At 51.3% G+C, this 128933-nt stretch overlaps 39 protein-coding genes across 39 annotated transcripts in view; 24 read left to right on the forward strand and 15 right to left on the reverse strand.

Moving 5' to 3' along the window:
• The window catches only part of BDW47DRAFT_98194 (putative gamma-tubulin complex component GCP5), a 2959-nt gene extending 475 nt beyond the window's left edge, over positions 1-2484 (reverse strand). Inside the window, exons 1-2 of the mRNA XM_024820589.1 lie at positions 2281-2484; positions 1-2203 (exon numbers count right to left, since the gene is read on the reverse strand). The exon at positions 1-2203 is cut by the window's left edge and continues 475 nt beyond it. Of these exons, the coding sequence (XP_024676291.1) occupies positions 1-2203; positions 2281-2352 (2275 nt within the window). The 5' untranslated portion in view covers positions 2353-2484. The remainder of the gene's footprint in view (positions 2204-2280) is intronic.
• Positions 2485-2647: 163 nt separating this feature from the next.
• On the forward strand, positions 2648-4513 carry BDW47DRAFT_98195 (glycosyltransferase family 15 protein). The gene is made up of 4 exons (XM_024820590.1): positions 2648-2844; positions 2937-3200; positions 3258-3876; positions 3931-4513. Exons 1-4 carry the CDS (start codon positions 2703-2705, stop codon positions 4085-4087), a joined length of 1182 nt encoding a protein of 393 aa, XP_024676292.1. The 5' UTR covers positions 2648-2702; the 3' UTR covers positions 4088-4513.
• A 325-nt stretch (positions 4514-4838) lies between these two features.
• On the reverse strand, positions 4839-5691 carry BDW47DRAFT_122050 (cytochrome c oxidase subunit VI; the record flags this gene model as incomplete). The annotated part of the gene is made up of 4 exons (XM_024815761.1): positions 4839-4957; positions 5032-5149; positions 5283-5328; positions 5498-5691. 4 exons carry the CDS (start codon positions 5689-5691, stop codon positions 4839-4841), a joined length of 477 nt encoding a protein of 158 aa, XP_024676293.1.
• Positions 5692-7050: 1359 nt separating this feature from the next.
• BDW47DRAFT_98202 (elongation of very long chain fatty acids protein) lies at positions 7051-9094 on the forward strand. The gene is made up of 3 exons (XM_024820591.1): positions 7051-7946; positions 8010-8292; positions 8345-9094. Exons 1-3 carry the CDS (start codon positions 7536-7538, stop codon positions 8698-8700), a joined length of 1050 nt encoding a protein of 349 aa, XP_024676294.1. The 5' UTR covers positions 7051-7535; the 3' UTR covers positions 8701-9094.
• A 5756-nt stretch (positions 9095-14850) lies between these two features.
• Positions 14851-17057, forward strand: BDW47DRAFT_98204 (uncharacterized protein). Its single transcript, XM_024820592.1, has one exon. It carries the CDS (start codon positions 15300-15302, stop codon positions 16713-16715), a length of 1416 nt encoding a protein of 471 aa, XP_024676295.1. The 5' UTR covers positions 14851-15299; the 3' UTR covers positions 16716-17057.
• A 3685-nt stretch (positions 17058-20742) lies between these two features.
• BDW47DRAFT_122053 (uncharacterized protein) lies at positions 20743-21460 on the forward strand (the record flags this gene model as incomplete). Its single annotated transcript, XM_024815762.1, has 3 exons — positions 20743-20771; positions 21180-21375; positions 21431-21460. The coding sequence occupies 3 exons, from the start codon at positions 20743-20745 to the stop codon at positions 21458-21460; spliced, it is 255 nt and encodes an 84-aa protein (XP_024676296.1).
• Positions 21461-25154: 3694 nt separating this feature from the next.
• On the reverse strand, positions 25155-29925 carry BDW47DRAFT_98207 (putative nicotinamide nucleotide transhydrogenase). The gene is given in 19 exon segments (XM_024820593.1): positions 25155-25297; positions 25362-25436; positions 25502-25690; positions 25747-25915; positions 25963-26112; positions 26159-26292; positions 26338-26592; positions 26658-26828; positions 26877-27038; positions 27089-27229; positions 27274-27426; positions 27479-27934; positions 27984-28101; positions 28157-28417; positions 28469-28533; positions 28616-28617; positions 28633-28722; positions 28772-29324; positions 29383-29925. 19 exon segments carry the CDS (start codon positions 29474-29476, stop codon positions 25266-25268), a joined length of 3270 nt encoding a protein of 1089 aa, XP_024676297.1. The 5' UTR covers positions 29477-29925; the 3' UTR covers positions 25155-25265.
• Positions 29926-30742: 817 nt separating this feature from the next.
• On the forward strand, positions 30743-33533 carry BDW47DRAFT_26588 (putative amino acid permease). The gene is made up of 10 exons (XM_024818607.1): positions 30743-31322; positions 31383-31403; positions 31469-31517; positions 31570-31645; positions 31694-31919; positions 31969-32089; positions 32139-32482; positions 32530-32652; positions 32714-33116; positions 33168-33533. The coding sequence occupies exons 1-10, from the start codon at positions 31191-31193 to the stop codon at positions 33380-33382; spliced, it is 1710 nt and encodes a 569-aa protein (XP_024676298.1). The 5' UTR covers positions 30743-31190; the 3' UTR covers positions 33383-33533.
• A 2321-nt stretch (positions 33534-35854) lies between these two features.
• On the forward strand, positions 35855-38596 carry BDW47DRAFT_98211 (Zn(II)2Cys6 transcription factor). The gene is made up of 3 exons (XM_024820594.1): positions 35855-37305; positions 37366-38166; positions 38225-38596. Exons 1-3 carry the CDS (start codon positions 36493-36495, stop codon positions 38336-38338), a joined length of 1728 nt encoding a protein of 575 aa, XP_024676299.1. The 5' UTR covers positions 35855-36492; the 3' UTR covers positions 38339-38596.
• Positions 38597-39117: 521 nt separating this feature from the next.
• On the reverse strand, positions 39118-41937 carry BDW47DRAFT_98213 (putative MFS sugar transporter). Its single transcript, XM_024820595.1, has 8 exons — positions 41209-41937; positions 40872-41146; positions 40276-40822; positions 40140-40227; positions 39889-40087; positions 39739-39839; positions 39588-39686; positions 39118-39533 (listed from the first exon to the last, which is right to left on the reverse strand). The coding sequence occupies exons 1-8, from the start codon at positions 41278-41280 to the stop codon at positions 39304-39306; spliced, it is 1611 nt and encodes a 536-aa protein (XP_024676300.1). The 5' UTR covers positions 41281-41937; the 3' UTR covers positions 39118-39303.
• Positions 41938-42423: 486 nt separating this feature from the next.
• Positions 42424-44474, forward strand: BDW47DRAFT_98215 (uncharacterized protein). The gene is made up of 5 exons (XM_024820596.1): positions 42424-43411; positions 43471-43626; positions 43690-44012; positions 44078-44144; positions 44219-44474. Exons 1-5 carry the CDS (start codon positions 43120-43122, stop codon positions 44350-44352), a joined length of 972 nt encoding a protein of 323 aa, XP_024676301.1. The 5' UTR covers positions 42424-43119; the 3' UTR covers positions 44353-44474.
• Positions 44475-46500: 2026 nt separating this feature from the next.
• Positions 46501-47908, forward strand: BDW47DRAFT_122059 (putative integral membrane protein; the record flags this gene model as incomplete). Its single annotated transcript, XM_024815763.1, has 6 exons — positions 46501-46666; positions 46725-46744; positions 46792-46828; positions 46879-46946; positions 46997-47514; positions 47566-47908. 6 exons carry the CDS (start codon positions 46501-46503, stop codon positions 47906-47908), a joined length of 1152 nt encoding a protein of 383 aa, XP_024676302.1.
• Positions 47909-50175: 2267 nt separating this feature from the next.
• Positions 50176-51828, forward strand: BDW47DRAFT_114948 (PLP-dependent transferase; the record flags this gene model as incomplete). Its single annotated transcript, XM_024814739.1, has 3 exons — positions 50176-50672; positions 50703-50777; positions 50838-51828. The coding sequence occupies 3 exons, from the start codon at positions 50176-50178 to the stop codon at positions 51826-51828; spliced, it is 1563 nt and encodes a 520-aa protein (XP_024676303.1).
• Positions 51829-52006: 178 nt separating this feature from the next.
• Positions 52007-54751, reverse strand: BDW47DRAFT_26666 (putative C6 transcription factor). Its single transcript, XM_024818608.1, has 7 exons — positions 54588-54751; positions 54492-54515; positions 54290-54411; positions 53757-54229; positions 53406-53704; positions 52931-53362; positions 52007-52886 (listed from the first exon to the last, which is right to left on the reverse strand). Exons 1-7 carry the CDS (start codon positions 54654-54656, stop codon positions 52185-52187), a joined length of 2121 nt encoding a protein of 706 aa, XP_024676304.1. The 5' UTR covers positions 54657-54751; the 3' UTR covers positions 52007-52184.
• A 508-nt stretch (positions 54752-55259) lies between these two features.
• BDW47DRAFT_131486 (uncharacterized protein) lies at positions 55260-59193 on the reverse strand (the record flags this gene model as incomplete). Its single annotated transcript, XM_024817322.1, has 9 exons — positions 55260-56284; positions 56341-56496; positions 56560-56607; positions 56666-56725; positions 56788-57021; positions 57075-57771; positions 57814-58122; positions 58297-58763; positions 58830-59193. The coding sequence occupies 9 exons, from the start codon at positions 59191-59193 to the stop codon at positions 55260-55262; spliced, it is 3360 nt and encodes a 1119-aa protein (XP_024676305.1).
• Positions 59194-59993: 800 nt separating this feature from the next.
• BDW47DRAFT_131489 (uncharacterized protein) lies at positions 59994-62250 on the forward strand. Its single transcript, XM_024817323.1, has 4 exons — positions 59994-60594; positions 60662-60857; positions 60935-61072; positions 61320-62250. Exons 1-4 carry the CDS (start codon positions 60028-60030, stop codon positions 62207-62209), a joined length of 1791 nt encoding a protein of 596 aa, XP_024676306.1. The 5' UTR covers positions 59994-60027; the 3' UTR covers positions 62210-62250.
• A 442-nt stretch (positions 62251-62692) lies between these two features.
• BDW47DRAFT_98222 (uncharacterized protein) lies at positions 62693-64827 on the reverse strand. The gene has a single exon (XM_024820597.1). The coding sequence runs from the start codon at positions 64736-64738 to the stop codon at positions 62855-62857; it is 1884 nt and encodes a 627-aa protein (XP_024676307.1). The 5' UTR covers positions 64739-64827; the 3' UTR covers positions 62693-62854.
• A 1244-nt stretch (positions 64828-66071) lies between these two features.
• On the forward strand, positions 66072-67025 carry BDW47DRAFT_122065 (uncharacterized protein; the record flags this gene model as incomplete). The annotated part of the gene is made up of 1 exon (XM_024815764.1): positions 66072-67025. One exon carries the CDS (start codon positions 66072-66074, stop codon positions 67023-67025), a length of 954 nt encoding a protein of 317 aa, XP_024676308.1.
• Positions 67026-67360: 335 nt separating this feature from the next.
• BDW47DRAFT_122066 (SNARE domain protein) lies at positions 67361-68268 on the forward strand (the record flags this gene model as incomplete). The annotated part of the gene is made up of 3 exons (XM_024815765.1): positions 67361-67395; positions 67503-68134; positions 68192-68268. The coding sequence occupies 3 exons, from the start codon at positions 67361-67363 to the stop codon at positions 68266-68268; spliced, it is 744 nt and encodes a 247-aa protein (XP_024676309.1).
• BDW47DRAFT_98227 (histone chaperone napB) lies at positions 68080-69735 on the reverse strand. Its single transcript, XM_024820598.1, has 3 exons — positions 69470-69735; positions 68192-69351; positions 68080-68134 (listed from the first exon to the last, which is right to left on the reverse strand). The coding sequence occupies exons 1-2, from the start codon at positions 69585-69587 to the stop codon at positions 68444-68446; spliced, it is 1026 nt and encodes a 341-aa protein (XP_024676310.1). The 5' UTR covers positions 69588-69735; the 3' UTR covers positions 68080-68134; positions 68192-68443.
• Positions 69736-70557: 822 nt separating this feature from the next.
• Positions 70558-71092, reverse strand: BDW47DRAFT_26722 (uncharacterized protein). Its single transcript, XM_024818609.1, has one exon. It carries the CDS (start codon positions 70898-70900, stop codon positions 70616-70618), a length of 285 nt encoding a protein of 94 aa, XP_024676311.1. The 5' UTR covers positions 70901-71092; the 3' UTR covers positions 70558-70615.
• BDW47DRAFT_26724 (NmrA family NAD(P)-binding protein) lies at positions 70880-72552 on the reverse strand. The gene is made up of 2 exons (XM_024818610.1): positions 71461-72552; positions 70880-71401 (listed from the first exon to the last, which is right to left on the reverse strand). The coding sequence occupies exons 1-2, from the start codon at positions 72102-72104 to the stop codon at positions 70987-70989; spliced, it is 1059 nt and encodes a 352-aa protein (XP_024676312.1). The 5' UTR covers positions 72105-72552; the 3' UTR covers positions 70880-70986.
• Positions 72553-74217: 1665 nt separating this feature from the next.
• On the forward strand, positions 74218-75505 carry BDW47DRAFT_98232 (uncharacterized protein). The gene has a single exon (XM_024820599.1). It carries the CDS (start codon positions 74752-74754, stop codon positions 74995-74997), a length of 246 nt encoding a protein of 81 aa, XP_024676313.1. The 5' UTR covers positions 74218-74751; the 3' UTR covers positions 74998-75505.
• Positions 75506-79289: 3784 nt separating this feature from the next.
• On the forward strand, positions 79290-80965 carry BDW47DRAFT_122069 (DUF1996 domain-containing protein; the record flags this gene model as incomplete). Its single annotated transcript, XM_024815766.1, has 3 exons — positions 79290-79467; positions 79522-79678; positions 79732-80965. 3 exons carry the CDS (start codon positions 79290-79292, stop codon positions 80963-80965), a joined length of 1569 nt encoding a protein of 522 aa, XP_024676314.1.
• A 2524-nt stretch (positions 80966-83489) lies between these two features.
• Positions 83490-85619, reverse strand: BDW47DRAFT_122070 (LCCL domain-containing protein; the record flags this gene model as incomplete). The annotated part of the gene is made up of 2 exons (XM_024815767.1): positions 83490-85101; positions 85159-85619. 2 exons carry the CDS (start codon positions 85617-85619, stop codon positions 83490-83492), a joined length of 2073 nt encoding a protein of 690 aa, XP_024676315.1.
• A 1015-nt stretch (positions 85620-86634) lies between these two features.
• BDW47DRAFT_98241 (putative aromatic amino acid aminotransferase) lies at positions 86635-88514 on the forward strand. Its single transcript, XM_024820600.1, has 3 exons — positions 86635-86787; positions 86854-87430; positions 87552-88514. Exons 1-3 carry the CDS (start codon positions 86661-86663, stop codon positions 88474-88476), a joined length of 1629 nt encoding a protein of 542 aa, XP_024676316.1. The 5' UTR covers positions 86635-86660; the 3' UTR covers positions 88477-88514.
• Positions 88515-88707: 193 nt separating this feature from the next.
• Positions 88708-90188, reverse strand: BDW47DRAFT_122072 (uncharacterized protein; the record flags this gene model as incomplete). Its single annotated transcript, XM_024815768.1, has 3 exons — positions 88708-89209; positions 89915-90069; positions 90123-90188. The coding sequence occupies 3 exons, from the start codon at positions 90186-90188 to the stop codon at positions 88708-88710; spliced, it is 723 nt and encodes a 240-aa protein (XP_024676317.1).
• Positions 90189-91194: 1006 nt separating this feature from the next.
• On the forward strand, positions 91195-92121 carry BDW47DRAFT_122073 (IMPACT family protein; the record flags this gene model as incomplete). Its single annotated transcript, XM_024815769.1, has 1 exon — positions 91195-92121. One exon carries the CDS (start codon positions 91195-91197, stop codon positions 92119-92121), a length of 927 nt encoding a protein of 308 aa, XP_024676318.1.
• Positions 92122-95730: 3609 nt separating this feature from the next.
• BDW47DRAFT_98248 (uncharacterized protein) lies at positions 95731-96216 on the reverse strand. Its single transcript, XM_024820601.1, has one exon. The coding sequence runs from the start codon at positions 96146-96148 to the stop codon at positions 95927-95929; it is 222 nt and encodes a 73-aa protein (XP_024676319.1). The 5' UTR covers positions 96149-96216; the 3' UTR covers positions 95731-95926.
• A 1003-nt stretch (positions 96217-97219) lies between these two features.
• On the forward strand, positions 97220-99133 carry BDW47DRAFT_26809 (lytic polysaccharide monooxygenase AA11 family protein). The gene is made up of 2 exons (XM_024818611.1): positions 97220-97369; positions 97520-99133. The coding sequence occupies exon 2, from the start codon at positions 97679-97681 to the stop codon at positions 98882-98884; it is 1206 nt and encodes a 401-aa protein (XP_024676320.1). The 5' UTR covers positions 97220-97369; positions 97520-97678; the 3' UTR covers positions 98885-99133.
• Positions 99134-99525: 392 nt separating this feature from the next.
• On the forward strand, positions 99526-100974 carry BDW47DRAFT_98251 (60S ribosomal protein uL4). Its single transcript, XM_024820602.1, has 4 exons — positions 99526-99673; positions 99749-99843; positions 99903-100053; positions 100114-100974. The coding sequence occupies exons 1-4, from the start codon at positions 99564-99566 to the stop codon at positions 100871-100873; spliced, it is 1116 nt and encodes a 371-aa protein (XP_024676321.1). The 5' UTR covers positions 99526-99563; the 3' UTR covers positions 100874-100974.
• A 10312-nt stretch (positions 100975-111286) lies between these two features.
• Positions 111287-114349, forward strand: BDW47DRAFT_131495 (Zn(II)2Cys6 transcription factor; the record flags this gene model as incomplete). Its single annotated transcript, XM_024817324.1, has 3 exons — positions 111287-112254; positions 112334-113252; positions 113312-114349. The coding sequence occupies 3 exons, from the start codon at positions 111287-111289 to the stop codon at positions 114347-114349; spliced, it is 2925 nt and encodes a 974-aa protein (XP_024676322.1).
• A 375-nt stretch (positions 114350-114724) lies between these two features.
• BDW47DRAFT_26875 (J domain-containing protein) lies at positions 114725-117734 on the forward strand. The gene is made up of 4 exons (XM_024818612.1): positions 114725-115612; positions 115710-115985; positions 116036-117370; positions 117427-117734. Exons 1-4 carry the CDS (start codon positions 115112-115114, stop codon positions 117568-117570), a joined length of 2256 nt encoding a protein of 751 aa, XP_024676323.1. The 5' UTR covers positions 114725-115111; the 3' UTR covers positions 117571-117734.
• Positions 117735-117980: 246 nt separating this feature from the next.
• Positions 117981-120054, forward strand: BDW47DRAFT_131498 (SKIP/SNW domain-containing protein). The gene is made up of 3 exons (XM_024817325.1): positions 117981-118157; positions 118226-119671; positions 119745-120054. The coding sequence occupies exons 1-3, from the start codon at positions 118011-118013 to the stop codon at positions 119916-119918; spliced, it is 1767 nt and encodes a 588-aa protein (XP_024676324.1). The 5' UTR covers positions 117981-118010; the 3' UTR covers positions 119919-120054.
• Positions 120055-120316: 262 nt separating this feature from the next.
• On the forward strand, positions 120317-120994 carry BDW47DRAFT_98265 (uncharacterized protein). Its single transcript, XM_024820603.1, has 2 exons — positions 120317-120627; positions 120718-120994. The coding sequence occupies exons 1-2, from the start codon at positions 120440-120442 to the stop codon at positions 120788-120790; spliced, it is 261 nt and encodes an 86-aa protein (XP_024676325.1). The 5' UTR covers positions 120317-120439; the 3' UTR covers positions 120791-120994.
• An 84-nt stretch (positions 120995-121078) lies between these two features.
• BDW47DRAFT_26888 (ACT domain-containing protein) lies at positions 121079-123121 on the forward strand. The gene is made up of 3 exons (XM_024818613.1): positions 121079-121457; positions 121510-121871; positions 121932-123121. Exons 1-3 carry the CDS (start codon positions 121416-121418, stop codon positions 122809-122811), a joined length of 1284 nt encoding a protein of 427 aa, XP_024676326.1. The 5' UTR covers positions 121079-121415; the 3' UTR covers positions 122812-123121.
• Positions 123122-124731: 1610 nt separating this feature from the next.
• BDW47DRAFT_122081 (WD40 repeat domain-containing protein) lies at positions 124732-126257 on the reverse strand (the record flags this gene model as incomplete). Its single annotated transcript, XM_024815770.1, has 4 exons — positions 124732-124780; positions 125168-125693; positions 125802-126137; positions 126203-126257. 4 exons carry the CDS (start codon positions 126255-126257, stop codon positions 124732-124734), a joined length of 966 nt encoding a protein of 321 aa, XP_024676327.1.
• A 316-nt stretch (positions 126258-126573) lies between these two features.
• On the reverse strand, positions 126574-128697 carry aspC (septin CDC12). The gene is made up of 8 exons (XM_024820604.1): positions 128616-128697; positions 128340-128460; positions 128260-128273; positions 128150-128192; positions 127930-128092; positions 127558-127868; positions 126989-127497; positions 126574-126933 (listed from the first exon to the last, which is right to left on the reverse strand). Exons 2-8 carry the CDS (start codon positions 128382-128384, stop codon positions 126864-126866), a joined length of 1155 nt encoding a protein of 384 aa, XP_024676328.1. The 5' UTR covers positions 128385-128460; positions 128616-128697; the 3' UTR covers positions 126574-126863.
• Positions 128698-128909: 212 nt separating this feature from the next.
• The window catches only part of BDW47DRAFT_26920 (snoRNA-binding rRNA-processing protein PWP2), a 3228-nt gene continuing 3204 nt past the window's right edge, over positions 128910-128933 (forward strand). The window contains exon 1 of the mRNA XM_024818614.1: positions 128910-128933. This exon is cut by the window's right edge and continues 54 nt beyond it. The gene's annotated coding sequence lies outside the window, so the exon portion shown is untranslated.

A 128933-nucleotide genomic window follows, 5' to 3' on the forward strand; every position in this document is an offset into this window, starting at 1 on the left:
GGGCGAGGTTCGTGGAGAGGAGAAGCTGGGCTTCGAGGGAGGAGAGGTAGGCGTTGTGGGCGTCGATCATGGCGGTGACGTCTTCGGCGGCGGAGAGGGATTTCTGGAGGGCAAGAGTGGAGGTGGAGATGACGAAGTCGGTGAAGTGGCTGTAGAGGGTGTTGAGGAACCAGAGCATGTTGTGGTGGAGTGCGTAGCTCAGGGAGTGGGCGTTGTCCTGGACGGTCCTGTCGGCTGCGTGCTGGGAGTATTGTTGGACGATGGTGTGTTTTGCACGACGGATCTGCATTAGGAAGATGGCGATCCGCTGGTAGCGCAGGATGGCTGGTTTTGTGATGATGTTTGCGATGGGCCAGGGGAGGACGTAGTCGAAAGCTATCATGTCGAGCATACTGACGGATCGGCTGCTGCTGGCTTGGTTTCCGCGGGGAGAGTGGACTTCGTTGGTGCGGACGATGAGTCGTGAAGGTTCGATGAATGGCAATGCGCTGAGGGCGCTCTGAGCCACATCTGTGAGGAGATATCGGTCCCTCCAGGCGCCTTTGCCGCGGTCGATCAGGTCGAAGATTTTGTTATCGATCGGACTGAATACGCTCATGTCGCGGCCGAAGTAGATACATTCCAGCGCCCGAAGAGACACCCACAATCCGCATCGTTGGTCGAGCTCCTGGCGCAGTAACGCCGACGTCAGGGAGTGGTTCTGGTCAACTATCTTCCCAAATGCAGACTCAAACAGCATGTAGAATGGGAGGTAGCGAGCTGATTGACTATCAGAAAAGACGTCTTCGAGAGCGAGCGATGTCTTTCTCGGGGTTCCCTGGTCGCCGTCGTATACGTTGAGGTGACGCAGGAAGACCACGCTTTTCCCTGTGATGAATATCTTGTGAACGAGCGGGTGGATGAATTTCGGTGCATTTACTAGTCCTGATGCATCGTCCAGCGTGTACCAGTCTTGCCACAGCGTGCGTAGGTCGCGATCGGAATGACTTCTGTGTATAAAAAACGACTTGTCCGCTGAGTCTTCTAAGAGGCCCGCCTCCATCCATAAACGGACGGGGCGTGCATAAGTTTCAAAGCATGCAAAGAAAAGCTCTGCTAGAGACAAGAATTCGACATCATCACCAGCGGCCTGCAGCCCACAGACCTTGTCATACAGTAGATCGAGACATTTTATGGGCTCGTTAGATCCGCTTCGGCATTGAGAAACAACCTCTGCCAGCAGGAGAAGAAGCTTGGATTCCTGACGGACGTCTTGGCACAGTTGCAACAAACTAACGGTGACTTCGAGGTTTCGCGACAAGTACCGTGATTCGATGCGCGAGAGGTAAGCATCGAACTCACGCAAAATAGTGTCAATACGCCGATGAAACGTCTGCATGTACGCGATGCTCTGCGGCGTTTGAGAAAACCGCCTGAGGATGTCGATCTTGGCACCAATCGAGCACAGCTCCCGCAACAACGCCACCAGGACACCGTTGGACAGATGAGCCAATGTGTACCTGCGATCCACCTCAATGCTATCGTCCAAGCGCCAAAACAGGGACGTAGGTAGCCCTTGCAGCATTGAAATGGTCTCTCGTACCATTTGAAGCTCTGTGATCACACGCGACGAGATTCCATCCTGCTGGAGACCGTCGGTGTGCTTCTCTTCTCTCCAAAATTGCGCACTCTTGATAGAAGCAACAAGATCTTCGTCCTCCCCGGACGAGAAAACATCCTCAGAGATCACATAGTCCTCGTCAGGAGCCACCGAACTTTGGGGTCGAGTGCGCGGTTCGTCGCTGTCGCTAGATAAGGACGTTAGATCATCCTCGGACGAGCCCGCGCCGTAATCTACGCTTTCCCATATATCGTCGTCGCAGTATGCAGTGCCGGCGGGATCTATATCAGACCAGGAGAGACCCTTAGCTTCCGGTTTCGGCGCGACTTTCTCCAGGCGATCGACACTCGAGTACTGCGCAGGACGATCCGCAAGCTGCAAGAGTAAAGAGAGGATTTCCGGAAACCACGAGCTGCGGTGCTCCTCCAGCTCTACCAGGCGCAATCGTAGAGCATCCGCCAAGTCATCCTTGTCGAGAACCTGAAACTTTTCCTGCAGACCCTCGAGTTGTTTTGCGACAGCGAATTGGTCGGTGCGGGGATAGGCGTTGGACCTAAGGGTAGCCTCTGCCCGACGTTTGAGGGACTTGAAACGAGGGTCATTCTTCCACCTATTAGCCAGGATCGTTTCAAGAAATAGGTCGATACCAATTGTCTGAGAGGGAAAGTCAAAATACATACAATTCGATCAGGTTTCGCGACAGTGGTGATTAGCTCCTCCGTTAGCGTGCCCACACTGGCAACTACGGCCATTCTGGGGGCAACTGTAAGAAGTCTGAGCCAACGAAAACGAAGAAGAGGCGATCCGTGTAACGAGGCCCCATATCAAGGACTTCTTCCCTTTTCCTCTTCTTTTTTTTCCCCTTTTTCTGTTTCTTTTCCGACGGGATGACGCGGCCGTGACGGAGCAAGGAGGAGAGACAAGACAAGCGTGGGAATCATAAGGGAGAGATCCGTCACTAGTCCGGATTTGGGCGGTCTGGACTGCCTGATAACAATCGGCCTCATTGATTATTATTATTATTGCCTTCTGTCTCTTTCCCTTCTTCCCCACTCACAACCTCCCCTTTATTTCGCCGTTCTCTTTGCTCTGGCAAGCCATCATGGCCGTCGCTAGACCCATTCGCATGCTGGGTGCAGCATGCATCGTTCTCGTTCTGTTTATGATCTTCCAACTCAACAAGGAACCGGAGTTGTCCAAGGGGGACAATGTCGGAGGCTTGAAGTCCGATCCACTGTTAGCCCGTGAGTATCGACTGGATTCCTACTGCTTGCGATGACTTCACTGCTGTCGAGGTCTTTCGTTGGAGTCTTTTACTGATACACTTTTTATTTAGGGACCGGAGAACCTGAAGGTGAACTGTGGCGAGCCGAAGACCACGACTATGCCCCCGACAGCCCCAACTCCGCGCGCACCAACGCAGCGCTGATCATGCTCGTCCGAAACGAGGAGATTGATGAGCTGATCCCGACGATGGAAGATCTCGAGCGGACGTGGAATTCCAAGTTCAACTACCCCTGGATCTTTTTCAACGACAAGCCGTTTACGGAGGACTTCAAGAAGCGCACGCAGGCTGTCACCAAGGCCAAGTGCCAATACGGTACGTCGTCATTCGAATCATGATATGGGTTTTTGGATTCGATCTGACACAATGCAGAGGAGGTTCCCAAGGAGCACTGGGACGTCCCCAGTTGGATCAACATGGATCTCTTTCACGAATCAGCCGAGATGCTGAAGGAGAAGAACATCCAGTACAGCGGCAAGGTTTCGTATCACCAGATGTGCCGGTGGAACAGCGGCATGTTCTACAAGCACCCCGCTCTCGAGAAATACCGTTACTACTGGCGCGTTGAGCCCAACGTCAAGTTCTTCTGCGACGTCGATTACGATGTGTTCCGCTTCGTGGAGGATCGCAACATCACCTACGGATTCACCATCAACCTGTTCGACGCTCCCCAGAGTATGCCGTCGCTGTGGCCCGAAACCAAGAAATTCATCGCCGCGAACCCCTCCTACGTCTCCGATAACAACATGATGGCGTGGTTGACGGACGACCAGCTCCGTCCCGACCACACCAAAGATGCCAATGGGTATTCCACCTGCCACTTCTGGTCCAACTTCGAAATCGGAGACATGGACTTCTTCCGCGGCGATCAGTACACCGCCTACTTCGATCATCTCGACCGTTCCGGTGGCTTCTTCTACGAGCGGTGGGGCGACGCTCCCGTGCATTCGATCGGTATAGGGCTGTTTGCCGATGCGGCCAAGGTCCACTGGTAGGTAGATCGTTCCTCGAGATGTAGTTCCCTTGCTCACTGGTTTTTGCACAGGTTCCGGGACATTGGTTATAACCACATTCCCTACTACAACTGCCCCAACTCGCCCAAGTGCTCTGGCTGCACCGCGGGCCAGTTCTACGCCGGCGAGCCCTTCCTGGCCAAGGAGGACTGCCGTCCTAGCTACTTCAAGCATGTCGGGACGCACTAGACCTGTTGATCAAGAAGTCGCCAAATTTCACTTCCTTGCAAAAGCATCGTTATCCTCGTCCCTATCATTGCATACCGAAAGCCTAGTGATAAATCACCCTCAAAAAGCGACAGGAAATGCCTTGCCTTCTTCTTTTCCTTTCCATTTTTTCCATTCTGGTTTACGGCAAAATTCTACCTATCTGTTCATACAATATCCAACCTTGTTCGGCGGCGTTATGGGATGTGGCTTTCTTCTTTTCCCTTCACCCCATCCATTCTATTCTCTTTCTTTGTTTTATTATCTTCAGCTAGGTATGTGTCGGCCGTTTGATGCTCCTTGAAGGAATCCCAGCCGGCCGTTTCTTACTGTATCTATATTTTATATTTTTTGGGTTCTGTTCTTTTGTCTTTGATATGTCTAATTTACTCTTCGGTTTTGTTATTGGGGTACTACAACTACTGAACAGAAACAATTGTAATAAAGAATAGGTAGGCAAAGCAACAAAGCTAACAACACACCTGCATTCTAACAAATCGATATAATAATGATAAAAAAAAATAATAAAAAAAATAGAGAGTATGTATACAGCTATTCTTCTTTCCTATCTCTTTTTTTTTTCTCAAAATCGACGGGAAAAACAGACAACGGACCGATACAAAAAACACAACCACCTAGGGATCAAGTAACAGAGCGTTGTACATGCTTGTTATTCTTGTTCCCCCTCCAAAAAAAATCACAGGCTACTATGATGGCAGTGGAATGAGCGCATTTACTGCTCATCGGGGTAGAGCTCCTCGCGGAGAGCAACGCCCAGCTCCTGGCGGAGACCTTCCAGGCTCTCGAGGTATTGCTTGTACTGTTCGGGGGTCTCGACCTTGGCTTTGATACCTATTATTTGGTGGTCAACGGTTAGTGAAACAGCTTCGATCAAGCAGAGATCAAAGAGACTGGGGAATGCGCACCCTCGAAGACGCGGACGGCGGTAGGGTAGTCGTTGACCCGGCGGGCGGCCTTGAGGGCAGCGGTGAGGACCTCCACGGAGGGGACGAGATCGTAAGCGAAGCAGTTGTTCAGGTTACGCTGTTAGAAGAGGAGACGTATTAGCGGGATGACATATTCCGAGGTGGGGATATATATATATATCAAATTGTCTCGTCGCGTTTGCCGATTGCGGTGCTAGGCACGATCGGAGAACCAATTGTGCGCAACTTACCTGGAGCTCGAAGACATCCTGGACGGTGTCGAATTCCTTCTCGAACCTAGTGACCATTGGGATCAGCGGATTAATCCCCCGGGCGAATTTATCGGGGAGAAAGGATACGGCAATCTAATCCGATCCCGACCCCTAGGTCATATAGCCTCGGAAGAGGAGGGTGTTCGGCGATGATCGATCGAACCCAATGGCAAGCGAAAATGGGGGAGACCTACCGGGAAGAGAACTCCTCGAAGGTCTCGTCCTCGTGGTGGCCGGAGCGGAGCTTGCTGGAGGTGCTGAAGCAGGGCCGGCTGATGGGCAGAGCGATGGGAGCCTGCAACCGGGACCGGGGCACTTGGGGAGCTTTGAAAAAGCCGGCAGGGCGGACGGCGCGGGAAGCGACACGGAAGATGGAAAGAGACGACATGGTTGTCGAGAATTGAGAGTGTGGAGGGGGAGGGAGGGAGAGAGGGGGGGGGAGAAAAGAGGGACTCAGGACTTGGAGATGTGGATGAGGTTTGAAGTCAGAGAAGGGCAAGTTGACCAAGCCGGGCTTTGGCACTAAGACAGAGTAGGATTTTGCGGGTGGTGTGAGGTCGGTGGTTTGATGCCTCAGGCGGGTACCCGGTCAGCCCGTCATCGAGATTCGATGCCTCAGTGCCTGTTTTCGCTGGCCGCTCCCGTGCTTGCCCGAGGCCGCTAGTTATGTATGCCTGAGGCATGAGTGGTGATTGCTATCTGCCGCTGCTGATTGGTCCATGCGGTGTCAGACTGACCCGGCTGCTGATTGGCTGGGGAGTCTCTCGGGCCGTCTATCATGCCGGTCATGGAATTATGCCTCAGGCCGCTGCATCCTGAATCCTCATGGGGGGGATCTACACCAGTACGGAGTACAGAGTACATACTCATCACCAGGTACGGAGTATCAGGACCCCTCGATCCTCGGTATTCGGGATAATACCCTTGTTTTGCAGCTGTGACACAGGAACCCTGCACCTGATTTGAGACGTGGTGTGAGTGAACTTAATAACTTCCATGATTTCCCAGTACAGCCAATAATCGCCATCGGTATGATTGGAGTTCTTAGGATGTGGTGGCGTTGGGAATATCCAGTCAATGTTAAGTTTAGCTTGTCTGCTTGGGACAGTGTTCGAATTTACGTCTGTATCTTGTACGATGAACGTTGTACTCAATTGGTGGTTTATCGTCCTACGTGTGGCCCGTAGAGACCTTCGATATATATTTGTAACCACCCAAAATGCTTAAACAGCGGGAGTATGAAACACCAAACTGAAAGCCGTGTTTGGGCTCCATCGTCCGAGGATCGAGGTTTTAAAGTACCACCTTGGAAACACCGGAGTGTGTCATCAGGTACGTCATTCAAGTCACCTATTGCGAAGATACTGGATTCTCTCTCTGTACTCTATCCATATCGGTAGTCTAGATGGATCTGGAGTCAGTCGCCATTGTCTTCCCCGCTTCTTCGATCCGGGGTAGTCCGTGCATGTGAAGATAATCCAGTCGAAAGGAACTCATCCTGGCAGATCTTCGAGGTTGGTGTTGATGTCCCGAGCATCAATCCACCCATGTCCTTGATTGTACCTGCAGGTCGAGGAGGGATGCATGTGACGAGGGATATACTTCTGTTTCATGGGTAAAAGTGTAGGGTCGACCCCTCACGTCGGAAGTAGGAATTGAACAACTTGCATATAAAGTCTCTGAGACTGGAGATGATGGATCAAAAGATCCTGACCAGAGTTGACATCTACAGTTTGTACAGGTAGTATCTTGAGGTACCTTCCCACTCCCAGGCTACCCAGGCTACTTAGTGTTGCGGATCGACTGCTTACTAAGGGATTTTCAGATTTTCCCCCTTTTTCTGCAGGCCGAGGCGTTACTTTTCTCTCCTGAACTTGACGGAACGGAACCGGTGGAACGCTGAACTCCATTTTAAACTGTTTTCTTCTCTTCTTTCTCCCTTCTGTCCTTTTCTCACGTCTCTCACTCTCTCCACTGTTCGCAGTTTCCTTTCCCTTTTCTCTCCCTTTCCTTTCTCCTTCTCTTTCTTTTCCTTTCATTCTCTTTCGCCCTTTCTACTTTTTTCTTTGGGGTCTCTTCTCTTTGGAATTGGCTTCTTCTCCACGTCACTCCTTCTCTTGCGACCCGCGATCCAAAAAAAAGTCCCCCCCCTCACCGGTCAACCGCACCAACATCGCTCGTTCGTTGAGCGTTGTATATTGGATCTGAGTGATTTTGGGTTGGCGATTCGTCATGGATTTGGAATTCCTCAAGAATGTGCCGCGGCCGACAATTGATCGGCCGTTTGGCATTCACCTATGGCCTATCTTCGACAAGGCGTTCGAGATGGTCGTCGGTTATCCCGCCAGCGAGTTCGATTTCAAGGCCGGTGTGACTCCCATGTCAACCATCAAGGAGACGGTGATCGGGCTGGTGGCCTACTATGTCATCATCTTCGGTGGTCGCGCGCTCATGAAGAACCGCGAGCCCTTCAAGCTGAACCTGCTGTTCATGATCCACAACTTCTACCTGACCGCCATCAGCGCAACGCTTCTGGCTCTGTTCATCGAGCAGTTGGTCCCCACCATCTGGAACCATGGCATTTTCTTCGCCATCTGTGACCACAACGGTGGTTGGACTCAGCCCCTGATCGTTCTCTACTATGTAAGTCCGCCGCTCTGAAACCGACGGGCAAACCGACCGGGAAACGAGACTAACGCAGAACAGCTGAACTACCTGACCAAATACCTCGAATTGCTCGATACCGTCTTCCTGTTCCTCAAGAAGAAGCCCTTGACCTTCCTCCACACCTACCACCACGGTGCCACCGCTCTTCTGTGCTATACCCAGCTGATCGGCTTGACCGCGGTGCAGTGGGTGGTGATCGACATCAACCTGCTGGTTCACGTCGTCATGTACTGGTACTACTTCCAGAGTGCCCGCGGCATCCGTATCACCTGGAAGGAATGGATCACCCGTCTCCAGATCATCCAGTTCGTCATCGATCTTGGTAGGTAAACCCCTGGCGCGCCACCACCACCGTCACATGCTGATTCGTGCAGGCTTCGTGTACTTTGCGTCCTACACCTACTTCACCTCGTCCTACTTCCCCGAGCTGCCCAACATGGGTGTTTGCGCCGGAGAGGAGTTCGCCGCCTTCGCCGGCATGGGCATCCTTAGCTCCTACCTGTTCCTGTTCATCTCGTTCTACATCGCCACCTACAACAAGACCAAGTCCAAGGCTGGCCGTCCCCGTCGCAACACTGGCCGCCAGGCTGTCATCGACATGGCCAAGTTCGAGGTCGCCACGGCTCCGGGCGCGCAGGCTGCTTCCGCCAACGGCACTGTCCCGTCCAACGGATCCGCCGTGTCGACCGGACGGTCCAACGGGCCCGTCACTCGCTCGCGCAAGGCTTAAATGCTGTGCGCGTGGCCTACCCACGGATGGATCTCGCGAGAGGGCCATCCGACCGATCTGCAACAGCAGTTCAACCACCTTCCCTATTCCACACATTCCGTTCGACCACCGGCGTTTGGCTTTGTCCCGGGTGTGATGAACCATTAGACAATTTTTTTGCATCTGGCCATTTTGGGTTCAAGTATTATATTATCATTTAATGAATGACCATTATGATACTGGTCGCGTTTGTGGCCAGCCGATGCATGCCGTCCGCATACGAGGGCTCTACGGGAGATTTGCTTCTGAGGCGTCCTCGCCTCCAATGTATTCTAGATTTGGTTTTCCCCGAGTATGCGGTGGCGGCTGCGGGCTTTTCCTTCTTGTTTCCTTTTTCTATTCATTTTTTTTTTTTTTTTTTCTTTATTCTTATACTTTATTGATCTTTATGGCGGAGTTTATCGCTATGGCAGGTAAATGTTAAATAATTACGGGGGGTGTATCGGTATCACCTGTTGATGTATATAGAAGTGATTACATGGATTTTGCAGTTGTTTTGGTTGCTTGATAGATGTAGTAGAACATAGTGTATTGTATGGCTTACTACCTCCTATATACCTCGTCTATTTTATCTTGCAGAAGTGCACTCGACCAGGTACAGGTAGGTATATCCTGGGGATTCGCATCACTTACAAGCCAACTCCCTCTGCATTATCCTGACAATGAGTCTACATGTTTCTAATAGTCATGATAACCAACCTAGTAGAGTGATCAAAGCGGAAAGAGAAGGAAGAGAGAATTAGGTCCATATGTTCATGATCAATTATGGATCTCCTAGGACTCACTCACTGTCTCCGACTATGGTAAAAGAGATAGCACGCAGCAAGAGAGTACATTTTAGCTTGGTGGTTTAGTTTTAATGTTAGACACTGTCTATATATGTCATTCTTCAATCTAGAGGAACCATGAACAAACGGAAAAAAAAACAAAGAAGGAAAAAGAAAGAGAACCCTGAAAGAGACCAGCCATTCCATTCAAATCCATCCAAACCACCACCCCGCACCACATTCATCCTTCCCTCGCTCTAGCTGAACTATTCACGTTTCATACTGTACTTTCTAAATTCCTGCGGAGCTGTGGAGGAAATAGAACTCATCATAGCAAAAGAAAAGAAAAGAAAAAAAAAAAAAAAAAAAGAAGTGGACCGCAAAGCCCAGACAACCATGTGGCACCTACAGTATTCCCACAACCCATCCACCCACCCACCACGATGGAAGCTAACACTGACGATGATACATTGCACACAGACCCAGGTACCTAACTAATTAATGACTACTGGTAAAAAAGAGAAACAGAGTAGCTCAATTAGGCCGATAATCCAAATCCACCCCCCAATCGAGCAAGCCGTGACCGGATAGGTAGGCGACTAATAGCGATCGACGGGTGGACGAAACACCCGGTGCTGCGGGGGATTGTTTCGGCCGGGGGTTGGGGAGGGACTTTCGGAGATTTTGTTCTTAGTTTCCTCTCGTTTCTTCGAGTTTTGTGTGGTAGCTTCTTTTGTAGGATGCTTGGGTGTTTGATGTGGTGGGGTTGAGGAGGGGATTGTCTTGATTACGGGGCCGATTGATTAGTGGCTAGGACTTACTTGGCTGAGGTTATCGTTGTTGATTGTTTGGTTCTTTGAGAACTGTAGTGATTACTCCGTACTTACCTACTTAGTACCTACCAGGAGCTGGAAGATAGTGGGGAGGGGGATTGAAGTGTTGTTTCATGAGGATAGTGTATATACTTGACATGTGAGTTCTTGATGTCAATGAATGCTTTAGTCCTTGTCATTAGACTGGGATTGTCATGGTGATAGCCTTGATAGCCATGATAGTCATGATGATTGTCATAATGGGTGTTTTGAGTGATATAGTGCAGACTCTTATTGTCTGTATAACATGTGAATCTTGATATCAGTGTATACACTATCTTTCTACTCTCATTGAATTATCTGCTATCTACCAGATAGGTGTCCATAGATTATATCAAGTCTAACATTCATAGCAAATCAAACTACACAACCAATCAGATGTATAATATCCACACCTAACTACAGTAGCATCCAAGCAACACTACCCAACTACCAGGACAATACCCAAGACACACCCAGACCAGGGAGTCCCTAAGCGAGCCATTCTGCATCTCTTCATGCCACGTACCAAGACAACAGTTCCAGACCCAACTAGCAAAGCACTAACACGGTACCTTGTTCGGCATGTGCACAGGAACCCATTCCCTGCTCTGGGAGGATTCAACCGTGTTAGCTTGGTCGACTTGGAAACTGCCGGCGCCGGACGCTTAGAACTAGCTGGTGTTAAATCGAGATTCTGGACTCAGGTAAGCTGGTTTGTTTTTCCTATTGTCGTCATCTGGTGAAAGTGTTTATACTTTGGCAGGGGTAGGGCTTTGATCAGGATTGTGTCGCTCAGAGTTGAAACGGGCCGTTCTTTGTGCTAGGCTAGTGTTGGAGTGTGTTCTAGCTTCGCTTTCCAAGTTGGATAAAGTCAGCTGAGGATAACCCTGTACGTGCGTATGACTTGGAAGAAACTTCGTCACTATCGACGTTTATCCAGTCGACTATCTCTGACCGGCACGTTCTCCCTAGCTGGAACCACTTTGCTCAATCAAGCAGTATATCCGATATATTACTATGCACTAGGGAATAGTCAATAAGGGAAAGGGCCCGTACCACTATCAAGGTACGGAGAGATAATTACTGGCTCATATATCGCCACCCCCTTATCTCAGACCACCTAGAGAGACAGACTACGTAGACTATCGTACGGTGTAGATATCCGCACCAAAGCGATCAGCAATATCAGCAGCAGTTACAGAAAGAAAATACCGGGATGGTGATAACCGGAAAACCAAACCTAGTGTTACTATGAGACTCGACTATCCTCGAGCATGGATTGCTGGAAATTACCTACCAGTCCTTCAGCATTTCTGACCCCTCTCGGATCCCTACCAGGTACCACTATAATAGCACTATATAAACCGGGTATGTAGGGCTAGCAAGGTACCGATATATCAACCCACCTTCATAACTTGGTGGAGTGTGTGTGTGCCTTGGAGCCTAAGATAGGGCTAAGTATTAAGGGCGCGCATAGTCCATCACTCCCCCCTCCCCTCCCCTCCCCTCCACCATCCCTCTTTCGCCCTCCTCACCGAATGAGAATGAGCAAACCCATTCTTCACCCTGCTCACAGGCACTACCACTAAACCTGTCATGACCTGTCACACTGTCACGTCCCGTCCAAAACTGGGGGAGGAGAGAAAGAAGGTGGGACGACGGTTTTGCGGTGACCTGCATATCCAGGCGCGGAAGGCGCTGAATCCAGGACCGGGGTGCATAGCGCACTAGGTATAATTCCCCCCCTCTCTCTCCTCCGTCGTTATTCCGATTGGTGTGGTGGGTGGTAGTGAGTGGGTGTGGTGGTGAGGACAGGATTCGAATTGGGTCCGCTAACCAACTAGTTGATCATAACGGAGCGACCTGATGAATGTCCGGACGTTTTGTCAGGGGCGTTAGGCCCGGTTTCTCCGCATGTCGATCAATTATTGGGGGGTTCTATTGGTTGGAATTCTATCTGTTTCTGCTACCTCAGGTACCTAGTTTAAGATGCGAAATCGATTTTGTCGGCATTGAGGATTATGATGTTTCCCGATTCTCGTGTGTGAGATGATCTTCCTCCCTCCTTCTTCAATTATGTTGGGGTAAACCCCCGCTTCGCGAGAAGGGGCGGGGGGAGAGGTCGAATGGATATGGTTCCTGTACGTACTGGAGAAAGAGGGGGGATGTCGGGGCGCTTGGCTGGGAAAGTATAGGCTGCAGCTTGCATCTGCTCCCACCACCGCAAAGTCAGTTTTCTTCCTTTTTCCTGTAGAATACCCACCTAAAACTCAGTTCCCAAACTCAATTGTGCTTGAGGTTTGAGAGCGAATCCCGTTTCATGTCTAATCCTGCGGGCTGTCTGGGGAATCAACGCGAGAGGCTGGGCCAGTCGTGGACGCCACGATGCCGGCCCGCAGATGATACATACTCCCGAGAGCGCACTATAATTACCATTGACTGAGTTTATTGACTCTGGGATGCGTTTGAGGATGGATCTGGCAGGCTGGAATCAGTCTAGTAAGGGAGAAAGAGGTGTAGGTCACATCCTAAAAATATCTTCTAGCCACATTGTATACTCGGGGATTACTGCGTGTCTCCTTTCAATAAACTACGATTATTGATATGGTTAGAGGTGATTGTGGAGGAGTACACCGTATACGCGTCGTTGTACTCGTTGTACTCCGTACATTGGAGACGTTACGAAGATGACTCAGTTATGAACATAAAACCAAACACCAATGTTTCACATCGCAACCGCTGTTTGTTCCTGCAGCCTTTGCGTGCGAACCCACCGGTTTTCTCCCGGTCTCATGCTTGATCTTCGATCAGATTGACGGTTGGGTTCTGCACTCGTCAGGTCATCTCTATCCGCAATCTATTCGTGAAGCACACCCGACCATCCAAACGATTCAGTTTCCAAGTGAATCAATCGACGTCGTCATCGGATGACCATCCGAGTGCGGGAAGGAGAGCTGTGGAGATACAAAACTGCAAGGGTTCACTGGTTCTGCCGCAGGGGAGTGTGGCCTAGATACTTGGTCCCCCGAAGAAGTTACGGTCCTCGAAGGCTTTAAATTCTCCGATTCGTCCGGTGTTGACCGTGCATTTCAAGCGTGGATACCAATTCAATCCCGTCCACCAAGGGGATGAAAAGACCCAGTTGTATTGTACGGAGACATACACTGTACAGTACACAAACCGGACACGGTTCAAATTAACTTTCAGGGGAAGCCCTTCTCGCAGTGGCCAGGGTTTGAAGGACAGAAATCCATGATCAGAAAATGCTACCGGCGTGTTTGAGTTAGACGGGAACTCCACTGGTTGTGTAAGTTGACAATCAATTTCAGGGGGAGGAATTGACCTATCAGAGGTGGATCTTCGTAGAGTTATGCTTGTCTCTTTTTGTCAATTCCCTCCGTTAATATAGGATTCCACTGTGAATGCCGCCATAATAAACCAGGTCAATATCAAACCTAAGAAAAAACAGTGGATCCGGATCCAAGAAAACGGACCGAATGGAAGGGAAAAGTCCTCCACACCGCCTGATTCTTCCGGGTGGGTCTCACCGCCCGGTGCCTCGTATTTTTTCATTTTGATTTTGTTCCATGTTGTTTTCTATAATGTTTTCTATAATGTGTTCTATCCACATTCTACGGTTCTATTATCAAGGAAGCTCTATAATCTATATTGGTATTATATCGTATCTGTTCATATATATGATTATCTCACCATGTCCCTAATGCTGACCCTGTTAATACTCCGGTTAATGCTCCTATCCTAGCGTCAAACAAACCAGTCATGATCCATCTAATAGATCACCATCTTAAGTTCATGGATCCATGACTATTTCCTCATTTGGTTGAACGGCTCTTGGCGTTGCTGGATTGACCTGGATTATTCTCCATCTTCCTCACCTGATCCTCCACCAAATGATCAACTCGGCAGTTTAGTACCAGCTTAGTGTCTGCCACTGATTCATCTGATTGCCTAATCCAGGTGCCAGCGTGCACTGGCAATCTAGATGCTGCCACCAACATCTCTCCACGTCTCTTCTCGATCCCACCGTGCACTGGCCTCTTCAAGCTACTGTATGGACAGCTCACGTTGATCTGTCAATTCACCATACGTTCATTCTTTCCATTCTTTCCCCTCTCTTGAATTCTCTCTTCCTTTTTACACACCCTCCAGTGGATAGTCAGGAACCCATGCAAGGGAGGTAACGGTTCTCCCTCCGGTCCTGCAGGAGAATACCGTATGATACTGTATACTGAAAGGCTGCACGTGTGTCTTTTGTTTCTCCTTTAGTAATAATATATTATGATTATTCTATTTTGATGATTTTTTAATTATTTTTATTTTTTTTGATTGTTTTTTGATTTTATTATTGTTGTTTTTTGATTATTATATTATTCCATCTCTTATAATTGTTTTACAGTTCCTGCGACAGTGGATCCCTCCCAGTTCTTGACCCAGTCACATCGGATCGTCCAGAGACATCCAATCCATTCGAATCCACTGCCAATTGATTACTCTCGTCGTACTTCAAGTCACCGCCAGGGTCCAAGCATACCAGCCCGTGTGGGACAAAAGAGGATTCCATTCCACTCCTGTTCCTGTTCTAGCCTATTACGTGGGATCCGTTCCTCGATCTCCTCTCTTACCTCTCGCTGACTTTATATTGCATGTTTTATATTTTACATTCCCACTATCTCATAACTCTCTTCTCTTCTCTCTGGCGGTTTCTCTCATATACCATTCGTCCCTCCTGTCTGGCGCCCTTCTCTTTCTTTCCTTTTTCTCTTCTTTTCTGGACGGATCATCCCTGCCAGACAGGTTCTCCCAACAACGCCCTCTTCATTAAATCTATACTCTTAATTGATTGATCTCTTTCACCCCGTCTTTTTGTCTGATTTGCTGCACGGGCGCCTGACCCTGCGTGCGTTTATTGTCGCCGACCATGTACCCGAATGACTGCTTGGACCTGGACTATATGAAACCACAACAATTGCCCCATAGGTACGACTCGGAGGAGGAGGATGTCTCCGAGTCAGAACACAGTGCCCACGATCACGCCTATTCGCCCGTCGAGTCTTACCAACCGCCCGAGCCCTTCGACTCTGACCTGAGCGCCGACGAGCTGTCCAATGTCGATGCGACGGAGCCGTCCACCTATCCCGGTCTTCTGTCCCCATTCCCCTCCGTGGGCAAGGCGTCTCGCCCCGTATCCATGGACACTCTCAAGCGTAGTAGCGGCGCCACCTTCGTGGCGGACTCGTATATTTTCGACCATGATGACGACGTGATCATTGAGCTTCCCTCCCCCAACTCCACCTCGCCCCTCCACTCGCCCATGTTTCTCCAGCCGACCGTCTACGTGCCTCCCGAGTCTCTGCCGTCGAGGAGTCCATCGTCTGGCTCCTCCGCGTCGAGTTCATCCGTCGACGACATGGACGTGCTAGTGGCCGAGCAAGTGACCTATGTCGAGCCGATCACCAAACCGCATTTGATCCAAATCAGCTCGGGCAAGTCCTCGATGGACGAGGACGACGGCCCGGCGCACGACCTGAACCCGCTCGGTATGTCCAGATCGGCCCTGAAGTCCGCAACCTTCTTGGACCACGAATACTCGCCAAAAACACGACCCCGCCCCGACAGTCTGCTGCTGAGCGCTCGCCGCAGCCGACAGCTCTCCGGGCGGATTATGACGCAGCTCGAGCGGACGCCCTCCCACGGGGCGGATGCAGAGATCAAGTCGGGCGCCGCCACCAAATCGGCGGCCGACGTGCCTCCGATCCCACGCCCTCTATCGCTGCACTCGCGCTCCATGACCTTCTGTCGTTCCAAAGCGGGCGCCCCGGAGAAGGGCCCGCTGTCGTTCGCAAAGAACCACCTTCGCCGCCCGCCCTCGCTCCAGAGCCTGCGAAGCCCCCACTTCTCTCTCTTCCCCTCCCGACAAACCCCCAGCTCCCGGGAGGACCACCGATCGGGGTCGTACTCCTCCACCAGCTCAGAGTACTCCCCCAACACTCTCTGCCCCGCCCCCTACTCCGCCTTCCCGAATCTCAGCCGCGACCGCTCCGACTCGAGCTTCAGTGGATTCAACGGCCCCGCCACGCGCCGGCCATCCATGCCCATGCTCGGCGCGCTGAAAAGCCCCGGCGGACTCAGCACCAGCTCGACCAGCAGTCTGCGCTCGGAGGTGGACAGCGTCTACGACGTGGAGCGGCACGAGGCGGACTCGCAGCGGTGTCACAAGCGAGTCAAGAGCCTAAAACGCAGCAAGCACCCCAAGGATGAGTCAGATCCGTCTGCTAAGAAATTCATGGGCTTTATGTTTAAGAGCAAACGCCGGTCGAAGATGCTGAACGCTTGATAATGCCTACGCCCACGCTGCCACGGCTGTTTTGCTTGGAATGATCATATACACGATCTGTTGGCCATTATACTGTTAATACTGTCTTTTCCCTTTCATCTCGCCTTTTCTTTCCAATAGCCTGTCTCTTTCTCATACTCTTGTTTTACAAACGGTGGCGTTCGGTATCGGCGTGGTCGGCTATTTGCTTACTTCGGTGCTTTCTTTCTTCCTTGCTTGTTTTTTTTCATCCTTCTTACGTTACTAGTCATCCACTACTCAATTGCATTGAGTCAGTCAGTACGTCTGTTCTTGTATTATAGTATATTCTGCTTCAATCTATTGATAGTGACCGGACCCTGGGTGGTCATATCTATTCGTCATTTGAACTCTTCCTATTCAATATTCTATAATCTCTTTTTTCCTTTATCTTCCTAAAGTAAGCAAAATCTATCTATCAACTCTACCGTGGAACATATTCCCGGCCCCAACAAGACCCACCCTACCCTGAGCAACCCATTCTTTGTTGGTCGCACACACACACACACATGCCGTACAACCATACTAGAGATCGCATGTACCACCGACCCTAGTACTTAGACCGTCCCGAAACACAACGCGAAGCACGCCACCTTGACTAGTTGATTGACGGATGCGTACAGTAGGTACCTACTTACTTACTTACCTATGACCCGGGACGGGAGTGACTGAATGAGTAAGTGAGACTGTAATACAGTAAGAAAGTAGAGGGCGTACGACAAGGGTAGGTACATTTCTGGAACGAGTCAAGGAAAGTTTAAATCGGGGATTAATATCTGGTGATTCGACTTCTCATTAGAAGGGGGATGGGTCGGGGTCTTGAGTCGTGTGGATTTTATTTTTTTTATTGATGGTGTATGTATGTATGTATGTATGTATCTGGATCTTGTGGGATTGGTTAGTAGGATGGACGGGGTGGACTGCGCCGGGATTACTGTATGTTAAATAACTTATTAGGAGATTCTACGAGTAGATTGGGAAATCATATAATATAATATAGATACAATTAGTAGAATAAAATCAAAAATAAGTCAATATCTACTATCATCTCATATCTAGCCACAGGAGTCTAGTACCTGGTAACGAGTTAGTATGCTACGTGGACATCCACCATCCTCCCATCCCTCAACAAGGCGCAGTCCAGGCACAGGCACAGTCAGCCCTAACCATACTATTACCGTATAGTATATCCTACTAACCCATTCAGTCACGAGCCGCAGACATTTCATACATTCGATCATTTGATGAACTGTCTTCTTCGTCTTTTCTTTTTCTCTGCTCTAGACGGGGTTTTTTTTTAATGTAGATCGAATGTGTCTGACTGTATGTTGGTGGCGCTTTAATCAGGTCCAAATCCGTATATTACGACTACGGTGGAATTTTACCCCGGTGTGAGGATGAGGAGGGGTGGAGTTGTAGGCGAGTCAGGTTATCATATCTGACTCGCTACTTGCTAATCTACCGACGGGCTATTTCAGTTACCTATCTGCTGACCCGCCTATCCAGGTTACTGCCGGTTTGTCTGAGTAAGTACTTATAGTGGTAGGTTCGTCTTACATGAATCAGGCTGTAGGATTGATACGGGGGTAGTTGGAGTGGGGTGAAGTGATAGTAACATGGGGCCCGATCCTTTGGGAATGCCGGATTACTGGTGGAGTGGTTGGTAGATACGAGTCATGCTGATTTTCAGCTTTGATCTGTTTATTACCCATGCAGAAGGGACGGGGTATTTGCTATTTCTCAATGATATTATAAATTCTTTGACCCATGCGGGGAAGGAAATGTGGGGTACAGATAATGACTGGCATGTTCGTCACTGCCGCTGTCCTACATGCTCTTCAATTAATCAATGATACATGTTGTCAACGGCTATATACAGTGAAGAGAATGGTGAAGAAGGAGATGATGAATGGGATACTCACGGTGTACTGCATAGTGCAGAGCAATCAATTTGCAAACAGCAGTGTGTCATGAAAACTTTTCATCATCACAGTTGTCTGTCTTTGAGAGAGGGAAATGTAGTCTATTTAAAGCCTCCTTCTGTTCCTTCTCTTGTATCTTCCTGACGATGAGGCATATATATATTGCCTTTTTACTTTCGTTATATACTATGTTTATACCACTTATCCCTGAGCTCAGTACGACACTGCTATAGAACTGTGGAACAGACAAATATGTCTGGAATAACAAGGGGAGCTAGCTCTTCATGGAGTCAGTCTCCCGCAGGGATTCAAATACTCCCTCGCTATATCTGACCAGTTGGTCCAATTTCTCGCAGATGGACATCTACTGTATCTCCATCTATACATCAGATACGTGATATATCGCGCACAACTACCTGGAGCAGGCCAACGACGCGCTCCAGACTTTTCTCTATATTCCAACAACATATACATACGTATACGACCGGTGAGTACCTCCATGCTTGCCACCACCAGTATGACACGAGAAACTGACAGCCTCGTCAATATCTGCAGGTAGTAAGTGCGATACGTTATCCGGGTGGGGTCCGAATGGATTAGACCTGTCATTTCAACGGCTCCCCAACGAGTTCGTATTTGAAAATAGACCTTGCTGATGGCACCTCTAGGCCTGGATGGCTAAACTCTACCTGGGGACGCTCGGGGCTGTCGTTCCTTGCAGATCGTCTGTCGTGATTGCATGGAGTGGAGGAGGCGCGAATGGCCTGGTCTGAGGATATTGCTTAGATACGGAGCCGACAGACTTGTCCGCATGGCACAGCGCTCGTATCCTGTTGATGAAGTTGAGCTGGTAAAGATCGTTGATTCTCTAATGAAAGAAGCGATGAAGATCTCGCTTATATCTAATCTACGTCACCTGAACCAAGCAAACGAACGAATGAGGTCCTTTCAACACCTGTTTCTGAGGCTAAACGAGCCCCGAACTCGCAGGTTGCAATCGTGTTGGGTGGTGGTGGCTTTTTTACATACAGCTTCACGGAACGCTGACAACAGATCTCGGGGCTTCCCATGAATGTCTGTCCCATTGGATAGACTTCAAAACCAGTGTGTACATTTTATCTGTGCTTGTATGCTTACAATTAGCAAGCTAACCTATTCAAGCGCTAGGGCCAAGACAACGATGGGGTTATCCTGCTGGACAGTACCTCGAAGGCGATCAGACGCCTTGAACAGACACGCACATAAATTGGCACCTATGATATAGCTACTCATTATACGAGAGATGTCTAACACTGCAAGAACCCACATTGTGGACGATACTAAGTCCTGTATATATGCTCGAGATGATACCGGGCATCCGATGCAGGGTGCTGGTGTGGTGCGATAGGTGCGATAGGTTAGATGGAACCAGCGCGCTTCTTGATTATTCGAATGATGGGCTGACAAAACATGCTTTATTCTTAGATATTCGTCTGAGACTTTCCCGCGCTTGACTTGTTGAACAGTGCAGAACTCTTCTGTCCTAAGAAACGAATCAAATCGATCATGTGTCAAACAAGTCAGATAGAAACCCCGCTACTGCTCGAGTTGTGCGCGGGGATGATATGAACCTGGTCTTCTTCCTCGACGACTGCACCATCTATGGTCAGGGTAACAACGACTATATTTATGTGACGCATCCCTTCCGACATGATATATCCTGGAGAGATCCCTCTTCCCCCCCAACTGCTGCCGCCCGCCGACGAACCTAAGGTGCGTCCGAGTGCCCGTGGTTTGTGCCAGACAAATCAGGGCTGTATAAATTGCGTCTAATGTCTGCAAAGACGTTACTCCTACGCTTGAGTATGATACACTTCCGCTTGTGTGCTTGTGTGGAGTGAGCTAGCTAATGAATGGAAGTACATGTTCGCCTGCACTCTCAAAACTCGCCGACCAAATTGATGAAGTTGAGCTTGGTCAAGATCGTTGATTCTCTAAAGGATGAAGCGATGAGCTCTCGCTTATGGCCATCTACATCACATGACTAATACAGGAATGAAATCCTTCAACAAAATCTTTGTCGCCTTGGTCCCTGTGGACTGGCGCTCATGGCGCAAAGCTACGCTGGAGTGGCCGCGTAGGTGGTCGATACGGCCTACCGTCTCCCGGGGGGCACCGCAGATAACAGCGCAGTATGGACGAGCGATGTATTCACGGTATAAACGGGGTCAATCGGCCTACTCTCATATACCGCTCTACCTTTATGGTGGAATTTGGTTTGATGGTCATGACACCATGATGATTATCGGCGACTGAATTGACCTGGGTAGAGCCTGGGGCACTACTGCCTTTTGTGGAGATCGTCAAATGCAAGCCTACACTGTGGATCTACGATTCAGGTTACAACTATGGAAGCTCCATACTAGGGTGTATCTTGTTTCATTCCAAGTTCCGCATTCCCTATAGGTCATATATATTATGTCTGTCGCCTCCAATAAAAGAGCTCGGCTATTCTTGACAAAGAGGTAAATTAGCCTTCTCGCAGCCCGGCGGCGGCCGCCGCCGAAGCCGCCGCCGTCGCCCCCGTGGCTCGCCGCCTGGTCGTCCCCGAGGACGACCCGCCCCCCTGCCTGCGCTGCGTGCGGGCTGCCGCACGTGGCGAGGCGGGGGTGGCTTGCGCTACCAATGCGAGGCGCCTGGTTTGCGCCAGGTGCCAGCGCGGCCGCCACCCTTGCCTCAGGGTGCGTGATATCTCTTCTTTTTGGTGAAATCCATGGCTGATAAACTGCGGTATAGGTTGAAGAGGGGCACCTGACACTCAACTGATGACGGCTTGTATATAGATGTGTCACCAGACCTAGTCCTCGATCCTGACCATCATCCGGAGACTCCCACGATGACCGACTGGACGTCCCTCCAGTGCTACTCCCCAGAATATGACTTTCGACATTAAAATTGCGGCCAGGATGTCAACATGGACACACTATTGGCCCAGGTGATGGACGACACAGCTCTGAGCTATTCCGGTCTAACAATGAGCTTCATGATACCCTAACGACCCTAATGTCTGCTGGTTGTTCTCAATCACAAAGTCTCACGAGTCCGATCCCAAGGTCGCAGGTCTCATGGATTTTTCGGTCATGAGTACCTGCTCAAACAAGATGTATCGCTCGGCACAGTCGGGCGATAAAGTTGATGAGGGATTCTGCATCACGGAGGACAAGTAAATTAGTGTGAACCCCCATAATATGCTACAACAAGACGCGTTTAGCTATATTGACACGAAGACCCGATTCTACAACCTTGTGATATATATGCAGATCACCATGATTGATGACCACACTCTGACCCTGGCATGATACTTGTATCGTCAGTGGCACGACCATATAACCCAAGATCGCCATTATTCGGGATTTACTGCCAACCGCGCGATAAGTCTGCACTATGCCAGCAATTTATTGAACCGAAACATCACCAAAGATGGTACGGCGCTTGATGTGGTCATGAACGCACATGCCGCGTCCAAGAAGGCCCAGAGAGATATCGACTCCATGCACTGCTTGTCTTGTAAAAACACCCTTTCTTCCGCAATTGGAACTCAGCGACATTAAAACTATTGTGTGCTTGCGAACAAGGTTTCTTATTTCTCCATGAAGCCTGAGCGAGCAACGACCCACTTCAACCTGGAACTATGCACGAGAACTATTCTACTTCTGAGGGGTTTGGCGAACTGTGGACTTGATGCTGTTGCCCTTTCATTCTCCGCCAAATGTATACTCGATGAGCCAGCGTCACCTGAGAGACGTGATTCACGAGCTCACTACAATATATTCAAGCTCAGAAAAGACGCCACATACAAGAGATTGAGGAAGCTATGTCGCGCGATGTACTTTTAATCCCATTGAATACGGCCAGGTGGAAGACAATCGACGTTAAAGATCGACTTTCAAGACAACAACGGATACGTCACCAATTTCAAAGCGTGCTGGGCCATTGCAACTTTAAGAAGATCTCCTGAAGAACCACGTACTCTCATGTTGCTGCAGAATCTTTGAAGACAATTAATCGCTTTCATCACTGAGGCCTTGCTTACCAACAAGTCAACGTCTGCACGGCATACCCCCACGCAGGCTACGCGGAAAAAGAATAGTAGCCATCGCATAAGAAAAAACGAATTTGCTTCTTGACCAGGCTTGATATGACTGATATCCCAACAAAAGGTTTCTATGGTCCTTATCAAAGGATTCGAAGAACACCTCACTATTCAACCCTCGCTTATTGTACCCATTACCCGTCGTCTTTTTGAAACCCACTCAACACGATATCTTCACACCTCACTTCAATCTTTGTATTGTATTGGAAGATACCGGTCTTCGACTTCGATGACAAGAAAACCGTGAAGAAGCGGTGCTTCAAGAACAGCCTATTTTATACACAAGTCGCTGTCTCGCTCATACGAATAAGCCGCTAGATCGTGAGGACAATTCGAGCTGGTGCTAAGATTTATGAACGGTCTCTCTCAGACCTGGCTTTCTAACATCTTCAAGGCCATCTCAAGCGTGAAGTAAGTTGCTATTACACCCTTGCTACTGTAAATACTGACAGCGTGTTTGGCACTCCGTTCAGCGATTAGCAAAGACAGTGTGCAGTTCAATAATAAATACTGCAGTGTCAGCTAAGATAAACTACAGCTGGGAATCTCATACACTGCTTCAGGTAGGGACTGGTGTTTTCATTTACTCACCCCCCTCTCTTCCCTCCTGCCACTCCCAGTGGCTTCCCTACCCATATCCCTTCCACTATCAAAGCAAATTTCGATCCTTCGATGAATGGTGAGTCGCTCTACACTCCTGCAGAGCGACAGCAAGCACGATAGCATCCCGGTTGTGCTCTCTCCAGGTTGTCTTCTGAGCAACAACGACAACACCTCAAAGAGGGCGACGACAGCAACTATCCCGGTACTTGCCTAATGCAAGATACAAATACAGAGGCCATAAATACAAGAAAACGGCTCTAGCACAACAAAAAAGGGACCATGAAACTGCCACTGGTTCTAACAACACGTCCATCTCACCCGCTCCGCGCCTGGATCTACTCAACATCCGCGATGTGCACGTCAGAAAGAGACTTACACCCCAGGATCTGGCTACCAAGGTCCAATTCTACATTATATCAAATGGCCACCGGTTGAACGTGACGCTGACATATCGTGGGAGGACAACGTCGACGACGGGCTCACCCAACCCTTGGATAGAGTCAAATTCACGCGCTTCCTTAAAAGATGGGTATGTCAATTCCACAGATTTTGTGAGATAAGCCGATTGTATGGTCATTTACACCCTAAGAGACTCCACGCCTTCAATATCACCTAACCACTGACGTAAACAGGGACCTCAGAAAACCCTATCAAACCCAGGCGCTGATCTTGGTCAAACCTACGGACCGCGTGTGCCCCAGTCTATTACATTGAAATTGTCACGTTCATTCTTACCACGGTAATCGACAAATCACTCCTTCTAGACTGCGTTATCTCTTCCCTGAAGCCGCCGTCAGCTTCTTCCTCTCAAGTCTCCTCTCGTGTCAATCTGCTCACACTTTGTTGATTCTCGCTCGCAAATCCTGGACCCTTGATTGAACTCAACGCCGGTTCCCAGGACTGACATCGCCGCAGAGCCAGTGTCTCCACCTTGTTCTCCATCAAAGAGAAGAAAGAACAGGCCATTCTTAGGTCTCCTATAGAGAAATTCTGGTTGATCCCATATTGAATACCTGTTTAAGGGTATGACACCATTTGTCGTGTTCCTGAACACTCTGAACCGTTTTGTTCTGTCCATGACACCCAGGATATCATACAATCTTCTAGTCGATGGAGGGAGGCCCCGCAGAAGATATCACAGCAAGTATAGCATATCCAGCATGGCAAGTCCTCATAAGGAATGCAACCTTGGCGCACTCCACAACTCCACTGCAGTCGGCATTAAAGCCAGTCATGCATGACTCATCTGTTGAAGATCTCAGTGTTGCGCTTGAACCGATCACAAAAAGAAAACTAACAACACATGGAAATACCCTTGTTGATTATTTACCTACCGCCTTGAGACCTTTCCAGGAATTCTCAACAATGGGGTATATGGGGGGCCTGACTTGCCTGGCTGATACTAACGTGCCTCACTTTGCGCGGATATCTGTGGCAGCTTATGGGATGGTTGGGATTTACATGTGTGGATGGATGACAGCTTCGCCTCTTGTGTATGGTGTGGGGGGGGGGGGAGGTTTGGGGTACTTGTGGAGGTGCTGGGGTTTTGATGTATTGTAGTCTTTCACAATATTGCAATATTATTTATGACTCTGCCTCGCACTTGACGTATCTATAGAAAGGAAGAGCATTGCCTCTATGCTCGCTCATCCAGCTAATTAGGGCTACGTACCACTCTCACCTCTACAGTTCTTTTTACCCCCAAAATAACCATTCAATAACATATGTGATTGAACTATTTTGTCAACTAACGACACGTAATAGCTACTCGCTAATGTATATAAAACTCATAAGACATACGAGTTCGCATTCGCCTTCGCATTGAGCTCCCTTTGCAGATAACTAAACTGAACCTTTGAAAAACGTAGCCAGTTCTCACTTTCGTGCTTCCAGGCTGGTTTTGATTGCTGTTGATACTGTTAGCTAATTTTGCCTAACCTGTGTACTATAAGAGAGGAAGACTTGATTTACCATCACAAGAAGTCTTAGCATCTCCGAAGAGCATCTTCGTTCCGTCCATGAAGAACATTGGGTTGGGGACGTCGGCTACCGTCTTCATTAGTACCTTTACTTTATTCTTTATGAAGGATAGAGAGGGACGAGGGTAATACCGTATCCGCTTGACATTCCCCGCTTCATCACGATGACTTCCTTGCTCTTCCACGCTTGCAGAACTGGCATTCCGGAGATAGGAGAGTCCGGCTCTAGCGCGATGGGATTGACGGTGTCATTGGCGCCAATTACGAGGGTGACGTCCGTGTCGGTGAAGTCGTCGTTGATTTCGTCCATTTCGAGCACGACTGGTTTTGTTAGTTTTATCCTTTCTTTGTTAGATGGGGTGGGGGGTTTAGCATACTGTCATAAGGTACCGATGCCTCCGCGAGCAGCACGTTGCACTGCCCCGGCATGCGGCCCGCGACAGGGTGGATCGCAAAGCGAACTTTGACGCCGCGGGCGCGTAGCATGTGCACGATCTCTGCTAGAGCGTACTGCGCTTTGGCTACTGCCATGCCGTATCCGACAACCTATGTGGGTTAGCTGAGCTTTCGGGGGAGGATGGGTTGGGACATACGATGACGACGTTCTCGGCGTTGGTCAGCGCTTCGGACACGTCGTCCACGGTGGCCGTGGTGATCTTGCCCTCGATTTGCTTCTGCGCTTGTTGTGGTGCGGAAATCCCGCCGAATAGAACGTTGGTGAGAGATCGGTTCATCGCGACGCACTAGATTATTAGCATGGGTCGCCTCCTATCGGGTTGGGGAGCATACCATGATGTAGGACAGGATAGAACCGCTGACGCCGATCAAGGATCCGACGCTCGTAAGAAGTGGATTGTCAAGCATGAGACCTTCGGCCACCAGGGCAAAACCGGAGTATGCATTGAGCACCGTGATCACGACAGCTGCCGATAATTAGCGACAATCTACAACCGTCCAAGGAAACGTACGCATATCCGCCCCGCCTATAGCGGCAGTAGTCGTATATCCCTTGATAAAACTGAGGAGGGTACTGGCACCGAGACAGGTCGCTGCAATGGCTGGATTGGCCGGCGCCATGGTGAGGAAAGCTCCCATGGTGGCTACATTGCCTCCCAGCAAAGTCGAGTTGATCACATGCCGGCCAGGGAGGATAGTCGGTCGCGACGCCATGCGCCCGGCGAGCTTCATGAATGCCACGATTGAACCCGTGAACGTAATACCGCCTGTCTGGTCAGCCTCCACCGTAATATTGCGTCAATGTTCCTGAACGATGGGACAAGTATCATACCAATAATGACACCCAAGTAAGCTGTCACCATGTGAAGGGTCGAGATATCACTAATATCGGTGAGCACACTTCCAATACTGGTCATCACGGCAGCAAGGCCGACGACGGAGTGCAGTGCCGCAACAGTCTGGGGAAGTCCGGTGGGCGTGATCCGGCGACCAATAACAGTACCTAGTGGTGTGAGCAAACATCAACCAAGGGCCGATTGTGGCCACATACCGACAACGGTGCCGACACCTGCAATGGCGCCGAACTGAGTCAAAGTCTCGGCATCAAACCCGGCCGCGTACAGGGATGCAAGGATACCCGAGGCCACACCCAAGATACCGAAGATGTTGCCCCGTCGGGCCGTCTGCTGGGAGGACAGACCGGAGATCGAAGCTTCTCACGTCAGCGCCATGTCTCATAATAACTCCCAAGAGACCACTTACCCATACACAGCAGACTGCTAACTAGATAGCCCGCCTGCACGATACCAGCCATGCCCGTGCTGGCGGCCGCAATGAACCCGCCCCCAAACAGTGTGGCGGGAATGGCGTACAGCCATGGGTATTCGGGTGGGTCGGTGGGGCCTTGAAAGTCAGCGACAAGCACCCCACAGGACTAAGCTACTCACGCTTAAACATATCCAGCATGCGCTTGGTGATCACAAACCCGCCTGACACGTTCATGCACGCCAAGAGAACCGAGGCTGCTCCGAGGTACTCGGGAACAGTCGTAGGGAAGTATCCACCGCCCATGATGAAAAATCCGCCAATACCCACCATACCTGGAGACCGTTAGCGGCGACTAGACAGTAGATAGTAAGGGATCGACCGTACCGGAAATCGCGTTGGTGACGCTCATCAAAGGGGAGTGCAGGGCCGGAGCCACGCCCCAGACCGCCCGATATCCGACCAGACCAGCCAGACCAAAGGTCATCATGTTGCCCATAAAGATCGGACCCGTAGCCTTGCCCAACGCCAGAGCGGAGCCCATTCCGGCAGTGACGGTCGTGACATCGCGAGTGGCCTTCTGCCAGGGGGTCAGGGCCAGCTCCGCTTGCGCCTTGGTCGGCGCAGCCGGTTCTGTCTTGGGGGCGGGCGGAGGGGCGGGACGCGGGGCAGGTGGCACAATTTCTCCATCCAAGGTGACAATTGAGCCACGAACGACTTCATCGGATAGGTCGACACCATACGACTTCTCCTGAGGCGCCATGGACAACAGGTATTTGGTGACATTGTTCGAGTACAGGGTCGAGGATTGAGTCGGTAGCCGGGACGGGAAATCGGTGTAACCTGAATCTAGTCAGCATGTCTCGTAAACCGCCGTAGCTTGTATACCCACCAATTATCGTAACATCTTTGTGGTTGACGAGTTGTCCCGGAACGGTTGCTTCGCAGTTACCCCCAGCTTCTGCCGCGAGGTCCACGACCACCGAGCCAGGTTTCATGGCAGCAATCATCTTGGGGTGGAATTAGCTGTGTCAGACCATATCAAGGGGCCTCAGGCCAACACACCTCTTTGGTGATCAGCTTTGGAGCCGGCTTTCCAGGAATGAGAGCAGTCGTGATGATGATGTCCACATCGCGCGCTTGTTCCATGAAGAGCTTCATTTCGGCCTCGATGAATTCCTTGGACATTTCCTTGGCGTAACCACCCTGGCCGGCACCGTCCTCTTGGAAGTCAACTTCGACGAACTCGGCGCCCAGCGATTGGACCTGTTCCCGGACCGCAGGGCGGGTGTCAAACCCGCGAACGATGGCGCCCATGCGACGAGCCTTCTCCGCGTCAGCGTGGAATTATATCCAGATCCCTGCACATCGACTTACAGTTGCAATGGCACTCAAGCCAGCCACGCCGGCTCCAATGACCAAAACTTTACTCGGGGGGATCTAGACTGTTAGCAAGAAATATGCGATGCGCATTGGGGAATATACCTTGCTGGAAGGGGTCAGTTAGCTTTTGAGTCATTCCAATGGGGAGAGAGACATACCCTGCTGCAGTAACTTGACCAGTGAGAAATCGACCGAAATGATTAGAAGCTTCCAAAACCGCTTTGTATCCAGCAATGTTGGCCATTGAACTGCAATATGTTAGTATGAAGCATCCTAGCAGATCGGAAGATGACCCACCTAAGAGCATCAAAAACCTGCGCGCGAGAGATTCTCGGGATCATATCCATAGCAAAGGTGGTCACACCGCGTTGAGCCAGTTGCTCGACCAGAGGCTTATTCTGCGCGGGATACACAAACGAAATAACCGTGGTTCCTTTCCGGAGGGCCTCCACTTCATTGAAGGGCCCCTCTTGCTGCGGGCTGCGGACTTTCAAGAGGATATTGCTCTGGGAGTAGACCGTGGCCCGATCGACCAAGGTGGCTCCCGCCTGTTCGTAGATCTGATCCAGCATCTGGGCTTCCTCCCCGGCGCCACGTTCGACCAGCACACGGGAGAAGCCTTTCTTGAGCAGCATAGCCACATTCTGCGGGGTGAGAGCGACGCGACGCTCACCCGGGAAGGACTCTCGGGGCACGCCCACGGTCAAGGCGGAATAGGGAACGACGGGGACTGGGGAGGCATCCGACGCGCTGGTGGCGTATCTGCGAGTGGTTTGGGATTGTGGAGCGGGCAAGAGCTCGTGGTCGCGGCGGTAGGTGGCATAATTGGAAACCTGTTTGAACGGGAGGGCTACTGGTGGGGACACATCGTCAGTTACTGTGCACAACGATGATGAGCGATTGCTTACCAGAATGCTTCCCGATCAAGAACGACTTCCCTGGATGACCCTTGAGTAGCGCTCGACACGGCGCCCAGGCCGACCGCAGAGGCAATGAACTCATTGTTGATGCAGCCACAGACCGAGGGAAGAAGGGGACTGGATCTGAGAAGTATACGAAAACCTCATGCCAGGATGGAGACCCACATGGAGTTGGCTTAGCCGAGGCAGACGAGGACGACAATATACTAGACCGGCGATGGAACAGAAACTAGACGAAAATGAAGCAAAAGAAAAGGAAGAAAAGGTGAAAGAGATCCAGGAAGAGAAGGGGGAGTCATAGTGGGTTGGCCGACATAAGTCCGGCCACTTCAATCAAATCCTTTCTTGTGCCTGAGGCGGGGATCGCGATCGGTCAAAGCGGACCGATCGTCCACAGCCATTCATCCATTCCCGTCCAGCAAGGGGGGGGGGTTGTTAGAGGGGGGGTTAGAGCGGGTGGAGAGAATGGTGCCTCTTCCACAAATCCGTGGCTTTGAATAATTGCTTGGTGAATGGAGAGAAGGATGAAACGGTGTCGCCCAGACGTCCATACGATGTGACCAAGACGCGGATGATGAGGGGAAATGCGTGTGGGGAAAACATCCCCGACCGTCAGCTGCCAGTTGACTCCACCACTCGAAGCGGAGAGAAGTGCCGATACTCGGATGGATGGGTTGGATAGATATTGGTTGTTTAGATGGTTCTTGAAGCTGTCCATCCACACGGAAAGCGTTTTAGACGTTGTGCATTGACTGTATTCTCATCCTAGTCAAATTATAACTAATACGCTTGTGTTTCCCAGGATTATACTGGTTCGACGGGTTATACTTCTCGAAGCGAACACGGAGGATGGAGATGCACCTCTGCCTGACGTCTACACCGACTACATTGGCATTGGAGTACAATAAATTAACATAAATAATCAAAATAAATAATAAATTAACATAAACAATCAAAATAAACAATAAACTAAATAGAATAATTTGTTGATATTGAACGGCCCGAAATAAACCCGATCACGGGGTCGAACTGCATATTGTTGCCTGAGGCTGCCACCATCCTTGCCGTTTCTTTCTTTCTCTTTTCTCAGTTCACTTCTGATACTCTCTATACCGGGTGTGCAAACCATTCCAGTTTCACCACAAGTGGGATGACGATCTACCAACACATATACGTGCATGATCGCTTCTGCACCACGAGGGAACTCCCCACCGTGGGGTAGGGGAAATGACGTGATCACTATAAAACTTCCAGTATGGAATTGACTCTACAATCTACACACAATACCCTGGCGGAAAACATCTGATGGAAGACCATCATCGAGTAGCGCTCGACCCAACTAGTACACGCTACATCAAACGTAACCAGGAAATGAGGAACCACAGAATAAACTCGGGCGGAGTGGCATGGCCTGCCTTAGTTCGGGACCCACGTTCGCCGTTTTTGGTTGGCACGATCGTCCTCATTTGCAGGTTCCTCTTCATCATTTCAACTTGCGGACCAGTCATCTCCGATCCAGCAACGATCGTACTTATCTGATTATCGCTCATTTTCCTCGGCGATACCATTGGTAGGCGAAAAGCCATGGGATCGGATTAGACCTTTCCTATCCTGTTCCCCATCAAAGCTTCGGTGTAAGCTTTAGGAGCCGGAAAACTTTTTTTTCCATTTCGTTTTTCCGCTTTCTGACGGGACCTGACCTGTTCCTGACATCAACGACAAACTCAAAGTCATCCACAGGAACGGTGTCTTCGGTGCGGTGGTGTCTCTGTCCTTTCATCCTCCCATCTTGAAGCATGTACCCAGACGTCGCGGCCATGGCCCCGCCGACCGTCCAACAGCAGGATTCTCTCGTCGATCAGGATCCCCTCAACGATGGAGAAGAGGACAGAAGCCAGCGCGAATCCCAAGATGATGCAGCATTGTTGGTATGTGCCATCCTAATCTTGCCGCCGTTCGATTGTATGTACAATGCTAACATCTCGCAGAAAACGATGGGCTACAAGCCGGTGAGTCACGGGAAGCCGGGCAAGCAGAACCAAGAGAACTGTTTCGTGGCTGAGAAAATGTTCAGGTCTTGCATCGGACGTATAGTTTCTTCGAGAATTTTGCAACCACCTTTGGTAGGACAACCAAATTTCGGGATCGCCGGAGATTTCCTGCTAACATGTCTAGCCGCGCTTTACTTCATCGGTGGGGTTCGTGTCACCTTCAGTACCGGAATCATGGCTGGTGGGAATTTAGCCTACTGGTGAGTATTGGTCCAGCGGCGGGATTGCACCGATCTGACGATATGAAGGACGAGCTACCTTGTCACCATGGTTTTCACTTTCATCACGGCTGCCGTAATAGCGGAAGTCTGTTCCGCGTCGCCATCCGCAGGTTCCATCTATTTATGGGCAGCGGAAGCCGGTGGTCCCCGGTTTGGACGGCTCCTTGGCTTCATCGTCGCATGGTGGAGCACGACGGCATGGACCACCTTTTGTGCCAGCAACACTCAATCGGCGGTCAACTACATGTTGGCTGTGAGCTCTCTCCTCTCTGATGGACAATTCGATCGCTAACAGGTTGTAGGAATTGACCGTGTTCAACGTCGATTTCCCCAAAGACACCAGCGATGTCAAATTCCGTGCAATCCAATGGATCTGCACTGAGGTGCTGCTGGCATTGGCTGCGCTCCTCAATTTTATGCCTCGTAAGCTGTCTCGCTGTCTGTCCCTCACCAATACTCACGATTGTACAAGCCCGCTATTTCCGGTTCGTCTTTTATTTCTCCTCGATGATCGTCATGCTGGACTTCGTTCTCAACCTAGTCTGGCTTCCGATCGGCACTCACAACACCTGGGGGTTCCGGACAGCGGAGGAGGCGTTCATGTCGACCTATAATGGCACGGGCGCCCCTCCCGGATGGAATTGGTGTCTGTCGTATCTCGCCACGGCTGGTATCCTGATCGGGTTCGACGCTTCGGGGCACGTCGCCGAAGAGACTAAGCACGCCTCGGTGACGGCCGCACGAGGTATCTTCTGGAGCACAATAGCAAGCGGATTCGGTGGACTCGCCACCATCATCTTGTTTCTCTTTTGCGCGGTTTGTCTCCCGGTTTTTTTTTTTCCCTTCAATACTGACAGTAGTAGCCCGGCCCGGCGAAACTCTTCGAATTCGGCTCCTCACAGCCGTTCGTACCGCTCTACGCCGCAGTGCTAGGTAAAGGCGGCCACGTCTTCATGATCGTGATATGTGTTGTCGCCCTGTGGCTCGTACGTCCCCATATTAAGTTGTGCCCTTCGTTGTCAGCCACCCCCAACTAACAACAACAAGAACACCGCGATAGCCATCGTGGCCGCCTCTCGATTAGTCTTCGCCGTCGCGCGAGACGGCGTCCTCCCCTTCTCATCGTGGGTATCCCGTGTCAACAATGGCCAACCACGCAACGCCGTAGTCGTCGTCTGGGCCGTAGGCGCCATCATCACCTGCACGCTGCTGCCCTCCGACGTAGCCTTCACATCACTAGTCTCAGCGGCCGGCGTACCCAGCGCCGCCGCATACGGCCTAATCTGCCTAGCGCGGCTGCTCTGCACACCACACCGGTTCCCGAAGCCGCAGTGGAGCTTGGGACGCTGGAGCAAGCCGTTCCAGTTCATCGCAGTGTTCTGGAACGGGTGGGTAGTGGCCGTGCTCTTCTCACCTTATCAATTTCCTGTGTCTGGGGCGAATCTCAACTGTACTTCTCCCATCTTACTTGCTGGCTTACACTATGTGCTAACTGTTTTAGACGCACCTATCATCATGGCCTCTGTGACTGTCTTCGCTCTGATCTCGTACGTGGTCATGCCAGAGGAGGCTTGGCTGCCGCGGAACCGCATCTCGCATTTCATCGATAGCAAGGGCGCGAGTACGACGGTTGAAGAGGTGGGCGTACCTCGGGGAGAGGAGCAGGCGCGCGAGCCTAGCGATGAACGGCCCCGGGCTGAGGCGCTCGCGCAATGAATGTGATCTAGTATTTGGTAATGATAATGGTGATTGTGATAGCAATTATAGATTGATTGATCACGGATATAGTCCATGGGTAATTGCTAAATAGCCCAGTCAGCCAGGGGCAGCATTGCCCCAAACCAGTTAGTTAGGTAGCTAGCAACGCCAGTCCACAAGCTCAACAAGTCCGAATATCACATTGCGTGGACAGGGGTTACTTACTACCAGTAGTACCCCATATACTATCTACCACCTATGTTCTCCATAAGTCTATACACACCTTCACATTAAAGCCTGGTTACATGTGGAGTTCAACGTGAGTTAGTACTTAGTAGTAATAAAACCATAGCGATCACCGTTACCCCCCTCTCCTTAGCTAGGTAGATAGATAACACATCATCTACCATCTACGTGTCTACTCCATACCCCATACCCAACTACCTAATTACTAGCAAACACTATTGACCTAACCAGTGCGCTTTTTTTAGACCTCACAAGCAGTATAAACTATGAACTAACTATGAAGTAACGTCATGCTATAAATAGGTACTGTAGCTTAAGGGGCTAGCGCTATCTAGTAAGCTAGTGTAGGTGAAAGGATAACTAGTATGAGGGTATGAGGCGCTATGGGCACATGTTGAGGAGACTTGGGACTTGACTGGGTCTAGGGTTGGTGGAACGAAATGAAATGAAATTGTCATCGGCGGATTTGTTGATGTGCCCTTCCTTTCCCAATGGTGATTGCCAATGGTGATTGGCTTTTCATCTACCTGATTGATTGTTTGAGTGGATGCCTCTGCGTGGGGTTTTACGGAGTATGCTTTGTTTTTTGTTCTTTTTTTTTTTGTTTTTTTTTTTTTTTTTTGTGGAAAAGAAATCCGAAGCAGTGGATGGATGGTTCGCGGATGAGATTGGGTATAATTATTTCGCTCTTCTTTCCTTTCTGTAGGTGATATTGTGGAAATTTTGTATGTGTTGCAATTGATGGATATACGTATGTATGTATGTATGTGTGCGCACACTATACTACGAATCAGTACCGTGAAGGACGGAATAGCCTCAGGTCGGCGGACCACTCAACCACTCAGACCCTGAATGTTGATAGATACTCTGTATGACTACCACAACGCCGAGATAAGCAACCGGGCCGCTGGATCTACACGACAGCCATCATTACCTTCGCTTTCCCATGGAGAAGTTCTCCGTAGGACTTTGTTGTCTCTGCCCCTTCAATGATTGAATAGCCAAGACTTCCCCTATCCCCACTCCAAGGACGGAAAGTCCATTCCATCACCGCTGGGATGATCCGTGCCGTCACTCCTCAGTCCTGGGACGTGATATCTCGCCCGAGTCCGACACATGCGAGTAGAAGGAAGAACTGTGCCGGCCGTTCAAAAACCCTTGAAGATGCCGAGCTTGACCAGCCCAACCAGTGGATCATCCCCGCTGTGATGACATACTACGGTGTGTAAAATGCCGCGAATCATCGCCCTGTAGAGCCCGGGTTGATCACCATGCGGCACACGCCGCCGACCCTGAAGTTAGGATCGAGTACGTAGTCAAAGATCGACCGCGGTTTGACCCCCTGGAAGGACCCAAACTCCCGAAGCTTTCAAAGTCAGATGCCGCCGCTAGTCTGGCTGGATTGTAAGATTTTCCTTTTTTTTTCTCTTTTTCCTTTTCTTTTTCTCTCTCTCTTTTTTTTTTTTTTTGTAGAATTTATCAAGTTTTGTTTTCTTTCGCGCGAGCTCCTGGTCGAGCGACAGCAGACCAAAGAAGCGCAAACCAAGGATAGTCCCTCACCGAGCCCCTCTGGGAAAATGCGGTTGGCTATTTGTAGGTCCCCACAGTAGTGTACGGGGCGGGGACCACCCGCCCACTTTCGCGACTAGGTGGTCTTTGAGAGACAGACATGCGAGATTATGGATGGATGGATCGAGAAAGCAACGTGCATGCTGGGACGCTGGAAGGACCTACCCAAGTAATCTCCCCCGCCTCCTCAGACGTTTGGAAAAAAGCAAAAGCACCGTCCATTGTTCCATCTGCATCGGTAGTGGCGCACGGAGTAAAGGAAACAGATAGACCCCATCAAATCAAGATCCCCACGGAAACAATTGCAAGTGTTTGACGGGCGCATTAGTGACCAAGCGGCGCGAATCCTCCCAGCATGGTTTGAACGGCCATGCCCAGAAAGTTCTAGGATTAGTTTCGTAGGATCGTCAAATGATAGCACGCGATGACAGGAGAGGGGAGGGGAGAGTGCGAACTTGCGAAGACCATCCATCGGTGGAAATCGCATTAGTGGATCATGAAGTGGAGATACGTGACAAAGGTGGTCGACTGGGTTTATGGGGAGGTGAGGTCAGAATTGCGATTGGGCAGACACCAATGCGGTATTTTTGGTTCTTTTTCTTTTTCTCCTTCTCACTTTTTTTGACTTTTTCCTTTTTTTCCGCTGGCTTCTTGGCTTTCTTTGTCTCTCCTTTCATTCTGTCTTCCCTGTTGGAGCCCGTGTGTCCGGGGCCTGTGGTTGTCCGGCCGGTAAAAAGGTTATCCTATTGCCAAGCATTCTCAAACAGGCAAGGATCGGAGCCACGAGGAAAACGAGTTAGGCTTGGGAGGAGCATGCGAAGATCAACCACTAAGGTCGATCAGCGGCCATCGCGCTGTTGGAGTGGGAACGGACGGTGATTTCATTTGGGGGTCAGAAGAAGGTTAAGTAGGAGAATGATGGATCCCAAACCGTTCCAACTGAAGTTGTTTTTTCCTGCTCGATTTTGCCTGGAGTTCCCGCCCCACCCAGGATGCCTCAGGTTTGTCCGGAGTAGAAGAAGTTCATTTTAACTTCAACTTCCAACTTCTTTCTTGCTTCGTCATCCCATCTGCATGGACATGACTCTGTCTGTCAGCTTCTGCCCTCACCCTCGTCTCTGATTGTCTGCTGTGCGCCTGCATCTCATCTGTCTGTCCTTTCCGCACCGCTACTTCTGTCCGTTTTGCCCCCTTCGCGGCTCCTTCTGTGACACCTCCGCCGGTCGAACCCACACAGGACTCTCGACCGCAACTCTGCTCCTCCTTCATGTCTCTACCCCACAGGTTTCTTCATTCCATCTCCTCGCCGCCTCATGGAGATCCACAGCGTCGTCTGCCCACCCTCCTCCGCTCCGCAACCTCAACTATCCGCCACCACCCACCCTCCGGAGAAACGAAAACGAGTGCGCCGCTGGCATCACCGGGGTTTCACAGGCTGTTCGACATGTCGTCGCCGTCATGTGCGCTGTGACGAGGCCTCCCCCTCGTGTAAGAATTGCACGCGGTTAGGGTTGGAATGCGATGGCACCCAGGGTCGAATGACGTTTAAGGTCTACGGGCCCCCGCCACCGCCATCGGAATCGTCGTCGGCCCCGAAGAAGCGGGATAGGAGATCGATCTCGGGCACGCTGGATGTGTCTAGCGCAGATGGAAAATCAATCAAGCGGGAACAAGATACGGACGAGGAATCATTGGATGGAGTGATTGTGTCGCCAACGACGGTGTCCGAGTCGAGGCCGGTCGAGTACCGCTTCCAAGAGCCTATGGGTCTCGCGGGGTTCGAGGCTTCGTCATTGCAATGCATCGATGGTCGATATTACACGCATTTCATTGACCAGGTTGCGACGTTGCTCTTGATCTACGATAATTCCAGCAATATCAACCCTTTCCGCCGGAATTTCCCCGACATGGCTCACGCCTCACACTCTGTGGCCAGCGCCATGCAGGCGCTGGGGGCTCTCCACCTGGCCAATACCTCCAGCGGACAACAACGAAATACGCACTTTCAGCATGCGATGGGCAAGTACGGGGAGGTAGTCAAATCGTTCCGGCAGAAGTATATCCAACCGGAGCAGAACGTGCAGTTGAGCGATTTCGCCACCTGCTTGTTACTGTCCCTCTTTGAGGTGCGCGCAATCGTTCCTGATCCCCTCACCTTTTCTCGTTTCGCGCGCTAATCTGAGCAGATGATGGATTCGCAAAATCACAATTGGGCGATCCATTTGAAAGGCGCCCGCGAAATCTACCGCATCCTCTTCCTCCCGAACGGCGATCCCGCCAAAGAAGCCGAACGCCTCGCCGAAACCAACCATCCCCTCCGAAATTTCCTCGTTTCCCTCCTTTCCTACCTAGATGTGGCGGGCGCATGCGCGACAAGTGACGGGACCGTGGTAGAGGGCAGCTATTGGCGGACGCACGGCGGTGGCTGGGAATATAACCTGGGGACGCCCAGCTTGTCATCCGACTCGGCGGACAGTCCTCTGTTGATCGAACTGCGACAAGGCTGGTCAGTCATGATGGAGATCCAGGCGTCCATCAGCGCATTCGGCAAGACGAAACAGCAAGGAATCGTATCGCACGCGCAGCAAGACATGATTTTCAACGAGATCCTAGGCCGCCTAGTCGAGTGGCGCAAAGCCGCCCCCGATCCATTCCAGAAACTCGGCAGTCTAGACGCTGAAAGCCTGCGGCTATTCCCGTACCCGGAAATACTGGAGTACACCGGCTGCATCGAGGCGTACGAACAGGCCACCAACATTTTCCTGTACAAGGTGGCCGCCGCTGATCGTCCAGACTATCAGACGCCGCGCGCGCTCATGGACGTGCTCGCGTCCCGGATCCTCGCTCTGATAGGCACGCTGGCCAAAGACGTCGGCCAGCTGGCCGTCTTGTGGCCGCTCTTCACGGCGGGTAGGGAAACGCGAGACGAGGGAGAGCAGAAATACGTACGACAAACGATGATCGAGCTGCAGCGGTTTGGGTTCAAGGTATGTTTCTCACTCCTTCCCGAGTCAGCATCCCAGACCATACTAACAGCAGCATTAGAATGTCGAAAAGGGCCTAGAAGAACTAGAGCACGCGTGGTTCAAGCAGCGCAGCTTCCCAGAAGGATGGGTCGACCGAATGGACGACGTGCGATCCTCGATTCTCCTACCTTGATCGTCTCTTTTCTTTCCCTTTTTCTCGTTTATAGCAGTGGTGCTGGGTTCTCACCACCTACTACTTCTCCTCTCCATATACCTATACCCTTTCCCCTCCTCTCTCTTTACCACCCTCCTGTGAATACATCCAGCGGACCGGCCGCATATACCGAGTCCTAATTCCATGCCACGACGACATACATGGCCCCCGGCCATTGGGCAGTCCCAGTTATAATCAATAGGACAGGCTCCTATACACCGAAAGACTGGTGTTTTCCTCTTTCTTTTTTTTTTTTTTTTTTTTTTTTCCACTTTGTACATGCTAACGGGAACGAAACGGATGGGTCTGTTTCCGTGACTATGAACTGGATCAGCATAGATAGATATTATATTCCCATGTTTTATATTATGTATGTGTTTCTTGGGTCTGGATATAGGACTGTGTTGGTGTGAATGTACATATTTACGTGGTGGTGCAAAATATTACTGCGGTCGTGTGTTAGCATGTCTAGTTTGATCTTGGCCATTCGACCAACCCACCAATTCGCGAGTGGTGGGTTCTTGATATCAAACATGTTGGCTCGTTGGGTCTAGTGAATTAAATATCTTGACCTAATACTCCTAATAGGTATATTTCGTGAATACCCCCCACCTATCTTCTTGGTGTGTTGCAAGTCCTAGGTATGATTGATTGGGACCGGGTAATGATAAAATGAAAGTCAATTGTAGATGTTTATTATGGATGTGTACATGTTACGCATATGGCTCTTGCATTAAAATTCGGTTATATTGAACAAAATAGAAAGGGGGGCTGTTTTTATGCCCGCAGAATTAACCTTAATGTATTGAATCGGATTGGTCTGACCATCCATTGCTCGTGCTCTGCGTGCTCTGCGCAGAGCCGACTTTTTTTTAATTTCCCACCGGACTATGAAGTTTCAACGTTTCGTCGGTGAGGCTTCGAGTCCCGCCTGGACTCTTTTTCTACCTTGATTCTCTCCGGTCCGAATCGGGCGTGGTGCTGGTAGCTTCCATCTCCTTGCGGGTGTCGTCGCCTGCCACCAAGCTGTCCGAGCGCGCGACAATGTCCCGCTCGAGTTGGGCCTTCTCTTCGTCTGTTGCCTCGGTGAGGTTTACGGCGACTTCTTCGCCGAAGTTCTTGGCGATCTCCTCCAGCGTGAGGCGGGCAGTTTCGGGGAAGAAGAAATAGATAACTGGGATGGGTCAGCGGGGAGGCTATAACTAAAGCAAGGGGAAACGCGTCTTACTGGGAATGAAGACAGCCGACCAGCAGATGATAACCAAATAGTACTTCCAGCCAGCGTCGGCGAAACCCATCGGGGCAGTTTGGAGCAGGATGAGGGTCGCTAGATTGTCAGTAGGGGTCCACAACCTGTCCTGTCAGACTACAGAACATACCGGCAAACTGTCCGAAAAGCGAAAATCCCATGCCAATAGGTCGGATCTCGGTTGGGAAGATTTCCGACACGTAGAGGTACATCGTGGTGTCGCAGCAGGTTCTACATCCGATGAGCATCAATTTAGCATGGATGTTAGAAGATCACTCACCCCTGGAAAGCCAGATATAGAAACATGAAGAAAATCCCAAAGCCGTTTCCGACCTTGTTTGTGGTGCCGGCATACTCGGCCGTCATCGCAGCTAGACAGCTCGTGCTGATGATAATCCCCACAAAACCGGTGATGTACATGCCGCGACGCGAGTTCACCTTGTCATGCAGCCAAGCACCCAGAGGGTTGTAAATGACACCTGGATGGAGAGTGAGCAAAAGACGGCCAATGCAATAATCGGAGTTTCTTACCAGCTGTGGTTAGCCAGACGGCAGCAAGAAGCAGGGGCATTGATCCAGTCTCTCCCAGATTCGTGTACAGAATCACGGCATAGTTGTTCTGTCAAGGGTTAGCCTGATATCCCGACTTGAGCCTGTCAATACTCACGATGATGAGAGGACCGCCAAATTCCGCACCCCACTGGGTGAGAAAGCCGATGGCCATACGCTTCCTGTAGGACGGCTTCTGCAGCACCGCTTTCCACACGTTGCCATACGTAGCCAGTCGCTCCGCTTCGAGACGGATCTGTTCTTTTGTTTGGTAGAGTTCCTCCTTCGCGACGAGGTGCTGGGGGTCATCCGGCGATGCGCGGAGTTTCTCCAGCACCACCTTGGCCTCCTCGAATTTGCCCTTGGAGATGAGCCATCGCGGGGATCGAGGCAGCCATGGGGATCCCAGCAGGAGGACCAGGGCCGGCAGACACTGAAGACACAGCGGAAACCTCCACCCAAATGTGCCCAGCTTTCCCTCGGCGTAGTAGCAAGCGAAGCCAACCCAGCCTGCCAGCATGTAGCCGAAGACGAGGAAGATGGCGTGGTGGCCGACGAGCCAGCCTCGGCGGAAGGCACTCGACATCTCCGAGAGGTACATGGGACACACGGTCACGAGGATACCGATTCCGAGACCGCAGATAAAACGACCAGCTTGGAACATTCTTGAACCGGTTAGATGCCGTTCATATTGAGGATAAGGTACAGACATACTCGATGGAGTTTGCACCACCTTGGAGGGCACCTCCAAACATGGAAAAGAAGGCCCCCAACTGAATATTGACCTTGCGACCAAAGAATTCACATGACCACATGATGAATAGGGACCCTACGGCCCCTCCGGCACTGAAGACACCATTGGCCGTGGCGATAACCGGAGTGGTGACGGTGGCATACCCAGGCTCTTTCTCGGTGGGTAGGTTGAAGTAGGTATACCAGCCGGGCTGACCGATGGTGCTAGAAATGATGGAGGCGCAATAGCCATAGGTCTGCGAGATGGGTCGGCTGATGAGACAGAGTCCTTGAGAAAGAGATGCGGGGAGGCACTGACCAAGGACCCAATGGCCACGAAGACGGAGACCAGCCGATTGTACACGCTGGTCTGCGACCCGAACGTCCCCATGTTGGTTGAGTTGGAATTAATGAGTCCAAACTGAGGCGAGAGTGAAATGCCGACAAGGCTCAACCAAGCAGGACCGTCAAAGGTCAATAAAAGTCAAACTGCAGGGTCAAAGGATAAAGCAAAAATAAGGACCAGTGAAGTGGAACGAGGCGGCACGTTGCACCAGGATGATGAGAACGGGGTCGGGAATAATCACAGGAGGACAAAAACAGAAGAGCGACTAGTCGGTAGAATTTTGAGAGCTAAAAAGTTCTAATAAGAGTTCTCGGCAGAAGCAGCAATCCCATTCTTGAGCGTGGATTTGGCGCAACCCCGATGCGAACCCGTTCGTTTGGGGAATGTGCGTCCAGTCCACACCTACGTGGTGCGGATGACGCAGTAAGGAGAGAGGAAGCTAGCTTCCAGACCACCCTTCTCGCCCTGCCCTTCAACCGAGGACCAGGTTGACTGGATCGTGCCAATCCACGATAGGATGAGTTGCACTAGAATGATTGGATCATTGGTGGGAGGGGACTAGGGGAGGACGACAGGTCCCACTCCAAGAGATCTTCAGCCAACCGGGGAGAAAAGTGGACAGTTACACTTTTCTCCGTCATGATAAGAAGGGGAAACAAAGGTCTCCACTGAAACTATTGAATAGTTGAGGGTCATGGTTTGAGACTAAGAGACGAGGCTAATCAGGAGAAGAGGGAAGAAGAAAGAAGAGTAGAGGAGAGAGAGAGAGGGAGAAGAAGAGAGGATGGAGACTAAGTGACACCTGAGGCAAGCTAGTCTGCCTGGGGAGACAAACACATTCCTCAGGCACAAAGTACCATATCTGATCATTCCTGAGGTACTACACTATACCCTTGATGTAGTAGATGAGCATGTAGCATTGCAATACAATATACAATAGATAGGCCCCCCCCCCATTCATAGATGGAACATGACTCTAGTATCGATCAGTATATAGAGCCTGAATACGACATACTATCCAATGTCTCGAAGATTTTGCATATTCTCCATCCTGGATTACTATAAAATCTCAACGGCCCCGTTCAGAGTGGGGCATCTGTTAGCTGCCTTAGGTACCTTCTCCTTTTAGCTGGACTCCACCAATGTGAAGAACACACCCACTCACCTTTTCTTGTGCGTCCCCTTCCACTTTCCACCAACTCCTCTCTGCCCCACTTCGTCAGCCTCGCTCTGCCGTCTGATGGTTACTATCCCTGTTCTAACTTCAAAGGTCGCATACACTTGTGTTTTGGTCCCGTGTGTCGGTCTCGCAACGAGCCTCGTGCCACAACATACAGTGATCGGCATGGTCGTCGGAATGTCTGCTTGAACCCAAATTGACACCATAACAACTAGTGCAATGATACTCATGGATAGTCAAGTATTGGGTCGGAGGATTAACCCATCTGGATGGCGAATACTGGGTCAATTGTGTGTCCAGTATCTACAATCTACAGAGAGTGCGACCCCCGTCGGTGCCCTATGATGGCTTCTTCCCAATTGGTCCTGAATATCCACCACCCAGTTCCACAAGCCGGGTTGATCAATTACCCTGCTTTGACAGCCGCCATTACCCCTCCTTCTATCCCATCCCACTCGTCAGTCGAGTCGTCGGGAGATGGATCCACTGGGGGGTGGGACACCGACGAGCCAAAGCTTCCACCATGGGTGAGTAAGCAAGCGTTGATTTAACTAAAGCACATGACGCCGTTATGCCACGCAGAGACCCTTGCATGGAGCTTACATACGGAATTCTTCTTCCACTGCCGCCGTCTCCATTGCCGCCGTTGTGGGATATTGACGTGATTACCTCGCATTGATCGACCCCGTCTCTGTACACCAACAATGGCAACTCCTTCCCCCTTTGATATCCCCTTCGACCAGCTCCCCAACCCCAGGCAGGTCTGGGTTGGGAAACCGGGCAGCTACGAGGAAGGTTTGGGAAAGCTGGCTATCCTGACCCCAGATGTGGTCGCCAAAGCGGCGGCCGCCGAAATTAGAACCGGGCGGCGCGTAACCATGGGATGGGACATGACGAAGCTTGACTATCCTAATCTGAACCGCCAGCCATGCCAGCATCAGATCGTCCCGCTCCTAGGTGGGGTGGCCTTCGACGACATCTTTACCATGAATCCTCGTACGTTCCGTCTCCTTGGACCGTTTGGGCCTTGGCGCCCCTGGGCTAATGTGTTCTAGAGCAAAGTAGCCAGTGGGACGGACTGCGGCACTTCTCCCAGACGGTTCCCGGCCAGACGCAGCGAGTCTTCTACGGTGGTACCACGAGCGAAGAAATCACCGATCGGACGAATGACCGGATTGGTCTGCAGCATTGGGCACGGGAAGGCATTGCAGGTATGATCCTCTTCCTCCAGTTGGTGACCTCCATTCGTCCAGCGCCTCAAGTAACCATGATAGGTCGGGGGGTGTTGATCGACTATGCCGCGTGGGCCGAGAAAAAGGGGATCAAGTATAGTACCTTCTCGACGCACCAGGTCCGGCTCGCCGATATTGTGGAAATAGCGCGAGAATGCAATATCACCTTCCAGAAAGGGGATATTCTGTTTGTTCGGGTCGGAGTTACCAAGGAGTGGGACACGGTCATGACCGATGCTCAAAAACAGGAGTATTCCAATAACCCGAGTCCCTTACATGCAGGGGTGGAAGCAACTACTGACATGCTTCGGTGGCTGTGGGACACCGGATTTGCTGCCATCGCGAGCGACTCGATCAGCTGGGAGGTGAGACGGCCGTTGACTCCAGGATGCAACATCGACCGTTAGACTGACAGGGATGCTATCCGCAGGTTTACCCACCCCAAGCGGATGTTTTCCTGCATGAGTATGTTCTTGCAGGATGGGGGATGCCAATCGGTGAGTCGACCCGGCCGTTGGCTAACGGAGTCCCACACTAAAAGGCCGATGTGACTGATCAATCCCTCCATCAGGCGAGCTGTTTGACCTCGAAGCGTTGGCTCGTATGTGCCAGGAGCATCAGCGCTGGAGCTTCTTCGTTGCCTCTATTCCCCTGAATATGCCCGGGGGGGTGTCATCCCCTCCAAATATCATGGCAGTCTTCTAGACCATAGTTGGGAGTGAGTCCAATACTCGGTCACATCCCCTACCCCATATCATATCAATCCCTGTTGCAGACAGAGATTGCCGATACGCCATGACTAGGATTAGCTACCCCCTCAATTCATCACATTGTCTGAATGAGCTATAACATCTATAACTTTAAGCACATTGATCTATTGCGTACTGTTGGAGACACAAAAAGTTGAAGGTTTATTTTTGATCTTTTCCCCCTTCTATTCGTGGGGTTTCTTCCGAAACATGAGGCCGATCGGGGACGTGTCAAATCTCTATGGTTTGCTGGTCAGCCAACACTCCGACAGAGAGCCTCGGACCAATGATACTTGATTATACGGGGTGCGTTTGCATCGGAACAATGACCCTGCAACCCGTGAGTAGACCCATCTGCCGTCCGCGTTATTAATTTTGGATCAGTCGACGATCGTTTGTCTTCTATCACCATAGCTGAAACCATGTCATTCGGAGCTACGGTGGAGCTCGACTGCGGACAGGGATCTCGAAGTAGTCTCGAACTAACGCGTTTGGCTTTGGAAGAAGAAAAACGTGCCGCACGGTCGTCGCGCTGGTTGCACGATCGATCGAAAGGCCTAATCATGCAAGGGTGATGTCTCCCGCCGAGATCATGAAAATTGGCGAAATAGTATGGCTTCGTTGGCAATCTCTTCGAACCCAGCTGTCAGAAAGGAACAGTAGCATCGCTATATGGGAACAAACCCACCTTCTTACAGGGACATTGTTTACCTAAAACCTCACCAATGGGGCAGTGGGGCCTGCGAGAAGCTAATCAAGCCAGGGCGGTGCCACCCGCAAATCGGCCCACGTCTAGTCCGATGGCCGCTAACCCCTATCCAGCGTCTTAAGATTGACCCATGGCCAAACCATATTGGCTGATCCTTCGTGTCTGGAACTCGGTGCATCTCCGTACCTTTGTCAATCATCTGTCGATGGCCAGATTGTGATAGTCACTATCGAGACAATGACCGCCCCGATGGAAGAATTAGCTTTTTGGGCCCGAAGTCAAAGCGTTGTACAACCCAGATCGGCCAACCCATGAGGCAATCCGCATGCTCAGTTACTGGCCGTTCCACTGTCGATCATGTATCGGGTCCATTTTCGGCCTGAGTACCCGGGTCAAGAAACGGTGGCAGAAATTGGGTTTTGCATTTGCGGGTCGTTAGCAATTCAACCCGACAAGGAAAGAGTCATCCCGATCATATGGCTGGTGGGGGCTAGCGATAGATGGTCGCAGAATAATATGGTTATGGTGTGATACGATGTGCGACTGGTAAGCGTTATGTGGGGCATTCTATCATATTGTTCCTGAGGTTTTTCGTCCGTTCTCCTCCTGACCCATCACATCGTGATTTCACAGATGTCGACTGCTTCGTACTTCTGCATGGCGGTGCAACCCGCCATCTCATTGGTTTTCATTTGAGCTGTGAAGGGGTTGGACCATCTTCGGAACTCCCCTGATGAGTTATGATACGGGAAAATGGCTCGCTGAGGATATTCGACAGGCCCCACCGTATGGAGATGAAGGACATGGTAGCAAATTGCAAGTAGCACCGTATGGTGGGCTCCACCAATATGGCGATCCAGTATTCTGGGAGCCTGGATGCATCCAGTCAAGGCGCCGACTCTAAGATTATGGTCGGGCTCACAATATCCGCCAGAGCCAATAGCAGCAGACTCAAGAGCGAAGGGATCTCCAATTTTCTCTGTATCAATGATGTACCGCTTGGCAGCAACATTCTTGCCAGTAGTATCCGCCGGCGGACCGGAACGGGCGTGTTCAGCGAGAAGATCAAGACTCTGCACGACTTATTCTCTATCTTAATAGTTGCTTTCCCCTGGAGTTGGTGCACCCAGCACGACTGATTCCTTACGAATGGAGATTAGCGTTCGCTTTTGCATCCCCTGGCGTTTATGTTAGAAGCTGCAATATACAGTCTCTCCCATCGCGGCGAATAATGGGCCTGGTGGTCTATCGATACGAATTTTACCTGTCGAGCTATCAAGTTCCCCCATCTGATCACCATCATCGCTCATGGTTTATTAACCCTAGACTGGACCCCGACGCACACGCAGCTAAGCACTGGACGGTCCCAGTGCTTCCAACGAGTCGGTAACCACGATGGCCGCTCTCGAGTTAAGAGGACGAGATATGGCGTCGCCGGACCGGTCGATGCAGAATTGGAACTATGCGACGCAGTCGCTATGCATTGGGGGGATGACTATATTCTTTGCGCTGCGGGTATACACCCGAATGTTCATCTTGAATGGGTTTACCAAGGAGGACTGTGAGTCTCATCGAGCCCTATACGGCAAAATGAGGGTCACGGGAGCTGACTATTTCAGGGATATGCTTCGGCGCTTGGGTATGAAGGCCACCGGTTCTGCGTTGACGTGTTCTCACTGTGTATAGTTTCTTGGGGTGGGCTACTCTATCGTCGCACTTATAAGTACGCATTCGTCTTGTCTTGTCGCACCTGTCACTAACAGCATCCATCAGTGAGTCACTTCGGAGGCGGAGTACACTGGGATGACGTCCCAGAAGCACACCACATCCCGTTCCAAAAAGTAAGTCATCCAAGAAACATCGACCCCACGAGCGTCACTCACAAGTCCAGACCGTATACGTAACAATGGTCCTCTACGGCCCAACGGCCTACCTCACCAAGCTCTCCCTCCTATGGATCATGACACGCGTATTCAGCCCGTTCCGCAAATCCGTCATCTTCATCTACTTCTTCCTAGCTCTGATGCTAGCATACTACATCCCCGCCGTTATCGTGAAGATCCGCATCTGCGACCCGATCGCCAAGTTCTGGGTGCCAGATCTGCCGGGGTCATGCCTGGACCAGTCGTCCATCATCCTAGCAGACGCAGTCGTCAGCGTAGTCAGCGATTTTATTGTGTTGCTAGTCCCATTGCCACTCACCGTGCGCCTGCAACTGCCCTTGAAGAAGAAAATGCGTGTCATGGTCATCCTCGGAGCAGGCGGACTCGCTTGCGCATCCAGCATCATTCGACTGGTTCTGATCCTGCTGACGGGGCAGTCCAAGGATGCGACTATTGCCTTTATGCGGGTGAATATGTTCGGGTATGTCTCCAGCTTCTTCCGTGGCCCAGCTCCTCCCATACCGTGGTATACAGTACAAAATAATACAAGAAACTCACCACAAACACCAATACAAAGCAACGCCGAAATCGCCATCGGCGTCATCTGCGCCTGCCTACCCGCAATGTCCGCCCTCGCGCACAAAGCCAAGACCGAATACTCCAGCCGCCGCGCCACGCAGAGCTCGACGTACCAGCTCAGCAAGTTCAAGAACCCTTCGAGTCGCACGGACCGCAGCCGGACGCGCATGAGCAGCATCATGGACATGGACCACAGCTCGGACCACTACATCCTTATGCCGGAGGAGCCGAAGATGCGGTCGGCGGTGAGGGGCGATGGCGAGAGGGAGAGGCCGGGGCTGGCGCAGGGGATTACGAAGACTGTTGATGTGGATGTTGTTTCGTCGGTTGAGACGAGGTGATTTTTTTTTTTTTTCTTCTTGATTTATTCAGCTTAATTGATTGTATATAATGATATTATTTATCTATGTATTATATTAATTATTCACGAATACTAACTCACTCCACCCGGAGGAAGTAAAGTAAAGTAATCAGTCAGTAAAAACAAAGAAAAAGTAGCAAACCAACCCATCCATCCCCATCCATCCCAACCATTAATAACAGAAGATGAAGAAAAAGTAAATAAAAACAAACAAATCACCACGCTATACTCTATCCCAGCGCGTGGCGTCTCGGACCCTACCCATCCGGGGCTAAATGCTCGCCATCAGGGCGGGCTTGCTATCCCTGCATTTGTTGATGTTGTTTGGGACGGTTAGGATTGGAATCTTGTGGCTGTGGTGGGGGGCTATATCACGTCAGATTTGATCTGATTTCTCTGTTGTAGGAATGTAATAGTGGGGGTTTGGGCGGGATTCTGCTGGATTGTAGAGAAGTTGTTAGTGGAGGTGTGAGTATATAGTAAGGTAGAGAGGAGATGTAGTGAGGGGGGGAGATAGATAGGTGGGTAGGTAGTTAGGGCATAACACTCCATACAATATCCAGCCCTAATGAAACCCAACCCCAAAGCAACTCAACGACACCACCTCAACAGCATTAAAACATTTATCCTTAATCTACAATCCCACTGACATCGATTCCCATGCAGATCGCATCACCAATAGCCAATCCCTAGGAAAATACTAGCCAGCCAGTCAGCTATCTAACAGTAACTAGCTAGCGATATAATAGATAGACAGTCACACAAACACGACGGACACATCACACCGCACTGCACTGTGTGTACCGATATCGTGCTGTGCTGTTGACTTGCTTTTGTTTCTGTGTGCTATATTTATATACTATTGGGATCACCATACTTTGTTAGCCTAGGTGGGATGCTACCTCGGGATTGGAGTGCATGTAGCTGGGTGGCTCATGGGGGCGAGGGGGAGGGGCGTTGGGGGGGAATGTGGATTGCAGTTGAGTAATTATCATTTGTTTGGGATTGTGCTATCTTTTGACTTTCGCAGTGGTGTGTTTGGGCTTGTTTTTGAGGTGTTTGGTGGATAATGTATTGTTGTTATATCGGGTGTATAGATAGATATTTAGGTAGTTAGGAAATTTATAGAAAATACTATACCAGTATATCTAGTCCATAGACACAGAATGCAACAATAATACAGAAATCTTCCGCCCAACACAATACAATAGAACAGAGTAGAATAGAATAATGCTATAGTAAGACCTCGTGTGCAGTATACATCGTATACTATAAAAAGCACCCAACAAGCCCTATCCTTAAAAATCCGCGCCCCATCCCATATCATCAGCCCATCCTGGGACCCTCCCTCCCCAATCCCTGCCCTAGACGAACATGCATTAACAGCGTGTCATCCGCTTGCGCGGATACAGTTGGTCTGATCTGAAGAAAGAGCAGAGCTGACCTTGTATGATCTGATCTGATCTCATCTCATCTGAGCTCAGCTAACCTAAGCTACCTAGATAGTTGACTATCTACCTATCTCCTATTCCCTGTCCACTCCACGCGATAGATCCTAGATAGATCAGATCCCCAGGATGATCGTTCCTGCTTGCCTCCCTGCCTCTCTACCTTGTCAGTGTTGTGTTGTGCGAGTCTAACACGATCTCAAGGATTGCCTCGTGAGACAGATGTAGATTTCCTTGGATATCAACGGGAGAGACATGTCTTGCCTGGTTTAGATCGGGTCTGGGTTTGGGGCTGGGGGGGTTTTTCACATACTTGCTCATTTCTTTTTCAATCTATTGGTTTATTTTATTGACGTATGTTGTTTTATTTACTGGTTATTAATTGGGATACTGACTGTGATTATGACCATGATTACTGGGTTGGTACGATTATTCGATCCGTATTGTAGCTGAGGACGAGGATGGGATGGGATGGATGAGGATAAGCGTGACAATAGGGATGACGATCAAGATGACTAGAGGATGAGGATGGAAACAAAGACAAAGATGCAAACAAACACGACAATGAAATAATTAAATTCAATGTGAATGAATGTCAATGTGATAATGCAAGGCTGTCATCCCTGTCCTGCTAGTCCTATCCCATCACGCCGGTAGTGCAGTCTCCAAGACATGATATCAAATCACGCTCCGAGATAGTACATAGGTAGATGGGCGGGTAGGTAGGTATAAATACACGTCGACAAGTCCAGTTCAAAACTCCAATCAAAACATCCATACATACATACATAGATCGAAAATGGGTACAGCGTACAACGAAGCCGTCGACACTATCCGTCCTGTCGAGTATCCTTCTCTAACAACCACCACCACCAGAGACAACAATGATAGAAGTATAATCTACCTCGACCACGCCGGCGCAACCCTCTACGCCCGCTCGCTAGTCAACGCCTACACGGCAGACCTCCAATCCGCCATCTACGGCAACCCGCACTCAGAGAGCACGCCGTCGCGGACATCAAGTGCGCGCGTAGCGGCCGCGCGCACGCAGCTACTGCACTTCTTCGGCGCCAGCCCGCAGCACTTCGACCTCGTCTTCACGGCGAATGCCACCGCGGCTGTGAAGCTCGTGGGCGAGTGTCTGGCGCAGGGGGGCGGCGGCCGCGGCTTCCGCTATGTGTATCACCAGGATTCGCATACCAGCCTTGTGGGAGTAAGGCAGATGGCGGCGGAGAGTGTCTGTCTTGAGGACGATGCCGCTGTGGAGAGGTGGATTCGTCGTGGCGGGTCGGCCTGGTCTTGGCAGGCGAGGTTGGGGATGCCGAGGATGGAGGAGATGGTTACCCTGTTGGGGTATCCGGGACAAAGTAATATGACGGGGAGGCGGTTGCCGAGGTCTTGGTATGCTCTTTTGAGGTTTACTGTGCTGTGGTAGATGACGCTGCTAACGGTATATGACAGGCCAGCGCATATTAGGAGCAATGGCGCGCACAAAACAACCTACACGCTGTGGGACGCTGCAGCGCTGGCTTCGACGAGTCCGCTGTCGTTGTCAGACGTGGACACCGCGCCGGACTTCACTGCCGTGTCGCTGTACAAGATCTTCGGCCTGCCAGACGTGGGGTGTCTTATCGTGCGCAAGGCCTCGGCGCACCTGCTAGTCTCGCAGGCGCGCTACTTCGGCGGCGGCACGGTGGACATGGTGGCGAATTCGAGTCCGGGGTCATCTTCGTCGCGGGCCTGGCACGCTGTGAAGGCGGACACGCTGCACGATGCCCTAGAGGACGGTACGCTGCCGTTCCATTCCCTGCTGGCGGTGGGGCACGCGGTGCGTCTGCACGAGGACCTACTCGGCGGTATGGCACGCGTGTCGGCGCACTGTGCATTCCTGACCTCGCGGCTGTATACCGCGTTGGATGGGCTGCGGCACGCGAACGGCAGCAAGCTGGTGCGCGTGTATACCGGCTCTGGGCGCCCTGCGTTTGGGGACCCGGTGCTGCAGGGTCCGACTGTCGCGATGGCTGTGGTGGATCCGGCAGGAAGGGCCCATGGGTACGCGGACGTGGAACGCGCGGCGGATGCAGACGGCGTGTATCTTCGGAGTGGGTCGGTTTGTAACCCTGGGGGAATGTCATATCTGGGGTGGACGAAGATGCACGATAGGGTGGCTGCGTTTGAGGCGGGGCATCGCTGTTCGGCGCCCATTCAAGAGGTCGGCGGGCGTGCGACGGGAATAGTGAGAGTTTCTTTAGGGGCCATGAGCAGCTTGGGGGACGTGGATGGGTTTGTGGAGTGGCTTGCGCGGAAGTATCTTGATGTTTATGTGGATGATCGTGGTTCCAGTTCTTTCTCGTTGGGGCCGTTCAAGGAGACTGTGGAGGAGCGAGGAGTGGCGAGGAGGTACGATGCGTGCATAATGCGGCTGGTGAGGGGCTTGGTCAGGTTGAATTGATCGTGTGGCATAGCCTGCCCTCATCCGCAGACCCGCCAAGGCCGACATGGACCTTGTCCCACAGACAGCCAACTCTACCTATTCCCAAACGGAAATATGTCTCAGTTCGAGTTTGCTTTCTTCCGAGGCTCTGTTGCTTCCCGATGGCCTTAAGACTAATGCCGGTTCGACAAGGGGTGTTCCTGCAGATGGAGCCTGGAGTGTTGTCGCCGCAGACGAGTAATGTTCGATTAAGTGAGACATCTTGCGTCGCTAGGTACCGTATCTGCCTCGGTCGTGGTACTCGGCTCGATATACATTTTTAGCCACCAGTTGGCTGGCCAGGTGACCCAGATACTGAGACAATGACTCGGAGTTTACGACCAAGCCGATGGATCAAACAGCGACAGGTCCTCCTCCAACAAACCCACCATATGCTGATTCCCCGAATACCAATTTCCCAGCGTCGACGGCGGTACTGTATCGGGTGGAGAAGAAGCCGAAGCCTCCGGCATTGGGCCAGTCGCCTCGCCGTCCTCCATCGGCACAGGAGCCAGGCCCAGCGCGCTGAGGTACGTGTCAAACTCTTGGCCTACAGACGCCATAGCGTCGCTCTCCTGCGTTCGCGCCTGCGCTTTCGCTTCGAGATAGAGTCGGGCGACGCTGCTGAGCACCTGACACAAACGGTGCATTTTATCGATTGCTTCGGACGAGCCGCGGTGTGGTTCGAGGGAGGTAACGAACTCTTCGAGGCGATGGAGGTCCGTCCGCGACGAGACTTCGATGGTGTGGCAGAAGAGGACTATGAACGGGACGAACGGGGAGAAGAGGATGGTCCAATGGAAATATGAGCATTTGGTGTGTTCAGTGCTCTCCTTCAACATGTCCATGCAGTTGTGGTGGCATTCGAGAGTGGACCGTGCGGTATCGATGCATTCTTGAAGGAAGGTGCTCTGAGACCCCACAGGCGGCGGGATAGCTCGGTAGATCAAGGTCACGATCGATTGGCGGGTTACCTCATCGGTCTTAAGGTACATCCGGTCCATGGCGGAGACATTTGTAAGATTGCCGTTCAGTTCCTACCTAGTTAGTTAACGTATAAAAACTCAAGAGGAGAACATACCGCAAAAGGCTCCATGACTGTCCATTGCGTTTCGGCAACCAGGTGACGAGCGTGTGACGCTCGCTCACTCTCCGCTTGACACAGCGCGGCGGGACTATACAGCTGCTCGTATATCTGGCCCTGGATCCGGGCCAGCTTAATCCACAACTGGTACACACGCCCCCACGGCTCCGCGATGCCTTCCAACTCAATCGTCCACGGCAGGGAGATATCGTAGTCTTGGATGGTAGACGCCCGGCCCAGACGTAATGCCAAGGGCTTATCGAGACAATACACCGACCAGAAGAGACGCAGCTTCTTTTCTTTGATGCTCTTGGTATCGTGCTCCATAGATGACGAGCGGTGGTAACCTAGGGCCTGGCACAGACGAGCCGCAGTCGAACTCAGGGTGAAGGCGAAAGACGGTTTCGAAATTTCGATGGCGTATATAGTCTGTTGGTCAGCATCGCCACGGTAAGGGGGAGAGGGTACATACCCCCAAGGCAAGCGCCTCAATCGACTCATCCCGCACAGGCATCAGAAGACTCATGCGCGCCAGCGCAATCTCCAGGTTCGTGCGACAGATCTGGGAGTAATTACTGTAGGCGTCCGTCATCTCGTGCTCCCCGCCATAGTAGGTAAACTCCTCAAACAGATAGTACAGACATCCGTTCACCACGATGAAAGTAGACTGGGAGTAATCCTCGGTGGCAAAGTAGACTTCGCGACACGCTTCAACCAGGCGTTCCGAGGAAACAAATGGGCATAGTCCATTTATGGTGGACGACGGGTGTTCTTCACGGATTAGCGCAATCCCACGAGGAGGGGGAGAGATAGAGGCAGATACCTTTGAGCCGGCGTAGTATGGACAATACCACCTGGCTAGGTGGCATAGCAAGCTCGCGCAACTCAGGACTCGACCCGACTTTCTGACTGGGAAAGCGAGCTTCGCGAAGCGACGACGGGACCTGGTTATCCTGCATATTGACCATCTTCTTGAGGGTCGCGAGAGCCGCTCCAATTTTCGGGGTCGACATTTGGAGGGCGCTACGAAAGACAGCTGATTCGAGAAACTCGCTTGCATAGGCCGAATGGGCTGACAAAGATGAATTGCCCTCGAAGGCAGGGACCATCTCATGCTGTCCGAGCGTGGTCGTGGCGTTGGAGACCGGGCCCGCTGCAGACGGACTCATCTGGTTCGATGTCGGCGTCGGCTGGAAACACGGCTCCGTGGTCATTGTGCTTGCGCCGGCTTTGAGTTCGTGGAGGATTTTCTCGATGTTTCCCAGACGCTTCTCGATCAGATCGATCTTGCGTTCACTGTTGATTGGTTAGGAGGGTTTACTGGACATGAACGCCCGTCTGGGAAGGGGGGTATACTATTGACTAGAAATAAGCACCCGCTGACGCTGCTCGCGAGGCTTTCGACCCGCACCGGTGGAGCGACAGACAATGTTTGAGCTGCGACAGTTGGAGCAGGGAGAGCGCTTGTCGCAGCGTATCTAGATAGTACAATGGCCACGTTAGACGAGTCCCAGCCTGCATCTCAAACTAGTGTAGTAATTTGCACAAGGGCGCATACTTTTCTTAAACGACATTGATCACACTACATCCAGTCAGTTTATCCCTTCGTCGAATCCAACATGAAACTAGAGTGCCATATCGGTGGAGTACATACCGCACGTCTGTTAAGCGACTCGCGACTGTCGGTCTCGGGGCCCTCGGCCTCCATGTCCGGGGAGGACATGACCCGTAAACGCCGGATTTGGGAATAATGGCCGACTTGACAGGTCTGATTGAAATGGAGGACCGGATCCGTTTTGTGTGATTGATTGATAATATCCGATGGGGAAGTTATGAGATGATGCGTCCAACACAAGGTTGTTGATCGGCGGTCGGAGTCCGCGGGTGCCGAACGTGACCGAGAACTTAATCTAATAGTGGGACGCAAAAGACAGTCTCTCTATATCGTCACTTCTATTTCCTGATCATTCATTTTAATGAAATAGAGCCTTTTTGGGAGGGTTCTCTCAGAGTTTGCAAGTTTATTATATGTTGTAATCAAATCTCAGAATATTTTTCTTGATCTAATTCAACCAGGACTTTACATCTACTACTGGAAGATTTATAACAAGGTTGTCTAAATCCTAACAAATTTAAGAGCAGAATCTGAGAATAAGAAAAATCCAAAGCATAGCTTGGGGTTAGGGCTAGGTCTCCCTGAGCTTAAGATATACTAGTTCTATTTCCTGCGACGAAAATAAAATCTAGGTTTATGGGTGCGGAGCTCCTTTCCCTCCGTGTCGCTGTGACGTATTATTCATCAAGAAAGAATGAGTTGTTGGGACACTTATGAGTCGTTACACCCTGTGTTTCTGGTCCATTGCTGCCTAGGGGCAGTGTTGACTGAAGCGTAGCTACCCGCAATGCCAGGGGATATGTTAGGCGTCTGCATCTGCCCCATGCTCTGCTGGCCACCGGCTGTATACATGCCTTGCATGCTCTGGTTTAACCCAGGATCGAACGGTTGCGGTGGCTGTTGTACCGACTGTCCAGCATTCTGCCGGTGCGGTAGCATCTGATTCCGTTCCTCTGTAGATATAGGGAAGTGAGAGCCAGGTGCACCCGCAGCCGGTATATTAGGGCTACCCCGATTCTGAACGCTATAGAAGAGCGGTGTTGGAACTTGGCTCCGATCGGGGTAGGATGGCTGTGGTACAGCAACGTTCACATATTCGGGATATTGCTGATGCGTGTTGAACTGTGTTTGGGACTGATGTAAAGCTGTCGGCTTCTGGCCTTGCGACGCCATGAAGAATGCCCTTCTTCTGTCCCCTACACTACCTCCCATGTCGGTGTTATCATCGTCGTTCATCCAGATTGCTCGTCGGCGGGCTTCTTTTGCGCGGCGCGCAGCGTTCGTACCGTAAAGGTCGTTGATGTACTTTGTAAACTCAAGATAAGCATTTCGAACAACCCTGAAGTGGTCCACGCTGAGCTTCACGATGGCATCAGGATTCAGGATGGCCTCGTGGCTATTCCCCTGGGCTTCGAACTCAGCCAAGGCCAGAGCTGTCTGACAGGCGTTCCGGACCTGTCTGCCATTCCAGCGGGCATGTGGATATTCAAGGAAGTGCTGGCCTGCGAAGTTCCCAATTCCAACTTTGTCGATGTCAATTTTTCTTCCTCTTCTGTTAAAGCGCTCCTCTATCATGTCCATGTTGATCTTGAACACCTCGACTGTCTTGCCCTGGTTTAAATCCGGGTAGTACAAACTGATGTGGATGCGTGAGGCAAAAGCCTCGTCGAAATCTCCAACGCGGTTTGTTGTTAGAAAAAGAATGCCTGCGTAGTATTCCATGACGCGAAGGAAGACTAGTCACGGGTTAGCCCCTCTTCGGGATGTTGGATTTATTTCATTGTTAGCCCACCGGCGACGAGTCCGTTTCGTTTGAAGTCTTCCTTGGTCCTCTCCGCGAGGAACACATCCGCTTCATCGAGGAGAAGAATGCAATCCCATCTATTAGCTAGAGTAAAGTTTATTTCCAGGGCCTTTTCGACCTCTGTTGCAGTAGTGCCAAGGTCACCTATACAGCGTTAGTAAGACCTCCCCCAGAGTACGCTACAACTCTGTATGAACGGGGACCTACCACATGTAATCTGAAACAGTGGCTTTCTGAACAGCTCGGCTACACCCTCTGTTCGCATGGATTTGTTAGCAGTCTTCAGCTTCAAGTACCGCCTCATAGCACATACCAGCAGTGGATGTTTTGCCCACTCCAGGGGCCCCGTGGAGGAGTAGGATCAATCCCTTTCCTGGAGTTCGTATTAGTCTAATAGCTTTCTCAGAATTTATCAATCCAAATAAAAAAAAGCACCTTTTCCTTTGACAATGTCAAATTGCTCTCCTTCATCTGATGCCATTTTCTTGTCTCGGAAGTGCTGTGCTATAAGCGATACGATCATCGGTTTGTGTCCTTCCTCAAGAACAAGCTGATCAAAGGCTGTCACGGGCTCTGCCTTCTTGTGGTCCTCTTGTTCAGGGTCTCCGGCCAATGAAGGGGACTTTTGCAGTGGGTGAATGTCAGTCAGATAGGCTAGGTCCAGATTTGCTGCGGTCGAGACATGTTAACATTGTACAGTAAGCCTTTGTCGGACGACCTACCCCATTTGCGGCTGCGCAGCACAAAGCCAAATACACGGTACGACATGATCATCAACTCATCATCGGAGATCACTGGAGCTCCATCAAGACCGGTCTTTACCTCCTCCAGCAGTCGAGGAATGATGGCAACCGACGGGGGCTCGTCCACGACATTCCCCTTGGGTAAGAGACTATCTATGTATTCTGTTCTCTGCTTCTCGTCCACGTAGATGTCGTCATGCACGTTTTCATTCTCACAACAAACCCCTGTGCATCCTGGCTGTTTCTCTTCGATCTCCGAAGAAGATTCTCCAATCAGCATTTCCAAACGAGGCTGCCATTGTTGCTGTTCTTTGTCTTCTACCGAGAAGGCTGTTTCAAAGTCGATAACAACCGGGCTTTCCACCTCATCCCGAACGATCAACGTTGGCCCAGCATAGTACATATGCTTCACTCCAGCAACTTCCAGGAACTTTGCGCCCCGCCGTATAAGTTTTCGCCGATACTTGTCGTGAGAGGGGAGAGAGTCCACCCTTTTCCACTCATTCTCTGTAAAGTCAGACTTCCGAAGTGGGTGACAGCGAAGAGGGTATATCTCTAATGATGTTATCTCCCTCTCGCCTTCGAACCGCTTAAAGTCAAACACTTGAGTCACAGGGCCAAGCGACTTCCCGTCAAAGTCGATGTAGACGCAAATAACACTGAACGGTGGTTGTTCCTTCTTGTCTATGTCATGCCATCGTTGCCTCCAGGTTGGTACCACCCGATGCTTAGCACTCATCGCTTTGATCACCCGATAGGCCTGCTTGCCATCATGGCCAATCACCTCTACCCCGGGCCGGAAGATGTGCCACAGATCAGAGAAGAAGACTTTCCGGTAGTTGGGTGTGGCTATATGTCTCTGCTTGGGTGATATGTCGGAGTCCATCAGACTCAAAAGACAACTCAGGTGCTGTAGTGCGATTGGTGATTTTGTTATGTCGTCGGGGTCCTCATCGTCTTTCTTTTCATCGTCGTTGTTGGTTTCCTTCTCGTATTCATCCACACGCATGGCATTATAACCACGACCCTTTTCACCATCGTGATCGAGGCCTTCTTGAGCCATAGTGGCTTCGCGGCCTGTCGATGGTCCTGTTGTGCCAGACGACTCTTTTGCGGGAAGTCGATTCTGGTCATCTTCGGCTACAGAAGCATTATCATATTTTGTTGCATTACGGTCAATGTTTCCCGCACCAGTGGACACGTCGATTCTGGCCGCTGAGTCGAACTTCTTCTGTAGTGCCATGTGCCAATCGCGCAAGGCTCGCTCACAGTAAATGAGTGCTTTGAAAGGCCTGACAAAGACGATCGGCCCCCCGGCCACGAGTGAACTGCCGTCTGATCCCAATATTTTGGACAGAATGGTGATGATAATCAACGAGTAGATGCGGATCCTCTCAGGTAGGGGTGCTTGTCCAGGCGCCATTGCGTCAAAGGCATTGGTATCCTGGGATTTTGTCACTTTACGCACACCGGGACCTGTGTACCCAAACCACCTCTCCAAGCCGGGGATTTCGTTATCCAGGACCGGGTCTCCAACTAGGACGTCGATGACACATTCATCGTTTGCCAACAATCTAGTCGAACGCTTGAATTGAGCCCATTCAAGACGGTTGACATTACACTCACAAGCAACCACTTTTTGATGTGCCGCGTCCGTAGTCGTCGTTTCTGAAGCATGTTTCTTTTGCTCATCCCGCTCCGAGTTCTGTACGGGTTGGTTGATATCCTTCTGACGTTGCACTTGTGCTTGTTCTCTTTCCCTTCTGGCTTGCCGACGGCTTTCAGTCTCCTCGACTAGGTAAAGGCGGTCCATCTCCCATTCGAAGTGTTTCCGTAGTCTGTCGCGCCTTTGACCATAGTCAATAGTACGGTCATATTCATCAGGTATCTTTGGGTCGTCTTGGGACTCTACACAGTTGTGACGAGGGTCAAAAGGATCCGGCCGTATGTATTCTTCGTGGAGGTTCGGTTTCCAATGATATGTCCAGGGCCCAAACCGGGATGAGTCGGTCTTGCGAACCTCAGAAACCATGTCAAAGGAGTCCGGCTCGACGCCCCTCTCCCAGTCCCTCCTGTGCCGGTATAGGCACTGTTCCATTCGTTCGAAATCAACTGCATCTTCCTGTTGCTGTGGTGAAGGCTTTTGTTGCTCAGTGGGTGCATTTATTCTTCGAATCTGGCCCTCAAGCTGGATAATCTTTTCTTTCAAAGCCTGAACATCACCAATGGCACTATTGACATCTGGTGCTAGAGAGGAGTCGCCCTTCTCGGTAGGGTTATCACTATGAACTTTCAAGATATGGGGGTCACTCCTGTTCTCGTTCTCTTCAGTGGTAGTTCCCAAGGGTCGAGTCCCCTCAAGGGACCCAATCCCCGAGGTTTCGACCCTATGGGCCTCTGTATCTATGCCTTCTATTCCCATTCTTGGTGTGGTATTGCTGGGCGAGCCACGACTGGTTAATAAAGTCTCATATGTAACGTTAATCGGGTCACTTCATAGAAAGTTGTAATTGCTTCAGTTGGTTACCAAGAGCGACCGACTCGCGACCCTTAAATCCGACCTTCAGTTGCTTATATCTAAGCGTTAACACTTATATGAGGGGTATCTAGCTGTCGCAACGAGATGCAGTCTGTCATGAGCCAATACCTGAGAACCACGTATGCCTCACTAGTTGAACCCCGCCTATGGGTGAGCACGAACAACTGGGGCTCAAAAAAAATTCAAGATGATACTGAAAACCCGTATGCACAACGCAGCTGTCGGGAGAGCGGCCTGCCCTAATCGGTATAAGTTTCTCGCTCGATTGAAAGGCCATACAGTAAAGGCTGTATGGTTGGCGCGGCTGACGTTTGGAAGCATCCCCGCGTTCAGCCTGACATGGATACATTGTCAGCTTCGTCATGTTGAGCAAGCACAGCTTTATCGCTACCAATGCAAACATTCATGGCTAGCCATCGCATAACTCGGCTCGGTCTTCAGCCCCCGACTGTTGATTTCATCGACAATCAGCTTCCAGATCACCATCCCATCTTTGTCAACCCTCCAGCTCGCTACGACCCCACATCTGGGAAGTATACCCCAAATGGCCAGATGCTCACGCCGCAGTCGGCGAGTATCAGTCGGACGGTCCGTTCATCTGTATCGACAAAGGGCCATTACGTTGCGCCAAGGCCAGCCTTGAATGACCCCCAAACGTTCCAGTTTTGGAACGACGTCTTCCCTGAAGCCATGTATAGACTTCGGTCGGGAGATCGGGAGCCCAAAGGCCTAGTGGAAACTGCTTATAGCATCCGAGGTCAGAAACATTGGGAGGCCGTATATGAGATACTTCAATCGGCGCGCGACAAATACCAGCAGGGTGGATTGGTTCGAAGGGCGAGAAGAAAGGTTGCCGATCACATCGGTCCTGTCGCAGAGGCTACAAATATAGCCTATCAAATCGCGCCCGACAGCACTTATTCTACCCCAGTTCTGGGGTCACTGAAGGTTCTCTTGGGTGTAAGAACAGGGCCCTGTGGGGGGGGTGACAGCAACATCTGATTCGCACGGCTGACTTCTTGCGTAGGCTGTCAAAACCGCTGCCAGCGTACGCAGCGAGGTCCTTGGGAGTCTGGACAACCTCATTCCCACTTTCTCAACCGCCGAGCTGTTTCTTGCAATATTTCGCAACGATGCTAACATTATAGAAGCTTCCATCCAATTGACTATCAGTACACTTGTTGCGATCGAACGGGCAATTGTCTTCTTCGTTCGGCATGAGGGTAAGTTTCCAGATAACCAGACACACGCAGCAGCACCCCGCCCCCTAGAAAAGAAGTGGTGATGCTAATTTGACTAGTTCGGAAAGCAGGCAATGCGATATTCCAGGGGGCGGATTACGAAAAGGGCTTGCTCGACAGCCTTCAGATGATCAACATCAAAGCCACGGGTCTGGCGGGCGAAGCACAAAAGTCCCACATATATCAGTCTCACCTCGGTACACATATCACTGCCGACCACTATAGCGAACGGCGGCTGATCCTCCATTCAAGATAGCGTTGAGGCACGTAGGTCCCACCAAGAAACGGCAGACACTCTCAACTCGATCCATCACTTACTACTGGATCATGTGCGGCAAAAGAATGGTGGGCCACATCTCCCCTGGCTGCACTACCTGGCTCTGTCAATCCTTGTGTTCTGACAATCCTGTTATCAAGAGCTGCAGGCTGCAGAGCAAGAGATAGCATTGCTGAAAGCTGAGAATGTCCGGCTTCGCAGCACCTCTCCATTCGAGCCAGCAGGTTGGATTCCATCGACACAGACACAAACACCTATCACGAACGTTCACCTCAGCCAAGAGGCTTTGAGCAGAGTTCTGAATGTCTCCGACTTTGACATCACGGATATAGACTTTGTCATCGCCAAAAAGGGCCTTCTCCCTGCCAAGCAACGAGCCCAGGCCGAACAAGTTGTCAACACGCAACACTTTCAGCAATGGATCGTGTCCCCATTTTCAGCGAAGCTGCTAATCCACTGGAATTTCCAGCTGCCCGAGACAATCAGTGGCATCTCACCTCTGTCCAGCCTGTGCGCGTCTCTAGCGCAGGGACTTGGAGCTCACGACCAGTTCATGTGTGCGGTGTTTTTCTGCGGGCGGCACACTGATGCAACAGACGCTGGTGATTACATTGGAGGACGGGCAATGCTCACCAGCCTTATCCGGCAGCTGCTCCGACAATGCGAGTTCGACACTGGCTCATTATCCCAGCAGATCCATGTGCCTTCTTTACAACAGGACAGCCTCGATGAGTTGATCCACCTGTTAGTCTGCATCGTACGTCAAGTGCCGAAGTCGACTACTCTATTTTTCATCATTGATGGTGTGTCTCTCTTCGAACGCGAAGAGTTCCAGGATGGCGCTCTGGAGGTCCTCTCGACATTGTTGGGCCTCGTCCGCGATCTGGTCGTTTCTGCTACCCTCAAGGTACTCTTCACGAGCACACCTGGTACAGAGATAGTGAGGGTTGCGTTTGAACCGGATGATCTGGTTCTCGATATCAGTGGACTACCCCAAATTGAGTGGGAGCCAAGGGAAGAACGAATGATGAGGGAGCTAGAGGGGAAGTTCGGTTGAAGTAGAATCAGGCTCAAGCTTTCTTGCAGGTAGGAGCGAGGCAGAGCCAGCTGTCCCAGCTCCATCGTTTTCTCTTTCCCACACTATTCACTATAAACATTGGGGCTCGAATATTGATATCAATATGTTGTTGGATAACCTTGATTCCTCCTCATACGTCCAATCATGTGTTGACATGCCAAATTGGATCGCATCGTAATTGATGACGATTCTTGAAAATATCGCAGATGTAATCTTGATGATTGTGGACGGAGCGTACCCTGACATATCTTTCTTACTTATGAAGTTAGTAATATTATTCCTATCAGCTTGTTAAAAGATATTTATAATAATTTAAGAATCAATAGCCAGAAAAGATAAGTCCCATGGTATGTACAGTTCCTGTACTACATCATAATTGTGAATAGATGTTCTTGAAAAGCCACGTCCCTCTTTCAACGCCAGCCGTCTATTCTATAGATGTAGATATATGTGTATGTATATGCAAGATTCGTCACTGCGTCATGTCGGTCCGCGTGAAATGGACCATTGCGATCATTATGCTGGATCTAGGTAGACAAATACTGTGACTTGATGTCGTTTTGGTGACATGCAATTAGGGGGATTGGTCCAATAAACGCAATCCGAAACCCTCACCAGAGGGGATCAATGCTTGATGCCAATCACCGCCAGGTTCCTCGGGCTTAGGCCGAAATCAAACACCGGCTCCACCCAGCAGTCCTTGACGGATGCATCTTCGCGCAGGAACTGCCAGCGATCGACCACGATCATCGCCTCAATCAAGGCAGCACTGAACGACATCAGGCACCAGGCCACGCTGAGGTTTTTCTTTTTGGCTTGGTATCGTTCCGCGTAGCCATTCAACTCCTCATCGGTGATGTCGGCCATGCCGGCTTTGACCCTGTCGCCGTTGTTCGGGTTGCGGCTCAGCTTATCGACGGCGGCGCGGACGTACGAGTTCCACGATTCGAAGGCTTTCTTCGGTAGCGAGCCGATGATCAGCGGCGAGTCAGACTCGTCCCCGTAGAGGTCCTCCGTGCTGGTGGGCTTGGGCACGACTCCCCGGTCAACGAAGACGCGCTGCAGCAGGGACCGGTAGAAGTGGCGGGTGAAGAAGCCCTCGCACTCCTGTCGAGTCCAGTTCTGGGGCGCCTGCAGCGACATGGACCGCGCGGTGATGTTGATCTTGACCCCCGTTCCGCTGTCGTGTTCGAAGTCTTCCATGCGTTTCGACATGGGGAAGCCGTGGGGGTCGTAGGCCAGGGCATCCTTGGTGAGCCGGGGGTGCATGGACCGCAGGACGGGCAGTTTGTAGGTGGCGGGGCCCAGCCGTTCCGTCACCAGGTTGTAGCAGCATCCGATCATGGCGATCGCCTTCACGGACGGGTTTAAGACCAGAGAACGGACCCCATGGTGAAGGAGGTTCCCGCAAGAATGCAAGGAGATGACCATGACCCGGGGGTCCACGGGTTGCGCGACGCTTTGCGACGTTTCGCCCTCCGCGGTCGGCGACTGCACGACGTGCTGAATGATAGGCTCCAGGTAGCCATCCTTGATATCATGCTCAATGTAGTCCATCACTCCCTCATGCTTCGGCTCTTCTGGTTCGACGGCGCGCTGTTTCTTCTGCGGTCTTGGCGGTGCCTTGGCCGCCGGATGGAAGCCAATCTCGTCAGGATCCAGGCTGATGTCCCGGAACACGTTGAACATGGCGACTTCGGAATCTCCGTCCGATGGGGTCTCTTCCGTCTCGGGCTCCGGAGACGTCTCGGCCGCCTCAGCTGCGGCGCGCCGCCGGCATTTGCGGCAATCCGGACAATTCTCCTTGGCATTGTACATCCTGACTTCCTTCTTCTCCTCGATCAGCTTCGCCTGGGCATCATACCCCTTGGCCCCCCGGATGAACTGATGTTTCCGTTCGATTGCGACGATATGCCTGTTGTAGGGATGGCAGGCGAGCGTGCGCCCCAGGTAGCTCTGCCCGGACCCAAAATCCACCACGTGGGTGATCTCGTCCCCGCGCCGTTCGGCGACCGTCGCATAGAGTTCATCAACGTATCGGGAGAAATGCGCCACCTCGTGGTATTTCTTGACGTTCATGCCCACGGCGATCTTTTTCGGAATGGAAGGTTTGCCGGTATGTAGCGGGGTGAAATCTCTCCGCAAGCTCAACCGTCGAATAGTGTGCACGTACTCGAGAAAATCAGCTGGAGGGAGTGCAGCGCCGCGCCAACCTTGTCCGTTCTGATCCGCATCCAACCGACTTTGCGCTAAGAGCGGTTCCAGGTCCTCCCACAACAGCAGGTGCAGGATGTCGTGGACGTCGTGCAGATCAAAGAATGCGCGCCATGACTCCGGCAGCAAGGTCGTGTAGATATCGGGCTCTCGGATCATAAAGTCCATCAAATGGACCCCCCCGCACAGGTGTCTAAACAGGGCGGAGGACGTCGCAAAGGACAGGAGGGCGTCGACATAGGCATCGGGATCCGTCCACTCCTCGGAGAGTGGGAGGGTGGACTGTCGTGGCATGCGTGGTAGGATTAAAAAGAAAGCATACAATCAAGGAGGTCCAAAACAGGGAGAGAATTAGATGATGAACGAATGGAAGAAGTGAGAGATGGCGAGATGAGAAGGAATGCGGGGCGGAGAGATCGCCTTTTTTTTTTTTTTTTTTTTTCATAGTAAAAAAACCCTACTAAAAAGGACTAGAGCCCCTCTTCAGCCAAGACGGGAGACCGTGTGGAGAAAGAGGGGGAAATCATCGTCCTCCACGTAACAAACTCCCTTCATGTCTCTTCTTCTCTTGGATCGATTCGACCACTGAGATCCTGTCGACATCATGGATGGGGCGGATGATCTGAAACTACCGTCTTATATGCTACTAATCTTAAGCTACACCAATTCCGACACATCATCGCGGGGTGAATGGATCGAATAAACGGCTGATCCTATCTAAATAGTACCGGTATAGCGTCGTTCGGGTCTCCAGTGAAACGGTCACGCGTTTGACTTCTCCTTTTTTGCTTTTTTGATCATCATTCTCTTGATAATACCGATTATGTTTTCGGATTCTTATCAATCCGGGATCTCCTTTCGTCGACCGGTCGTGGAGACTGATAAACCGGCTGTGATCCGATCAATTTCGCCCAGCCTCAACCCGACAACCCAAGTGTCAGACAGATCACATCACCTTCTTTGGTTAGCCGCTTGGTCAACGTGCCTGGAACACTCGTTGCCAGTCCACAACCCAATTATATCCTCTGAACAAAGACATCGGTCATCGCGGAAGAGACGCAGTCCGAGCGGTCCAGTCATCGGGCAACCGCGCTTCCATCGCTAGGGATAGCTGGATGCGCCGCTATTTCCGGGGTCAGCCCTCTCAGCGACTACCCGTCAACACGTCACACCGTCTGCTCTGGTTTAATTCCCAGGTGGTGATCGCTTTCTTCCGACGGTGCGGAGTGGACAGGAAGGAGATCTTTGGAGAGTATTCTTAAATGGACCATGACACGGGTGGTTGGCAGAACACAACGGAACGGTTCTTGAATTTGGGTAGGTAGGCTGTACTGATTAGGCTGTCGTCATGGTAAGTTGTTTATATCTTGTTTGTCTTTCTTTCTTCCTGCTACGAGTAACATATTGTTCCTCATTGTCATTGTTATTCTGTTAGACCCTGCTAACTGGTCAGCAAATACTATCCTCCGAACCCCAACCAAAGGTCTTGCCCTTTGGTTTCGTGGCCGATGTACTCTTCCAAATCATTATCCATGGAGGTATAGGCACAGTTCTCAAGCTCCGCCTTCTGAACACGGCCACGCATGATACCATCAAACTGCTGGAACCGCATATCTGCCGATGGTTCATGCGCGTCCATAAAATCCAGGGCTTCGACCCCCTCCTCACGTTGGATCCGTTTACGGGCGCCCAGAACGCCATCGCCGTGCACACGCTGCCCCGACTCATCCACCGTCAAGGGATTGCCCACCGACTGGCCCGCCAGATTGTCCCCGCCGTGTGGGGTCCCTTCTCCGACGACGGCAGCTCCGAGATGGACTTCAGCGCAGAGCTACGACTCGCCGAGCGTCTCGAGCGCGGCATCTACGTGCAGTTCCACATGGCCGACATCGCGCGGGAGCGCCGAAAACCGTCTGCCGCAGTGATCACCGGCCGCCTCATGATCCTCACCCAATTGCTGGACGAGTACCACGAGCTCCCGCCAAACAAGCGGCACGCATGGCGATTCGACGAGCACATCGGGCACGTCTACACGGTGTTACGGTGGGGCTACGGGGAGGCCGACATCGGCCAGCGACGACTCCAGCTCCGCAGCTACCTAGACGAGCAGACAGAGATCGACTTCCACACAACACTGCGCATGCTACGGGAGCTCATGGAGCGCGTGCTGCTGCGACACGGGCCTAAAGCCTGGCACCGCGACGCCAAGAACGAGAACAGCGTGATCTCATGGTTCCTGCTGAAGCAGTCGCCGCGGTCACTGGCCAAGCTCTTCCTCGGCCCGCAGGACAAGTGCTGCAGTCTGGACGCGAAAGCGACGGACCAGGGGTTGCGCCGGTGCTACTTCTCGAACCCGCTGGACCACTACTGGCAGGCGTGGACGAATGTACCAGACCTGGGGTGCCACGACTGCGACTGCAAGCGACGGGCGCGCAGCTGGAGCGTCAAGCCGGCGTTGATCGATGCCCGGGGACGGGAGTTCAACCGGGAGGCGGAGCAGTATCTCCGTGAGATGTGGAGCGAGCGACATGTAGGGCTGCATCGGGCGTTTACCATGGGATATTTCAACACGGTATTATAATGGGTATATGGACTTAATTCATACTATTGAAAATAACTTTAATTTTGCTTTGATTGTCACATATGAACACCCGTACTGGAGTCTGGTAGTCATGGCGATCCGTAATTAATTATCAATTAATTATCAGACGTAAGTGATACTAAAGATAGCGTGACCGCCAAGCTCACCGCCCGCCGAGACTCTCGACTCGCCAGCATAGCATCAACTAGGTTATCTACAGATACAACCACACGAATTCGAGTTCAGATCACAACTGCACCATCATATCTTTTCTCATCCAACTTATTAGACTACTTGATACAATCAACACGAACAATAGTACCAGAACCAAAACCATGGAGCCCGCAGACCCCTTCCTCCAAGTCCAAGCGTAAGCCCCTATACCACCAACCCAACCCGACCACCAAACCAATAACCATACATATCTACATACACAAATACACATATATAAAGACCTATACTAAAAGAAAAATACAGAGACGTCCTCAAAACTCTCCAAACCTCCCGCCCGCTCTTCTCCTCCTACCTCCGCATCCGCTCCCTCGCCAAATCACCCACCAACCCGGAACTCCAACAATCGCGCTCCGAACTCGAAACAAACCTCACCGACCTCTCCGCCGACCTCGACGACCTCATCGAGAGCGTCCGCGTCGTCGAGCAAGACCCCTACCGGTACGGCCTCGAGCTCGAAGAAGTCTCCCGCCGGCGCCAACTCGTCAACGATGTCGGCGCGGAAGTCGAGAACATGCGGCTGGAGCTGCAGCGCGCTGTGTCGACCGCCGACCACCAGCATAATGCGGGACTGCCGAACCCGGCGGATTTTGCGGATGACAGTGAGGGGGAGGAGGAGGGGTTAGGGGGCAGGGGAGGGGATCATTATGCGGCGATGGAGCAGCAGAGACAGGTGGAGCTGATGCATGAGCAGGATGAGCAGCTGGATGGGGTGTTTCGGACGGTGGGGAATCTGAGAGACCAGGCGAATGACATGGGGAGGGAGTTGGAGGAGCAGGCTGTTATGATTGGGGAGGTGGATACGTTGGCTGAACGGGTTGGGGGGAAACTGCAGGGGGGGATGGCGAGGTTGAAGCACATTGTGCGGAAGAATGAGGGTACGTCTTTCTCCCCTTTTTACGACGATGACAGATGGAAAGGTACTGACTACACAGATTCATATTCGTCATTCTGCATTGCGGTTCTCATTTTCGTTTTGGTACTATTATTAATTCTGGTGATCGCGTTGTGAGCGCACCGGTAGATACATCATAAAAAAGGTGGCTTAAACCTTGGTCTTTTTGCGGGGACGGGACTCCTCGTCCTCGGCCTCCTCGTCATCATCATCCTCGTCGTCATCCAGGCCTTCCAGCTCGTCCTCGTCGAACTCAAGGTCCTCGGGCTCGTCGAACGATTGAGCTATTCAGTCAGCACGACTCGCAGCATCCGTGGCCAAAGTGAGAAAACCCACCATAGTACTTCAGAGCGTTGGGCCACAGGTCCTCGGCGAGCGCGACAGCGAGCTCCTCCCCGTCAGGGAAGATCTCCAGCGCCTCGACCTCGTCGTCCTCCTCGTCCTCCTCATCATCCTCCTCAGCCTCCTCATCATCGCCGTCAACCTTCTCGCCCTTCAGCATCTTCTGGTAGCGCTCCTCATCCTCCTGGGTCGCCTTGGCGGACTCCTCAGCAGAGACGTCCCGACCACGGTACCCGAAGAACGAGAAGAAGCTGGTGCCAGCGGGCGACGGGCCGACAGGGAAATCCTCCTCATCATCATCGCCCTCACCCTCCTCATCCAGCTTCGCCGCCTCAGCCTCCACCTCCTCAATCTTGCTCACGAGCTTCTTAAACTCAGGCAGTTGCTTCCTCTCCCCACCCTTCTTCTCCGCCTCGGCCAGATCACAGGCGGCATCCAACAACCCCTTGGTCAGATCACGGTCCGCCTTCCAGTGCACACGCACCGGCTCCGAAACCAGACCCTCCCAAACAATGGTATTCCCCTTCTGCGTCTTCGTCACGCGCTTGCGCCAGTAGAACTCCTTGACCAGCTTCTCATCGGTGAAGAACGGGTTCTCCTCGCCAGTGCGGAACTCAAACACAAAGCGAATGCTGCGCGGCTCGCCCTGGCCCGCCTCGTTCACCTCGAACCGCTCAACAGACACATTCTTCAGCGCGGTGCCCAGCGCAGCGGCGTCCGCGGTCGTGATGTACTCGTCGATCTCGGCGGGGGCGTGCGAGAACACGCGCATCCAGAAGTTCTCCTGCACCTCGGGGGTGGTGATGACTTTGTTGCGCTCCTCGTAGATGGGGCGGAAGAGGGGGATGGAGTGTTTTACTACATTTAACTTATTAGCTGGGGTATTCAAATATAGAGCAATAAACCATCCAAAAGTCAAACAATCCAAGTAAAAACATCCAATTCCAAAAAAATAGGATGGAAGGGAAAGACATACATTGTTCAACCTCCGCGCGCAGAAACTGCTGCTCCAGCAGAGCGATCTTCTTGGCCGCGGCCTTGGGGATATCGGGCACTTCGACGCGCTCGGCGAGGGATTTTTGTTCGTCGGCCATTTTGTATGCTTTCTGATGGGTATACTTAGTAGATAGATAGATAGTATGTAGATGTAGTAGGTGGGCAGGTCAAATTGACAGAGAGTGTAAAAGAAAGTGAAGGAGATGAGGAGAAGAGAGAATAGTTAAGTAGTCAAGAGAATGAAAAATCAAACCGACACAGACGGCAGAAAAAAAAAAAAAAAAAGAAAAAATATTATTTAATTAGCTACGGCGGAGAGAGAAGCTTGCTTAATCAGGTACGGATACAGTTTAGGTAGTTAGGTACTCCGTAGAGGGGGAAACAGGCTGAAAATTCTGGAGGTGACGGTGGTTGATCACCTATTCGACCTACCTTACCAAGGTTAGGGAGTGGATGTGGATGTCCACTGGATGCTATGACGGGATGGGCGGGAGGGCAGAAGAGATTTACTTCTTGTCTTCCACTGAGTTACTTACCTACGGGACCTTTTGACTGTTATTGCTAATCTTATTACAGGTACTGGGTTACTACTACCTATGAGTGTATGCGGCTGTCTATCGCAATGTTACTTTCCGCCTGGGACCTGAGGCTGCTAACTTGAGTTAGTTAATTGGTGGCTGTAAGTAGAGTAGTCAGCATGACGTGTGTATAATCTGCATAACTAAGTAAATTAGTTGACTGTAGTAGAATGGTGAGTCAGACAGTGATAAGTATGCATAACTATCTTGCTCTATTCTACTTACCTAGGTACCTACCTATCTATTGTACATTTGTAGTGTTAGATGAGAACTGCATATACTTATATACACACTGTTCACATGTATTAGATCGTTCAACAATATTAATAACCACTCCTGTCTAGGTTATATTCATATAGTGTATGGAGTATACACCTTGTGTGATTATGTATACGTATATATATATCACCAGCAAAAGCTATCAAAGAACCCCACGAAAAAAGAATAGAAAGTAAGAAAAAAATCAATTCAGACAGCCGCCGGTGCATTTCCACACCCGTGGGGAATAATAATAAGACTACTAATACTAATACTACCTAAGAAAGTACTCAAACCTGGTACATCCTGAAGACGATAAGTAGATAGATAAAAAACAGCGCACGAAAATCAACCAATGAAACAAGGTCAGCCCCCTGAGGACTGAGGTGAGATAGATAAGAAAGAAAGAACTTTTGGTGTGGTGTGGTTTGGTTTCCCCTGTCATCATATGCTTCAATCATGACCTGCTTTAATCCATGCTGCCGTATACAGAGTATTGTATAGGCAAGCATGGAGGTAGAGAGAGCAGTTGATTTTCCCCCTCTTTTCTTTTCGCTTTTCGCATTTCCCCTCATTTTTTTTTTTCAACTCAAACCACAAGTAGAAAACCATTCGCCAGCAATGCATTAAACCCAGTTTAAAACCAGGACGTAAAAACACCCTACAACATCCAATCCAACCCATTGGCCTCCTCCTCCACAGGAAACACCTCCCGCGCATACTCCTCCATATCGCGCCAACCCTGCCACAGATGGCGCGCTTCGTCGGTAACGCGCAGTGAGATCACCCCGCCAGGCCCTTGCATCATCCCGGCTCCGGCACCCTTGCCATTGGCGGGCCCCAGACCCTTGGGCGACCCCGCTGCCGGCCGGGAGAATTCGGGCTGCGGGAAGTAGGGCGCGTTGCAGCGCCCGAATACCTCCTCTAGTGCTTCTAGCTGCTCCCGGTAGCCGGTGGGGATGTTCACTTTGATTTCGATCTTGGGGACGTGGAGGTACCGGCACGGGCGGTTGAGGGCGCGGGAGAAGGCTGCGCAGACTTGGTTGGGGGTGAGGGTTTCGAATGTGAGGGCGATTCTATCTTTGTTAGTCTTACAGGAGAAAAGAGGGGGAAAGAGGAGGAGACTAAGACTAACCGATGTCCGTGCCAGATTTGCGGCCCGTCTTTGAAGATCTGTAATAGGGTCGGTCCCACGTCGTGCTCGGCGTCGAGCCACGGCAGCGGTGTTTCCGGGTCAAACGGAGCGTGCCACTCGAAACTGCCATCCTCCAGCAGCTCCATCTGGAACAGGGGGTAGGGCAGACTGGTGAAGTTGTTGTTGTAGATCCCGGCGTAGACAAAAGTAGCAGGCAGACCCAGCTGACGGATATAATTCTCGACGGTAAACTTGGGCGCCCAGAGCGGCACAGGGAGCCAGGGGCCATGAACGGAGTGGTCGGGCATGCTGCTGTAGATAAAGTGCTGGATGGAGCCGGCGCGTTTCGCGGCGTCGGCGAGGGCGCATCCGATAGCGATCTCGTCACCGGCCTGGGAGGTCGTGTTGATGAAGGCCAGGTTGGCGCCGTCGAAGAGGGCATCCATCATGGCGACATTGCCCAGCAGCGGACCCTGGAAGAGGGTGACATTGGGGAGGGATTCGAGCTCCTCGGCGATGATGCCCTTGAGGGAGTGGATCTGAGCGCGCACGTTGTGACCGACGGCGGAGGCGACGCGGATGAGCGAGGCGGCCTGGCGGCCGGTCGCGTTCACGACGGCGATGGTCTTGCGTTGTTGGGTCATCCGGGGTGATTTTCGCAAACCGGTCGAATGCGGGCACGAGAGGAGCCCTCCGCGGTTAAGAGAGGGGGAGCCAGGGTGCGGGGTAGACGAGGTGACGGCGACCAGAGGAGAGAGGCAGCTGACTAGGACGCAGGGCTGACGGAGTTGACCATTAATCCAGGATTGTTTGATGTACCCGATTAGGTTGGGGAAGGGGAGAAAGGGCAGCAGGGCGTGTCGGAAATGTTGACGGAGCGGGCCAGAGATTGAAATCGATAGTGGGGTTCGAAACGAAAGGAAGGGTGATTGAGATGGGTATATGTAGGTCGGCAGAAGGCGGACGAGTTGCGAATGCCGTAATCGGACAAAGCGATGGTGTAATGAGGTCTGTCTAGGGAGGGGGGAAGGAAAGTGAGCAAGGGAAGGGAGAGAGAAAGATCAAGAGGTGGAAGTTGATGCTGATGATGGCGGAGGATGGAGGAGATTCACGGGGTCACTCACCCACAATGGAGGGGCTAGGTTGATTTTTCTGCTTCTTTCCCCCTCCTCTTTTTCTGTTTTATTTTTTAAGCCTTTTTTAGTCTTTTTTTAAGACTTTTTTAAGTGTCGTTTCTTAGTGGTATTGAAGGTTGGAGGTTGGGCTCCAAGAGAGAAATGTTTGTGTGGTTCAGGACTGATTTGGATTAGTTTGTGGATGACTGGAATGTCACTATTCCAGATAATAAATCACATCAAATAGAAATAATAGAAATATTAAATAATACAAAAGAATGGAAGAAGAATCAGTCTCGACTTCATGGTATGAAAATCCATGCGGGAATTTCTTTTCCTTGAAGTAATGGAAAGAAAAGATGGAAAAAATGCAATCCAATGGAAATGCCCGGCGTGGATCAGAGCAGTCTGTCCTGGTCTGGTTCCGAGATTCGCTCTACAATCTTTACAATATCATACAATAGCATACAATCTTCACCATTCAGTCTGATAAGAATGACTGCCATATCAAGCATACGAGGTCATGCTACTCCAATAAAGAACAATTGAAAACTTGAGCCTGGTAGTGACAGGAGGCGAAAGAGACCGATATCGTCCTCATCCCGAGCCATTAAGTAATGATGGATTGGGATCGTCTGGGGTTGCCTTTGATGGAACTTTTCTTAGTCGTGATTTATGTTTTGATTTCTCACACCGTATTGCATCAACAGGTAGCTGTCAATACATCCGGAGTCTCCCGACTGCTTGTCTTATGATTCTATCCGTATATGATATTGATATTGATATTGACCGATACTCTCCACGTTGAATGATATTGATTGAGATTCTGGACAGTTTTGACCATAGTCTCCATTCCATTCTCTATCTCCATTCTTCATTCCATGTATTGATCCATGATTCTCCATTCTGATCCTGATCCATCCAGACTGTTTCCATAACGGTCTGGCCACTGACCATCTTTCCTTTACGTAACTCCTCTGCACGACTCCGTTTCCCCTCCTCTCTCTTCCACTCCCTTCTCCCTCTTTTTCTCTATCGGTTCTTTCTTTCTTTCTTTTTGAATCATTCATTATAAAGTATCATCGATCATGATATCCCCCATTCCCCCTTATAAATCCAGGTCCGGTTAGGTCAGGTCAAATCAGGTCAGTCAAAATGTACCTGACCGATCAAGTGACATGGTGGGGAACCCCTCCTTAGTCTCGCCCTAACACGTTCAGGTTCATCTAATCCATCCATCCATACCTCCAGCAGTCCCTAAACGGTAGCCAATTCCTCCATCCCTCTCAACCAATCGCTTTCCCTTGTCAGGCGCGTGCTCAGCTGCTCCAAGCCCTAATACAGCTGGTGAAATCATGGACATTATAGTGTATCTCATCAGCATGATAGAATACAATCCAAGTGGACCCATTCACCGGTCTTCCTGTCCTCCGAAGTCGAAGTCACGGGGCAGATGTCTCCATTCTAAATCGTCTTAATAGAATAGTAAACAAAAGACTCATGTGATGGACGCCTGGTGGGGCAACATCTCCGCGGTTACCCCCGATACCTCCCCGTATATCATTCGATGTATCCGTACTATCCCTATAACTATCTGTACAATATGTCTACCCGGTATAATGCACGGCTAAACTAACCCTAATCCATTCCCTGCTCCCACGCCAAAGTTCAATTCAGCCCCAGCAATCAATCCCTTCTGACCACCAGACCAGCTGCATATTTCATTCTCAATTACTCCCAAAGACTGTCCCTTCTCAGTCCGTCTGGCAGCGATTGGCGGGCGGCGCTCGATCGCCGGGCTGGATCTGATAACCCAAAACGGCATAGCCAGATCAGGTCACATGGGGTTTGGCCTAATATGCAGATATCATAGACGCTGTCGATCAGAGGTTCGTCGTGGATGACGGCATGCAATTAACAGCTTCTCTGGTATTCTTTTACTGTGTTCCTATGAGGTTGCCTCCCATTTTACCTCCCTCCCGCCCATGCCGCCAGGCGGTTCCCCCATCACGGGGTATCCCTGATACCTTCACAACCATCTCCTAATCCAAGACCTAAGGGGTGCTTTGCGGCGGAGTGACGGATACTGCTTCGTATGTTTGGGTCGCAACATGGTTTTGCTTGATTGCCACCCCATGTTACAAGGCCATGCCAGCTAACATGACCCGATCTCAACATGCAGGCAGTCATTTGCCTTCACAATGAGTTCATGAGTGATCTGACGTTGATCTTCCGAGAGTATCTAGCACAGACAGCACGGACGGGTTTCGTATCCCCCCCCCCCGCCTCACTAATCAGATGGCGGGCCGTCTTGGCTGCGATAACCCCGCCGTCGGTATTGGCTCGGGAGACGGATAGAGAGATAGATACACGGGACGATCGTGTCTGGTTAGTTGGTGACGGACGTCTTGTCTCGCATTGATTATGCCGTGGTATGCGCACTGACTACGCCGGTTGATGACTTGACGTAGGTCTGTCCTACGCTGGATTTCCAACGGTCAAGGGCGACTCTTGGAAGTTGCTAGATCTTACTCTTTTTTCTCTTCTTCGATCTGACTGAACAAACCCGTTGCTGTCTCGACCATCGCGTATGGGGTATTTTCCAACGGTACATACTATAGTACTATCGAGGAGTTACTTTTCTTCTGTCTACCAGTCCCACTCTCCGCTCAGACACCTCTCTCACGGCAAATGCTCGTTTCCGTCCTAGCCAGACTTAGCTAACCCTAACCATCTAACTATTCACAGGCAACACGAAACTTCTAATCTACGCGCGATGCAACCCCGGGTACGGACCGGTTGTAAAGGGGACCAGCAAATCAGTAAAAGAGTCTGCCATCGCAGGCCGTTCCTTATTGTCGGATACACCCGGTGGGATAGTTATAGATACCTCGTGTTTTGCTCTAGTGATAAGTGATACCGCACTCAACTTCTACTTTGGAGGGGTTGTCATTGTTGTGAAGCGGATAGTGTGAGACGTTCTCTTTTACCGTAGGCGTCTCACGTTTCAGGTGGGATGTTGGCGTGGGGAGAGGTGGGTGGTTATGCTGGGCGTTCAGGTGCGTAGCTTAAAGACGGCCCCAGGCTGCAAGTTATCCGTTGACGCAGATGGGTTGCAGTGCTTGGCTTGGTATGGTTAGCTACATTCCGTGAAATCGCGAGGCATGCAATCGGCCAGCATCAGCTGACATGCAGCGTTTTCCCGCATAGATCGCTGTTTCGGCTCTTTGTGTTTCTTGGAATCTTGCGGTTATCCTCAACTCTTGGTTGAGTCGTTAGGATTGTCGAATTCAACCAAAAATCTTGACTGTTCTCATCTGCCTTGCCCATATTCTAAGCAAGTTTGTAGTCGCGCTACTGGATTGGACGGTTTTGGTTGTTGGCGCAGCTATTGATTGATTTGCCGTGGGTTTGACTTGGTTTTATAGTGCATATCAGTGAGATAGTAGAGCGTATTGGCTCAAGACCATTGATCGGAGAGGTCAGAGTTTCCAAACATTAGGGCACTTTGTGCTCCACTCTCTCGAATCTAGATATTTGGAATGTTTCAGGTGTGCGAGTCATTAGACTTCATGACAGGGTCAATTTATTACGATCAGGTCTATCAGACGTCTGATCAATGACTCCTCCGGTCACTTATCAAGGCATGAACAAGCCTGTCTAGTCTGTCGTTTATCATATCAGAGCCTACAAATCAAAATACTGATGCCTATTCCTGAGACCATCAGCGGGGCTCGGAATGGTCCACTTTCCGTACATGTCAGATCCTCAGAAATCGCTCTACCTGGTTGATCACGAACAATCTATTTTAGGGGCGAATGGTTTCAGATCTGGATCGTTTCACGTCGCAGCCAGGAAGGGCTAAATCTCGTGACGGTGATACTAGTCATACCACTGTTGCACCGAAACGATTGCAGAATCTTCTATTGTCGTGTTTGGTGGCGTATATATTGATTGTTGTGTGGAGATGTCCGAACAATACATTTGTGTCGATTAGAATTGGCTTGTCAGAATCCAAGATGGCTGTGTACGCTGCAGGGATCGAAATCTGTTCCATATTGATCACTCGATGGGAATAAACGCATCGATTATTGCTCCATTCTGGGCGCTAGTTGCAGCCATGAGAGATTGAGGTTACTTTGGCTTGATCTGATCTTGCTGACCTGTGTCTCGATCGGGTCTAGCGTCCCGAAACCCATCAAACAACCACCGGACTCACTTCTCATCCGTCTTTCCATCATCCTTCTTGTCGTTTCACTCGGATCTGATGGTTCAATTCTTTTTTTAATTTATCTCTTGTATATATTTTTTTCTTCAATCTTTGAAATCTAATACCCTGTAAAAAGTTCATTATGCTTCCAAAGCTTGGATCCCTGCCGTTGGTCAACCGTCCTGTGTCCACAGTTCGTCCCAGCCTATCTGAAACTCCCCTTTCCCTTCCTCATCCTCTGCTGGGTCCATCCTAATCGTTACTATCATCATTAGTGAGTCAAGTTTGGGACATCGGGTGAGCCGATCCCCCAGTCATCCGACCAGGAGTCAGTCAACCAAGGGTTGAACCCGTTCGCCTGGGATGGATTCCCTTCAATCGCAAGGATACAGCCCTTTCCAACCCACGCGATAGGACCTCGGATTTTAAAGTCGACCAGCCGCCCCTGTGTCTATCACCGGGCGTGATGTCACGATTGGGACTCCTTCAGGGATCCGTGACCCCCCGTATGATGTCGCTGTGGCTCGTCACTCGCAGTTGCATACCGCACCAGTCTGCACTAACCCTGACCCAACTCCCTTGGCGTCCGACCTAACTCAGGCACAGCCGATGATTTGCTCCATCTGGCGTCGAGAGGTCCACTTCTTTATTTTTCTGATTATTTTTTTTTCCCTTCTAGTTTCCTTCTTCTTTTTCTGCTTTCCCCGTTCATGTGGGAGTTTCCCCTTTTTACTCCATACACCATTATTATAATCCGTACTGTGAAGACGTCCCCTGAGACCCATAAATCGTCCTCACATAGTCTTCAACCCTCAATTGGGGGTCTCCCTGACTTAAGTTAAATCTTCCTCTCGCAACGCTCAGTCTGACCGCTCTTACCCCTGGAGATCAGTAGTCTCTAAGTCTGGGATAGAGTGGGGCCCCCATGGAACCCGGTCGCACACTGCCCCTCTTGGCTTCAAATGAGAAATGGAGAACCTCCCTCTTCTCCGCCATGGCTGTCGCACGAGGCATCCTCGTTTCTCACCCTGTTATTTTACGGAGATTAATTCAACTTTGTGATAGGGGAAAAGGGGTTCAACCGTTCTGGTTCCAAACCCCCGCGCGGTGGCGCCCGGCTCTTACGCCCCCACTGTCCTGATAACTAATTCCACCTTGACGAGCAGATCATACTCCTTATCGATACATCTCCATGGTGCAGAGTTCGGTTCGGATGATTGTCACGAGAAATCAAGAAAACCAAGGCCAATAGTCTGGTCGCATGCCACTGCTCAAGGGGATTGGCCTCTGGGGGTTGGTGCTCGACAAAATGTATTCCTCTTTAGCACCACCTAACGCAGAAAGGGGAAAATGAGTGTCGACCCTGAAAAGGCTTGGGACCTGATTTTTTATCGGATGCCCCTCGGTAATTGGGCCCATGATTCTAGCGGACTGGTTCCTGCGTAGTCCATCGTCTTGGAAGCTCGTCGCGGGCTCCTCTTTTTTAATTATCATTTGTTGGTTTAGGAGCCGACTTTCTCTCTCCTTCCCCATTCCACCCCATCGTTATTAGACGGCGTTGACGTCTTTCCACTCATTATTTTTGATTCCTTTTTTTTTTACCCTTTTTTTCTTCTCTGCCCTTGGGATTGTATCCTGCGAGTTGATTCCCTGTCCTTCTTTCACTCCTTCCAGTCCTTCCTTTACAGTCCTTCGTTTACCACTTTGTTTGACCCTTCTTTCGTTACTGAGGGCCCTTTCTCCCCATTCCTCGCCCAGCGTAACCTTCGAGGAATCGATTCTTGCTTTCCGGAGAGACATTGAATTCCTCGCGAGAAGACTTCTGACTTCTACGGTATCCCTCATTCCCCGGTTCTTGTCGTGGCGTACACAGGTATTGATCGGCACGCAGACATCCCTTGCCCAACTTCGAAACGAAGGGTACGTCCGTGATTTCTTTGCAGTTGTAGTCCTTCTATGCTATCCTCTACCCAATCCCATCTTGCTTTCCCCTTGTCCGCCTTCTCCCTGTCCCGTCCAGATGCCAGGACCTCGTGTGAAATGTGGTGGCGGGATGTCCTACCGTATGCAAGGGAATATCCCCCTTGCTTGAGACCGAGCCATCTATGTGAGCCAGAAGTTCAAAGATCTTGCTGGCCAGACCCCTGGACGCCTCGCTTCCTGTCTATGGTGCTTTGTCATTGTTGTTATTGTTATGATCTCATTCTTGCGATCGAATCGACGTTCTTATACCAGCACTCGAAGCCCCACGGCCCGACCAACAATCATTTTACGTCTGGGGGAATAGCAAGATCGATCGCACCACGACTTTTTGACATCCCCGTTATCCATACACTCCTTTGGTTTTTCTTTTGACTGGTCGCTCGTCAGTTTCTTCATGGGAATTTTTACTTACCGCGCCTGGTGATGCTTGCAGTCAACAGATTCGCTCGTTAAGACGACACTCCTTTTGGAACCCACTATTGTCACTCATTTTTGATCTTTATTGACGCTCGATTACCACCATGCCTCGTGCGATGCGGCTCGATGTCGGCCTGGTGACATGCCTGGCCGCCTTCTCCAGCGTTGCTGATGCGTTCTGGCGTCTTCCCTGTCGTGGCCGGAGTGGTCTGGCCCGTATCGATCCTCTGATGGACCCGGGCGAGCCCTCCTACCACGTTCACGCCGTCCATGGATCTGGCGGTGAGTTTGAACCCCGCGTGCCTGGAGTTTGGTCTTGATGCTGATTTCCGATAGCTTTCTCCATGTCGTCCGACGCCGACGTCCTGAAGGCCGCCGACTGTACCTCCTGCGAGGTCAAGCAGGACAAGTCCGCGTACTGGGCTCCCGCGCTTTACTTCGTGGACGAAGATGGCGACGCCGAGTTGGTGGATGAGGTGGGAGGCATGCTTGCGTAAGTGCTCTTTCCTCCTTAGGGGCCATGATTTCGTGCTCATCGAATCGCAGCTACTACCTTCTGTACGGTGAGGGCGTGAAGGCCTTCCCTGAGGGCTTCCGCATGATCGCCGGTGACCCCTTCAAGCGTTCCTTCCCCTGGCCCGTTCCTGATCCCCCCAAGTCCGAGTGGACCGGCAAGCAGGGCTCCCAGGAGGCCCTGGCCGCGAAGGCGCTTGGGTTCAACTGCCTCAACTACGACTCCGACGCGGAACCGTCGCTCGGACGCCACTTCATGCCCAACAAGACCTATCTCGATGAGAACTGCAAAGATGGTATCCGCATCGAGCTGATGTTCCCTTCGTGCTGGAACGGGAAGGACGTCGACACCAAAGACCACAAGTCCCACATGGCCTATCCTTCGCAGGTCATGGACGGAACCTGCCCCGAGGGCTTTGAGACTCGCCTCATCTCGCTCTTCTTCGAGACCATCTGGGATACCTACGCCTTCCGCCACAAGGAGGGCGAGTTCGTCCTGTCCCACGGTGACCCCACCGGATTCGGCTACCACGCCGACTTCATCCAGGGCTGGGAGCAGGACGTTTTGGAGGCGGCCGTCGAGCAGTGCACCAACCCGTCCGGTGAGGTCGAAGACTGCCCCGTTTTCGAGCTTCAGTCCGAGATCAAACAGAAGCTCTGCACCTTTGACCTCCCCGACCTCCTGAAAGACGAGGACGTCGAGAAGTGCAAGGGTGGCCTGCCCAACAAGCTCCTTATCGAGTACGGACCCGAGGATGCCTTCCCCATCAAGTACTCCACTCCCACTTCCTCCTCCGCCGCGTCCACCTCCACGCCCGCTCTCCCCACCCTTCCCGGCCTCCCCAGCATCTCTCTCCCCGATATCGGCGGTATGTTCGCTGAGAGCTCGACCACGTCCGCATCTTCCACTACGACTCCCCCTCCCGCCCCCAGCACCACTGAGACCCCGACCGAGACCCCGACCCCGAGCACCACCGAGGAACCGACCACGAGCACCACCACGACCCCGACCTGGACCCCCACTCCCGTCACCTCCTTGATCGAGGGTCCCATCACCCAGGAGATCGTCTTCGTCGAGCAGCAGGTTGTGATCCTGGTCGACGACCAGGGCAGCACCGTGGGCACCCAGACCGGCGACATGGTGACCGTCTCGACCACCCTGACGACCGCCACGACCGTCGTCTCCACCGAGGTCACGATGGCGACCGAGCCTGCCCACGCCCACCGCCGGCGCCACGCCCACGGTCACCGTGCCCGTGCCCACTAGACGGTTCACCCCGTCGATGGGGCCAGCCCACTGATGACTGATGGGTGAAGATGAGCGACGAAGCGGGATTCTCAACATCGGACACTCTTTGGGCGCCATTCACTTATACTTCTAAAAAGTAATGGCTTTGCACGCATATATCATTCTTCCCAAGCGACACACCCATTCCGTGTTTCTCATCTATAACTTTTTTTGTCACATTACTTTTTTTTTTATCCCCCTCCCCGAGCCGAGCGCGGGCTCCCATTCATGGATGATACTTTTTTAGCCCCCAGGATACCTTCACTATCTTATCTTACTGTCAATTTTTCTTCTCATTTCATATTTCGAATTTCAAATGGATGTAAATGTCACAATTTTCCCTCTTCTCCCTTGTCATTGCCGTTGTCATTGTGCTTGTGCTTGACGAGATGGGTTGAAGCGTAAGACATTCGTCTTGTCTTTTTTCTTTTTTTCTTTTCTTTTGAGATGAGAACGCGGATTGGGGGGAGTCTTGTTAGATTTTATAGCCAATTAACTATGGTCTGGGGGGGTTTGTACCAGATTGTATGGTTTTTTTTCTTTTTCTTCACTTTTTGCCGACGCTGGTCGTCCGCAATACTCTCTCTCTCTTTCCTTAGTGTTATTGTCATTGGTATTCTCGTTTCATTACAATACTCAGCACTGTCGTTGTCGTTGCAAAATTTTGTTATTGTTGCTCTGGAGTTATACAGTCAGATAGATATACTATCTGGATTATATTATGGATTCATTCATCACGAGAAAATTTCTCCACTACAGTGTACAATATACATGCTACTGCGTATCCATCTTTCTGCTACCTGTAGGCATGACGATCTGTCTCAGATAGGGACAGGGGAGAAAAAGCTTAAGTCGGTAGTACTATCCCGCGGGGAAGAAGACAGAAAGAAAGGGGGAAGGGAGGGGGATTAGGATCGTCGGTCTGTTCGCGGAGTTGGAGGCGAGTTGGGTTGGAGTTGGACTAGGGACTAAAGTAGGGGTTAGGAGGACTAGGACGACTAGGGAGGGGTAGACACTAGAAGGAGACACTAGAAGGCTAGATTGTTTAGTTGGATTAGGGTGTGTCTGTTGGATAGGGATGTAAGGATGAGGTTTTTTTCTTCTTCTTTTTTACGGGGGTATCAACTGTATATGTAAATTTTCTTGTATAGGGCCGGTGGATTTGTTCTATCGGTATACACCTAGGATATAGGTAGTTATTCAGTTGTGAGATGGATAGATAGATACCTAAATAAATGGATAACAGATAGCCCTCCCTATACAAAACAATCAACGAGAACATGACGTAGACCCTCGATTGTGGTCTGATCTACAGTATTAATCAAAAGTAACCAACTAGTGGACAAAACAGAATACATGGTAGGAGTTGTCTCCTTATATCATCATTTATGATCACCATTGCGTACGGAGCACAGTAGTATGTAGGATGTACCCTCATAATAGAGAATAGAGATAGAAACCACCCAAGCATCATTCATCATTATAATACGAATTGCTCAGCGAACCGCTCAGCGAACCGCTCATCGCGTATTCCGACTCTCATGAGATGAACATGTTACTTCCCCCCCCACTGGGTTAACACGGTGGTGTTTTTTTGTTGGCGGAGGTGGTTGGCTGTTAATGTGGTGATGATCATTTCATCTTATTTTATTCTATTTTTTTTTTCCTCTTCTGGGGGTGTATTATCTGGGTTTACTACCTGTTGTTACTCCTGCTCCTTTCTGGTCCCGCTGGAACGACTACAGTTGCGACTACGTAGTAGTGGTATGGAGGTTCGTGCTATCCGTGACATTCTCCTCCTTGATCTTAATATGGTGTAGATCGGAAACACCTATCTGATACTACTCATTCTAGTATTGATATCAAGCTTTGTTTGGTTTGCACAACTCATGTCTGTGGATATGCCTGTCTGTCGTTATTGGTGTATGGATAGATGAATAGATATATAGATCGATAGATATATAGGTAGGTAGATAGCTATCTACTTGGGTATTACGGCAGTTATCCTGATATACAGTTACCGTGGAACGTACGTATATTCACAGATCAACGACATGGTCAGACCTTGCATGATGATGTAGATAATTTTGCAGATTACGTACAAACACGATGAAGAATCTAAATCGACCGATCAACTATTGCAGCCAAGGAAATCCGGATGAGACTGTTTGGCTAATTGTATGCAATGGGGTGGTTGTAGAAATTGGGTTGCTCTGATCATGTAAGAAATGATACATCAGTAGCTAAATGATGGGTAAGATAGGGTGGTTATGACCAGGCCCAGTCTACATGACTGCCCATTACTCATATACAAGTGTCGGATATCAGTAAAAATCTCATATTCAATCATTAATTCAAGAAACGCCTCCACCAAACACCTAACCTAGCCTAACCTAACCGAACGTCATCTCCATCCACCCGGCCAACACGTCCGGGACACATCCAACCATGTATGCCGGTCTAAGCACAAGACATATATAACAAAGTAGAAAAGGAAAGAGATTTACGGAGACGGCGGTGATATCCAATCTCCCTCTTGCAGCCACACCCCAGCCCCGCTGTACTTGCCGGCCTCGGCGCCCCGCAAGAAGGCAAAGCGGAAGAACAAGACGTCGGGTTTGAGATCGTCGTCGTCGTCGTCGTCGTCGTCGTCCGACTCCAGATCGGCCTCGTCCAGCTCATATTCACTCTCAATCACAGATTGATGCTGCAGCTCCAGGCCGCTGTGGCCGTGTCGGTGCCAGGTGAACTCGCCCTCTGGGTCCTCGTCCACGTAGCCGCGCCAACGCTCGACATCGTTGACCAGGACGGAAACACCGTCGACACCCAACTTGTCCATCCGGTCCGTCTCCCACAGGGCGAAGGTGATGTTGCCGTTGCCGTGGAAGGCCTCGTGAGAGCCCGGGTCCGGCAGCGTGATGTTGACGGACGCGTCCGTGACGTTGGGGTACGTGCTGCCCCACCAGCCGTGCGCCCCACCCGCGCCCGGGGCCAGCTCGCCCAGCGCGGCGGGTGTCTCGATGATCGAAGCGAAGCCCCATCGGGCGATGCCGTTGATGAAGAGGCCCAGTAGCAAACCCTGATAGATGAGCGACGGGCGCGTGGGGATGGCGGTCCCGGGCATCAGCAGGATGGCGAGGATGTAGTGGTGGATGCGCAGGCGGAGGCCCGGCAGCGGGAGCAGGATCAGCAAGATCAGGGCCATCGTGCCGTAGATCTTGAGGTAGTGCGGCATCACGCCACCCTGGCGGATCTGCCAGGCCTGGCTCAGGATGATGGTGACCACGGTCGGGATCACCAGCGCCAGCGCGAGCTTGGCCCCAGGCTGCTGCTGGATGTCGTAGGGGGTCAGACGCTCGAGGGGGATCAGACGCGCGAAGGTGTAGTTGTTCAGGGCCCCGATGAAAATGGGCGGGACGTAGAGGAAGGCCTTGGTCAGCTGGTAGCTGGGCGCCGACAGCGGAGTCAGGAGCGGCCGCGCGCAGTACTTGTACAGCACGTAGGCTACGAACGAGGCGGGCAGCAGCCGCGACAGCAGGGTCGACACCAGGTCGGCCAGCATGGGATACGACGGCGGGTCCGACACCAAACCGGTCTGGCAGAAAATCATGAAGAACGTGCTGAAGAAGAGAACGGCGGGCGAGGTGCAGAAGAACCACAGGGCCGCGACGGCGCCGATCGTGATGCCCAGCAGCGTCCAGCGGGGATCCTGCGGGCAGGTCTCCTGCGAATCGGAGAGCGACACGAAGCTGAATGACTTGGGGAACGTGGACGGGAAGCCGACGGACTTGATGTCGTTGCGCTCCGAGGCGGGGAACGAGTGCGCGGCGCCACCGAGCTTGATCACGCCACATCCGCCAACGCGGTTAGTGATGACACCGGCGTGGATCGCGGCCTGACAGACAAAACTGTCGGCCCGATAGACCCCAGGTTCATCAGAACCCGGCTCGGGTCCGCCCACAACGAGACCCTGATAGCTGTAGGTCTGGTTGCCCACGGTATAGAATTCGCCCAGCTTGGCGTCCCGGCAGTTGGCGGGGCACCGGAAGGGGATGGAAGCGGCGGAAAAGGGTCGACAGTCATTTCCGTTGAGACCGCATTCGTTGCCGGATTCCCTGTGGTTGGGTCAATACGGATGGTTGTGTGAAAGGGGAGCAAGATGATATGCATACCAGAAACTCGTCGAACAGGACAGGGTCTGGGGCGTTCCATAGCCCTCGATATGACCCCCGGACCGCGAGTGCAGCAGAATGATGGTCCAGGGCAAGAACCACACCAGATATAGCAGACACAGTAAGGTGATCTTATGCTTGCGTTTGGGACAGAATCGGTCGAGCAGGCGAACGGGCATCTCCTGCAGGCGAGGGAGCAAGGGTTTCAAGAGCAGATCATGCGGGGGATCGGGGCCCTTGACCCAGTTGGCGGTGGCTCGACCGGCCTTTCGGATGGGGAGGGGAACCCAGCCCCACCGGAAGGACTTGGATGACTCCGTCAGCCACACGGGGAGATAATGCCCGGCTTCATCATCTGGACGGAGGAGATGCTCGGTGTCGGCATCGGTAGAGCGGGTCTCGTCATCCAACAACGGTGGGATGTAAACCCGAGCGCCATCCTCGGGACCTTCACCAAACATGCTGTGGGCGATATTGCGTCTTCAATAGACAGATCGGTGGCAATATAATCGGATTTGAGAACGAGATGGGCACGACGAAGCGAAGACGAGTATGGACAGAACGTTGGTCGAACGAGAGATGGGGAGAGGGACCTTAACAAGCGTCGGACGAACAGACGAAACGGACCGACGACAAGGACATAAGAAACGATCGAACCGGGAGACAATGAGGAATAACGATAGCGAGGGGTAGATAAAAGAGAGATCTGATGTGAGGAAGAAGAGGGAAAGAGAAGAGAGAAGAGAAGCAGAAGATGAAGGCAGACGTGAAAGCGAAAGAACTGGAGTCACCGGAACAGATCGGCAGGTGGCGGTGGTGGCCAATCACCGCTGCTTATGTCATCGTTCCTGGCCGTCTGTTCTGGGGTACTTGTTGTGTCCCTATATAGATGTGTATACATTTAGATGTATAGTCCTGATTCTTCAGAAAGAATACCTAGATAGACAATACTGAATGGTACTCTAATAGATATCAGTGGGGTCCCCCGGATGGTTGATCGTGAGGCTATAATTGGACTGACATCATATGGATGATCCTCATCTAACGGTCCTGACTAACGAAGCGTTAGGGCTCGGAGATTATCATTATAGTACGGAGTACGGAGTAGAGGATAGGTAGTTACTACCTGCCTAGTTATCTATGATAGTATGGATCCTCTCGCCTCTCAAGTCCATCAATCCATCAATTACAGGTGGTTGCTACAACTCCATGACCGCGAATGGATGGATGAACCATGGATGCCATGTCAGCCTCGTCTAAGTCGGCCCCTCTGGTCTCCACTCAAGACATCGGATCAGGCGAAGTCCAACTGCCAATGATGTGGATGATCCTGAAACTAGACTAGATCCAAACCAGACTGATGCTTATCAAGCAACGTTAACGCCGTTATCTTGAACGGTCTTGGTGTATTTATGTCTAACTTTTCCCTTCACAAAGAACCAGTGGTACAATATCAATCGCAGAGCGAGATAGAATAGAACACGATCGAAATTGATATCATCATGCCTCTATCACCCCCTAAAGACCTCTCCCATCATTTCTCCGTGACGGCCAAACGACGCGAACCCAGCAACATCAAAGACCTGTACAAGTACTTCTTCATTCCAGGCATTGCCAACCTAGCCGGCGGTACCACTCCCATTTTACCTTATCTTCTGTTCACTTCAGCCAATTCATCCTAATAAAAATCTACAGGTCTCCCAAACGCCTCCTACTTCCCCTACGACACCCTCGAAGCCAAAACCGCCCGTCCCCAGCGCCTCCCCACCACCACCACCTCCTCCTCCTCCACAACAACCACCCAACCCACCAACCGCATCCTCATCCCCAAAGAAAGAACCACCTCCGACCCCCAGCATAGGATTGACCTCGCAACCGCCCTCCAATATGGCACAGCAGAGGGTCTCCCACCAATGGCCTCATTCGTCCGCCGCTTCACCCGCGACCACCTCCACCCGCACGTCCCCTATGCCGACGGGCCCGACACCATCCTCACCTGCGGCTCCACCGACGGCTTCGCCAAGGCTATCAACTTGTTTTCGGAGCCCTGGGTTCCTGGTCGGGACCCCGTCTCGCGCCGTCAGGGTGTCCTCTGCGAGGAGTTCGTCTACATGAATGCCATCCAGGAGGTGAAGCCTCATGGTCTTAATGTTGTCCCTGTGGCGCTGGACGCGCAGGGATTGAGACCCCATGGGAAGGGTGGATTGGCTGATGTGTTGGCGAACTGGGATGAGCGGAGGGGGAGGAGACCGCATTTACTGTATACCATTACGTAGGTTTTCTCTTCTCTTTTCGCTTTTGTGTTTTTAGAGAAGGATGCAATCCCGTCTAGGGCATGTCAGCACATGTGACCGCCCTCATCTAACAAACGTATACAAGACTAACATCAGCAGAATCGGCCAAAACCCCACAGGAAGCACCCAGTCCATTCCCCGCAGACAAGAGCTCTACGCCATCTGCCAGAAATACGACATCATCCTGATCGAAGACGACCCCTACTGGAACCTGCAGTACGACACCAACTCCCACTCACCCCCCCACACATCATCCGGATACCCCTTCCTAGACTCGCTCACCCCGTCATATCTCTCCCTCGACACAGATGGCCGCGTCGTCCGCCTCGACACCTTCTCCAAGACGATCGCCCCCGGCTGCCGCCTCGGATGGATCACAGCGCAGCCGGCCGTCGTCGAGCGTCTGACGCGCATCACGGAGACAACGACGCAGCAGCCGTCGGGGTTCACGCAGGCGATGGTCGCCGAGTTGATATTGGGGCAGCAGGCGGGTAGTACCAGCAGCAGCAGCGGCTGGCACATGGACGGCTGGGTACGTTGGCTCGAGGGCCTCCGCGAAGGCTACCAGCGCCGAATGCAAGACATGTGCACGGCGTTAGAAGAAGGGCAACACATACTGAGCGTCGACATCAACGACAACGCCGTTACCGACACCGAGGAGGATAACGAATGGGAATGCATCGAGCGCACCCCCATGTACGAATTCTCGCGGCCCGCAGGCGGCATGTTCGTGTGGCTCCGCGTGCGTCTGGAGAACCATCCCTTGCATGGCAAGTATGCGGAGGCGAGGCTCACACGTGCGCTGTGGGTGATGCTCACGCGCGAGCCGTATCTGTGTCTGCTGGGTCCCGGGACGATGTTTGCGCCGGATGAGGCAGTGGTGGAGAAGGCGGCGTCGTTCTTTAGGTTGTGTTTTGCGGCTATGCCGGCTGAGGAGGTGGAGGGTGTTACGAGGAGGGTGACGGATGGGATGAAAGCTTTTTGGCAGGTGAAGGATTTAGAGGGGTTGGAAGATGTCAATTAATGTTTTTCATTGATGTTTGTGATTCGTGAGCATTCTGTTCTTGATACATTGTTTTCGTGGTTCATATTGTCCGTCCGTATCATCCTTATCATATCCACCTCATATCATAGTAGCCATATCCCATATCCCATAACATCATATCCATATCCCCCCGCATGTTTAGGGTCATTCACACATAAACGCCATACGCATCAACGCCATAAACCCTACCGAAAAACGAAAGAAAAAGAATCAACCCGCAACCCCACCTCGCGATTTCCTCTGCACCTCCCTCAACCCCCTCAGCAACCTCTCATACCGATCCACCCCAAGCGCCCTCCTACCCCCAACACTCATGCCCCTGCCCCCCTTCACCTCCACCTTCCCCTTCCCCGTCCCCATCTCCATCTCCACCTCCTTCGCTCCCCCAGGAACCGAAACCGCCCTAACCCTAACAGCCCCATGCTTATTCGTCCAACCCCTCGCACTCGGCCCAATCTTCACGCCCCCCTGCACGGCCCGATCCAGCTCCGTCGGACTCAGTAGCCGACTCACCTCGCGATTCGCAGGACTGACAAGTAACGGGTCTGTCTCGCCGACCACGCGACACTCCTCGTCCAGCACGAGGAACTCCCGCTCCGGGGCTGTAATGCTCGGGTCGAAGGAGGAGGGGTGCTGCGCTACTTGGTCGTCGGTGCCGAATTGGGCGGTTTCGGCGGGGGAGGGGTGGAGCGCTTGTCTGTCGAAGAAGAGGCTGAGGAGAGTTGGTTCGGGGGTACTTGATAGGGAGGTGGTGTGCCAGACTGGTTGGGGGGTTGGTTGTGATTGGGCTGGTGTTGTTGTTGTTGATTGTGTTGATTGTGGTATGGGAGGAGGAGAGGGCTGTTTGGGAAGATGCTGTCGTGATAGTCCTGGAGATTGGTTGAGAGTGTGACGGATGAATGGACGATTGCCAAAGAGAGGCCCGTTGTTGATGGGCGGGTCTGGTCGGGGCATGGAGGGCGCTGCGTATGTGCGGAGGAAGAGAGATGTATAAGGAGTGGGTGGTTTGAATCCCCTTGCGAGGGAGGTTCTCGACATCATTTTCGCGGTTATATCGATATCAATATCTGTCTTTCTGTTTTTGATTTCTTAATCAATAATGTATTGGTCTGATAAGACTAACCCACCACAGCTAGCTGCTCCCAGCTATCTATATACGACGATCCCAGGGAAGTACAAATGTCGATCGTTATTGACGTCACCATGCAACCACACTTCGCCGCTGAGCAACATCTACCCCACAAACCTTCCTATGTGGAGCTGAATCCAGACCCTGAGAGCGAGCGCATGGCTTATCCGACCACGGTACATCCGTCGCCACAATCACCCCCTACTCAATTGGCTTAACCAAGACTGCAATTACACAGATCATATCACAAGACAAACCAAACGCCAATCCAATTTGCTAATTTCCTACTAGATGTATCGCAAATTCCGGAACGCCCGCATCATCAGATACACCCCGTGCAGCGTCGCGTACATGCCTCCGCCGGCCGTCACCCACGCGGGTAACTGGTAGCGTAGGGAGGAGAGAGGGATGTGGCCAGAGGTGGGGCGGCGTCTGTCTGGGGGCTGTTTTTGTTGGTTTGGTTTGGGTTAGGATGGAGTCCATAAGGGAGACGTACCGCCTGGAGTCTGTTTCTCAGGTTGATGACCTGCTGTCTGGAGCGAGCGACAAGTGCCGGGAACATTTTGCTGTATGTCTGTTTGTCTGTATGTGGATGGGTATGGACATGTAGGGTTGTTCAGTGTCAAAAGACCTAGTAGACCTCCGCGCGATATATACGAGTAATACTGCTTTGGTGGCAATCATTCCGCGGGGTTGTCACAGGACTGGAGACGTAATATCGAAATAAAGTTGGGTGGCGAAGACAGGGTCTGGTGGAAGATGCATCTGATTGATGTGAAGCCATGGATAGAGGAATGCCAGACCAGAGCTCATCGTTTAGAGCTGAACATTGGCTGGGAAGCTACGGATCCAGATTCTAATCCTGATCCAGATCTTGTCCGTCCGTGTTCAAGCTTTGATAGTACCAACATGAGATATAGGGTTCTAGGTCAGTACCAGGCTGTTTGGCATTACTCCGTACAGCGTAGCAACCTGTATAACTTGACGTGTATCTGGAGATAGGAGGGGCATTGGATCAACTGGGCAAATAGACTGATTCAACTCGATCAGGCAGATACTCGTTTTATCATCCACCTGAATCAGCATGCATAGGTTGATATATTGAAACAGGGCCTCTTCCCTAAGGACCCAAGCCAGTGACAGCAGAACGCGAATTTTAGCGTGTGATTGGTATATATTAGTGAATAATAGACATTGGAGACCAGATGAGTACAATAGAACAGCCACTGGAAGTGAATACGGTATCAAGTGCCATATTTCCAGATCCGGGTTATCGTACTATTGAATACATTCTCGTGTGGCCATTATCAAAATGCGACATCGAAAGGCTCACGTGACAGTGAGGGGAATGTTGACATGAAAGTCGTAGTTTGACGATTTTCTCATGGACATCATACCATTAAAGTAAACAATCATTCTTTCAAATGTGGACATCAATTCGGTGACATCGGATAGCGACAGCGACCGAAAGTTTTTCCACCCGAAGCGCAACAGCGACATCCACAATTCATTCATTCAATCAATCCCAACAGCACTTCATATTACTACCTATCCAACCAACCACCAATATGTCGGAAAACACCGACCTCGCCGAAGAAATCGAAGCCATAAACGCCATCTACGACCCTGACACCCTCGTCCCAACCACTACCACTACAGACCAACAACCCACCGCGACAACCCTCCGCCTCCAACTCCCCGACCACCCCCACCTATCCTTCCTCCTCGCCTGCGACACCACATACCCCGACACCGCGCCGCGCATTCTCGGCACCGCATCGACCGCCGCCCGCGGCCAAGGCCAACTCGCCGTCGACGCGCTACACGACGTGCTCGCTCGCGTGCACCACCCGGGCGCCGTCTGCCTCTTCGACCTTATTAGCGAGGCCAGTGATGCCTTCCGGGAATTGCGCATTGGCGAGGATGTCGCCGCGGACAATACCAATCATCACGACCAACAAGCAGAAGAGAGGGTAGATGAGGAGGAACAAGAGACAAGGGACGAGGAGGCACTCAACGAAACCCACCCCCCACCCCAATGGACCCTCTCAGACGTCATATCGGAGAAGAAGTCCGTCTTCGTGGCGCGCGCAGCCCGCGTCCACAGCGGGGCGCACGCCCAGTCCTGCATCGACCACCTACTAGCGACAGAGAAGAAAGTCGCCGCCGCGACGCATAATATCAGCGCGTGGCGTGTGAAGGAGACGCGGGCGGGCGGCAGGGGTGATGCCGGTGAGGTGATGATCGTGCAGGATTTCGACGACGACGGGGAGGCGGCCGCTGGGGGACGGCTACTACATCTAATGCAGCTGATGGATGTGTGGGATGTGGTGGTCGTCGTTACGCGGTGGTATGGTGGGATTCATCTGGGGCCGGATCGGTTCCGCATTATCAATGCTGCTGGGCGTGATGCGTTGGTGAAGGGGGGTTTCAATTTGGAGACGGGTGCTGGCGGTGGTGGTCAGGATAAGGGGAAGAAGAAGGGGAAGAGGTGATTCAAGTGCCTCACTGGTGGACGCCTTGGTGTTGATGTTTGGATTGGCGCCGGACTCGAGTCGTCTCGACTCGACTGCCTGACAGCAGCGGATCTACTCTTAGTGACTGTGCTACCCGACACCAAAGACACAGCGCAGAAGTTTCAGCAACAGCCCAGGATGAAGTTTCCACGTGCGACATCTACATCCTCGAAGTACACCAAATCACCACGAATATCCTCACTTCATCACCACGCGACAGTCCAAACCACAAGGCTAACCGCCCATTCCAATCCCAACCAGCGACTCAACTCAGGCACCCTCGAACCGCGCCCCTCAAGTCCACGGCTAGGTAGAAACAGTCTGAAACCAAACATGATCCATCTTAACGACCTACCTACTACAAACCCACCAATCGCATCGCATCAGGCCACACCTCGCCCAAAACCGATTGTTTGACGCAAAACCTAACCCCAAGGGATGGATGGGATGGAACATGCCATGTGACAAGACATTGTGTTACTTCGTTCGTTCGGCAACGAGTGAACCCCTGGCGCGAGGGGTGTGCTTTCAGCGGGTTGTTTTGGTTTTGGTGGATGGCTGGCCATTCATGTGCTTTGTATGGGGCTGTGCGAGTACCGATAGAAGACATCCATGTGTATTATACTCTGGAGTAGACGGCAATTTAGAGAAGTAAATAGAAGTCGCGTGCTTATTATATCTCTCCTTACATGCGTTAAGTGGGCCCTCGGCACGCTTCGAACTAGAGTATGGAAGGGGTCTCGTGGATTAACCGCCATGTACAGAGACACCGTGGTAGTACATGGAAATAACCAGTTACCCCATGTTATTCAGATGATCCAAAAAAAAAATAACATGCAAAAGAAAGGTCTCATTTAGTATTAAGGATCTCATTAATTTAGAATGTATTGAGCATTGTTGTACTACATCAACCAAAAAGCGAGCACAGAATCGGCCTTTGGCCGCGATGGCTCAATATGGAACAACACATCAAAATGACTGGTCAAACAAAAACAAGTTCCAACTCTAATTTCTTGGGTCGTGCGTTCGAATCCGACTATTATCAGTCAAACAGACGGTCTTTTTTTGCCGCGGTTTTGCTGGTTTTAACTTTACTTTCGTCAGAGGCTTTGGCTTTTTGTTGATACCACCTTCAGGTGGTTGATAAATCCTTACTAATACGAGGACCTGCATAAATAATGCTCTGCGAGCAAAAGAGTAAAGCCTACCCTGAAGATAATTGACTTAGTTGACTACCTACTCAGAGTATGAATTTCTATTCCGTACAGATACATTAGCATCAGTATATCCAATCCATGTGGCGTCCTCGACAATGATCGACTACTGAGGCAAATCCTTTGGCCCCAAAGATCCACCTGCCTTGCCCTGTTTATGGGGCATCTTACGTACATCTTGACGCGATATCTCTGCGTGGCTTTGTATGTGGATCCAGCGGGCTTGTACAGTCCTGCAGTGGTTCGATGCTGTGGATTACAAGATTCACATACTTGTTGGGGAGGGCTGGTGGTGGGCGTGGGACTGTACCTCACCTCGAGCAGTGAGATGCAGGAACCTCGGGCTACTACGCAAGTGAGTGCTTAGCCAGCCTCCTGCCAGCCACCCTGGACTAGGTTGTATTAAAACGGGCGTACACTGCACGTACTCTACTCGGTACATGTGCTAACTAGTGGGCCTAGGTCTAGACAGGCACATGTGGCTTTGGACCACTTATGGGCTACAGCTATTCCGTGGAGTTCCGTGGTGTAGGTAGCGAGGTTTATGCTAGTATCAAACTTGAGAATAGGTTGTATATAGACTCGGTCGAGAGATGTGGTAGACCGTCTGTGGTATGCATTTGATTTCAATTGGGTAATATAGATTGTTCAATGTGTTGGCGGTATTAATTAAATGAGACATGTAGAAGCGGTGATTGTAATCGGTAGACGTGTCAGCTGACATATATATACCCTATGACGGTGTTTCTGTAGACTTCTGGACTTTTATACAACTTATTATTTCATAGACTTGGAGAGGATTATCGATTTATCAATGCTTCGATCATTTTCATCGATCCGTGCCAGTAGATATAGATATGTAGAGAAAGAATTGACGAGTCGGCTATATATTTTACTTCACTGGGGGCAGAAGGCGACCGCATTTCCCAACGCATAAACGATACCATCTCCTACTCCCGGGTCAAGAACAATATATTAAACTCATGAAAAGCAAGCCTGAAGGTGTCTAGAACCAATGCGCGTTTCCTGTATAATGTACTCCATAGATACCTACACATGTTATGAAACCCGTCAGACCCAACACGAACACATGCACTTCGAAAGTCTTGGCTCAGCTGTTCCTGTTCGTTGGAGATTCTCCGCGGGTGGATCACATTTTCTGGACAGTTCTGTGGATACTGTTCGACCGAACATGAAGTTATCTACTCCGTACACACTGAAGATGATACCATTTGATCGTGACGATCGATGCATCACCGATTATCCAAGGGCGATCGGTCTATCTGTCGAGTGTGGCCGCCGGTGTGGGTTGGGAATCTTACCTATCTTTTCGATCGGGCCGATTGGTGATTGGGGCAAACCCTGCTCGTAGGTGGAATTGCCTCATTGTGCATTGTTCCTACATGTGGAGTACGAGGGATAAAAATTCTTCTTACCCCCTCTATTGAGTTTTCAGACAGGGCGCTGGATAACGGCGGAAACTTTCGATCCTCTGGCGGATAGATCACTTTTCACAACTGGTCGGACGACTTCCGTAGGATGATACTACCCAATATCCACGATATATAAGAAAAACTGCTCCATACTATAATCTAAATGAAATACGGAGTGCCAACCAGCCCCTAGACCGCACCAGCCCAACGACCCAAACAAATCACAATCCAAGAACGAGATGACCAGACAGAAACTCAGGTCCCATCTCCAAAGCTAACGGTCGGACTGAACAAATCATTGTGGAGGCGAAAAGCCCGATTCAGGCCCCAAGGAAGCTGATAGGTCAGGTAGTGCCGCCTTCGAGGGGTTGTTCGGCACCTAAGGTACTTAGGAGTGGTCCATTTCTATCGTCTTATAGGAGGCTCCGATGCGGGGGCTCAACAATGGAACAGGAAATCAACCTGAAACGTCAGCCACGGAGGGCCGATCGAAGTTTTTTTTTTTTCCCTTGGTGTCTGGTTGGTGGCGCCGACGGCGTGGTTTTTGTGGAGTGGAGCGTGGCGTTGGGGATGGATCGGATACCACCATGGCATTCCATTCATTTAATTGTTTGATTGTATGTGTTTTCGTCACATGCCGGTCATTTGATCTTTCATATTATAGGATAGAGGGTGGTGAGTTGGACATGGTTGATATTGATAATGCCTTTGTAAGTTTGTATGACCTAACGAGGGATAAGATAATGTGTGAAGAACCAGGTACGGGTACAGAGTTCCCCACTGTCTCACCGCAGTCAACCTTCGGTTCCGTTCCAGGCCTTTGCCATTGTTCCCCCTGGTTACAGCGCGGAGAGATCCGAACGGAACCAAGGCGAGCGAGAGGCTGGAAGACATCAGCTGAGGTCAAGTATAAACATGGACGCAATATGATGTACATACGTGTCTGTGTGTGAGTGTACCTTACAGACCGTTCCTTGATTACCAACCGCCGTCCGCCGTCCGCCGTCCCCGTCCCTTACAGCATCAGAATTCTATTTTGAACGTCTGTTCCTGGATTTACAGTCCGAGTGGCTCAGTCTTGCCCATGTCTCGAAACCTTCGCCACAATCCCGGGTCCCGTCGGGGAATTAATTACGATTACGGGCGGAGGGCTTGCGGCGGTACGGGAAGGTAACAACGTTCTCCTCTCATCCTGACGAGACGCCTTGTATGGGGTCGATGTGGATAGGAACTATCACTTCCGAGTACGATTTGGCCACCACATTGGGGCCAGAGCCCCAGGGCTAGATGGAGGCCTGACGTTGGACCTGACTCGACGGGTCCAGCTGGCGGTGGATGAGATCGACTCATTGGGGGCATTTTCCTGTACCGGATGGATACGTATTCGAGTGGAAATTATACTCTGGAGGATGGTTAGCGTTGTCCACAGTGCGTTGATCAGTCAGTGTACCTGGGACGGGTTGTAACATGGTTCTGGTTATGATGGATTGTAACATTGATAGATCTCATCTTTCTTTCATCTTATCAATTGTGTACTGTTTCTTCTTTATTAATATCATCATTATTATTCTTATTTTCTTTTTTCTTTCCCTTCGACGAAATATTTGCAATTCCTCGGACCAGCGTGGCAATGCATCCCTGATTGGCGGTGGATCCGCTGAGGATGCCGTCCCGCGGCGCCAATCGAGCCTGGATCAGCCAATCCCTTGCGCTATCCCGTCCGCCTGTGTTGACTACTACTGACTTAGCGATGTTCATCGGTCTATCAATCCAACAATAGCTGTGTAGAAAAGAGGAGTATGAAGCGGAGTAAAAGAGAGAGAAAGGAGAGAATAGTGAGTATAGAATCAATCAATAATAGGGATACTAGCTAGGCAATCTCAATACGAAAATCAATATAACTTTTATATAAATAAACTCGAGATATCTCTGTCCGGTATGGATCCTCTGCTAGCGGTTTCACATCGCTTGACTAGAGTCCATACAAGCATTGTCCTGCCTGCGCTGCCTGATGAATGGTCCATGAATGGTCCATCGGGGATCCATCACTCTCTTCTCTGCTGTCACTGTCCCCCTCTCCACACACACCTCCCTGCATCTCCTCCTTTTTTCCTATGATTTTTATTTTTATTTTTATTTTATTTTTTTATAGTTTTGGTTTTAAAAACTCCATTTGGGTTTTGGGCTTTTTCTCTCCTCGGTAAAGCCTGGAAAAAATAAAATCTTAATACCAGTAAATCAGAGTCCCCCTGACTCTATATAATCCCAACCCCCTCCCCGCGACTCATCCTCGGCGCTTCCTTTACCTTCCTTCTTCCTATCCACGCTGGTGCGTTTCAGTCCTTCTTGCAGGTTCGCTTTTTGCTGTTTGACTCCGTTACAGGCCAGTTCCTGTCAACTCTTTGCTTCATTCTTTTTCTTGGCTGTTCAAGTGATCTTGTCCTATTGTCCATTCCTTGCAATCTTCCATTGTTAAGCCTTTTTTTGTCACGCCTCGTGCCAGGGACAATAAAGAACGTTCCCCCTCCAGACAATCCGCGGTCACTCATTTCATTGAGACTGTCCTTTCAACAATAAAAGGTATTGTACACTCTTTCTTTGTGTGGATCTATATCGTCGGTCCGATGGGACCGTCCTATCATTCAGATCTCCCCGGCTATATATCCTCGGCTTCACCACTAGGGCAGCCATCTTTCCTTTCATCCTATATGCTAACTTCATACCTATCAGCTCTTGCTCAGCCATTACCACCGTCCTTGTTCTCTGATCCGTCTGGTACGATCAGAACTTGACATCTCATTCTCTTCAACTGTCAAACAGTATCTCATTTTTTTGCGAATCTCGCCAACTGCACCAATAAAAAAACAAACAAAAAATACAATCGGCAGAATGTTTTACAAGACTGGTCTTACCGCCGTTCTGCTCGGCGCTTCCGCCGCCAATGCTCACATGATCATGGCCAAGCCCGCTCCCTACGGCGCGGCCACCCTCAACAACTCGCCTTTGCTGGCCGATGGCAGTGACTTCCCCTGCAAGCAGCGCAGCGGTGTCTACGATGCCCCCGATGAGGAGACCACCGCCAAGATCGGCCAGTCCATGCCCCTGAGCTTCACCGGTACCGCTGTCCACGGCGGTGGTTCCTGCCAGGTCAGTCTGACCAAGGACCTCAAGCCCACCAAGGACTCCGAGTGGATGGTCATCAAGTCCATCGAGGGCGGCTGCCCCGCCAACGTGGATGGCAACCTCCCCGAGGGCGGCGCCGGCCCCGAAAGCTCGCTGTCCTACAAGATCCCTGAGGGTATCGAAGAGGGCAAGTACACTCTCGCCTGGACCTGGTTCAACCGCGTCGGCAACCGTGAGATGTACATGAACTGCGCCCCCATCACCGTCGAGGGCGGCAGCTCCTCCAAGCGCGATGTCCAGGAGAAGCGCGACGTCGAGAAGCGCTCTGCCAACTTCCCCGCCATGTTCGTCGCCAACGTCAACGGCTGCACCACCCAGGAGAGCGTCGACATCCGCTTCCCCAACCCCGGTGAATATGTCGACCGTGTCGGCAGCGCCAGCAACCTCGCGTCCGATGGCGACGACGCTTGCAGCGGCACTCCTTCCTTCGCCGGCGCTGGCACCAAGAAGGGCTCTTCCAGCTCTGGTGGTTCCAGCGGTGGCTCCTCCGACTCCGGCAGCGCTCCTGAGCCCACCAAGCCCAGCGGCGGTGCGACCGAGGCTCCCGCTCCTGGCGTCTTTGCTCCCACCGACTCTGCCACGAGCAGCCCTACCGCCCCCGCTGAGCCCGCCGAGCCCGCCGAGCCCACCGAGCCCGCTCAGCCCGAGCCTTCCGCCACGACCCCTCCCGCCAAGGGCTCCTCCGAGGGCAGCCTGACCGGCGCCTGCGACGAGGAGGGTCTCTGGAACTGCGTCGACGGCTCCTCCTTCCAGCGCTGCGCCTCCGGTCAGTGGTCGGAAGTGCAGCCCATGGCCGCCGGCACCCAGTGCGAGGCCGGGCAGACTCAGAACCTGTCCGTGACGGCCCTCAAGCCCCGGATGCTCTCCGCGATGCGTCACGCCCGACGTGCTCATGGAGGCCACCACGCCTAAGCGTCCACCTCTTATCTCTCTTCCCTCCTCTCTCTCCCGCCGGTCGGGAGAACGAGGGGGAGAGAGGAGTCAACTTGGCCTTTTTGACGACGTCTTGAGTTCTTCGTTCCCTGTCGCGGGGCATCGGGCCGGCTTTGTGAGGGACTTTTCTTGAATTTCATTCTCTTCTGTATGTACATTTTTATCTAGCCGTGTGATCTTTGGGGATGGAATAGGAAGAGAATAGATCTGGAGTGAACATCATCAATACGGAGTCTGTAGTTAGTAGATGTGTAGTTGTCTGTAGGTTAATAGGATGTAAGTTCGGTTTCGGGATTTGGAACTGCATTCTTTTCACTGGCACTAGTAATATTTGCACGTATATGGATCTACCGTCAGGACTAGCCATGTCTGTCTAAACAGTCCGTCCATGTTGATAAACAACGAAGTATGGACGTTGACTGAGTTCCGAGTAAGGCGGTACCAGACGGCAGTATTATATTACATAATACACGCCAAGACACAATGGGCCTCCCTCGGTAGCCTAAGCTCAAAGTAGTAATCAGGGTTTAGGGCATTCCTGGAACCCACCAAACCAACACTAGGCGAAAAATTTCGCACCCGCACCTGGTGAGCTTCGATCTTCAATCCCTGAATAACGACGACATCGACCACCCTCACACCCGTCGACACGACAAAAATGGCGTCTCGTCCTACCGTCTCCATCGCCACGGCTGAGGGTAAGCCCAGCGGGGCTACCGCTACCCTGCCGGCTGTTTTCAATGCGCCTATCCGCCCGGATATTGTCCAGTACGTTGGGGGAATTGTGATGGATATGAGGAATATGAGGAATTGAAGGGGAGGTGAGGCTAATGGGTTTTACAGGCAGGTGCACACCGGCATGGCCAAGAACAAGAGACAGCCCTATGCTGTGAGCGAGAAGGCTGGTGAACAGACCTCTGCTGAGTCTTGGGGTACCGGTATGTTGAAAATTCTGGACTGGAAGGTTGGAATTGGAGGTTGATTTTGATGTTTTCAGGTCGCGCTGTCGCTCGTATCCCCCGTGTCTCCGGTGGTGGTACTCACCGTGCCGGTCAGGCTGCCTTCGGTAACCAGTGCCGTTCCGGTCGCATGTTCGCTCCCACCAAGGTGTGGCGCAAGTGGCACCAGAAGATCAACGTGAACCAGAGGTATATCCATCTCAGAGAAGGAGAAAGTTAAGGTGATGGAAGATATTGACTGGAAAACAGACGCTTTGCTACCGCCTCCGCTCTGGCCGCTTCTTCCGTCCCCGCGCTCCTGTTCGCCCGCGGTCACCGCGTCGCCAACATCCCCGAGGTCCCCCTGGTCGTTGAGTCCAAGACCTTCGAGGGTGCCGCCCTCACCAAGACTAGGGCCGCCATCGCTCTCCTGCAGGCCCTTGGCGCCGGCGCCGAGCTGGTCAAGGTCAACAAGTCCAAGAAGACCCGCGCCGGTAAGGGTAAGCTGCGTAACCGCCGCCACCGCCAGCGCCGCGGCCCCCTGGTCGTCTACAACCCCGAGACCGACGGCAAGGAGCTCGTCCGCGCCTTCCGCAACATCCCCGGTGTTGAGACCTGCGACGTCTTCGCCCTGAACCTGCTCCAGCTCGCCCCCGGTGGCCACCTCGGCCGCTTCGTCGTCTGGTCCTCCTCCGCCTTCCAGGCCCTCGACCAGATCTACGGCACCACCACCACCCCGTCCGCCCTCAAGAAGGACTTCTACCTGCCCTCCAACCTGGTCGCCAACGCCGACATCAGCCGTCTGATCAACTCCTCCGAGGTGCAGTCCGTGCTCCGCGCCCCCAAGGGCGAGGCCCGCACCAAGCGCGTCGCCGTCCAGAAGAAGAACCCCCTCCGCAACAAGCAGGTCATGCTCCGCCTCAACCCCTACGCTGCTGCTTTCTCCAAGGAGAAGCTCGGCCAGAAGCCTTCCGGTGGCTCCCAGGGCGCTGCCTCCAAGGACTTCATCGCCACTCTGCACCAGAACTAGGGTTTCTTTCCATCGTGTTGGGTCGGTTAGTGACGAGATAGGGTTTATTTAAAAATGTTTAGCCGAAGCAAATGAATAATTTGCAAACAGCTGTAATGATACCATGTGATTTTATATCTGTAGCACTGTAGCAACAGTATTTCCGTAGTAGATTACTCCACTTTGCTTTGGTTATCACCAGGACCTTTACCAATCGTCCTGGCACATTGACAGGTAATCTTCGTCAAGGTAGATAATTAGATTATAAAAAGTAGAATTGAGAGACATGCAAACGGTCAGCGTTCAGCTGACTTGCGGTGATAACCACAGATTGTTTTTCGAACTCTTCATGTTTTCCAACCATTCATAATGAAGTTCTATAGCTTAGAATCATCAACATCAGCATCATCATCATATTGACCGTTTAAACCATCAGTCCCACAATCAACACCCAACCAATCCCGGAACAACCGCAACTAATCACCTACCTAGTTATAAGCTACCTAAGCCAATGTGTACACGAGTCTACAGTTAACACAGCAAGAACAATAAAATAAAAATAAAACACTAGAAATGTAATAATAATAAGGATGCATTATTTATTTAGTAACAGTAAAGTAAAAATAGGATAATAAACGGAGTCCGACTCTGGAAACCAACACGGCCGTTTCTCCGTCTTCACTCCGTCTCGGGGTACCATACATATCCACCTAGTGGGCATGATTAATGGTCATGGAATTAGGGTGTTTATTTGTTCCCCGCATACTGGGACTTACGGAGTCCATAGGTAGGATATGGTCGCAAATACGCGTGAATTGTCCGATTGGCGACTGTGTATGTCCAGATCTATTCGGGGGTAACCGAGTGCGAATATATCATACTATATCATGTAAAATGGAATAAATAAATAGATGTATGAAAGTATTAGAAAAAGGTACACTGCGCCCATCCGCGGAGTTAGCAGCAGCAGTAGTTGGTAGCGGTGACTAATGACTGACAGAGTCAATCGACCAAACCCCAAGGAATCAGGAAGATGATTAGTGGGGAAGAGTGAGGAGAGAAGAAGAGGGGGTATAAGACCGCTCGCTATACATACCCAAAACAGTTAAAGGGGAGGGGAGGGAGGGAGGGAGGGAGCCGGGGAGCGGAGAAAGTAAGGAAGAGGAAGTAATATAATATAAGGTAGTACGTGCCTACTCCCCGAGGACGCCGAGAGTCCAACGTAAGTGGTGGTGAATTGGATTAATTTGGTTCTGTTTGAATGAGGATTGATTTGGGGACTATTAGCCGGGGGCGGCTGATCGGATCAAGGGATCGTCGGTTTATCTTGTGTTTTGGATTGTTGGTGTAGGGGTAGGGATGATGTGGTGGTAGTCTAGTAGGTGGTATTTAGGTTATATTAGAGAGATATTGGGTGGATGGGTGACTAGGGTAGATCTTGGGGACATGGTAGGTAGGTACTAGGTAGGTGGTAGTTACGTTGCAGTATATTTATATAGATTTAGGTGGTATGCGTGTAGTGCATGCATGTATATTGATGTTTGTTTACAGAGTACTCCGTACTATTGTCGTTCATGTCAATCGTGGATATTGGATAAATATAGGATAATGAGGGTAAATAAGATACGACCCATTACTGACACTTGGTACATACTACTTATTGCTACCACCCACGGAGTACTACAGCACTAGGTACTACCACCTAACGGCCAGGATCGCCAATAAGTAGGTAGATCCTACCTCCCACTCACCGGCTCTTAACACGGCATCGGTTCCGTCGCGGATGTATCGTTGTCTTGGCTGGGCGGCTGTTTTAGATTGCTCGAGAGACTGCAAGCCACTGGTGTAAACCATTGGGAGATTGCTATAAGTATAATATATGCATTATACGCAGTAGTCCATCCTCAATCGCCATCGCATATATTACTTCCCATGCAGTGAGAACAGTATCTATATAGTGTTCAAACACATGCCACAGACCTACATCAGTAAATAGAAACTCCCGTGTCTCGGATTAATTAACCACCAACCTAGTTTACCGCTAAAGGATCCCAGTACCGCGCCTAGGGTAAATGCATCCAGTCGGGGCAATCTGCCAGGGGCGGTGTTGGTTGGCGTTGCATTGAATCTAGATCTTAACCTGGTTAGTGTCTACATTCTGATGTAGTGTATATGGATGATATATGTATACTTAGGTCTTAGGCAAGTGTCCATCTTGTACATGCCGAACCGACCCTCGGTTAATACGCCCCGGTGTATATACTCCGGTTGATCATGACTATGCGATAGTCTACTAGGATTGTATCAAGATAGTAGACGCGGATCAGGCCTATAACTGGATGTTGTTCCTGCCGGGCACTCACTCGCTCACTCTACCGTCCTATAGCAGATATACTATACCTAGCACAGCCATCCATCCAACTCCACCACACCCAGACACACAGACCAGTCGTATCCGCAGTAAGTCACAAAGCACACCTCAAACATCCGCTCCCGACTGCAAGCAGCTGTTAGAGTTTAGCGGACGAACGTCGGAATATTAATGGGATCCGCAACAACTCCCACTGCGGAGGGAACAGCATCCCGGCGGCCGGGCGGACGGGACAGGGTTCGGTCATCGCTTATGCAAGGCAAAGTCAAGAGCTGCTTGCTTTTGCCTTCCGACACGGATGCCGTTCAGCCTCTGCTGCATTTGGAAAATGTACGGTGGGGTATTGCGTCGTGGATGGGTGGGTGAATGGATGAATGTCCGAGATGTGGGATTATGTGTGTCTTGTATGGTAGGGATTGTAGAGGTTGTTTCTCCGCGTTGTTTCCTGGATGGATGGACTTGGTCTTTGCGTTGCTGTGCCTAGACTTGGGCTTTGCGTTGCTGTGCCTGGATGAGAGATTGTGTCCGGCGTGTGCATATTGACGGGGTCCATGTCGTTTTCGTACTTGAAGCTGGTTTAGGTTGGCATGGTAGTTAGGTATAGTTGAGGAGGTATTGAGAAGGTCTTTTGCTTGAGGTGTTCCGTTTGTCCAATGACTTTGAGCAATGTTAGATGCATTATGGCGTAGTCATATGCTTCTTATGATAGACTTGAGACATAACACCTAGGTAAGGTATCTGGTTAGCTGTCAGTGAAAGAAGGCAGTAATTGTAGTCAGTCAAACACTCACTAGACTGTAAACAACGGTTGACATGAACAGGCCCCACCTGCAATCTACACACACCAATGACATACTATTATAGATATCATGAATATCGTCAGAATTTTCTCACAAAGTGACTTTCTCAGAGATCTGTAAAGCGGCGGCGAGATCTGGTTCTATCTATGGATCGCGTTTAGCAATGAATGCATATGATTTGGCCTGTTTTTTAGGAACGCTATGAGAATCCTAACATAGCAATAGCACAGGTCAGCCTCACGATTCTTCTTCAACTACCTCATATCTGGCAGCACGCCCCGTACAACATAGTAGGAAACCACCAACTAGAAAAGTCTTTCCAAACATATCAAACATGAGCAATGCACTCTTATCCAGTTCTAAGAGATTATTTCTCCAACACCAGCCCTCACTCCTAGAACAACCAAAGCCCAACAAACTCTGCCCACCCCTAAATCGCAGATCTGCAGGTACCGCCGTTGATGGAATTTTCCAGCAGACTCACCAGTCACCACGACATGTGACGATACCCACCTACGTGCCTATCCAGTATCCACCCGTCCACTGGCAGGATCCAACACGTAGCTGAGTGCATAAGTACCTATCTGCCTAGATACTGTTCATCCTGCTCCTGCTCCCCACGGTGCTATATCCTCCTAGGCTCATGGACGAGCCATCGGCATTACACCGTTAGTCCCCGGCACTCCACCGCATCCAACGATAATCCATAGACGGTCAAGAGCCAAGTCCATAGCTGTGGCGATCAACTAGCACGGACAGTGGACACTCGGGATTGAGTGTAGTCGTTGGGAAGCCGTTTGAACATGTATAGCCTGCGCGTGCCGAGGATCTGCTTCAAGAGATATTTTGTTTGAGTAGTATAGAGTAGTGTATACTGTAGCTAGATGGATGCTACCAGTCCTATGCCATATACACCTGGTAACGGACATACAAACCGGACTAAGGCCAAGACTAGACCACCCCGACAGGTGAGATCGTCTCCTCTCCGCTCCACTTGGGGAGACAGGCTGACCCGGTCATATGAAAGTGGAGAGACGGACAATTGCAATTGCCAAAAGCCAATTTGCCACCTGCGTTACTGGGGGGATTTATAATTATTACGGTTACTAACTTACCTACCAAGTAAGCCGTCTGCCCTGTAGGTTGGGTAGTCTCGAGATGGTTAACCTAGCGAAATCCGTGGGTGGTATTATAGGTAGTGACTTAAGGGAGGTAGGGTTGACATTGTTAATTGCATATGGCGTTGTGGCGTAGTAGATTAATTTAACCAATTCCATTGTTAGAAACAATGTATCTGACCCCTTCTAAGCGAAGGTACTAATTTACTAACTCACTAAATAATCAACTAACTTCCCTGTTGCATAAAGTACCAACCAAAGTACTCCTCCGTACATACTCCGTTCCTGGCAACTGTCCAAGATGGCTAATGATGATATACGGAGTACTGCTGAACCAGACAGGAGACGAGACGATCACCGCCTGATCCCGAGGGTTGACTCGGCTGCGCTGCATCTGGGATCAATCCAGAAGTAATTTACCGTCTGTTTTTATTTTTTGGATTCTTAATTTCTTGGAATGGGAATCTTGGTTTTTTAGTCTAGATCTTTGGGTCGGGGATAGCCGAGGTTCACTCTTTTCCTTTACCTTCTCTTTTTCACATCTTGGGATTGACTGATTGGGTTTATTTATTATCTTGAAACGTGGATTGAATCATTTTGAAGAGATATGAATAACCTAATTTCTGATTTACCGGTAAATAGGGGTACTGATGATAGAGATGGTCAAGAAGTATAAGCTATGAGATTGATTGCACATGCCAGGTCAGTGCTCGATCACGGACTGCCGATGCCGCAGCTCATGTCAATCACTCTATTACCACCTAATTAGAGGATTTACAAGCCAGGTGTTCAGAAGATAGATTATAGATGTGGATAGTATTACGGATAGTAGAATTGACCTGTACATGGATTGAATAAAAAAGAGGTAGAATTAAAAAGTGAATAATGTAGAGAAAAGGGATAGACCCACTACATCCCACTACGACGGAGTTGATGCTCTCCGGAGCATTTTAAGCTTCGACAATGGGAGAAATTGTGTTTGCACGAGACCGTGTAAAGTGTAAAGTGTAAAGTGTAAATAGTGAAACAGAAGCTTTGCCTGATCTTCATGACCCTTATTTCCCACGGTTGATATGGTCATGGTTGTGTCTATATGGTTAGGGTTACAGATGAGAAGAGGCATATGAGACCGAGTTAGGGCTAGATCCACGGATAAGGTAGCTTCCGTCCAGCTCGTCTCCAAGCAAGTCCATGATCGACTGTATATTACCGAGTAAATAATATGATAAATAAATAAATTGAACACCAAAAAAAAATTAATCTTATTAACTTTAACTCATGTATAATCCTATATATTATCATACTACGTAGGAAGGTGGTAGATTATGATGTCTCACAACGGCCCTATCGGAGACGATCCAGACTTGCTCCAGCTCGCTCGTGCCAACCCGAACGGTCACGGTCTCTGTTGACGTTGGGCCGAACCGTTGCCGTATCGAATTCATTCCCTTTTATTTTCCGGTGGTGGTAACAGCTGTTGACTGGATCCAGATGTTATATTAGAATCAATATTATATATATAATAATAATAAATTATTTATACATCAATTTATGAATTATAACCTGGCTGGACATCATAATACCTACCGTCACAGTCCGTCAGCTCGCCAACGGATAATGCCTGCATAGCGCAATGCTAGATAGGGCTTTGCCGCTCTAGTATGGACCTAGCTGGGTGGTCGGCTCCACAGCTTGTCATCCATCTCAAACATCTTCCTTTGTCTACGGAATACTCCGTACCTGGTAGATAGATCAGTGGTAGGTCGGAGGTAGATAGTAGGGACCTAGGTACCGGTAGCCTAAGAACCAACTGCCGTGTCTACTACTCCGTATATCAGTTGATCATGAACGAGGTCGAGGAGTTAATGCCGAAGATGGACGCCCCTGAGGCTGGACGATGATCCAGGTCGGTATTTGTTCGGGAAAACTGGATCTGGTGGAAATCGCACCAATGGGCGGCGCAGCGGTGATTTTCAATCTATCCATCGGCATATGAAATGAACGCTGGGCGCGAGTGTCTTATTTTTACCCCGAGGGTGCTTGGCGGCTAATTTATTATATAGTATCCAATTTTGATAATATAGTAGGTGTCTTATTATTGTTATTTATATACATTTTATTAGTGTTCCAGGCCTCGATTGTGAGATCGTATGATTATCCACAGCGCTGTCCAATTTCTTCTGTTTCAAGTTCAATTGACAGATGGCTATGATCGAACAGAGTACACAACAAGATAAAGGGGCATCATCCCGACGAATCCAATCCTCGACTGACGTCTGCAGATCAGATCGCCCAACATGAGACAGTCCGAGGGTGTCCGGACCATCACCCGTTGATTTTCTTCCCTGTCCCCTCCTTCTTTCTTAGGTGGTAACTCACTACCTTCTTAGGTGGTAACCAACTAACTACTCTTCTTTGGTAAGATGACGATTGCGATTTTAGCACGGATTACATTGAAGAAAAAAAAAAAGGAGGCTGGGCTAAAATTAAATAGTAGCACAAACCAAGAACTTGGACCCTCTTTTCCTGTGGACCGTTTGTCGGTTGTCGTCCCAGCCGGGGTCCACTGGGGGGGGAGAAGAGGGGGGGGGGGGGGGGGGGGTCCTGCGCCCCGCGAATGACACGCCTGTGATCCTCGATGATGGTCCGAAGGGCAGAAACTTGTGATACTCTACTGATGGGAGTTTGCCTAGGCTTAGTGCTTGGATGGTTTATAACATGGGTGGCTTGGACATGTGGGTTACTTTGGGAGTTTGCGTAGGTATCTGTAGGATATCATGTCTGTGAGTATAGATTGATTAAATTAAATAAGAGTGTTGGCCGAGGAACGACCACGCCAAGCCAGCAGGTTTGAAGGGTGATGATAATAGTGGACACTGTACTGTATACAGAGCGTATTCGTATACTCGGAGTAGTTCCTGGCCGGTCCCTGCCAGTCAATGGGGCCAAAACCAGATATCCCAGGATGGTCATCCTCCCACGGAAGTGAACTTGGAACAAAGGACCGGCCCAGGGAGTCTGAGCGAGGAAAGAAATGAAAGGAGGCTGGTCAGACTCATGCAGTGGACGAGAAGAGAATAGCCACGAGGAACAATCATCCGAGTAAAACAAAGAAATAAGATAACATAGAACAGAATCAATAAATCACATAGAATAATAAAATAGAATAAATAATAAATAGTGAAAACAAAGGTTAATTCCAACTGCCGTCCCGAGGATACTAATTCCGTCCTCGTGTCCGCTCCCCGGGCCCTGGGCCTCTGCCACCGTGGCCACAGCATTTCTTTCTCTTATTTCTCCTTTATTACTCCATTTGTGAGCTTGAATACTTGGGTATCGATTGGATAAAATTTATTACCAAGAGAATCCTATCGTGGATCTCGGTTCCGACAACCTCATGGAACTATTATTGCGGGGCAGTTCAATCCCTGGCTTCATTATTCTCAGTTAACCAACAGAATGAGAAATAGATTATAATAGAGACGATATGGTTAAATGGATAAATCTATCATCTCAATAATAAGTACTATAGCATAGCAGTAGTAATAAGAATAACTAACAGTAAGTTAATAATAAAAAATAACAAGAATAATCCAAATCCATCTGACAGTCTGGCCAGCCGGGCTCCACTATTTAGTGCACATTCCATCCATTGTGAATTCGTGATCCATATCCACAGGCCCACTACCCGATGAAACCACAATCCACGGACAGCGGTGGTAGCATGGTAGCATGTCCGGCATGTCCTCCGTAGGGCAAACGCCTCACCTCGACTGGACTATGCCCAGCCCGTCCTGGTCAGCAGTCTTGGACCCTCAACCAGATTTCATTCAATCTAAAACCCCCCCAAAAAAAATAAAAGAACAAGGCGAGAGGTAAAAGGAAGAGTAAGAGAGCACTGACATTGTGGCGTTGGTCATCACTCTACGGACGTGGACGGATGCTGGAGGATGATCATGACCAACGACTTGATTCAGATTGAGTAACCACAGACCAGGAAGAGGGGGGAAAGAACCGTTGACGGTGGATTGAAGAACCAGAGGAGCATGAGTATGCTGTAGGCCAATCAGGGTGGAATTGCGTGTCGAGACTTTCAGATGGAGACAAATTCTCACTACTAGGTTGGGGAGCTGGGGATTTGATGATGAACAAGTCACGGATTGAAATGATGAACAGGGATGATAGTATTAATAGTACTCTAGTATAATAGTAATCTTGATGGGGAATTTTAGTAGGGCTTGATTATACTAAACACTGGCTGATACTATCTTCTTCTTCTCTCCTGTCTTTATCCTTCTTCTTCCCTCTCCCTCTCTCCCTCTCTTAAATTATATCTTATTTGATATATTTTTTACCCTTTCCTTCCTTTTATTTTATTTTGTTATATCCACCTATCCACACACCTCTCTCCTCTTGTCTGGGTACACCGATCTGATCCCTTCCCTGTCCGTGCAGGGGTCTTGTACACTTCCATCATCCGCAGCGCCTCCTTCTCCAGCAAATCCTCTGCAATTGCAGAGATTCCTCGAACGACGGTTCTTTGTCTGCCTTTCCCCGTCAGCCACCTGCTTCTCATTAGCGGGCTATCTTCAGCCATTCAGCCAACTTCCGAGCATCCTGGTTTCTTTGGGACGTGGATGGGAGTGGTTTGACAGGGTTGCGAATCTCGACAAGGTTGTTCAAGAGGAAGAGATTAATTAATCAAAAAAACCGAACAAAACAAAAGAAAAGAAAACAAAGAAGAGAGAAAGGAATATCCTGAAAAAATCAATCGAAGAATCAATTAAAAACTGTCAGAGGAAGAAATCACACCAACCAGGAAAAGAATCAAATCAATAATAAAAAAATCAAATAAAAAATCAAAAAAAAAAAAGAATAAATAATATCAAAAAAAGAAGAGAAAAAAAACAAAGAAACAACGACAATTGCCATCTTCCTCAATTCTCAATTCATCATCTCGACCACCTCCGTCGTTTCCTCAACTCTTCATTCGTCCATTGTTGGACCGTGTTCAACATATTCCCATCTATCTTCGACAATCCGACTCCCTTTCTTTTTTTTCTTTTTTTTTTTTTCGCCTCAATTTATATTATTCTTCCTATTCGTTTCGTCTTCTGCCGGATTGAATTCCTTTCCACTTGGACCCCCTCATCCCTACCACACAACACACACATATACCCACAGATACACAGATACGCAGATACACCCCTCCATCTCCACTCCGTCTCGACTCTGCCTAGCTTCTTCCGGCTCCTGGACATTTCTTCCTTGACTGCTTGGTTTTGCCTTTTCGGGTTGGGCCATGATTGACAGTAGACCTCGTCTCTCATCACATACCTGATACAAGAGCTGGATAATTCCTTCGATGCTCGGGACGATCAACTGGGATCCGGCAGTCAACCCTGGTATGGAGAAGATCGTTCTCAGAACTCAGAGTTTCAGAATCGTTTGCATCATGACCGTGGGCTTTTAATCCTCCCTTTGCTTACCGGCTGGTTATGTTCCACCCGCTGTCCCTGTATGGGAGCTGCGTCCAACTGATCCCGCGTGGCGCGGACTCGGCTCTTTGATCGCAGACCATCATCCTCTCGCTATCTTATGTCTCACCTGTCTGTCCCTTCTATATCCTACCTCTTTACCCACCCCGTGCTGGCTATTTCTCCGTCCGGGATTTTTCATCCGACTCGTGTTCGCCACGGCATCCGACCTACGGAGGAGTTCTAGACCTCGTCCAACCATAACAACAACCCTACTTCACTACCACACTCATTATACACCCCTTAACCCTCATAGTTGGCTTCTCAATCTTCTTTGATATCATTCTTCCAGCAATATTAACGGAGGTGGGTGGATGCGTATGACCCGCTCATTTGAATCTTGCCGGCAGGCTGAAAGTTCGTGTTGCTAAGTGTGACCACTCTATCTAGGTTGCATTATTCATTTGTCTTGAACCAAAGACCGCTGTTGCTTATTCTGTTCTCTCTCTTTTTTTTTTTTACTCCTCGAGTTCCATCTTCCACTGGATTCCCGCCGGGATACTCCAGGAGACTCCTTCCCGGAAAGCCGTCACGCTGTTATGTCGTTATCTTTAAAATTCCAGGCGTTCAACGATTGACTACCCCCCATTCAGACCAACACCGCCATCATGTCGACCTACTACGTTGGTCCTTTCGGCCGTATGTTACCTGCTGCAGATGCGCCCTCTGCGGAGCGAACGCCAGACCACCCAGCTAACTTGCCAGTGACGGGATCCCACCAATATCAACTCCCACCCCCGCGTGCTTCTGGAGCCTTGCAGTTTGGCACGGATCCCTTCTTGCACCATCGGAACCAAGGAGTCAAAAGCGAATTAGGAGGAGGCCCCTCGATCCGTTCCCAGAGTCCAGGATTACAGTACGCTTCCAATGAGCAGCTTCCATCGGTGAGCCAACTGTTGACACCGACGATCCAATCCCCCCGATCGCTGTCGCCCTACAACCCCCAATGCTTTGGAATCTACATGCCTAATGGGGGAACGCCGCGCCCTCGCTCCCCCAGTGACTCCGGCCTGGTGGGCTCTGGATCGCAGGATGGCTTCCGCGGCAGCAGCGCCGCCTTGGACGCGGTCCCTCCACCACACACGGGAAACTTGCCCCCACTGGCCCACATAACTACGCAGAATTCCAGGCGCGAGAGCCAGGGACACCCCATGGACTTTCGGGAATCTCCAACGCAGCAGATGCAACCAGGCCCCTTTTCCTCTCCCTTTACTTATAGCGCACGGTATCACGGGAGAGAACTCAGCGGAGAATTGACCGGGTCGGCCGTCCCCGAGTCCGAGTCGACACTGGCTGGACGTCCGCGGGCAACTAAAGTCCGGCCCCACGTTGTCGATGAGAAGTTCATCGACGGAGCAGGCCTCTGCTACATATACGCCGATGGCACCCACTGCCCCAAAAACGTTGACGGGGAACCGGTCAATGCCAACTGGGGCATCACGAAGGCAGGGAAGCCGAGGAAACGGCTGGCACAGGCTTGCCTGACATGTAGGGAAAAGAAGATCAAGTGCCAGCCAAACCTGCCCAAGTGTGACCAGTGCCAGAAGTCGGGGCGGGAGTGCAGGTTCGAGAGTGCGTAAGTATTGATAGCGAAATCCATGCACGACGACCCGTCATAGTCTAGATCTGATCGCTGAAACTTTCCCTCCATTCAGACCCCGTGGCCACCGTTCGGCGTTCAGGTCTTCGCAGACGAATCGACCCGACACGCGGGACAGCATGCTATATTCGGACCACCTCAACTTCGGCTCCTCCAATTCGATGTACTCTCTCGTGCGGGCCTCAGACAGCTCAATCTCTCTCACAGGATCCAGCTCCCAGTCTCCAACATCGGACGCTTCGATGCTGACGCCGTCCGCCGGGGATAGCACCCACGACGGCGCACCCGATCTGGAGTTCCGACACGGCTTCAGAGCCCTAGGAACGAGGGGTGTCTCCAGCGGAGCCGAAGACCTGCCCAGACGGCTGACGGGGACAATCGCCCCCAGCTTATCACCCGACTACACTGAAATACTAGCCGAGTTAAAGCATCTGGACCCGCAGAACCCCCAGGTCAGTGCCTGGAGCATGGACCCGTACGAGGCGGACCCAGAAGCCACCCTTCACTATGTTGAATGCTACTTCACCTACATCAACGATCGCCTGTGTTACTTGTTTCCGCGGCGACGATTCATTCTCTGGCTCCGATCGTGCCAGACCAAATCACTGAGCGATAACATGCTCCTTTTCGCGATAATGGCCCTGGGATCGGTGTTTTCAGATCGCTCGGATCGACTGGCGGCCATGAAACGATACTCACGCACCGCCCGATATGCCGTCGAACATAGCCGACATAGTCTCTCCCTTCAACTCGCCCAGAGCCACATCATCATGAGTCTCTGGTACCACGCGGTCGGCGCTCTGGTCAATTCCTGTGATGCCGTCGGTTCGGCCGTTCGAACCGTGTGCGGGCTTCGATACAATGTCGAGTCGGGCATCATCGTCGACCAGAGTCAGCCCTGCGAGTATGGATTGCATCCCCAGGCGCTCATGGAGTGTCGTCGGCGAACCTTTTGGGCTACCTTTTTGATGGATGTAAGTGTTGGAAGGGATCCTGATTCAATTATACACTTGGCTTACCATCAAACCTCTAGCGCTTTTCATGCTTTTATACCGCGTCGTCGACCTTCCTCTCCTCCCAGACGGCCTACCTGAGACTTCCCTGCCGCGAAGAAGTCTATGAAGCGCAACAGTATACGACGGTGCCCTTCTTCCAGAATTTCTTGAACCAGCTCCCCGTGTCGCCCGAGGACGAGCTGTCGGGAATTAGTACGATGGCCCTCCTGATCGATATCATGTCACTGTGGGGCGATGTGTCGGACTACGTTGTCCGATTGTCTCTGGCCCAGGACGATACGTACGGCCGGCAATTCGAGGGGTTTCACGCTACCGTCACCCGACGGTCAGAGGGGTGGCTTGCACGACTCCCCGATCACCTGGCATTTGCAACGGTTAATATGGAGCGAAATATTCGAGCCAGAAAGGCCGATGCCTTCATGGCACTCCATCTTTTGTATAACGCGACCTTGATGAAGCTAAATCGACACGCCCGCTACCAGTATCTCCGTCCCGGGACCACAGACGGCTACGTCAACACAGCCAGACAGTGTGCCGTGAAGATCCTCCACATCTCCCAGTCTATGGTGCGTTACGGCTCTGAGCATGAGACGTCCCAGAGGACAGTCGAGCCGAATTCCCCGAAAGGCATCATCTTGAACCCTTTCCTCGGCTACGTGATTCTATCCGCAGTCGACGTCCTCAGTGCCGCAGGCTTGATTGCCGAAATCCCGGAGTGCATCAGCTCTATCCGCGGTGGTCTCGACGCAGTTCGCGAGTTGAGCCGCTTTTGGGATAGCTCTTTACCCCTGGCTACTCTCATCGAACGACGCCTCGACGCTCTGGAGGACTGCCTCCGTCGCCCACTCGAGCTAGAAGGCAAGATGGTCTTCCTCGTAGATGGGACGTCCCTGGACAGTCAAGTTCACGCCGGGGGCACCCATCAGCAGGACGTTGGTGTCGAGCACGACCTCCTCTATGGTGGACTACCCCGTGAGAGACTCCTGAGCGCCTTGGGTGCTGCCGATGTGTTGTTTTCGGGAGCTAAGATTCTGTGGATTCGAGAGAGGAATTGAGCTCTATCTAGGGACTGGTTTGTTTTTTGCTTCATGATGGAATGTATTAACATGGGCTTTTTTTACTGACTTTACTTTACTTATACCTGGTGGGTTGGGTTTTGTTGTGTTGCTCAGGTACTATGATTGATTGATTCGTTAGCGGTATGTATGTATGTACTATGTATTATAATGATGATTTTGATGTGAATCCTCGTAGTATACTTCAATAAAGCTGTAGTTGTCATACTCTGTCCTTCCAATATCTACAATGTTTTAATTTCTAATAATTTTCTATTTGTTGTACGGTGTTTTTTTTTTTCTACCTAGAAAACCCTAGAAACCCCCCCCGCCGAAGTGAGAAAGTGAGACATGCACTGCAACATTTTTCCCGGCCGGAACGTCATCCTTCTAACTCCGTCAACTCCGCAGCCAACCTGGAAAACCAATCTCATCCATCCGATTGCACATGCACACCTCCAACCACCACATATATCGGCGGTTTTATTCTACGATATTGGAGTATATACAGATTGACATTCGCAGAGTGATCATGGACCGTTGACGTATCCTCAATTCCTCTTCAACTGCGATTTCGGGCGAGAAAGAGTGCGACGCGACGACGCATCCGTTTACCTATTCGCCTGTCGTCTCTAATCGTCGGTTTATCATCCCTTGAAACGCGATACACGGGTAATTAGATAAGATAAAGAGAAGAGAAGGGAAAGAGCTTCAACTATAAACAGACCGAGTCCAAACGAGACAACAAGCCAGTCCAAAACAATGTCCACCCCAGCAGACCAAGCCTACGACGACACCGACGAACCCCTCCCCAACCACCAAGATGAATCCTCCACCCCCTACCCAACCGAAACAGACTACTACGCCCTCTTAAACCTTCCCCGCTCGCCCGCTCCCACCGAGTCCCAAATCCGCTCCGCCTACCGCACCCTCGCCCTCAGCTTCCACCCGGACAAGCAGCCCGCGCAATGGCACGACGCCGCGGGGAGACACTTTGCGCTGATCCGTGCCGCGTATGATACGCTGGTTGATCCGCAGAAGCGCGCGGTGTATGATTTGTTGGGGGCGGAGGGCGTGCGTGCGGAGTGGGGGCCGCATGGGGCGATGGGGGTGTTTGGCGAGGCGAGGAAGCAGGAGCGGGAGGGGAAGGGGAAGGGGGAGGTTGGGGTTAGGGCTATGGCGCCGGAGGAGTTTAGGAGGTGGTTTTTGGGGGTCATGAGGAGGAGGGAGAGGGTTGCTGTTAATCGGCTGGTGCAGTGTCGGGTTTGTTTCCTTTTTTCTTTTTTTCTTTCTTTTTCTCTCTTTTATTTATTTGGAGAGATTGATGGTTTATGGGTGATGGCTGACTGACTGACTGTAGAGCTCTGTGTCTCTTGGGCTTGATGCCGCCGGGCTGATTATTGTTGATGAGGATGATGAGGTGTATGTGGGTATCCCCACCCTGCAGACCAATGCTTTTAGTGTTGGGTGTTCGTTTAAGACGCCGTTGCCGACTCCGCGGGTGATCTTTGGGGAGTCGGAGAAGGAGGATGAGGAGGATGAGTCTGCTGAGCAGGATGAGGAGGCTCCTGTGGAGACGGATATGGTCATCAGTGCCAGCGTCAAAGGGCAACTTCGACATTTGCAGCGTGAGGGTGTAAGTCTGTCGATCTTCGTGCTCCGTCTATCTACTAACAACCCGTGTAGACACCCCTGCCGTTGCTAATGGTCGCAAACAACATCACCCTCGGCGCCAGTATCAACCGTACGCTCGATGACTTGGCGAGGCCCAAGGGTCTCTTTGGCGAGCGCTTTTCCTCCCTGTTCACCAATGCTGGATGTGCTGCCAATTTCCTGGTCTTGCCGGCCCCTATTCTGCAAATCGCTTACGCAAAGGCATACACGCCCATTCCCGGCACGCGACCCTTCACGGTCCAGACGTCGGCCCTATTCAAAAACTCCCCTCTCAAATGTATGCCCACCATCGGCCTGCAGATCACCAAGGCCATCGCCCAGCGGAAGACAGTCTTCTGCTCGTGGTCAAGCGGCACCCTCGACTGGCCTTACCTGTTCGAGCGGCTGTTCGGACTGGGCGCCCACGCGGACGACATCTCCCAAGAAGCGAGCAGTTTCCAGCTGGGCTACACCTCTCTACCAAAGCTATCTCGAAGTCTCGCCACACAGGACGACGAAGGCGACGACGCAGACGACGAAGAAGACGAAGAAGACCTCGCTTTCGAGATGGCCCGCAACCAGCTCCGCGCGGAAGACCAAGCCGCGGAATCCTGGCAGACCGTAGCAATGGCCTCCCCAGGCGGCGGCGGCCTATCCGTCACCTACTCGCGCAACCTCTTCTCCGGCAAAGCGGCCAACGAAGCACGACGCTCCGAATGGAGCGGCGAAGGCCACTACCCGCTGCCGCAGGAGGTCGAGCCGCGGTCCGTGCGGCTCGAAATTCAGACATCCCTCGCGGCCGACCTCTCCCTGTCGTGGGTCGTCGAGGGAACACGCCAGGTGGGCGAGTTCACGCGCATGGGCCTCGGCGTCGGCCTGACTGACGCCCAAGGTCTGATCATGACTTTCTCGTGGAGCAGACTGGGCCAGAAGATCCAGATCCCTGTTAAGGTCTGCCCCCTTGACTCTGTCACGTCGGATGCGTCTACCCTCGCGCTTGTCGCGCCCTGGGCGTTGTACTGCGCCGTCGAGTTCGGCATCATCCGTCCCCGGGACCGCCGGAATCGCCGCCGTGCGATCGCTAAACGCCATAGGCAGCTCAAGAAGCTGATCCCTAAGCATCGCGCGGACAGCCTGCAGGCGATTGAACTCATGGCTGAGCAGACGCGGCGACGACAGGCGAGGGAGGAGTCGCAGGGCGGTCTCGTCATCACGAAGGCCGAGTACGGCCACTATCCGTCTGGGAAGAAGAAGCGCGACAGCAGTGAAGGGACGGAGCCCCGTCCGGATGAAGTCGTCGATGTGACTATCCCTGTGGCGGCGTTAATTGATCGGGGGCAGCTTGTGATTGCGAAGGATATGGTTAAGGTGAGTACTTCCGACGCTTTGCTGACTGTATTTGGATTTGCTGACGAGTGATGTAGTTCCATATTCTGGGCTTCTATGACCCTGCGCCGCTTTTGTCTAAGTCGTTGAAGATTTGGTACATGTATCATGGTAAGGAGCATTTTGTTGAAGTGAGAGATGGTGAAGGGGTTGCTTGTCCGATGCGGTCGCATTTGATTTAGTGTATTGCATTGTATGATTGTGCTGGACTCATCTCTGGTTTTGTCTGTTCTCCTATCTATATGGATTGGTTTATTGTTTGGAATGTTGTATAATGTCTGTATGATTATGTATTATAGGTGTACTTGTATAGATCTGATCTTGAATGGTTAATATTTACATATCTATACTATACTTATCAATAATTTATCACTGGGGAGACATTAAATCTTGAATTTCTCCCGCAATATTCAATACGAAGTGTTGCTGCACATCATGGCGAGCTGTAAGTGATATACTAACAAGCCACTGATTGTTATATAAGCCACACCCACACCGCCACACCCCAAACAGGAAAAGCGACTTTCTCCCGATAATCAAGCAATCATCATCACTGCAACTTCAACTTTTTCCCTGTACCATCCCCCCCCTTCTTCCCCCCACTTTCCCTTCCCATCTCATCATGACATCTATCGCGGAGGGACTTTTCAAAACCCTCCCTAAGCCGAAATATACCGGCGAGGAGGAGGATTTACCACAGCATGCCCAGCCCCGTGGTCCGCGGGTGGTGGGCCCGGGACAGCTAGACGAGACGCAGGTTGTTTTGAGGGTGAGTATCCATTCTATCTCCCTTGACTGTAATTCATGACAGGAACAGCGCAAGCTAAGATAGAGTAGAAAACAGGCCCTCCCCCATACGGCAACCGCACCGGATGGCGTCCGCGAGCGCCCGAAGATTTCGGCGACGGTGGCGCGTTCCCCGAGATTCTCGTCGCGCAGTACCCCCTCGACATGGGCCGCAAAGGGACATCGTCCAAATCGAACGCGTTAGCCGTGCAAGTCGACGCGGAAGGCAAAGTGAAATACGACGCCATCGCCCGCCGCGGCCACAGCGACGACCGCATCGTGCACGCCTCCTTCAAGGACCTGATCCCGCTGCGCCAGCGCGTCGACATGGGCGAGATCTCGCTGGACCGTCCGTCGGAGGAGCAGGTGGCTGAGCAGATGGAGAAGACTAAGAACGCGCTGGCGAGCTTGGTGGACGGTGCCGTGCAGGCGCAGAAGCCGAAGAATGTTAAGGGTGGACGCCGTGCGGAGCCGACCTTTGTGCGATACACCCCCGCCAACCAGATGGGTGATACTACCCGCAAGAACGACCGCATTATGAAAATCGTCGACCGCCAGCATGATCCGATGGAGCCGCCTAAGTTTAAGCATAAGAAGATCCCCCGTGGCCCGCCTTCGCCTCCGCCTCCGATCTTGCACTCGCCGCCCCGGAAGCTCACCGCTGAGGATCAGGAGGCGTGGAAGATCCCCCCGCCTGTGTCGAACTGGAAGAATCCCAAGGGTTACACTGTGCCGCTGGATAAGCGTCTCGCAGCTGATGGCCGCGGCTTGCAGGATGTGACCATCAATGATAAGTTCGCGCAGTTCGCTGAGGCGCTGTTCACGGCGGATCGCCACGCCCGCGAGGAGGTGCGGCTGCGTGCCCAGATGCAGCAGAAGCTGGCCGAGAAGGAGAAGGCCCAGAAGGAGGAACACCTGCGGGCGTTGGCTCAGAAAGCGCGCGAGGAGCGCGCCGGCAGCTCCCGCCAGGGTGGTGGTGGTGGTGGCGGTCGTGCGTCGTCCCGCAGTGTCAGCCGCAGCCCGTCGCCGTACTACTCGTCGCGCTCGGCGTCGCCCGACAGTGCGGACGAGGCAGCCCGCGAACGGGAGCAGCTGCGTCGCGAGCGGCGACAGGAGGCGGAGCGCGAGCTGCGGCAGTCGCGCATGGGCACGGAGCGGAAGATCCAGGCGATGGCGCGCGAGCAGAACCGCGATATCTCCGAGAAGGTGGCGCTGGGCTTGGCCAAGCCGACGCAGTCGTCGGAGGGCATGTGGGACTCGCGACTGTTTAACCAGACTAGCGGGATGGACTCGGGATTCAACGAGGATAACCCTTACGATAAGCCATTGTTCGCGGCGCAGGACGCCATCAACAGTATCTACCGGCCGCAGGCGCAGATGGACGACGAGGATGAGGGGCAGGGGGCTGAGGGTGAGATGAGCAAGATCCAGAAGTCGGGACGGTTTGAGGTGCTGGGTAAGGCGAAGGAGGGATTCCGCGGTGCGGCTGATGCTGAGGTATTTCCCTTTGTTCTTTTACTCTTTCTACACGTTTTCGTGTTTGATTACGCAACTATGCTAATAACAACAGACTCGCGACGGCCCCGTGCAATTCGAAAAAGACACAGCCGACCCATTCGGCATCGACAACATGATTGCCGACGTGACAGGGGAGGGATCCGGATCGGGAGCTGGGCAGAAGCGCTACGGGATCCAGGAGGCCGAGGGTCGTGGATCGAAGCGAGCTCGAGTGGACGAGGAATGAGCTTGAGCTTTCCGTTGGTGATTGTACATTGCTTTTCAGTTTTGTCGGATTGTTGTGCATTGCGGGCGTTGATTTGGACTGATATAGTTTATCTTTATCGAAAGGAAATATCATGCGCTGTCGTTTTTCTTCGTTACTGAGGACTGGATTCTACTACTTATGGACTGAACGCAGGCATATCATTGTCGGCCATAGGTTCTCCTGGAGCGTCGTATGCAATACCCAATTAGTATGTACTTCTGTAGGTCTATATTAATTAATACCTACCTACCTCCTACCCACCCTGTGCTAGGTGATCATCTATACCAGGTACCTAGTCGACGACACAAACCAATCACACTACAACCCATTATCTATCACTAGCCTGTACATAAGCACCTGGGTAGTCAAGTACATACCACGTCACGTCCCCGGTATGTACTAAATAGAAGTTATGTTAGTACCAAGTAGGCAGTACCTTGAGATAGTCGCTATACCCCGCAGCCAAGGTAGCCAACCCCGTTAGGGCTACCTAACCTATCATGGTTCTTATCCAGCTGGAGGGAAGACAAGAGTCTCCGGACTCCGCCCCGTCGGAACAGGAGGCAGACAGGTACTGGTTGGTATGTTGGTTAAGAAGGTACTTTGTTAGGTGGTTCCTAGGGCTTGGGAGTGTCTGTGCGGGGTATGTATGTCATTGTATTCGTACCTTACCTAGTATAGGATGTGTCTATTATAGTATAGTTAGTTGACATCATTTCAGGAACTAGGTAGTTCGTCATAGTATTCAGTTTTCTGATGGAGATATGGTGCCTCGTACCGGTACCGCTGTTTGCCTCTGTGGAGCAGCCCTATCTTCGGCATGTGTATGGATGGAGGAGTCCACTGGTTGATCGCCACAAAGGGGTGGAATTCTTGCATCTTGGTATGTAGACACTTTTCGAGCATCATGGACTGCACCGATCCCTGTCCACCATTCTTGAAGAGAGATCCAATTGATGGAGAGAACTCTTGGACAGACGTTGTCGATCTCGGGTGCAGCGCCTGTCGCGGTGGAGCTGAGAGAAAGATAAGCGTAATGGATAATGTGGGGAAAGATAAGGATGTTTAGTAGTATTAATTGGTTGATACACAGATTGACTATTCTTTTCTTTATATCTAGATATTTCTTTCTTTATGAATCTCCATCCAGCAGATGATTCCAGTGGAGACTCTTTCCTTTTGACTTTGATCGATTGAGTCATCTGCGCAAAAGAGACAAAGGAGACAAAAGGAACAAATCGGTCACCTGCTCTGATATCTTTCTCTCGTCATTTTCTCCTCCACTTTCTACTGCTTCTCTTCCTCTTCTACTATCCCTTTGCTATACTTCTTTTGATCATTCTTCCACCATCTCCCCTCCAATGGCGTAATGAACTCCTCAGACAATGCCACCATCCGGTTTCTTCCAATTCTTTAAGCGCAAGAAGAAATGACCCGCCATCCTCCTCCCACCCCAGTGCGATATACAATTGACCCATGGATTCACTCTCCCTCACCTCCGCGCAGGTCCAGTTTATGGTGAGTTCTTCCACCCCATAGCCACCGGACCTCCATTCTAACAAACTTACAGGACGACAGATTGGCCCTCGTCCATATCCCCTTGGACCTCTATCCCTACTTCCTTCAGCCCATCTTGCAGGTGCTCTTTCACGATGTCTCCCCTATCCAGGATGACTCGTCCCACCCCCCCAAGGCCCTCCAGTCGGCCTTTCTGAATCTGTCCATCACTCCCGTCGAGTGCTCCGTCATGTGTCCTAGACAGCTGGCGGACCTCTACTTTGCTCCCTTGATCCACCGCTTCGCTGGCACGGCATCTTCGGGCCGTTTGGCGATCAGCCAGGATGACTTTGTTGCCATGCAGGTGTATGGGGAAGGGCTTAAGGCTGGACAGCGCGTGCTTGAGTTGACGAGTCCGTTGGCGATGGCGGGAATGTATGTACCATCCGTTCTTCTTCCTCTCCAGAGGTTGGTAAAAATCAACTAACCAGTCAGCTCCATCTTCTTCATCTCTACCTACTTCTCCGACTACATCATCGTTCCCCTCCGCAGCAAGCAACGGGTCATCGACGCCCTGGGCAACCGCGGGTTCCAGTTCGAGATGGATACCGAAGCCTTTGTCAATATCGGCCAAGGCTCATACAGCAGCCTCAGCCCTATCTCCCCCCGCTCGCCCCCAGCCACTCCACCCCCATCATCCCTCAGCGAGCTCCAAACCCGGACCTTCGCCTCCTTGCGCAAGAACGCCATCGTCCCGTTCGTCGACCGCTCCCTCCGTCTAGTGCACTGCGCCGCCCACCACCACTACTCCTCCGACGCCAGCTCCATCTCCATCCTACGCGAGGCCCTCACCGCTGCCCTAGTCGTCGACCAACCCCGATTCCTCTCCCTGACCCTCACGGCCGCCGACCCCGCCGCCTCGCTCCTCCTCGAGAAGCGACTCCTCCCGCGCTTCGCCTCGTCCGACCCCGACGACGACTCCAGCCTCCTCCTCGGCGCCAAGGAGGACATCCTCGTCCCCGTCATGCTGGACCTGCGCAAGCTGCCCCTCGAAGCCACCGGCATTGTGTGCGGCGTCGCCAGCCGCCTCGCCGACGCCACGCACGCCGCGGACTACCCCAGCGCAGTCCCCACTGACTCCCCGGTCGACGCGCCCGGCTTTTCCTTCCCTGGTGGTGGTCACTCAATGCACCGCCTCCAGCCGGACCTCGACGCGTCCCTGGACGCCGTGGAGATCAGTTTCCTGAGCACAGCCCGCGCTGGCACCATCCTCGTCGGTGAGCACGAGCTCAACCGCGCTATGGACGCGCTCGACACTGAGAACCACACGTCATCGGACGATCTTCAACCTAGTTCACCATCTTACGATATATGAGTGCATATATAGCCTTACCCCCTTCCCTCTCTATCAAGGGGGTATGAGGCACTCTCTTGAAATCTGACGTGACATGACGTGACATGACGACACAGCGGTTTCCGCTTGGCTTGGAAAAGTTTGTTTTATTTACTTCAATTACCACCTTTTTGGGATTAAAAAGTCAATTTGCCTGTAATTATATAACTTGATGACCGGGGGTACATGGGAATTTGGCTCGTGTGCTTGAGACCGTGCTATCTATTTTCTCTTTTGATACTATCACTAAATTGGACTGATGTGAACTTAATATAATTGGTTTTAAGTTTTAATAGGTCTATACCTAGATAGTACACAGTCTCAGCCCCAGACAAAAGCAGTACAGTAGTGTTATATACATGAGTAGTTGAACAGACACTAGCCCTTAGGTCTTATCATGAACTAGGGGATAAAAACCTCAGATATCGTTCTCTACGACCTCTACACTGTTAAGTACACACTATAGGCCCACAGCCCACTTCCTCCCACGCCAAAATAAACATAACCACTTCTAAGGGGAGTGGAAGGAGAGGAGGTGACACACCACCATAGCCACAGCCACTCAGCACCACCTGTCGACCTCAACCACCCAGCACCACCTGCTGACATCCACCATCAACATCAGTCAGTCAGTCAGTCAGAGTAACAGCGCCGGATCCCGCGGGTCAAGACAAACCGGCCCACCCAGCGTAAAATGCGTCTTAAAGGGCGGGAAACTATCAACACCATGGTCATTATGGGCTCTCGCAACATCACTATTCGCCTTTTTCCGCGTGAGCCCGTTCGCTGCATAAGCCTGTACTTTCTCCCCACCTCTGCTACTGCCATCACTACTCCCACCAAAACGGACAATCACAATTGGCGAATCATTCTCCTCTGGTAAGTGTCCCTTGTGAGTGTCATAGGAGGCATTCGCAATATCGAACACCAGAAAGACGCGCGTGATGTCCATTTCGGTTTCGCGAGGAGTTGCATGGGTGTTTTATGTTTATGAGGTTGTTGTAAGTTAGGATTTGGTATGCTCGTGGGAGGAGATCTGTGAGTGTGGACCAGGATTGCGTGAAGTGTGGGTTCTTGTGGGAGATTGTGAGGAGGACGCGGAGGGGTCCTTGCTGTTATTGCTGTGGCATTATTTAGATTTCTGTGATTCGTGGTTACTCAGTATCTATCTATAGGGTTTGTTAGTGTTGACCAAGACCCCCTTGTACGAGCATGCTACTAACTTACGTTCGTGCAGTGATGGATGAACAGAAACCGTCTTTGTGGGTGTGATCCCTTTCAGTACAGCAATTTGAATGTACGAATATGGCTGAGTTCGGTTGAGTTCGACCGGTGTATTGTCACTCCATCATGTGATTTACTGGCTACCGATGAAGACATACTGTATATAAGATTGCATCATCATCGTACTTATTGTTTGCTGTCTTAGCATGGAGTGCGGTCTTGGATGGTTCAAGGCTTACTTGGATCATTTGGCTAGCTAAGTACAGAATAGGACTAGCTTTGAGAAAGAAATAATGAGAGGAAAAGGAGGTAGCTCTCACGGATGACCCATACTAGATTGTGCCCGTGCGTGCATCAGGTAGATCAAGTGTAAGACACCACCAGTAGAATGGTTTCTTTGTTTCTCTCTGACAGAATGAATGGCGTTATCATCTTGCATGATGAGCCAAAACAGCATGTGGAAGAATGAAAAGAGTATATGGCTAGTGTCATGAGACTCGCACGGCTCGTCTCTTTCTGCTGGAGCATGGTTGTGGTTGTCATCATCGCCATCGGCAGTCATTGGGGGAGCTTGATTTCTTCTTGTCTTGTTTTAGACAGTTCATATAGTCTATCTATAGACAAAGTTAACTGTAAGACAGGACTAGGTCTGTTCTTCATGGGTTCGTCATGTCCGTATCACATGGCTGTGCTCATGTTGGACGACAGGATCAGTTCGCGCCACCAGCTAGATTCCTAGTCTAGCAGCAATTGGATCGGATGGTTCCGTATCGTGTCATGTCCTCTCTGCATGGGTACATGCGTGAATTGGCCGGCTGACTGGCCAGTTGCCGGCCTGACAAGGAAAATAGAGTTCGATCTTGCTGGAGGGCCTGAGCAACGCATGTTCGTCCACATGGACAGACTCGCTAGGCTCCCCGTATTGGACGGCGTTGGTATAGTGTAATTTTAGCAGATGCCATCCATTTATCGATAAACTTTGACCGTTCCTGCAGCTCGTAGTCAGTATGCCGTTCGAGGACAGAAGCAATGAGAAAGCAAGAAAAAAAGGGAAAAAATACCATCAGAACACCCTCCAGCCCAACATCCCCCTCTCTCATTCCACGCCACGCACCCCACAGCCTTAACTCCCTCCCCAGCAGGCAAGCAAGCAACAACCTCCCCACTAACCACATCCCACGCAAACACATGCGCCTGCTGCTTGGCCGTCCCCTCACTTCCACTCAGCACGACCGCATCCCCCTGCGCAAACACAGTGCGCATCCGCATCTCAGTATTGCGGTACTCGGGTTCCTCCTCTTCCTTCGTCGCCCCCGTCCTCCCCCCCACAGCCTTCAACAGCTTCCCGTCTGACCGGTCCAGCACTCGTATCCGACTATCCAGCGTCGACACAAGCAGGGCGTTTCCGTCTGTGGAGCACCGCACGCTGGTAACGGGGTGGCCGAGCACGTCGACCGTCGCGTGGCCTGTGCGGACGTCGTAGATGCGCGCGCGTCCATCATAGCTCCCGCTGGCTATTGAATAGGACGCCATGTGTGTGTGTAGCGAGGAGACGGTGTCGCCCGCGTCACTGAGTGTTTGGATCGGTTTGTGTGCGTTGGACCGTGTGTCCCAGAGGTTGATGGTTGTGTCTGCGCTGCCTGTACAACAATTGATTAGCATAACCCACATATATACCCAATTAGAATAAAACCATCTATCCTCCCCCCCTCCCTGCACGGCACGAGAAAAGAAACAGATAAACCCACCAGAAACAACCACCGAATCCCCCTCCCCCGCAAACTGCACAGCCTCCACCCTCGCCCCATGCCCACCCCACCTCCTCACCGTCGCACCCTGCTCAACATCCCACAAAAACACCTGTCGATCGCCGCCCACACTCGCAAACTGCGCATTGTCCGCCGTGACAGCCACGTCCAGCACCGAGTACCCGTGCGCCTCGTATTTCTGGATCGGGGTCGTGGTGACCGTTTGCGCGCGGGAGTTGTCCGGGATCGCGCGCGATAGGTGGATCGTGCGGTCGGAGGATCCGGTTAGGACATAGCTGCCTGTTATACTGGAGAATGTGACGGTGTTTACCGGGCCTAGGTTAGGTTAGAGGGGTTGGGTGGTAGAGTGAGGGGAGGTGCTGGTTGGGGACTTGACTTACCATGATGGGTTTTGAGGGTGTGGGCTAATTGCGTGGGGAATTGTTTTGCTGGCATTTGTGGAAATATCACTTAAATTTCGCGGTGTTAAAGTAGTTCGATTGATTGTGGTTTGACTGGGATACGGAGTATGGAGCACGGAGCTATGGGGGAGATGGATGGAGATCGACTGAAGTTGAGGATGAAGCTCACCGCCGAGGCCCCACCGGATGGAGCTCCAAACCCTATCTAAGGTATCTAGATCGCATCTCCATCGACTCCGTAGTTTCCACAACGGTCTAGACAACTTACTGCTTCATAGACAGATGCTGGTTCATATGAAGTCACTGGTTGTCATACAATACATCCAAAAATTTACTGTAAATAAACAACAATTAAATCTGTATTGATATGCTACGGAATACAGTCGGTTATTATCAAGAAGACAAACCAGCGCTAGTCACCATCAGGTACTTCAAATCAATCAAGTCCCCCACACCGTGTAGTGGGTGACCTTATCCGAGTCGCAAGAAGCCGAAAAAAAAACCAAAAAAAAAGAAAAAAAGGAAAAGAAAAATAACCACAAAAGAAGTCAAGGGGTAGTCAAGTAGGCAATACTAATCGCGAAGGTACAATGCTGCTTTTTCCACCAGTTCGCACGAACCCTAGAGGGCAACGTGAGATTTAACGGCGTCCATGGCTGCGGGTCGACGAGCCCTGCAGGCCCTCGATCTCCTGCTCGATCGATTTGATCCTGGTTTTGTCAGTATTCCTTGATTCACTATAAAGACGGATTGGGGGGAGCATACGCAGCATGAGTGGCCTCCAGATCCTTGTTGAGGCGGTCCCGCTCGGAAATGAGCTTCTGCTCCCACTGTCGGAAGCGCTGCTCCTCGACCTTGACCTGCTCGGTGAATCGCTTGCGCAGAGTCTCCTCCTCTTCCTTGAACTTGGGGTTGTCCAACTTCCGGGGGCGCGCCTCGCCGAATTTCCTCGTCTCCATCTGCTGTGCGCGGTAGGCCTCGTAGTGCTGCTCCTCGGTGGTGTGGATCAGGTCCAGCATGTGGGTACGGACCAGGATCGAGCGCAGCTTCTTGAAATCGCAGTGGTCCTCGTTCTCCACCTCCGCAACACCCCAGGCATATTGACGGCCCTTGACGACGCGGTTGTCCTGGGTCTTCACATCCTTCTCGGATCCGATCACGGCGAACGGCATGGCGGCCATGAGGCTGCGGGCGTGGGTGGCGGCGTGCTCGTCGTCCTCTTCGATCGGAGGGGTGTAGATCTTGATGCCCTGGGCTTCGATGACGGCTTGGACCTAATAAACGTCGCAAGTTAGTCGCGGACACGGACCGGGTGGCAGTCCGGATTGACTCACCCTTTGCTTGTAGCGGATTAGATCAGCGGGGCTGAGCGTATCGGCCTTGGCGATGACGGGGATGAGGTTGACGCGAGAGCTCAGGCGCTTCATGACCTCGATGTCCAGCGGCTTCAGGGTGTGACCGGTGGGGCGAATGAAGTACAGGCAGGCGTGGACTCGCATATCGATCTTGTCCGAGCGGCGGGGCTGCTGCTCCTGCAGCATATAGGACTCATGCTGATCGTCAAGGAATTCGATGATGGGTTGCCACGAATCGCGGTTGTTGACATAGTCTCCGAATCCGGGGGTATCAATGACGGTCAGACGGACTAGATAGAGCACGCGGTTAGCGATCGATCATCCAGCGCGTTCGGCAGATCCGGTATTAACCTTTGAAGAACTTCTCCTCCAGCTCAGCCTTGGTGATCTCAATTTCGACGGTACGGTCGACCTGCTTTTGGTGACGGCGCTTGTGGTCGGCGTAGTTCTTGATGGTGGTCGAAAACAGAGTGTTGATAAACGTGGTTTTTCCCAGACCCGACTCTCCAGCAACCTACACTACCAGTCAGTATCACCCACACCCAATGCATCGTTTCTCGCCAAAACCAACCATAACAGTGAAGGCCGCGCCCCGTTTAGCGACGATCTTGTGTCTGTCGGTGTCGGGTTAGTATCGCCTGATTTCTTCCATCACCATCCCTTCTTATCAAATCAACATACCGCTGGTTGGGCAGCTATTGCGATGATCAGTCAATTTCCAAAACATTCCCAACAATCGATCGAGATCCAGATCTACTTACGTTGGCAATGCCAATAGGGGAAGCCGTCTCGGTAGTGGAGGCCATTGTTGTAAAGGGGTCAATCGGACACGAAATCGGATGAATTAAATATTAATATCGAAGAAGAACAAAGGCGACGACCCTGTAAAAGACCAACAATCAATTAAGGGGGAAGATGATATCAAGGATGGAGATTGGCAGAGAAGCGTGGAGAAGAGAGGGGAGAAGATGGAAAGGGAGGCAGTAGCAGGAAGGGAAGACAAAACGACCAAGTTCGCGGTTTCCCTGGGCACTCACCTCGTGCGATAGGAATTGGGTCTAGCAAGGACGGGAGCGTAACACAGCAGGAGCTCACTTTCTTTTCCCAACCTTAGTTTACCTTACTGGATCGGTCTGAATCCAATGGATTTGGCCAAGTTTGGGTCGAATTGCCCCTGAATCGACGGGGAGTGGAGACGGCGAGCCTGAGGCCGGGACTGTGCAAACGGTGCAAACGGTGCAAATGGATGACTCAGCAGCGGCTGATCTCGGAGCGGATTAACTCGCCTCTCCACCTTATCGTGATTTTTTTTCTGGAAAACGCGACGGCTTGGAATTGAAGGACCGTTCGATATC

The sequence above is a fragment of the Aspergillus candidus genome, assembly GCF_002847045.1.
Source record: "Aspergillus candidus strain CBS 102.13 unplaced genomic scaffold BDW47scaffold_2, whole genome shotgun sequence".
NCBI classification, from domain to species: Eukaryota; Fungi; Ascomycota; class Eurotiomycetes; order Eurotiales; family Aspergillaceae; genus Aspergillus; species Aspergillus candidus.

Bases quoted from the DNA above. Each gene is read 5' to 3' on its own strand.
- BDW47DRAFT_98195 (XM_024820590.1), top strand. From the start codon at position 2,703: ATGGCCGTCGCTAGACCCATTCGCATGCTGGGTGCAGCATGCATCGTT. The intron at 3,201-3,257 runs GTACGTCGTCAT...GACACAATGCAG, and splicing joins CAAGGCCAAGTGCCAATACG to AGGAGGTTCCCAAGGAGCAC. The intron at 3,877-3,930 runs GTAGGTAGATCG...GTTTTTGCACAG, and splicing joins GATGCGGCCAAGGTCCACTG to GTTCCGGGACATTGGTTATA.
- BDW47DRAFT_98202 (XM_024820591.1), top strand. From the start codon at position 7,536: ATGGATTTGGAATTCCTCAAGAATGTGCCGCGGCCGACAATTGATCGG. The intron at 7,947-8,009 runs GTAAGTCCGCCG...AACGCAGAACAG, and splicing joins CCCTGATCGTTCTCTACTAT to CTGAACTACCTGACCAAATA. The intron at 8,293-8,344 runs GTAGGTAAACCC...TGATTCGTGCAG, and splicing joins CCAGTTCGTCATCGATCTTG to GCTTCGTGTACTTTGCGTCC.
- BDW47DRAFT_98204 (XM_024820592.1), top strand. From the start codon at position 15,300: ATGTACCCGAATGACTGCTTGGACCTGGACTATATGAAACCACAACAA.
- BDW47DRAFT_98207 (XM_024820593.1), bottom strand. From the start codon at position 29,476: ATGAGTTCATTGCCTCTGCGGTCGGCCTGGGCGCCGTGTCGAGCGCTA. The intron at 27,039-27,088 runs GTAAGTGGTCTC...TGACGTGAGAAG, and splicing joins TAGCAGTCTGCTGTGTATGG to CTTCGATCTCCGGTCTGTCC. The intron at 26,829-26,876 runs GTATGTGGCCAC...TCACACCACTAG, and splicing joins AGGTGTCGGCACCGTTGTCG to GTACTGTTATTGGTCGCCGG.
- BDW47DRAFT_26588 (XM_024818607.1), top strand. From the start codon at position 31,191: ATGTACCCAGACGTCGCGGCCATGGCCCCGCCGACCGTCCAACAGCAG. The intron at 31,404-31,468 runs GTGAGTCACGGG...GAAAATGTTCAG, and splicing joins AAACGATGGGCTACAAGCCG to GTCTTGCATCGGACGTATAG. The intron at 33,117-33,167 runs GTACTTCTCCCA...TAACTGTTTTAG, and splicing joins GTCTGGGGCGAATCTCAACT to ACGCACCTATCATCATGGCC.
- BDW47DRAFT_98211 (XM_024820594.1), top strand. From the start codon at position 36,493: ATGGAGATCCACAGCGTCGTCTGCCCACCCTCCTCCGCTCCGCAACCT. The intron at 37,306-37,365 runs GTGCGCGCAATC...TAATCTGAGCAG, and splicing joins TGTTACTGTCCCTCTTTGAG to ATGATGGATTCGCAAAATCA. The intron at 38,167-38,224 runs GTATGTTTCTCA...CAGCAGCATTAG, and splicing joins TGCAGCGGTTTGGGTTCAAG to AATGTCGAAAAGGGCCTAGA.
- BDW47DRAFT_98213 (XM_024820595.1), bottom strand. From the start codon at position 41,280: ATGGGGACGTTCGGGTCGCAGACCAGCGTGTACAATCGGCTGGTCTCC. The intron at 39,840-39,888 runs GTGAGTGATCTT...CATCGGATGTAG, and splicing joins CTATATCTGGCTTTCCAGGG to AACCTGCTGCGACACCACGA. The intron at 39,687-39,738 runs GTATGTTCTGTA...CTGACAATCTAG, and splicing joins GCTTTTCGGACAGTTTGCCG to CGACCCTCATCCTGCTCCAA.
- BDW47DRAFT_98215 (XM_024820596.1), top strand. From the start codon at position 43,120: ATGGCAACTCCTTCCCCCTTTGATATCCCCTTCGACCAGCTCCCCAAC. The intron at 44,013-44,077 runs GTGAGACGGCCG...TGCTATCCGCAG, and splicing joins GCGACTCGATCAGCTGGGAG to GTTTACCCACCCCAAGCGGA. The intron at 44,145-44,218 runs GTGAGTCGACCC...TCCCTCCATCAG, and splicing joins AGGATGGGGGATGCCAATCG to GCGAGCTGTTTGACCTCGAA.
- BDW47DRAFT_26666 (XM_024818608.1), bottom strand. From the start codon at position 54,656: ATGTCCTCCCCGGACATGGAGGCCGAGGGCCCCGAGACCGACAGTCGC. The intron at 54,516-54,587 runs GTATGTACTCCA...GACTGGATGTAG, and splicing joins AGTCGCTTAACAGACGTGCG to TGTGATCAATGTCGTTTAAG. The intron at 52,887-52,930 runs GTATGTTCTCCT...CTAACTAGGTAG, and splicing joins CAGTCATGGAGCCTTTTGCG to GAACTGAACGGCAATCTTAC.
- BDW47DRAFT_131489 (XM_024817323.1), top strand. From the start codon at position 60,028: ATGCAAACATTCATGGCTAGCCATCGCATAACTCGGCTCGGTCTTCAG. The intron at 60,858-60,934 runs GTAAGTTTCCAG...TAATTTGACTAG, and splicing joins CTTCTTCGTTCGGCATGAGG to TTCGGAAAGCAGGCAATGCG. The intron at 61,073-61,319 runs GTACACATATCA...AGCAAGAGATAG, and splicing joins CATATATCAGTCTCACCTCG to CATTGCTGAAAGCTGAGAAT.
- BDW47DRAFT_98222 (XM_024820597.1), bottom strand. From the start codon at position 64,738: ATGCCACGACAGTCCACCCTCCCACTCTCCGAGGAGTGGACGGATCCC.
- BDW47DRAFT_98227 (XM_024820598.1), bottom strand. From the start codon at position 69,587: ATGGCCGACGAACAAAAATCCCTCGCCGAGCGCGTCGAAGTGCCCGAT. The intron at 69,352-69,469 runs GTATGTCTTTCC...AGTTAAATGTAG, and splicing joins GCGCGCGGAGGTTGAACAAT to TAAAACACTCCATCCCCCTC.
- BDW47DRAFT_26722 (XM_024818609.1), bottom strand. From the start codon at position 70,900: ATGAGGGGAAATGCGAAAAGCGAAAAGAAAAGAGGGGGAAAATCAACT.
- BDW47DRAFT_26724 (XM_024818610.1), bottom strand. From the start codon at position 72,104: ATGACCCAACAACGCAAGACCATCGCCGTCGTGAACGCGACCGGCCGC. The intron at 71,402-71,460 runs GTTAGTCTTAGT...TAACAAAGATAG, and splicing joins CAAATCTGGCACGGACATCG to AATCGCCCTCACATTCGAAA.
- BDW47DRAFT_98232 (XM_024820599.1), top strand. From the start codon at position 74,752: ATGCAGGCAGTCATTTGCCTTCACAATGAGTTCATGAGTGATCTGACG.
- BDW47DRAFT_98241 (XM_024820600.1), top strand. From the start codon at position 86,661: ATGCCTCTATCACCCCCTAAAGACCTCTCCCATCATTTCTCCGTGACG. The intron at 86,788-86,853 runs GTACCACTCCCA...AAAAATCTACAG, and splicing joins CATTGCCAACCTAGCCGGCG to GTCTCCCAAACGCCTCCTAC. The intron at 87,431-87,551 runs GTAGGTTTTCTC...TAACATCAGCAG, and splicing joins CATTTACTGTATACCATTAC to AATCGGCCAAAACCCCACAG.
- BDW47DRAFT_98248 (XM_024820601.1), bottom strand. From the start codon at position 96,148: ATGCCCCCAATGAGTCGATCTCATCCACCGCCAGCTGGACCCGTCGAG.
- BDW47DRAFT_26809 (XM_024818611.1), top strand. From the start codon at position 97,679: ATGTTTTACAAGACTGGTCTTACCGCCGTTCTGCTCGGCGCTTCCGCC.
- BDW47DRAFT_98251 (XM_024820602.1), top strand. From the start codon at position 99,564: ATGGCGTCTCGTCCTACCGTCTCCATCGCCACGGCTGAGGGTAAGCCC. The intron at 99,844-99,902 runs GTATGTTGAAAA...TGATGTTTTCAG, and splicing joins TGCTGAGTCTTGGGGTACCG to GTCGCGCTGTCGCTCGTATC. The intron at 100,054-100,113 runs GTATATCCATCT...ACTGGAAAACAG, and splicing joins AAGATCAACGTGAACCAGAG to ACGCTTTGCTACCGCCTCCG.
- BDW47DRAFT_26875 (XM_024818612.1), top strand. From the start codon at position 115,112: ATGTCCACCCCAGCAGACCAAGCCTACGACGACACCGACGAACCCCTC. The intron at 115,986-116,035 runs GTAAGTCTGTCG...CAACCCGTGTAG, and splicing joins GACATTTGCAGCGTGAGGGT to ACACCCCTGCCGTTGCTAAT. The intron at 117,371-117,426 runs GTGAGTACTTCC...CGAGTGATGTAG, and splicing joins TTGCGAAGGATATGGTTAAG to TTCCATATTCTGGGCTTCTA.
- BDW47DRAFT_131498 (XM_024817325.1), top strand. From the start codon at position 118,011: ATGACATCTATCGCGGAGGGACTTTTCAAAACCCTCCCTAAGCCGAAA. The intron at 118,158-118,225 runs GTGAGTATCCAT...AAGATAGAGTAG, and splicing joins AGACGCAGGTTGTTTTGAGG to AAAACAGGCCCTCCCCCATA. The intron at 119,672-119,744 runs GTATTTCCCTTT...TAATAACAACAG, and splicing joins GCGGTGCGGCTGATGCTGAG to ACTCGCGACGGCCCCGTGCA.
- BDW47DRAFT_98265 (XM_024820603.1), top strand. From the start codon at position 120,440: ATGGTTCTTATCCAGCTGGAGGGAAGACAAGAGTCTCCGGACTCCGCC. The intron at 120,628-120,717 runs CTATTATAGTAT...GGTGCCTCGTAC, and splicing joins TTACCTAGTATAGGATGTGT to CGGTACCGCTGTTTGCCTCT.
- BDW47DRAFT_26888 (XM_024818613.1), top strand. From the start codon at position 121,416: ATGGATTCACTCTCCCTCACCTCCGCGCAGGTCCAGTTTATG. The intron at 121,458-121,509 runs GTGAGTTCTTCC...ACAAACTTACAG, and splicing joins CCGCGCAGGTCCAGTTTATG to GACGACAGATTGGCCCTCGT. The intron at 121,872-121,931 runs GTATGTACCATC...CTAACCAGTCAG, and splicing joins CCGTTGGCGATGGCGGGAAT to CTCCATCTTCTTCATCTCTA.
- aspC (XM_024820604.1), bottom strand. From the start codon at position 128,384: ATGGCCTCCACTACCGAGACGGCTTCCCCTATTGGCATTGCCAAC. The intron at 128,093-128,149 runs GTTGGTTTTGGC...CTGGTAGTGTAG, and splicing joins GCGCGGCCTTCACTGTTATG to GTTGCTGGAGAGTCGGGTCT. The intron at 127,869-127,929 runs GTTAATACCGGA...TGCTCTATCTAG, and splicing joins GGAGGAGAAGTTCTTCAAAG to TCCGTCTGACCGTCATTGAT.